General features: G+C 37.6%; 7 protein-coding genes across 8 annotated transcripts; 2 read left to right on the forward strand and 5 right to left on the reverse strand.

Annotated features, from left to right (window-relative positions):
• Positions 1-6,761: 6,761 nt before the first annotated feature.
• fech (ferrochelatase) lies at positions 6,762-30,399 on the reverse strand. Its single transcript, XM_051938322.1, has 11 exons — positions 30,173-30,399; positions 28,212-28,302; positions 27,184-27,303; positions 24,770-24,918; positions 22,914-23,048; positions 21,242-21,348; positions 20,824-20,922; positions 20,350-20,457; positions 16,851-17,015; positions 13,575-13,634; positions 6,762-12,314 (listed from the first exon to the last, which is right to left on the reverse strand). The coding sequence occupies exons 1-11, from the start codon at positions 30,210-30,212 to the stop codon at positions 12,177-12,179; spliced, it is 1,212 nt and encodes a 403-aa protein (XP_051794282.1). The 5' UTR covers positions 30,213-30,399; the 3' UTR covers positions 6,762-12,176.
• Positions 30,400-35,758: 5,359 nt separating this feature from the next.
• nars1 (asparaginyl-tRNA synthetase 1) lies at positions 35,759-51,845 on the reverse strand. 2 transcript variants are annotated; one of them, XM_051938310.1, is made up of 15 exons: positions 51,666-51,845; positions 47,719-47,801; positions 47,561-47,626; positions 46,630-46,722; positions 46,444-46,533; positions 45,124-45,202; positions 44,419-44,489; positions 44,016-44,102; positions 43,421-43,642; positions 41,564-41,763; positions 40,816-40,951; positions 39,480-39,593; positions 38,467-38,598; positions 37,557-37,688; positions 35,759-36,738 (listed from the first exon to the last, which is right to left on the reverse strand). In XM_051938310.1, exons 1-15 carry the CDS (start codon positions 51,685-51,687, stop codon positions 36,607-36,609), a joined length of 1,659 nt encoding a protein of 552 aa, XP_051794270.1. In that variant the 5' UTR covers positions 51,688-51,845; the 3' UTR covers positions 35,759-36,606. The 2 variants fall into 2 exon arrangements, with proteins under 2 accessions (XP_051794270.1, XP_051794269.1); XM_051938309.1 differs by having other exon boundaries at positions 51,645-51,845.
• An 872-nt stretch (positions 51,846-52,717) lies between these two features.
• LOC127530803 (tripartite motif-containing protein 16-like) lies at positions 52,718-57,898 on the reverse strand. Its single transcript, XM_051938316.1, has 2 exons — positions 56,779-57,898; positions 52,718-53,639 (listed from the first exon to the last, which is right to left on the reverse strand). Exons 1-2 carry the CDS (start codon positions 57,727-57,729, stop codon positions 53,130-53,132), a joined length of 1,461 nt encoding a protein of 486 aa, XP_051794276.1. The 5' UTR covers positions 57,730-57,898; the 3' UTR covers positions 52,718-53,129.
• A 938-nt stretch (positions 57,899-58,836) lies between these two features.
• LOC127530804 (tripartite motif-containing protein 16-like) lies at positions 58,837-64,040 on the reverse strand. Its single transcript, XM_051938317.1, has 2 exons — positions 63,090-64,040; positions 58,837-59,930 (listed from the first exon to the last, which is right to left on the reverse strand). The coding sequence occupies exons 1-2, from the start codon at positions 64,038-64,040 to the stop codon at positions 59,421-59,423; spliced, it is 1,461 nt and encodes a 486-aa protein (XP_051794277.1). The 3' UTR covers positions 58,837-59,420.
• A 15,276-nt stretch (positions 64,041-79,316) lies between these two features.
• Positions 79,317-80,235, forward strand: LOC127530961 (GTPase IMAP family member 7-like). Its single transcript, XM_051938967.1, has 2 exons — positions 79,317-79,344; positions 79,496-80,235. The coding sequence occupies exons 1-2, from the start codon at positions 79,317-79,319 to the stop codon at positions 80,233-80,235; spliced, it is 768 nt and encodes a 255-aa protein (XP_051794927.1).
• Positions 80,236-92,600: 12,365 nt separating this feature from the next.
• On the reverse strand, positions 92,601-106,780 carry LOC127530962 (GTPase IMAP family member 5-like). The gene is made up of 5 exons (XM_051938968.1): positions 106,638-106,780; positions 105,858-105,883; positions 103,807-104,318; positions 95,505-95,858; positions 92,601-92,675 (listed from the first exon to the last, which is right to left on the reverse strand). The coding sequence occupies exons 1-5, from the start codon at positions 106,778-106,780 to the stop codon at positions 92,601-92,603; spliced, it is 1,110 nt and encodes a 369-aa protein (XP_051794928.1).
• A 1,346-nt stretch (positions 106,781-108,126) lies between these two features.
• On the forward strand, positions 108,127-109,063 carry LOC127530963 (GTPase IMAP family member 7-like). The gene is made up of 2 exons (XM_051938969.1): positions 108,127-108,152; positions 108,270-109,063. Exons 1-2 carry the CDS (start codon positions 108,127-108,129, stop codon positions 109,057-109,059), a joined length of 816 nt encoding a protein of 271 aa, XP_051794929.1. The 3' UTR covers positions 109,060-109,063.
• Positions 109,064-130,442: the final 21,379 nt, after the last annotated feature.

Below are 130,442 nucleotides of genomic sequence, written 5' to 3' on the forward strand. Positions count from 1 at the left end.
CTACTTGCTAGCAATTTACTTAATATCAAGATACTTGTGAGCCAGCTACTTGTTAGCATGCTATTTATGAGCAAGGAACTTGTTTGTAGTCTACCTATTACTACTTGTTACTAGTCTACTTATTTGCAAATTACTTATCTGGCTTCTTGATAGCAGCCTACTTACTGACTAGCTACTTGTTAAAACTTTACTTATTAGCAAGCTACTCATTAGCTTGCTAGCACAAACAAGACGCAGCTGGTAGCTAGCATGTGTTAAACCCAATTTTATCAAGTTTCAGTAAAGATACTGAAACATTATTTTAACATTTTGTCTTTGGAACTCACAAAATTACATTTAATCCAGTCCACAGTCAACAGAGTTCTGTGAAGAACCAGATGCTTTAAACGTAGCAGAATAGCTCACAATATGGTAAAGAAAGTAGCATTTTTTAATTGTCATTTTACAGATTTTCCCTGTTTGGTTAAATTACAGATAATAACCAGTAAATTCACATAAAAAGATACTATTTTACATGTTTTAAATGTAAATAAACAGTCCAAAACTGACAATGCCATCCACCTCAAAAACCAATGTTTCTATTAAATGGTCATTTATTACATTTATTGAATTTAAACAACTATTTTTAGTTCCACAAAATTAAATGTTTCTTTTGAGAACCCCTAAAAATCCCCAAAGGTGCCTCAAAGAACCAACATTAAAGATGCTCCAAAGAACTTTAGCAAGAATAGGTTTTTTTTAAGGAATCATTTTCTAGATAATTCTTTGAAGACTCACCTTCCTCTTCTAATCTTATCTAATAAAAGGATCTACAAAAATCAGACAATTTTAAGAATTTTTCTGAGTTCCTTTTGTCATTGTGGGTTCTGGACTGTTGGTCAGACAGAATAACAAGATGTCCACTTGGGGTTTGAGAAACTGCAACAAGCATTTCTTACAGTTTTCTGTTGCTTTATTGACAAACTAATTAATTAATTGATTGAGAAAATAATCTGCAAGTAATTAAATAATAAAAATAGTTGGTCACCTGCCACTAAAGAAGATAGATCAATGAAAAAATTAAACTTCAGTTGATTTACAAACCACTTGAAGATGAAGAATCATCTCCGTAAGAAAAAGGTCCTTGAGTTGGTGATGGTGCTTTGAGGAAGCAGAGAAAGAACCATTTTTGAACCATTATTTTGCATAGAGAAGCAAATAATTAACGTATTTTAGATTAAATGTTTTCATTTCGTTCAAATGGGAACTAGCTAATCATGTATAGATTCTAAGGGTTGGTTCTGCCTGTTAACTAGCAACCAGTCTTTTCTTGCAGAATTAAAGTAGTGTTTTGATGTAATGTTTTCATCTAAATTTCCATTTTTTCAGATGTTTTTCTGAAATATTCTGAAGCAACCAGAACGTTCTATGTCCTCCGTTATTAGTTGTGTTGGTATGTACCCATTTCAAGCTCGTTTAGTTTTAATATGTTGACTTTATTATCTTGAAAATGCCACCGTTGTGGGTTAAACTTTGGGATTTCCCACTATTTTTCAGTTTTACTCGGTTAATTTGGCATCTTCTTGATCACCAACGTGCTTCTTTTCCGCTTTTATTTGATCTTTTTCTCCATTTCTCGCTGCCCACTAATTTCCCCTCCAGAGACGTTTTTACCATCTTCTGCTCCAACGTTTTTCCTTTTGTGTCGGTTCTTTTCTTCCTCCTAACCGTCCGTCGGTGTGACTTTAATGACTCCATCAGCTCTTCTGTCTCTTCATTCTTTTCTCTCTTCGTAATCATTCCAGCATCCATCTCCTCTCATCAATCCACCTTTCTTCCCCTGTAACCCTCCTCCTCCTCCTCTTCTTCTTCATCATCTTCCCCCCACCAATTTTAATCACTCCGTCCCATCCTCCTGGCCCCGTTGCCAGGGAAACAGTGGTCCATCCTGTGGCCGTTAATCTGCTGACATTGTCTTTCTATTACCTGGGGGTCAGACGCCCGATAAGGAGGACAAAGCGTGGGAAAGCCGAGAGTGAGTCACTTTAAACTGTGGTAAAATGTTGGTCTTCATTAGCAGAATGGGCGGCGACGGACCGGACCGCAGGGAGGATCAGGACGACAGGAAATGGATCGTTTCTTCACTGCTATAAGGATGTTTACAGAAATGACACAGGGATGCTAACAAGCTAAAACAGGACTACTTGATTTTATCATTTTGGTCCAAACTATGAGCGTAAACAGACACATTCATGGCGATAATGGATCAAACAAGAACATTTACACAACAACTCCCTGTTTTAATATTTTGTGCATGGATTATTAGAAATTTGATGGGTGAGACGTTAAATGTCCTCCTGTTCTGGAATGACCCGTACATGTTCATCTGCAGAGCTGCTGTTTTGCACGAAACCAGTAACTCAGGCGCTGCAGTCGAGTTATTGTGATGATAAGCGGTGGCCTACCTCACTGGTCTCTTTCTTCTTTGGCCATCAGACTAGATGTTATGTTTAGAGGACACCAAACACAAACACACCATCCTCACTGTAAAGCACGGTGGTGGCAGCATCATGATGTGAAGCACAGTGGTGAATACTAGCTTGTAGCTTAGTCAAACTAGAGAAAAAATCCTTTGAATCCATTGTTTAGGGGAATAAACTTCCACCTTTACAGGTTTGTTTTCATTTTTTCTCCACTCTCACCCCAACCGGTCGAGGCAGATGGCCGCCTTCCCTCAGCCTGGTTCTGTCTGAGGTTTGTTTTTCCACTCTTTGAATCTGCATTACATAAATAAAATTGAATTGAATGTATTATTTCTCTTCCCTGTGGATGTATTTTGTATTGTATTCCTTGGGTTACCCCCAAACCTCCCTGTTTGTCTGATTTCTTTCAGCCTCTCCAGTGGCTTCCCTTCACTTTCTATCCACCCATTCGTTCTCCTTCTTCTTCTGTCTTCTCCTGATTTTCTCTAATTTCTCTTTTACCTTATTCCTCGCTGTGTCCCCCCTCTTCTTTTTCTTCTTCTTCTCCTCCTCTCTCTGTAGAAATCAATGGTCTCTCAACAGGAGGTCACGGGTTGGAAGGCGTCGTCGTTGCAGCTTTTCAATTACCAGCAGCCTGCAGTCGCCACAACACAATAAAACACACAACGAAACACAACACACACCAGCGCTGACGGGCCACAGTCAGAGTAAAGAGCAAAGGATTGAAAATGGAAGGATGCTGAACAGAGAGAAGATGGAAGAAGCTGAGACGAATCAAAGAAAAAGGAAGATAAAAAAAAGCAGGAAGAGAAGGAATTTAAGTAGAAGGAAGACGTGAAGGACACAGAGGAGACAAACAGCAGTGACCCTCATAAATCTGACTTCCTGTCGGTTCTTGAGCCTTCATGATTTATAAAATGTTGTCGTCTGAATGCGCCAACGACTAACAGACTCCCCAGTTTGTGCTCATATTAACGTTTATCCAGGTTGCAGAGGTTAAAATCAGATAATTAGCAGCCAATGGATGAAAAACCCAGAGGACAGTTTAGACACTCTGCTGAAGGCGTCTCTGGAGAGACTTTTCTAATCATCTGGAAGAAAGAATGCTTTTATTCTGGTTCAAAGACAAAAAAGAACCAGATTTCCAATTAAAGTCAACAAGACAACCAGCTGGCTGCTTAGTACATTTGAAGTTGCAGGAAATGGATTTTTTTTTTTTTTAAATCTGTCTTTTGTGCAGCGGATTCAGTATTTTGGCATCCAGATAGGTTGAGGTAATGGATGAGTCTTTAAGGATTCAGAACTACAACCCAGAACAGTGGGTTTTCCAAACGTCATCAGTTAATTAACTTTTAGAAAAACTGTTGGTTACATGTGTGAGATTAATGTATTTTTTATATTTAAATTTACCAGTAGCTCATAATCATGACTCTACACAAGACAAGACCTCTTAACGCGGAGATCTTTGCTTCAGAATAATCAGATTTCAGAATTTCTTTCGTATCGAAGTAATTCAGGGATCAAGATCTTAAAATTTCAATGTTTTTTCTTACAATTATGGGTTAGGAAACCACAAATACAAAGCAAAGTCTTGATTTCTTGCTCTCTTTTGTGAATTCAATGCATTTCTTTTTAAAACATGGGGCTGAATATTGGTCGGTTTTGGAGTTTTAGGTTCTGCTTCCTCTGCTGGAGTCCAACTATGACTGGAAAGGCTGATTTTTGTAACGATGACCAGGACCCAACTTTTATTTCTTTAAGTTTGTAGAAATCTATCACAGGTCCTCCACTTTCAGAGGACTCATAGATGTCTTGGTGGCCTCCCTCACCAGTCTGTTTCTTTGGCCATCAGACTCGACACCATGTTTGGTGGACACTCAATACTGCACAACATCACAAACACTCCATCCCCACTATGAAGCATGGCGGTGGCAGCATCATGACGTGAGGCCATTATGGTGAATACTAGCTTATAAATCCTTATGAGTTATGAAATATGATTCAAAAAAGACAAGGAGGAAAGGTAGAAGAGATAAGATGAGGTTGAGGGAGAAATACAAAAGAAAAAGCAAGAAGGCGAGGAGATTAAAGAGGACGACGATGAAGGTTTGAGAAGAAAAGGCCATAAGTGAGGAGGTGATGGAGAAAGAACAGATAAAATAAGAATATAAAGAGGAAAATAAAGGGAAGAAGAGGAGACAAAACAGGACAGTTAAATAGAAGAGAAAAGTAGACCAGAGAAAAAGATGAAAGAAAAAACAAAAGGAGAGGCAGGAAGAAAATTAAAAGGCAACATGAAACAAAGGCAGTAGAGAAGAAGAGATAAATAGGTGGAGATCAGATAGAGAATCCTGGAAAATACAGAAAACGTGAGATGAAGAGATACGAGGAAGAAGGAGGAGAAGAAGAGGAGGAATAAACGGTGAGATGGGAAGAGACGAAAGCAGGTTCACCGAGGAGAAAAGAGGAGAAAATGAAATGAAGGATTGTTGCTGGCTCAGATGCAGCGATGGATGGGGGAGGACGGGGGAGGCGAGGGGTGAGGCCTCAGGGGTTATTGGGTCGTGGACAGCCAATCTCTCTCAGCTTAATCAACAGCAGCAGAGGTGATTGCAACACCGCAGGGGAGAGGTGGAAAAAAAGAAAAGGTGGAAGAGGAGGAGGAGGAGGAGGGGAGGAAAAGGCAGAGAGAGATTGGAAAAGATAAGAGGGGTGAGGAAGATGTGGGATGAAAAGAGGAATAAAAAGAAGAAGAGAAAGAGGGGAAGGAGATGATGTGAAGAAGAAAAAGAGACAATGGTGATGCAAGAAAGAAAGACATGGAGGTGAAAAAGAGGAAACGAGAGGTGGAAAAAAGAAAGAAATATAAAGGAAAGACGTAAAAAGGAAGAAAGAAAAGCAAAAGAACATAAGAAAAAGAAAGAAAACAGAGATACAGGCAAAAATGAAACTGACAAAAAGGATGGAGAAGAACAAAAAGATGAAAAGAGGTAAGAAAATAGAGAAAAGTTTTTTTTTTACATACATACTTACATACATAATACTACCATTGGATACTTGTATCCCAATTTAAAGTAGTGAAAAGCAAAAAACGATTTTGACATCACCCATGCCATTTTGAGTAAGAATATCTCAGTAACTACAAATATAACCCTGCTGCTTTTTTGTACAGTGATAGAAGACAGATGGAACTGTCTTGTAGAAAAATTTGGGGTCTCTGGTACCTGTCCCACACTGAGATTTTTGCCACCAAAAATAGCCAATTAAAAATCTCGTCCAACTTTGGGAGCTCATATTTTCCAAACTGAGGTACCTAGAAAGCTCCAGTTTGCTAAGTTATCACACAAGTTTGTGTAGAATTGAACCCAGGGGTGTTAGAACACTTCTGTGCAGTATTTCTAGTACTTTTAAGGTCCCAAACCCCACTTGTGAGTAGGTATCTCTTAATTTTTAGCATTTTTAGCAAGCCCCCACGGCCTGCAGAGTGTAGGGAAACACCTGGGTATGTTTGTGTAGCACTAGCTACATGCAGAGGCCTTGTTTACCAACTTACAGCTCTCTGGTATGTGTAGAGGCTGAGAAATAACCACTTAAAGATGCAAAAAACGCTGGCGAGGCTTTTTATAGCCCAAATTCTGAAAATTTCAGACCCCCACAACTCAGAAACTATTTGAGCTACAGGCCTATAATTTTGCATAGAAAGTACTTTTGTGACTATCTAATGGCATGCAAATTTAGGACTAATTTGAAAATGGTGCAGCAACACCCCCAAGGAATATCTGGTCATTTCACCTGGAATGACCCCTCAGCATGTTTTTGGACTGTGGGAGGAAGCCGGAGTGCCCAAAGAAAACCTACACATGCACAGGAAGAACACGCAAACTCCATGCAGAAAGATCCCAGGCCCACCTTGGGATTTGAACCAGGGATCTTCTTGCTGCAAGGCAAAAGTGCTAACCACTACTCCACTGTGCAGCCCAAAACTGGATTACAAATATCTCTAATTGTTCTTTTCACTGGATAGAACAATGTTATAGATTTCTAGACTTAAAATTCCACCTACTTATTGGGGTAATTAATCAAAATGTTGTCGTTAAACATGATTCCAATCAGACAAACTGCTAAAAAAAAATTTCAACTGTTTGCACCACTTTTTAGTCCCAAAAATTGACCATTTTTGGAAATGAAAGTATTTCACAGTTTGACCATCACCACATTCTTTCAATAACAATCTTTCATCTAAAAAAAAATTATACAGAAAACACACAAAAAGAAACATCTTTTCCATTATGCCAAAAGTGAGATTTTAATTATTATCTTTTATTTTGAAGGAAGACTTGTTACATGTAATTGCACTGTTAATACCATGTCTTCAAATATGTTTAAAAAAAACAAAACAAAACATGACCCAACAGTGGAGATAGGTGGTTTTTTGTTTGCTCAGTGACACACAAACCGGAAAAAAATAAAATCTCAAAATAAATAAAACCGACATTAACAAAATAAAAGTTCGCCTGAGCTGCGAGAAAACCCCCCGAAGCGTCTTTGTTGTATGTACAATCTCGGCACAGTGCAGCTAAACACACACAACTGATATAAAACAACAGTTGTTGAAAATGACTTAGAGGATAAATAAAAATAAATCAGGAAACAACCACCCTTCAGAGATTAGCATGTCGTCCTGCAGTGACCCGAACTTTTCACCGTTTCTAAACTCAACTTTATCCGGTTTATCCGGTCACAATAAAGGGACAGCTTGGTTTTTGGTTTGTTTTTAGAGGAATTTAGCATTTGTCTTAACAATATGCTAGCGTGAAGGCGCTGCGTTACAACAATAACTTAGCCCACGAAAGCTTTCCTGCATGACAAGATTAGCTTCACTTAGCTTAGCTTCTGCACAAAAGCTTTCCTGCAAGACAAGATTAGCCTCGCTTAGCTTCTGCAAGAAATCTTTCCTGCATGACATGATTAGCCTAGCTGAGCTTAGCTTCTGCATGACAGCTTTCCTGCTGAAAAGACTAGTCCAGCTTAGCATATTTGCATGAAAGCTTTCCTGAGTGACAAGATTAGCCTAATTTAGCTTAACTTAGCTTCACACAAAACTTTCCTACACAAGATTAGCCTAGTCTAGCTAAGTCATATGAAAGCTTTCCTGTGTGACAACATTAGCCTAACCTAGCTTAGATGCCCAAACGCTTTCCTGTGTGACAACATTAGCCTGGCCTAGCTTAGATGCCCAAAAGCTTTCCTGTGTGACAAGATTAGCCTAGCTTAGCCACATGAAAACTTTCCTGGACCAGTGTTCCTCCATAAACTTCACGATCCCTTTCGAAGCAGAGGAAGCATGACTCCGCTCGAATAATTAGCTGTAAAGTGCATTTCTGAACATGTGGAAGCAGAAAAACACACAAAGAACGATGACTTGGATCACAACAGGAACATGTAAGTTCACATTTCAGGGTGGATTTTCCCCGCCAGCATTTTGGTTAAGCAAAAAAACAAAAAACAAAAAAAAACCCAAATATAATAATAACAATAATAAAATGTACATAAAGCACAAGTCCAGTATTTCTAGTCAGCCAGTGTAAAAGGCACATTATCACGGACAGCTGGGTCAGAGGTCAAGTTACTGCAGACGTTAGTTTTCTTTTGACACTTGATTATTAATTCTTGTCAACCTTCAAGACTTTTCTCAGTTTACCAACTAGTTAAATTGGGGGTTCTCAGGTTTAACGTTGAGATCAAAAACAAACGTTCCTCAGTCGATACAGAAACAGTAAATCTACACTTGACTTGTGTCGTTCTTATACTACGGCTCTACACTTATCCTGTATTTTCTTATTGGTGGACAAATCCAGCGTCTTTGGAGTTTTACACTCGTCTTTTTGTCCTACATTTATCTAAAACAGACGTTACTACACAACCCGGTCTCACGGGGATTCGTGAAACTGTCACGTAAGTTTTAGTTTCGGTTTCGTGCGCACCAACACGATTTCGTCATGTTTTTCGTGCCGCTCACCACGAAATGTTTTTCGCTGTGGTAATCACATCTGAAAGTGGTTTATACCGGCGGATTCATGACGATCTAAGCTGTCCATCGGCGTATACTGCTTGTGTGATCGCGTTTGCGGCCGCCGGACATTCTTGAAATTCCTATGCAAATTGGTAAGTGTACCACCGGCTTATGGTTAGGTTATGGTTAGGGTTATGGTTAGGGTTATGTTTAGGGATGATGTCATGCAAAATATAGCGTTGGATTCGCCACGGTTTTACATTAAAAATATAATATACACATTCTTTTGAAATACGTTCTGAGTGGCACGAAAAGTCCGCCGTTTAAAATACATTGGTGCGCATTTCGTGGTGAGCGGCACGAAAAACATGACGAAATCGTGTTGGTGCGCACGAAACCGAAACTAAAACTTACGTGACAGTTTCACAAATCCTCGTGCGATCGGGCTGTACTACAAGGTAGTGGCGTCCAGTTAGGAAAAAAGTTTACATCCGCTCGTAAAGACCAAAGACATCAAGGAAGTCCTATGAGTCTCAGTTTAATGCGAAACTCAGATTTTAGAGTTTTTGCTCAGAAATCTGAGCTTAATGTCTGAATTTTTAAAGTCTGAATTTTGAGTTTAATCTGAAAAATTCTCAGATGAACTGAGTTTAACTTTAGATTAAACCAAGAGTAAACTCAAAATTCTGACTTTTTTCCTCAGAAATCTGAGATTAAAGTCTGAATTTTTACATCAAAGTCAAAATTCTGAGTTCAATCTCACTTTGATTTGAAACTCAGAATTGACTTTTTTTTTAATCTCAGAAAGTCAGAATTTTTACACTGAAGTCTGAAGTCAGTATTTTTAGTTTTATCTGAAGAAATTCTGATTAAACTCTGCATTTCATTTAAGATTAAACCTACACTAAACTCAGAATTCCAATATTTTTCTAGCACCAGTTCCACAACCCCAGAGCATGATACTGCCTCCACCGTGCATCACTGTATGTATAGTTTCCACCCATATTTATAAATCTCTGAAAGAACCTAAATGTGTGATTATTTATGATGAAGTGTGTTTCAATGATTCATCACAGAGTTGTTGGAAACTCAAGACTGTCGTCATATTTATGGTCTTTATGAATGGATGGAAACTTTAGTCCATGACTGGAGATGACTTAACACGTGTGTTGCTACTTTAGGTCTACACTGTTTACACTAATGGAACACCTGATCTGAATGGTGAACATGGTAGAAAATCACACATCAGTCTCGAAATGGATGAGTAAGTATCGAAACGGTATTGATCGGTTACTCAAACTTTCAGTGACTAAGAAGATGAGGAAGAAACTCAACATCGCCTTGAGAAAGTTCTCATTTTTCAGGTTTTGATATTCACACCTTAACTGTCAACTAAACGTTCAGGTTTCACTTTTTTTCAGATTTTTGACATCTTCGCTTCAGAGGTCTCGTTACTAACAACAGCATCATGTGACTGACAGCAGACAGGAAGCTCAACGTCATCGTCCACGATGCTCTCGGTACTGCACAACCAGCCGACTTCAACCCCAATACTGGATTTCTCTCATCTTCTATCGATTTCTTACTAAATTTCAAACACAAAATGTAGCTGGTTTTAACTCGGCCATTAATTTACCATCTTCTCTGTTTCACTAATGAAGAATTATGATGTAAACTACCTCAAGGGTTGGACATGTAAAGATGTAAAATTCCCTTTTTTTTATTTTAGCTTATGATGCATTATTGAAAAAAATGTCAGAATTCACTTAATTCTTAAAAATTTCTGATTAAATTTGAAGTTTAATCTTAGAATAAACCGAGATTATACTCAAAATTCTGCCTTCTCTTCGCAAAAAATCTAAGCGTAAAGTCAAATTTTTCACATTCATGCCTTTGAGTTTAAAAAAGTCAGAATGCAGAGTAGTTTAATCTGAAATTCAGAATTTTGACAATTTTCTCTCAGATTAAAGTCATAAAATTTAATCTGAAAGATTCTCAGATAGTTGAGTTCAGAGTTTCATTTTAGATCAAGTTATAGACTTCTGACTTCAGTGTAAAAATTCTGATTTTAATCTCAGACTTCTGAGATAAAAAGGACAGAATTCTGACTTTAATCTTGTTGAATCTGAGACTGAATTCAGGCTTTCTTTCTCAGAAGTCTAAAAAATTTGACTTTATATCAGATTTCTGAGATGATAGAAGTTGAATTAAGTCTAAAGTCTGAATATTATCCAGCTCTACATGTTGGTACTTTAACAACATATTTCTCTGAGCTTGTAAACCATCTCACTTTGTTGTCGTTTTCTCGCTCGACTGCAGTCAAAATGTGTTTTATTGCAGAAATCAAAACATAGATTCATGCTTTAGACTTGTTTAATCTTCCTGTCCCTAAATCGCTCTTCATTTCCTTCTTAAACTCGCTTTTATCCGAGTATCGGGGAGCAGCAGCGTTTTGAGCAGCACCAACCTCTTCCAATCACATTGCAGGGGTTGCAGCAAAGTGGGCGGGGTTACTGGCTGTCGGGCCAATGGCGTGAAGCGACGGGCGAGGAAAAAGCAGCCGACCAACCAGAACCCTTGTTGGTGGTGATGTAGCACCGACGCGAACAGAACGAAGGCGTCTGATGGGGGTTTACGGTTAGCTGAGTGATGGAATGTGAAGCAGGGAAATGAAATATTACAACCCACAGAACAAAATAGTGCAAGAATCTTCTTCCTGTAGCTTTGAGCGGTTTTTCTGCAGAGTGTCGGAGACTTTTAACTTTAGCGAGGTTTTAATCCAAACAAGTGCTGCGATGTTTTCACGTAAAGAGAAAATTCAGGAAGCATTAACGGGTTTTTTTTAAAGGCAGATGTTAGCTGCAGCAGATTGTTCCATCTAAAATCACCAAAGTGTTTTTCTGCTCAACTGTCTCTCATTTGCCTGAAAATATTACAGCAGAAAATATGAATATTTATGAAGATATTTGTGAAATTTTAGCTCGATATACCAAATGCTTTCCACAATACTTGTTCTTAAAATCACCTGTCAACAGCCTTTCAGTAGGTTTTTTTTCTGACATTGAAATTTGAAGCTGATAGAAAAACAATATCTCTGGAACTCATCACAAAATAAAGAGGAAATAATCCTAAACAGTCAGAAGCGACAACCTGAACTTCAGCTCCTGTTAACAAAACATAACCATAATATTTCAGATTCTGAATCAATGACATGAGAAATAACAGTGAAAACTTCAGGTTTTTATCTTTAATAGTTCCTCAGACATTTCTGTTCAAACAGCCTCCAATTTCAATGTGAGGAAAAACTGCTTAAAGTGGATCGACAGGCGATTATTGACAAAAGTATCTCAAAGTTTTGATATATGAAGCTAAAACTCCACAAATATCTTTATTAATATTCATAGTTTGACAGTAGAAGGATCGTGATGATTTGAGATGGAAAAACCCAACTGTACTTGGAGCTGAGTTGATCTACTTCAGGTTTAAATTTAAATAAAAGACTAAACCGAAATCTGTGACTCCAGAAACAATAAATCCATCTGCAGAGATCATTTCGTTGGCTCTTTGTGTTAGATTTTCTAGGTTGCCGACTCTCCTGCTGGCGAAGACTCTGTGTGTTGTTTGAGTGAGTTATGAAGTTTGTAGAAGAAGGCTTTAGTTTCTCCATCGCTCGCCCCGTTGCTTTCTACACGTCCATGTTTCTACGAGAGCTTCTGGTTGGCGAAGAAGGCCTTGGCCTCTCCACAGGTGGGGTTGGTGCACAGTGGACAGCGAAGGGTCAGCTGGCGGGAACAAGGCTCGTTGGACTTCAGGTGGGACTGGACCAGATCAGCTAACGCCTGGACGGGAAAAACAACACAAAGACATGAATGGTGGTAAAGAAAGACTCTACTGGGGCTGGTTCTGTCTGTCACAAGAGTCCTGCAAAGATGTTTCACAAGTATCTAAGAGTGTAAACAATCTAAAGTAGAGAAGACCGTTACGTTGACTACGAGTCGAGACTGGATTTGTGTTGCAGATATCCTCTTCCAAACCAAAAACAACACTTCAGACTTTGGACATTCTCAACAAGAATTGATGATATTTAAGTTTGAATTGGTAAGAATGATGATGATATCTCAAATTGGAATTCTGACTGGTCAAAATGAAATTGCAGATGTGTTAAACTGGAGTTTATGCCTTTGGTTTGGTAGGTTTCCTAGTTGGGGGAGTTCCAGTTTCATCACTATAGATATGCAGACGACTTAGTTTTCCAGATCAGTTAGGCAGCTACAGCACAAAATATCTGGTTCTTGAATAAAATGATGACAGTATCAGCTTTTGTACGTGAAAAAGTTCATTAGAAAATGCATTTAGGCAAGAAAGACCCATTGGCTGAGCCAGTGAAAGAAAACTGAAGCTATATCCACAGTTTTATTTTCAAAAAGTGCGAATACGACTTAGTTGAGAATTCAGTTTGTGAAAATGAATAATCAGTGTGGAGAACATTTAAGGGTAAATGTGAAGATAAAAATAGTGGATTCATTGAAGAAAAGTTGTCTCCCAGCCAAACTCCTGATTTTTTTCTTGATTTTCTGCTGCTTGCAGACGGCAGCAGCTTCACGGAGAAACTGAAAACCGCACCGAGGAAAGCATCCGTCAGTAACTACCAACTAATCATCCTCTGGATATTGATCCACACACTCGGTGAGGTTTGTCCAGCAGCCAGCCGGTCGGGCGGTTCAGTTCTACTGTAGTCAGCTCTAAAGGTTCCCATTGATCTGCCCCCTTCCCTTTAATAAACCCAGATGTTACAGCTGCAGGAGCTCTGGATGGTTTCAGGGGTGAGGATGGAGGTGAGACGGGGGAGGGAGGAAGGAAGGAAGGCCTCCATTTATTGACCATCTCAGGCTTGGAGTTGACTCACTTCACAGGACCTTCGACTGCTGCTTCCTCTTCTATTTAAGCTCTCCTTCTACTGTTCACTTCATCTGTTATTTTCTGCTGTTGTTACCTGAATGTTTGGCTTTTATTTTACCCGTTTGTTTTGTCTTAAATTGAATTTTTAAAGGTGGTATCAATTTAAATAGATTTACAGCAGTATAATGTGTGAAAGTTACCTTCATGAAAAGAGGATTCCCATTCAGAGACTCTGCTCTCCTGATGTTCTCCACACCACACTGCAGAAACGACGACACACACAAAACATAACTGTAATAGACTTTCATACCATCGTAGAAAATAATAATCACTAAATTTCACTGCAGAAATAACACAAACACACAAAGAAATGTCACACACTTTAATACCATGTTTGAAAATAACAATAAAAACCCCCAGAGCTGAGTTGTATAGATCATTCAATTAATTGATTAGTGTGACTAATTAAAGCTAAGATGAGCTAAGCTAACCTAAGCTAAGCAAAGACAAGCTAACATAAGATGCACAAAGCTAAGATAAGCTAAGCTAAGTCGGGTCAAGTTAAGCAAAGATAAGCTGACCTAAAATAAGCTGAGCAGAGACAAGCAGAGATATTCTAAACTAAGTTAAGCTAAGATAACCCAAGATGAAATATGCCAAACTAAGCTAAGATGAGCAAACAGGAGGGAAGCCAAGCCAATATAAGATAAGCTAAGACAAGCTAATGTTAGCCAGGTTCAGTGAAGATGAGCTAAGATGAGCTAAGGTAAGGCAAGATGATCCAAAATAAGCTAGGATGAATTACAATACGCAGGATTGGGTAAAATAAGAAAAAAATATGCTGAGATACACTAAGCTAAATTGAGCCAAGATAAGCAAAAATGAGATAAGTTAAGACAAGCTAGATCAAGTTAAGCGAAGATAAGCTACTTAAAATAAGCTAAGCTGAGATGAGCCAAGATAAGCAACTCAAGCTAAAATAAGCAAAGATGAGCTAAGCTTAGCCAAGTTAGGTGAAGATAGGCTCAGATAAGAAGTGCTAAAATAAGCTAAACTGAGTTATGACAAGCAAAGATAAGCTAAGCTAAGAGAAGCTAAGATTAGCCAAGCAAAGATAAATTAAAATTAGCTAAGGTAAGATAAGCTAAGCTAATGATAATCCAAAATTACTACATTTTTCTGCCTAAACAATGACACAAACAATTTATTGGTTCTGAATTGCACAGATTTGCTGCTTTGCTCTGTTTTAAATGTTTGTAAAATTATATTTCTTAGCATTTTGGGACTGTTGATAGCACAGAAATACAATTTGTTCCTAATTTTTTTAATTTTAAAAAGATATATTTTAGGGGCATTTCTCCTTTTAATTCTAAAGACATTGGTTATTGCTTAATCAGTGTGGTACATCATGTAAAATCTGGGCTTTCTGAAGTCCAGAGTGATGTTTACAGATGGCTATTTTAGTTATTTAAAACTCTGAATAGCAGCAAGTCTTCATTTGATTTTGGTTTAGACAATTATTGGAAATCAAGAAGGACCTAAAACAGATATTTAAAATTGATGCAACCTAAATATTGATAGCGGAGAACCTGCCATTCATAACTACAACATTTTAATAATAATGTTGACTTTAACTGAACATAAAAATGCAGAATATAGATCCTTAATCATCTTCAAACCAACTGCTAATCTTTGCTGCTAGTCATTAGCAACCAATGCTAATGCTAACTGAGTGTAAACATTTATATCGAGTTTAAATACAATTGAAAGCAGTTGAAATAAAAAGAAATAAAATGAGGAGGAAGCAGAGCAACAGGTTGGTGTAGAAACCAGCTTTTACACAACGTTTACGTCCGCTCAGTGAAGCCCGACGTTCACCGAACATGTTCTGGAAAGTGTTCTCATTTTGTCCAACGAGGACTTGAAGAAATAAAAGCATTTTGTTCTCAGTTTCCAATTATTTTTAACAGCAGGTTTCATTTTGGAGAGAAGCTGAAGAGGTGCAGACAGAGAAGTGTGTGCGTGTTCTGATATTGTATCTTTGTGAGGACCAGCTGTGGTTTTTATTCCTCCTAAACAGGGACTTTATGCTAAATAAGGACCGTTCAAGATTAAAAGACTGATAATGAATGATGTGATTATTCCTGACAGGAATAAACGTGGGGACATTGGTTAAAAACACACTAATTTAGTTCTCAAGGCTTCTATGGATAAATGAATGTCGTGTTTATTAAAGTTTATTAAAGTTGTGATTTAGTAAAACAGAGTTCTTTGTGTCAAAGCAAAAATCAACCAGTGTTTCTTTGGTTTATATTTGTTATATTTTCATGTGAAGCCTCCTTTTAAAAATTCTGTTCAGAAATAAAACAACAGAGCTGAGCAGTACCGATCAGTAAATTCATTGATTAGTGCGTGAAATTAAAGCTCAGCTGAGCTAAGATTAGCTAAGAATAAATATGCAAAGCAAGATTAGCAAAGACAGGCTACAATAAGTTAAGATAAGCAAAGAAAAGGTAAGCTGGGATAAGCTAAGCGAAGATGAGGGGAAATGAGCTAAGATAAATTAAGATAAACTGAGCTAAGCCAATTGAAAGTAAGATAAGCTTGGATAAAATAAGCTAAGTTGAACTAAGATAAGCGAAGAAAAGATAAGCTAAGCAAAGATAAGCTGAGGAAGATGAGCAAAGACAAGTGAAGATAAGTTAAGGAAAGCAGAGATATGTTAGGATAAGCTAAGCTAAGACGAGCTGAGATGAGCTAAGATAAGACGAGCTAAGCTAAAACAAACTAATCTGATCTAAGCTAACTGAAAACTAAACCAAGCTAAATGAAGATAAACTAAGCTAAAATGAGCAGAGATAAAGATAAGCTAAGACAAGTTAAGATAAGAAACTTAAGTGAAGATGAGCTAAGATAAGCTAAGATGAGCTAAGCTAAGATAAGCAAAGACAAGAGAAGCCAAGATAAGCTGAGCTAAGACGAGTCAGGATTAGGCAAGCTAAGCTACGCTAAAATGAGCTACAATAAGCAAAGACAAGAGAAGCTAAGCTAAGCAAAGCTCAGATGAGCTAAGGTTCACCAAGTTAAGTGATGATGACCTAAGATAAGGTCAAATAAGCCAAATTAACTAACAAACAAACTAATTTTATCTTGAAAAAAATTCAGGTCGTGTTGGGTTTGAATTGAGGTCTATTCAACTTTTTTTTTGCTATAATATCAATTTGCTGTTTTTTGTCTGCAGGATTTATGTAAAACAAAAACCAAAGGTTGTCTGGCAGGAAAATGTCAATGATGACGAGTTTATTAGTTAAAAAAACAAACACAGTTCAGCTGTAAAGTCTTCTGTGTGGCGCATTAAAGGCAACATTCAGCCTCTCATACTTGTATGTGGACAGTTTCTATTCTAGTCCAGGCAGGTAGAATCTGACAGAACAGAGAGGCTGCTGGGTAACATATGGATTTATCTACTTTCTCACCTCCTCTCCCAGCACCTGTCCATACTCGATATCCAGCTCGTGTAACGTCTCTATGTGGTCCGAGGTGAAGGCAATCGGCACCAGCAGGATGTTCTTCTTCCCTCGTTCACAGAGGCCTTTGATCACCTCATCGGTCTGCGGTCCGAGCCACGGCATCGGTCCGACCTTCAGAAACCAAGCAGGGCACTTCATCAGGATAAATCTTAAAGATAAAGAGTCTGGATACAATTTACATTTCTTATACTGGTATAGCGCCTCTGAAATTGAATTTTTAAAATGTTTTATTGTTCTACTTTGACATTGCATCGGTAAAAAACTCTCCAGCCTCTAGGGGGAGCTACCAGAATTTCACACTCTTGCTAAATCAAAATTGCTGGTCCTTCTGTTTGCTTCCAGGTAGAACCGATGGTGGCACCTCATGGTGGCAAAAGTATTTTTTTTTTCATTTAACTATATAATTGTTGCACCATGATGTTTTTTTTAAGCTGTTTTATGCTTCAATTGAGTCCAACTAGATAAGCTAACCTATACCAAGATAAGAAAAGTTAAAACATGCTAAGCTAAACAAAGCCAGAACAGCTAAGATGAGCAAGGATAAGACACATTAAGATACGATTTGCTAAAATAAACCAAGTTAACTAAAGATAAACTAAGCTAAATGAGCAAAGATAAGGTAAGCTAAGATAAACTGAGCTAAAATAAGCTATGCTAAGCTAGCATGATCTCAGATAAAGTAAGATACGGTACGATAAGGTCAGCTAAGGTAAGAGGAGCCACGTTAACCAACAACAAGCTAAGCTCGGATGAGCTAAAATGAACTAATATAAGCTAAGTAAAGCAGCCTAAAATAAACCAAATCAAGATCTGCTAAGATAAAATAAAGGAGCTGAAATAAGCTAGGCTTGGGAGATGAACTATTATAATCTAAGCTAACATGACCTAAGATCAAACAAAGATAAGAAAAGGCAAGATAAGCTAAGTTAAGATGAGCTAAGATAATCCAAGTCAAGAGAAGGTAAAATAAGATAATTAAAGCTAAAATACACTACACTAAGCTGGATGACCAAAGATAAAAAAGACAAGATAAGCTAAGATAAAATAAGCCAAGACAAGCCAAATTAAGTGTAGATATACTAAGATGAGCTGGAATAAGATAAGCTATAATACGGTAAGGTGAGCTAAAGTAACGATAAGGTAAGCCAAGTTCAGCAAAGACAAAACTATGCTAAGCTAAGCCAGATGAGCTAAGACAAACAGAGCTGAGCTAAAATTAGCCAAGTTATGTGAAGACAAACTAAAATAAGCTAATATAAGCTAAGCTAGGATGAGCTAAGATGAGGCAAATTAAAGAAAGATGAAGTAAGATTAACTATATTAAGATAAGCTAAAATATGCTAAGCTAAGATGTTACAAAAAGCCAAGTTAAGCAAATATAAACTATGAAAATCTAAGATAAGCTGTTTTGGTGCAAAATTACTCCACAATAAAAATAATAATAAATGCAGTTCAATGTAGGAACTATTAATCAAATAATCAATATATTAACTGAGAGAAGAAGTAATTTTTCAATAGACACAATGCAAATAATAAGAATAATTTAATGCTAAGATTCAACAATTTTAACAAAAATATTTATGCAGGAATTAGACCTGGAGTGTCTGTGTATGTATTCTCAAAACAAATTAAAATGAATAATTTTAGCATGTTTTAAGCAACTTCTATAAAGAAAATCTATGCACATTCTCATCAGACAGGCAGCAACAAAACATGCAAAACATCCAGACACAATAAAACTAGTCGAACATAAATTTAAAACAGAATAAAATGAGGTAAATATGTAATATTAGGATGACTGAGAACCAAAAAGCATTAAAAACATGTAAATCTTGAGGTGTTTTCTTGAATGTTTGACTAACAGAGTAAGGTTTATATGTACTGTGTAATATTTAAACGGTACTTTTATATTCTGCCTACAGGTATCTGCGACCCTCTGCTGTGAACAGTGATGTGTGAATTATTTATGGAAGCTGTCGTCCAGTTGACCCGAGGACCAGCAGCTCTGAGGGTTTCTAACTCTGATGGAGCTGCAGGATTATCAAGTCAAGTGGCTCCATCTTGTGGCGAGAAAAAATCCCTCTGGCAGCAGTTCTTAATAGTACAAATACACACACTTTATAGTTTATATTTATATGCAAGTGTGTAGTAAGAAAATTAAAAAATTCAAACACATCAATACTATTTTCAATATTATTTTTCTCAACAGTTTGTATAATCTCAATTCCAGTGTTGTGCAATAATTCCATTTATTGTGCAATGTTTCATTTTTTGAGGTGAATATTGAAATTTCAGGTGTGATATTTTATCATTGTGTTCATTATTACGTTGCTACCTTGACATCACTGCTAGTATTACCTTCTACTTTACTAATAGCTTAATTATTTAGTTTTCAATAATGTACTTATCTTTATCTTATTTTTTTATTAGGCACTGTCTTTCTACTCATGTTGTGTAATTTTATTTTCTGACCAATATCTGGCACAAGAATTTATTTCAGGATTAATAAAGTTTGAATTTATCTTAACTGATTTTAGTTTAGCTCATCCTATCTTCACCGATTTTAGCATAGCTCGTCTTTGCTTATCTGAACTTGGTTTGTATTTGCTTATCTAAGTGTGGCATTCCTTTGCTGAACTTAGCTCGTGATAGCTTAGCTCATCTTAGCTCATTTCAGCTTAGCTTATCTTTGCTGATCTTAGCTTATCTGAACTTACCTTAGCTCATCTTACTTTAGCTTATCTTCGCTCAGCTTGTATTTGCTTATCTAAGCATAGCTTATCTTAGCTTAGCTTATCTTTGTTCATCTTTGCTTATTTTAGCTTAGCTTCACTTATCTCAGCTCTTCTTAGTTTTGCTTATCTCAGCTAATGTTAGCATAGCTTATCTTTGCTCATCTTAGCTTATCTCAACTGTGCTTATTTTAGCTAAGCTTAACTTAGCTTGTCTTGCCTTCTTATCTACATTTATCCTTACCTTAGCATACCTTTGCTTAGCTCATCTTAGCTTAACTTTAATTTGACGCACTAATCAATGAATTAACTGATCATTAACGCTGAGCTGTGTTCCTTTCTTTCTAAACCGCATTTAGAGCAGGTTAAAACAAGGGATCCTCATTTAGCTGAGCTAGTGTAAACAGCGTTTCGCCTGACTTCATGAATATAGAGCACATCCCTTTTTTCTGTTTGACACCTGTCAAGTTATTTTAATTAGAAGAAACAGTTTTTCAAATGTACTTCAAAATATTAGATTTCATGTGAAGAACTTACAAAAATCTTTTCAAAATCCAGAACAAAAATCTGTCAAATTGACGGATAAAATATAGTGATAAAGTGTGATAACATGGGGTTAATATTATATTCCAGATGACTTTACTTCTGATCAGTTGCAGTCATTCACCACTAGATGGCGCCATGGGTTCATTAATAACTGTCAGTCTACTCACCCTGGACTGCCACACCAGTCTGTATGGGTTACAGTGGCCCAGTTTCTCCATGACTCTCTGAACTGTGGCTCCAACCTCCTGAGGATACGGGTCACCTCGGTTTACTACCTGCACAGGTAAACAACAGGAAGTCAGTAAAACCATCAGGTAACTGATGACATAGTCGTAAGGTGTTTATCAGAGACGGTATGAACACGAAGAGTTACAGAGTAGTAGATGACAATGAGACATAAGAAATAAACTGCTCAAAGTGGGTTGAAGGGCAGTTTATGGATATATGAAGCTAGTTTCACAAATATATTTAGAAATATTCATATTTGATGCAAATCAGAGATGGTGAAGCAAACGTGATGATTTCAGATCTAATAGCAGAATAATAATGGTAATACTAGCAGTATTTGTAGTATTAGTAGCATCTGTATCAACAGAACTAGCAGTTTAGTACTAGTACTAGCATTAGCAGTAAATACTTACAGCCAGAGGAAGAGAATGTGCTGAGAAAAGAATGACGACGTCGTCTCGTTTGTCTTCTGGAAACTTCAACAGTTCATTACTGACGTGTTCTGCAAAACACTGAAACACAAAAGAAAGACAAAACACTGAGTATTTGTTGTGTATTATATATTTTTTTACTTAATTACATTCAGATCCACAAACACTAACATCAGGAGCTTTGTGTTGCTGCAGAACTCTGGTTTTCCAGCTCCTTCTAGTGGAGTTCAGGCACATTTTTTGATATTTACACAACCAAACAAACCTAAAATATACATACTGAAACTATTTCCAGAGTTATTTTTGTACAGTCAAACGTAATAATGACGACTTCTTTCTACATTTAGTTGGTTTTCTGGTGGTTATGAGGATGAAAGTTGAGTTGTTGTTTTTTTTTTACCTCGACCAGCAGAGGGTGTGTCGGCCAGCGGTCGATGACGCTCCATCGCATCTTCGGCCTGTCGGCTCTGTTGCTATAGTAACGGTAGATGGCGTTCAGGCTGCTACCTGTCGACATGACGAACAACAACAACATTAGAAACAGGTTCCACAACACCAGAACCTTTCATTTCCACCTGCGAACAGCTTAAACTCCTCATTCGTCTTGTAATTTCTGATTCGTCTACATTTGGTTGGACATCACCGACACTGACAGCTAAAAGTTCACCTCTGATCTCTGGTTGGTTTGAATCTGACCAGTTCTCATAGTTAAATGGAGCTTTGTGAGAAACAAAAACAACAATTTACAGCTCTAGTTTGAACGGTTTTTCTTCTTGTGTTGATTCGGCCTCTCAACTTCCTGTGCATGTAGACCTCAGAAACAACAATCGGAAACTGAATTTGCATTTGTAAACATTTTCTCAGACTCTCACTTTGTCTTCTTTCTTGTATTTTTGTCGGTTTAGTGCGATGACGGGTAAAGATTTGGTTTGTTATACACATATGTAAACATGCTAGGATGAATTTGATTTGATTTCTTTCCTTTTTTCTTAGTTTTAAAACAGAAAAACTTTGTGTAAAATGTATGTATTAGGGATATTATGTTTCAGGGGATAAAGTAATGTTGAGATATTTAAGAAAGTGTGACTGAACTACGTCGAAAAGATTCTCATGTGCACTGAGATGAGCTAAATGTGGATCTCTGTGATTAAACTCAGCATGTGACTGAATGAAAACCATGTGAGGATTAACCAGTTGAGAAAATTACTGGAAAAATAGGAGCAGCAAAACATGTGCCAAAGCTTTGAGCAAATAATGGCTCCAATTTATGGTAATATTTTCTTTTAAATATGATTTTTCTGCAGTATTCTGTCAACAAGTGCAGAAAACAGTAAATACACAACTAGTGACGTTCACAAAAGTATCCGACACATATTTAAGCCATTAATTCACAACTTAAGGCTCTGTAGACCCACAAAACACGACATTTCCAATACAAAATCACGCTCTTGTGGTTCAGCTTTCTGTGCTTATTTGACCTTAAAATCAAACGGTCTCAGTCCAGAAGAGACTTTCAGCTCCATTTCAGGAAGAACCTCCATGAAAAACCTGCCTGAAAGCAGCCGTTGGTGGTTTAGATGTAGAAAATATGTCAGTAGCTGCTAAAAATAAGACCAGACATTTCTTGAACAGCACAACAGCTGCAAGCAAAGACAACAACAAGGTCAACAACGTGGCAATTTGTTGGTGTTTGTTTTGTTCTGGTCACATGTTAAAAGTGTGACACAGACGGGACCAACATAGCGACAATAAAACCAACATGAGTCTCAGCTTCTGGCAAACACACACAACCCTGGAGTCTGAAAACTGGAATACGATCCTTAAACAGTGGACTAGTGTTGGATGGAAGATGCAAAACGGAGCAGAAGCTGTGTTTTTTTAAATAAGAACCTTGCTGACTCAGTCGGTTTACTGATATTTACAAGCCGAATGTGATTTTCTTTGCAGATGATGATTGTGTATTAATCAGCGGTGAACAGCCTGGGTGTGGTGACAAACGGCCACAAACGTCTCTTATCTTCTATGTCTTCCTTTAATGTGTATTTGAACACTAATTCAGCGTATTGTGTGACCTGTGGTGGAGCAGCTGTACTGGGGATACTGGGTGAAGGCCACAGCTCTCTCCACTCCGTCCTTCTCCATCTCCTCGATGGCCTCCTCCGTCAGCGGATTGACGTACCGGAAGCCAATGTAGAACTTGTGAGGAGCTGAAGAAAGAGAAACGGTCAGAAACTGGACAGAATGTGGAAAAAAAAGTCCAATAGCAGAGTTTGGATTAAACTGACTACAGATGTACATCCACCTGTAAAGACCATAAATATCATTGGAGTCTTGAGTCTTCAATGACTCCTAAAACTATGTCATTGAAACACATGAACCTTTGTCACCAAAAAAAAACAAACAATCATGTGTTTTGATTTTGTTATAAATTTATTAAAGAGCTTCTGGAAATCTGTTGGGTCTAAAATATACATACAGTAATCTGAATTACCAGTTCTTCTGATATAGAAAGCTGCATTAATCAAATTTTCTTAGTTTCATGACTTCTAAACTTCTCCTGAGTGATTACAATCAACTGCAGCTGCTGACTCTGATCCAGTTTAAACAGAACCCATTAGATCCACTCATTAGACTCAAACACTACAGTGGGAAAATCTGAGGAGTTCAACAAAGATCTTTGTGACTTGAACAACTCAGAAAGTCACTTAGAGCCATTTCAAAGCAGCTTCAGATCCAGAATCATCTGTTTGTCAGAATAAAGTTCATGGTCCAGTTACTGCCACCATCAGGAAGAAAACACAAACTATCACCTGCTGCTGAGAGACCATGGGTCAGGATGGTCAAGAGACAAGCAAGAACCATCAGAAAGCAGGTCTGAATGAACGAGAAGCTGCTGGAACACAGCTGTCAGTGTCCACAGGGTTTTACATCAACATGAGCTGAAAGGATCCATGAAGAAGGAAGTTCTTCCTCTAGAAGCAGAACCTTAAAGCTCCACTCAAGTCTGCTGCTGATCACATGGACAAAGAAAAGACCTTCTGGGGGAATGTTCTGTGGTCAGATGGAAGAAAAACTGAAGGTGTGGCCTTTAACCCCAAGAACACCAAACCTACCATCAAGCATGGAGGTGGCAGCATCATGCTCTGTGGAACTGGAGCTTTACACAAAGTAAATGGAATCATGAAGAAGGAGGATTATCTCCACATTCTTTAGGAAAACTTAAAACCATCAGCAGAAGGTTGATCTTGGACACAGTTTCATGTTTCAACAAGACAATGAGTCCAAACACACATCAGACGTGGTAAAGAAATGGTTCCATCAGGCTGGAATGAAGGTTCTAGACTGGTCTCCACAAAGTCCTGACTTAAACCATCAAGAACCTGAAGAAACAAGTCTGAGTCAGAAAGACGACAAATTTAGATGAACTGCACTAATTTTGTCCAGAGGAGTCAAAGATAAACCAGAAGCTTGAAACCAAAAGAACCGAACTGAGGACATTTAACAAACCCAGAGCATAATACTGCCACCACCATGCTTTACTGTATGCATATTTCTGACCCAGCAGAATTAGTCATATTTCCAGAAGACCTTTAATAACTCTGTTTAAAAGATCCATCACAGAACATTCAGCGTTATAGGAGTCTTTGGAAACTGAAGACTGACTCTTGTGTACCAGTGGGTATGCTGAGCTTCCAGACTTATCAGTGAGGTGTGTTGAGGCGTTGAAGCGACACTCCTCCACTGAGTCACTATCTTTACTTCACACATTTCACTGCTATCAGCCGGCATTAAACACAGCCGTTTGTTAAATCTAAAAGCTGTTAACAGGACGGCAGGTTTTCCTTGAAGCCAACCGAAGCAAACAAACCTTCTCTGAAACTTTTTCAAACCTACAGGACACTAAGACTTTCCATGGGAGGTACCTCACCCGTCTCAGGACTCATCTCGTCCAGCAGCTTCACCATCCCTTCCCCCTGCATGGACGTCCAGCGTTTGATGGGAGAACCTCCTCCGATTTTACTGTACTGCTCCTGGATCTTTGGCGTCCGGCGCTTAGCAATGAATGGACCGAGTTTACTGCAGAAAAACCAACCGAATGCAGAGTTAGGACTGTAACACAACAATAAATAGCAGGTTTTATTCCAGGAGATTAATAAATACGAGAAGTACTTGATGATTTGACCTGTAACTGCATTTCTTCTTAGACTGATCTCAGTTTGAGGAATTAAAAAAAAAAACACTGGGACGCATTAAAACTGAATATTTACTTGGGCCAAACAATAAGTGCTGCAGGGATCTTTGAGCCGATCTAGTGTGAAGTGATTATGAGGAACATTTCATGATTGGGAAGTTAATTAAACAGCTATAATAAGGTGCAAAACAACTACAATGTGATACCAGAGATCTAAAAAAAAAAGACTACAAAGACACAATACCACACAGAGAAGGAATATTTCAACAAAGACAACATATTACAACAAAGAGGCACAAAAACCATGACAAGGACACAAAATATTACTACAGAAAGACACAAAATATCACTACAAAGAAACAAAATATTACTGTAAATAAAGAAAATGTTACTACAAAGGAACAAAATGTTACTAAAAAAAGACAAAATATTACCATCAAGAAACAAAAGACTACTACTAAGAAACTAAATGTTCCTACAAAGAAACAAAATGTCAACAAAGTGCCATAAATTACAACATAGAGTGTGAATATTTCTACAAAGACACAAAATTATGCAGGAAGTAATACAATGAAGGGATGCAAAAAGACTAAATAATACCACAACTGGACACAAAATCACTACAAAAAGCCACAAATTTACCACAATGAGACAAAATGTTACTAAAAATATGCCAGAAGTTACTACAAAGACACAAAAATGTGACACCAAAAGTTCAGTTTCCAGTTTTTTATTATCACATCACTACAGTCGCTATCAGTGAACAACATTTGTCGGTTATTTTCTTCCTGTTAGAGTCGTATTCTGTTCCTGTTCCATCACTGAAGGTGAAAAACTACAAGTTTAAACTTTGTTCAGGTTTAATTCATGTGGAAAACATTTAGTGCTTCAAACAAACAGTTACTTTGGTTCATCAGAATGTCAAAATATGACAAACAACTGTTCAGCTTTGGGTGTTCATGCTTTAAATAAAGTCATTCTTTATGTGAGACACTAAATAATCATTAATGAGTACAAATGTTAAATAACCCCACACAACCTGAATCGTTAAAAGCCGAACTCGTTTTGTAAAAATGACTAATAATGTTGAAAACAGGTTTAGAAAAACAGAACTAAACAGTTTATCCTGTTTAGACTCGTGTTGCTTCATCGTCCGTTATTATGAAACAAACAGCTTCTACATTTATCAGCTCCACATAATCTGTTGTTGGAAATGTTTCCATTAACCCGTGTGACGTAAAATCATCCAAAAAAACACACTAGAGCTGCTGTTTTAACCAGTTCTGACCTCGTTGTATAACCTGTAAAACGACAGTATTTAACACAGGAGTTCCTCAGATAAAATCCAGTTTCAATCCCTCAACAAACAAACTGCACGACTGTAGGATCAAACAACTGAGATATTAAGATGTGGTGGTTCACTGTGTGGAAGCAGTGAAGATCGAGCAGGACAAGAATCACATGCCAACAGGATCCATTAAAAACCCTGAACAATGCAGACTCTGTGCTCTGAAGCGGTTTGAATCCAGACTGAAAGACGTCCAGGATGTCGTGCTTTTTCAGGAAAGAGTGCACCTGACCATGAACAAGTTTCTCCAGAATTAACAAAAATGTCAGTTTAGAAATAGACCTAAAGTTTAACAACACAGCAGGATCCAGAGCAGCTTTCTTAACCAAAGGCTGCACTACCACACTGAAAGACTGTTCTATACCAGAGAAAACCTCGGAGGAATCGAGGAGGGACAACATCACGGAGGGACTGAAGGCTTTACATAACGAACCACATCCTCTAAAAGCAACAGTCAGCGGCTCAGACTGATATCTGTAACAGTTCCTCAGATGTTGTTGTTCAGACTGAAAAAAAAAAAAATCCTGAAAGGGTCAACGGGCAGATTAAAAAAAAAATCTCAAAAAGTTTTAGATCTATGAAGCTAAACGTTCACAGATAACATTTTAAATATCTACAGTTTGATGGAAAAGGTGTAAAAGTTTCTGATGATTTGAGATAGAAAAACTCACTTTTTAGGATTTTATATCGATATCAAACAGTTCCATGCTTCACCAAAACATTCAGCTCAAAGCAATAATGAAATGACTTATCAAAAACCAGCTTTTACTACTAAATACTAAATATAACGTGTACTTCTTACTTCTGAACAGGAAGCTTCATCAGGTCTGTGTCCATGAAGAGTCTCAGCAGGAAGTCATGAACGTCTTCCAGCTTCTCCGGTCCGCCCATGTTCAGCATCAGGATGCCGGTTTTAGGTTTCCTGCAGCGATAAAACACCAATAATTCAGATCTAACGATGGCCCACAAACACTTGTTGTTCATTATTAATATGCACTCATTACATATGTTGCACTAAAACACAAGAATTCTACTTTACTGAGTGCAAACAGCACAACTCTGCCAACAAAATACGGATTATTTGGAATTAAAGTTCATAAAAGTCTCTTCTGCTCACTAGAAAATTCATTTCTGTGCATTTTTATGACATTTCTGTGTATTTTCTGTACATTTTTAGTGTTTTTCTGCATAGTTTTCTGTATACTTCTACTACACTTAACGTGTATTTTTCTTGGTTTTCTGTGTATTTTCTACTAAATTTCTGTGCATTTTTACTACATTTCTGTTTATTTGTCCTGATTTTTGTAGTTTTCTGTGTATTTTACTAGTTTTCTTTATATTTCTAAAATATTTCTGTGTATTTTTACTGGTTTAGTGTATTTTTACTGATTATCTGTGTATTTTTCCTTTTTTCTGAGTATTTTTATTACATTTCTGTGTATTAAAATAAGGTTTCAAGTAAATCAGAGTTTAGCCCTCAACAAAAAAGTTAACTTCTCCATTTTCTCCATCTGAGCTCCACTCGTCAATAACTTTACATTTAATCCATTAAACCATCAGATTTCTGCTCACATTTTATAAATCAGATGATTTGTAGACACTGCTTTTCACATCCACAGAAAAAGCTGTTTTTCATAATAAAGACAATAATAATGAATATTTTCTACAGATTAAAACTCTGCTGAGACCAAACATCCTTAAAGGGCAGATTTGGTTTCAGGCGTCTGATCGTGACGTTAAAACGTCTTCAGCTGTCGTCTGCAGATGTTCTGGTTGTCTGAGGGGACACGAAACTGTAGGTTTTTGTGTGTTTTTGTGTTAAAGACCAACCTGTTCTCTTGTATTTCCGGCGCTGCGCTCTGAGCCAAAGCAGCAGCCGTGGATCGCCGCCTCACGCTCAGACTGACGCCGCTCCTGGCAACTTAAACCAGAAAAACAAAAGAGGAAACTATTAATCCTGAAGGAAAAACTGGTGCCAGAAAAATGAAGCAACATGAGAAAAAAAAACATCTTATAGGAAAATAATAGGATATTATTGTTAACCTTTTTGTTTTTTAATCTACAGCCCACATCAGTTTCTGGAACCTCGATTCTTCTACCAGCAGAATTTACGTCTTATTTTTCTTACATGTAACATTTGAGAGGCGTCCACACCTGAAAACTAAAATACTGCACATTAATTTTAAATATATCACTTTAAATTTAAATATTTCACCTGAATAATGAAATGTTGCACCTAAGAAATGTAACACTGCACAGGAAAAACTAAATACTGTGTCTGAATGTTTACATTTTGCACATGAAATTAAAATATGGCACCCAAGAAATGACACATTGCAGATGAAAAACTAAATATTTGAAAATAAAAACACTTTAATAATAAAGGAGAACCTGCAGAAATACTCAGCAGTCAGTGTTTAGTGGGTTTTAGTGATTTTAATGTTTTTTTTCATTAACTTTTGTCATTTTCTGTGCATTTTTACCGGTTTTATGTTCATCTGTTTTTTCCTCACTTTCTGTGTATTTTGAATATTTTGAATTTTTTTTGTTTTTCTGTGTATTTTTACTACGTTCCTGTGCATCTTTACTAGTTTGCTGTATTTTTTTTAATTCTCTGTATATCTTTCCCAGTGTTCTGTGTATTTTTCCTGATTTTCTGTGTATTTTTAGTGTTTTTTGAGTGTGTTTTTACTATGTTCCTGTGTATTTTCCTGATTTTCTGCGTGTTATTCTTTATTTTCTGTGTTTTCCTCAGTTTTCAGTTTATTTTTCCTCATTTCTGTGTAGTTTCCCCAGTTTTCTGTATATTTTCTGGATTTTTTAATGTTTTGTGTATTTTCTGTATATTTTCTTTAGTTTTCTGTATATTTTCTCTGTTTTTATGTGGATTATTCCTAATTTTCTGTGTATTTTCTTGAGTTTTCTGTGAATTTTTCCCAGTTTTGTGTATTTTTCCCAGTGTTCTGTGTATTTTTCTCAGTTTTCTGTGTATTTTTCTCAGTTTTCTGTGTATTTTTCTCAGTTTTCTGTGTACTTCTACTGCACTTTCATAACGCCGCCTGCAGTTCTCCTCCGCGCCGCCAGGGGGCCGCTCAGATTACGCAAGTTCACAACGCAGCAATTGTGTAACTCAAACATTCACTTTGTTCCTTTTCTCTGCGGCTGAGGCGCAGAACTGCGGACAGACGCTGGCTGCATTTACAGGAGCTGCAGCCGCGGCTAAAAGCGGCTCCGGTGCGAGATAATTCCGTTATGTAACGTTAGAACATTAAACTGTAACCTGCAGCAACGGAGCGGTGGCGGCAAGCTAACGGCTGTGAGGGACGACGGGCGGAGGAAGTGCTGCCATTTGTAAGCAAAATAAAAGCACAGTAACGGTTACGGTGGAGAAAATATTAGAATTAAACAGAAAATAAGAATGAAAAGCGCAAAATAGCTTCTTTAATAAATTAACATGTGGTTTCTGATGCGAAGTATGTCAAAATGAAAAGAAAAAACACGTTATGAGTCGAGCTAATGGTGTATTCTGAAAGTCGCGACCGGATCATCTACTACCGCATCGTCGCTAGCTTTGCAGGAGTTTATGAAATGTTGGTGTCAATGTCAGCGGCGTGTTGAGTTTCAACCACGTTCCGTTTCACAAACAGCCGCACACTAACTCCAAACTGCCGCTAAACTGCACCAAATAATAGAACTAACGCACTTTATTCTGTGACACTGAAATCTCAGCGCGAACTCTAAAGTTTACGGGTTCCAGCTTCAAGCTAACTTAGCCGCTCAGATTCACTCACATTGGATGAGGCGACCGGCGCTACCCAGCACTGCCATCATGTTAGTCCGCAGATAGACGTCTCTGCTCCCGCTGCAAGTGAAAGGCCGCACCACTGAGCTGCTCCGCAGCTGGTTCCACGCGTGTTTCCAACACTGAGTGACCAGCTGACCAGACCTCAGCTTTCAGTCGGATTCCTTCAGCTACCACCGGCTGGATGCGCGCTCCCACGTCAAGCTTCCGGTGAGAACGTCGACACGCCCGGTTTGTGATTTCAAAGTAAAAGCACACAGTGGGCTGGTGCAAAGCAACATAAAACATCGCGATAAATACACATCAGTGGATATTGTTAATTATTTATACTTTAAATTTGCAAAAGATGACATTTTTCATCACCAATATGAATTTCAAAACAGTTTAATAAATATTTTCACTCAGAAGTCAATGTTTAATGTTATCATTGGTTTTCTGTGTATTTTTTTTTTACTTGTTTTCTGTGTATTTTTATTGGTTTTCCATGTGCTTTGACTGGTTTTCTGTGCATTGTTACTTTTTAAGTCATTTTCTGTGCATTTTTCCTGGTTTTAAGATAAGATAAGATAAGATAATCCTTTATTACTCCCCGTGTCCGGGGAAATTTCCCATGTTACAGAAGCACAATAAACAACAATAAACTGCAATGTAATTATAAGCATAATAATATTCACAGTAGTTCAAGAGTGTAGGATGGAAAAAGTGGCTTATGGAGTGATGGGAAGTACAAGAAACATTCAAATGGTGCAAGAACTGTGCAGATTATGTGGTAAAAGATGATGTAATAGAATCCAGTTTTATGTTAACATCAACCAGTGTGTATTCAGTGTACATTTACTGCTTCTCTGTGTATTTTTAGTGTTTTTATGTATATATATATTTTGCTACATTCCTGTGTATTTTTTTCTGGTTTTAATGCATTTTTCAGTCACTTTTCCTGTTTTTTGTGTATTTGTTATTTAAACTGGTTTTCTGTGTATTTTTACTACATTTCTATATCGTTTTAATTACATTTCTATGTATTTCTTACTGATTTTCTGTGTAATTTTTTACTTGTTTCTGTGTATTGTTCCTAGTTATTTGTGTATATTTACTGTTTCTCTGTATATTTTAGCATTTTTCTGTGTATTTTTGTACAGATTTTCTGTGCATTTTTACTATATTTCTGTTTTTAACCATATTTCTGTGAATTTTTCCTAATTTGCTGTGTATTTTTTATTGCTTTTGTGTATTTTTTACTACATTCCTTCTGTTTTCTATGGAGTTTTCACTTTTTTCTGTGTATTTTTCCGAGTTTTCTGTGTATATTTACTGCTTCTCTGTATATTTTAGTGTTTCTCTGTATATTTTTCAAAGAAATTTTCTTTGTATTTTTACTATATTTCTGTTTTTAACCACATTTCTATATATTTTTCCTGATTTGCTGTGTATTTTGTTATTGCTTTTGTGTATTTTTTTTTACTACATTCCTCCTTTTTTCTGATTTTCTATGGATTTTTTTACTGTGTATTTTTCCGAGTTTTCTGTGCTTATTTACTGCTTATCTGTATAGTTTTCACTGTTTGGGCCTTTCTATATTTACTTTTTTACTATGCAGTTGGTATTTTGGTGTTTCCGGTCTGATTCTTCCGCACTGCGTCCAGCTTGACGCAGAGCCCTTGTCTGAATATGTCGTCACGCATTCGTCAGTCAAAATTAAACACCGGCCTCGCCCACCCTGTGGCGATCACGCCCCCAGAGATCCTCAATCAGCTCAAACTTTCACCGTTTAACTCAGTTTTGGCCTCGAGAAGAAGAAATAAAATGAAGATACTGCATCAGTGAAACGACTAATCCGAGCTTTACTTTGAAAAGGTGTATGTGAACAGTGGAGGAAGAGTGTGGGAATTCAGACCTGCAACCACAGGGAGCAAAGTTTAAGAGGCTAAAAGTAAAACTCTGCAGTTACTGATTAATAAATTACATCATTTTTGCTCAGTAACATTTAATCGACATTTTACCCACAAATAACACAAAATATGAGACATTAAAGTCGAATAAACTGTAAATTTCTGAATTTATTAGTAACTTACCTGCAAAATTCCACTCATTTATGTCTAACTTTTACATCAGTAGATGTAGAATGAGCCGCTCCAGAGCTTTCATGATGTGTGAGGTAAAGGCAATAGTAGTCATTTAGTTCAGCTGAATATTTGATGTTTGGTACAGGATATGTCTTCCAACATGGTTGTTTCAGAACTGAGAAGCTCCTCACTGCATCAGCTACAGTTAAAGAAGTTGTTGCAGCTGAAATGTTTTCATCACTGCAGTAATTATCCAAAGGAAGGCTTCTACCTGTTTGTTTAATTAAATCCAGGTGGCAACTTTTTTGTTTTTTTGGCCAGGCAGTGAATTTTCCTCTCACCTTTTGATACACAACATGGGTCAAAAGTGACCCAAATTCAATGGAAAATGGGAATCTCATAAACCACGTTTTGCATCAGAAGGTTTATTCATTTGCTCTGTATGTAAACAGTCTGCAGTTCAGTCAAATAGTGCTGTTAGTTTGGCCAAACTTTTTAAAAAGACATGCAGAATAAAGTGACTTTTCATTAAATTTCACACATTTTTGCTTAGATTTTGATTATTTTTCCAGACAAAACCAAAAATCTAATAATAAATAACAATAAAAATAATTAAAGGAATGATAGAAAGCTGAAAATCTGACAATTTTTTCTACTTTGACAGTTCCCTGCTCTGGTAAACACGATGTATTTTTTGGTATAATTTCATAAATACAACAAACCTTTAAAACCCAGGAGCAGATGTTGGTGTTCAGAGGTTTCAGAGATTCACAACGCTTCTGGATCACAATGATATTTCATAGATATTGTTAATTATTGTTCTTTTAATGATGGAAAGTTAATTTAAAAAAGTCTTTTCTGTCTTCAAACTGTGAAACACCAACATTTTTCTGATGAAAAACTGATCTGCTGGCATCAAAGTGATATATTGAGAAAGTTTTTCCATAAAAAAGCATTCAAACGACTAAAACGCTGATTATACTCCCTTGTTTAGGTGCATTCACACATTCATGGAGGTATAATTGTTGTATTTCTACTTTTGTATTCTGTAGGACTCCACTTACAGGACTCTTCATTCTGTTCCATTTAAATGGAAACTAAACTCTTAACTCTTTTAACAGTGAAGTGTCTGATTACTTTTGAACGACTGTAATTTGGACACAGGTTGTGAAAAGGTTTCTATCGTCTTTACGTCTTTCAATTTTAACCTAAAACTTTCCCAGACTAAAGCTGACATTTGGCACTTATCCTTTACAGTTTCCATTATTTTATTTCAAACTTAATGTTCTAAAGCTTACCAAGTTAAACAGCCAAAAAATATGGAATCGTCCAAATATTTCTGGTCAAAACTAAATTTAGCAAATTTTCCTTTGATTCTGGTTCTAAAAGCAACCAGCAGGCAAATAATCTGAATATTTTAATGAAGCATCAGCAGTCAGGTTGTATTAAATGTGAATTAAAAATGGAAAGAACTTATTTTAATCAAAACAAATTGAAATAATGAATTTAAACTGGTATAAAAGTGAGTTTTACAGTGAACAGTGGCAGCTGGAGTTCTTCAAGAGGAAGATTTCACAGAGAATTTCCTTCTGAGCAGCGTTTTATAAACAAGGAAGCTGTTTTTCTTTTTTAATTGTTGAAACCAGTTTTTCCAGAACTACCAGCTGCATTTCCTTCTTCCTCGAAGACTCTTTTTACGAGAAAGAAGCAGAACGTCGACGAAGAACTTTGTTTAAAGACACAAAGAAAGAAAACAGAATCATACCGGCCTCTGTTTTTTTCCATCAACTTCGTGTTAGTACACTCAGCCCCTAGTGGTCAGTGGATGAACTGCAAGCTAACTATTTAAGCCGTAAATGTTAAACTTGATTTAAAAATAATTTCATAATTTTTTAAAAATAGTTTACTATCATAGTGCGTTAAATGACTGTATGCATTTTTAACCTTTCAACAGATGTGGTATAATGATATTTTAGTGCTACTTTAAGGACTTTCTTGCATAATTTAGACCTACTAAAGTAAAATTACAAAATTTTAGAAATTGAAATTGCATTTGAGTTTACTTACTTAGAAAGTGTGCAACAATCAGTCTTTTGTTACTTTTTTATGCATCTAAAGTGGTTTTACACTCTAAATTTACTGCAAAATGTATGACAAGTTTATTTGAACATATACATAATTTATGGTTTATTTCAGTGCGGCAACTAAACTATTTTAAAATCTACTTTTACAAGTTTAGGATTTTCAGTTGTGCCAGTACTGCCATTGTAACGTTACTGCAGCGAATATTTCCTACATAATGTTGATTTTCAGTTTTTGTAGTAAAAGTTTAGAAATAACAGTTGGTCATTATATTTATAGGATTTGTTATCTGATGTAAAATGAGACAAACTCTTTAAATAAATGAAAAAACACCTGAAAAAAATCCCAAAAATGAGAATATGTATATTCAAACACACAGTATTAATATATTTTTGCATATATCTAGTGATGTACTATAAAAGGTCCTTTTGTCTCTGAATTTGTTTCATTCTATTGTGCCACATTTTATTCAAAATAAAGCTTCAACATTTTTTATGGCTTTTATGAATAAAATAAAATCCGAATTGGTGAAAACGGCCAAAAGAGTCCCACAAGGTTCAATCCTGGGGCCTCTGCTGTTCACACTCTATGTAGATAGCATTTTCTCCGTTTGTGTTCCTCATGTAAACATTTCTGCAGATGACAACTGTGTACTTTTGTGTACATTTTGCTGTTTAATCCCTTCACTGCTTTCCTTTCAATGCACTTAATACATGATCACCAGGGCTAAAAGTACTGCGTGTAACAACCTTTTCATATAAAGTTTAAAAATATGTAGGAATTTGCACCAATGAGAATCTGACTTTTTTTTCTTTTTTTTTTACAAAATCGAACTGGTAGTGAAATTAGGACTGAAAATGTTTTTTTTTTTTACAGGAATAAATCATGTTTCTTACTACATTGTAGAAAAAAAGCCATCTGACATTTCTGATTTTCTAAAAGCTTTAGACACTGTTAAGGATTCTGCAATAAGATTTATCACTGGATTATTTCAAACCAAGACCCTGTTTTTATCTATTTATACATAAGGTCTTGAGTGTTGCTTTCTTTTCATTCTTAAAAAACACATTAAAATGATTTTATTGCACTACAGGCATTGTGTTTTCTGAAATAACCTGCAAACAAAGATTTAATAAAACAGTTCTTTTTATCTTGAACATACAATTCTGGTGTTTAATTTCACCTTATTTTGCTTCCAACTGTTCTTTAGTTGATTTTGGTTTAATTCTAAATGCTCAGATTTCTTGGACAATTTTATGAACTTTGCCATTTGATATTCTATTTCTACGGTTATTTAAGAGTCTCATTTGTGCACCAATGACTTTAATTTGAAACAAGGCCTCCATACCTCTATGTATTCCCAGTTTAAATAAAGTTTGAATGAATAAATAACCAGAAGGCACACTAAAGAACACCCTCATACACCCATGCTTGGTTCACATTTTATTTAAGTGCAGTTTATTGAGTAGAAGTTTATTAACTTTCAGATGACGAGGCAGAACAAGCACAGTAAGACCCCCTGAGGTCGGACACGAATGTCACATCCTGAAACCGCCCACGGTTTTATTTCTACCTTTGATTTCCAGACGAAGCTCAGCTTTCCTTTCAAGAAAACAAAAGTGTGCAGAAGTTGTAGATTTGGTGATGCAAGTTGGAAATAAACTTCATTCAGCTGCAGGAAAAGATTCAGAGATCTCGTAATTATCCTTTTCTACCGCATGTTTTCGGTATGTGTGAATGAATGTTTGTGTTTTTTACATCTATATTCTGTTTGTTCAGAATAAATGAGTACTTTTGTGATTCGTCTTCAAAAACCTGACATGAAATCGACATTTTAAAGGCTTGATGTGACCATCATAGGCAAACTTAAAGGGAAAGTCAAACCCTAATGGCATATATGGGTGAAAAAAGAAGAATTTAAAGTGGAAAAGGTTCTTATTTTGCGCTATTGAACATTCAAAACCTGGACTTGCAGATACCGTACACTTACAACTGTTTAATTTGGCCTAAATGACTCAACCATTGAGCATCTGCAGGGAGACAGAAATGATCCGATTTTACTTTTAGTCACAGAATGAATGAGGAGGAAGCCGTGAGATTTGAGGCTGCAGGTGGATTTTCCAGCTCTGACACATGATGGAGCTCACTAGGAAGATTTTAGCGCTTCGGAAACAGGAAATAAAACCGCTAAAAGGGACGAAACTATGAGTTGTGTTGTTTGATTTCGCCTGCAGCGCTTCTTTTTGATGGTCTGGTTGTACTGACTGAGGGAGCTTGTTCACGGCCGGCAGCGCTGGATGAACCGGGGGTAAAGGCAGACGTCTCTGATGTGGTGTCTGTTCAGGAGCCACGTGAGGAAACGCTCGAGGCCGAGACCGTAACCTCCATGAGGACACGTGCCGTACTTCCTCTGAAACACAAAAACACAGCAAAGCTTCATTAACACCTGTGTACCACACGTACAAAATACACAAACACAGGTACAGTTAAAGAAGAGAGAGCTGGAGGAAGCTGAAATTAAAAGTCAACTTTGACGTCTGTGCAAGTATACAACTAAATAAACAGGAAATTGTACTACTCGAATACACAGATCTACTCAATGTTAAGTTTATGAGTATTTTTATACTTAGAAATGGTAGCAGCATCAGTTTTGGTGATGTAGAAAGTTGTTTTTATCTGTAAAAGGCAAACTTTCTTAGTTATGTGGAACCTTACATCCTTGTGAGTGATGACAATTGACTACAGCTGCTGACTCCTCTGAGTCAGTTTAAATAGGAACCATTTCATCCACTCAGACTCAAACACAGACTTCTCTGCTGTAGTCCAATGAGAGGATGAAATAGTTGCTATTTAAATTGGCTCAGAGTCAGCAGCTGTAGTCAATCATCACTCACAACAATGAAAGAGGCCATGAAACCAAGAAAACTGGCCTTTACTGACAAACAAAGCTTGAGATATCACCAAAACCGATACTACAAGTTTCAGAGATAAATGTTTAAACCAAAAACTGACTCTGAAGAACAATGACTCATCCTGTTCCCTTGGTTTGTCACATATGAAACCCTGGAAGTCTAAACTGGTGTTTTAGAGACTAATGCTCAGCCATTAATTTAACAACTTATTCTACTTCTGATATATAATAAACCGGATTTCATTTCTAATCGTATCTCGGCTGAGGTGCAAAAAGATCAAAACAAACAAACCCAGAAGTCAAACAGGTTTGGTTACCTGGTCGGTGTACCAGTAGTAAGGAGTCGGGTCGATTCCCTCCCTCTTGTAACCGTCCAGCAGCTCCTCGGCGTCCCAGATACGCATCGAACCTCCGACGATCTCACCGACGTTTGGCATCAACACATCAACCTGCAAATGACAGATGGAAATTCAGTGATTTCACACATCTTAATTTTTACGCCAGAGAAAGGCCTTTATTGTTGAAGTTAAATGTTTTTTTTACAAAGATGCTGGATGAGATTTTGGTAAAAAGGCTCTTCATTGGTTCTGCTGCTTTAGTAAATTCACAATAATCCAAATTTCTACATCACATTTTCTACTATAATTAACCATTCTTTTATTTTCCGTCTAGTGAAGCCAACGTCCTGCAGATATTTCACATCAAACTTCTTCCTGGTTTCTAACTTAAAGTCTAACAGAAGCAGGAAGCTCAATACAACAAAAAAGCTATTATTATTATTATTAGCTTTAGCTAAAAAAGCTAAAGCTAATAAATGTAATAAACATATTATTAATTACTTTGCCCTGAATAATTAAATATGAAATGCTGAAAAACTACATGATTAATCAAGAAGCTTCCTGTCCTCTCTGCAGATAAATATATTTTTCAACTATTTCTGTATTTTTGCAGGTTCAGCACACAATTAATAGTAATTGTTGCAGAGCTAGCTCAAAGCTAATTTGCATCTCCTGTCTCTGGACAGGTATGAAAACAGAAAATAACTACAACATCATAAACACAACCTTAAATGTCCATCAGTGTGAGACCATAAATAAAATCAGTAAACACGATAAATAAAAGAAAATCATTGGCAGTTTTATGCTAAATTCGGTCAAACTGTGAGTTTTAATCACTGCTAAGCTTCCTAAACTTCTACTGAACCAGTCGGATCCCTGAGTTTCGTACCGACTCGGTGAGGCGTCTGTCGTCGGCACAGCGCTGCATGTAGAAGGACTTGATCTCGGCTGGGAAGCGACAGAGCAGGATGGTCTCGTTGATGGAGTCGGTCATCAGCCTCTCTGGAGCCTCTGGGATGTCCTGAGAGAGAGAAAAGTCACGACTAAAGCCTCAAATCCATCAAAAACAAAGGATTTCATTTATAAAGAGTCAAAATGTGAGTCCAAGTTGATAAAGACAGACATGAGGAAACATTTCTTCAACCTCGTTAACGTCAAAATAAATGCATTAAAATCAAACTAAATATTATCAGTGACGAGCAGAATAACGGATGCTCTGCTACAACATCTTGAATCAGGAGCTTTTTAAAGTGTTCCAGGTGTAGTTAACAGTAAATACAGCAGCACCACCTACAGGGGAATCTGAAAAACTGCAGGCCTCCTTCTCAACTTAAACTCTCAGATATTTGAGAACGTAAAACAACCACTTCAAAGGAGAAATTCACTAATTTTACAAGAAGAAACTGCTGCTTTTCAGCGGCTCTGACAGGTTTTTTTCTAAAGCCAAGTGATGTTTTCTGTTATCTCGCCAAGTGGACGAAACTTATTCAATAGAAAACCTGTTTTACAAGCTGGAGATGTGGACTTTGGAGATAAACACAGAAAATGGAGAGAATATGATGAAAACATGATATTCAGGTGGACTAGAAGTGTAAGATCCACTGTTGTTGGAAATTGAGGGACTGAAAGTCTGGAAATCTTGGACTAATTTTGACTCTTCTTCTCGTAACCCTTTTGAAAATATGTCTAAAACTGTTTTTTATACATAAAAAAGAAAAGAAACATTTCATCTGTTGCTTTTATGGTATTTCATCACTGTTTGGCTGTTTGCTTTTAATCCTGTTTGTTATTCCGTTCATCTGACTAACCCAGCTTTAAAAGAGTATTTTCAGAGAACCTTCCCTGCAGTAACTAAAGATGAAGCGTGTTTTATAAATTCTGACAGATGTGCTCGGTCGTCACCTCTCCAAACTCGTAGTAGGAGCCGTCGTCCTTCTTGATGTCGTGCTCTTTCAGCCACTCGATGGCTTCGCTGTAGTTCATCCTCTTGAACGGCCTCTTGGGGGGTTTGAAGTTCTGGAAAAACATCATCGACACTTCTGTCAGAATTACCGTCCATCACTGCCGTTTAAAACGGACCCAGAAAGAAGAATTCTGCTCGATACTTCATCATAGACTACGAATGTTTGAAATCCAAACTACAGTTCAAAATCCTTTATTTCCATTGACCCACTTTCAGCAGTTTCTTTTGCAAATTGAACAGCAACATCTGAGGAACTATTAAAGATAAAAACCTGAAACTTTCAGTTATTTCTCATCATGTCACCGATTCAGAATTTGGAAACTGCAGAATACTGTTTTACTTGGACCAGACTATCGACCAACGTGTTTGTTTTTGTGCTACAACTTGTCCAACCTGCTCAAAACCAACTTTATTTTCATTTTCCTGATCAAACATTTCATATTTAAAATATTCCATCATTGTGACGTGAAGCTACATGTGGTTCACAAAATATCACGAGTTGTTCGGAGTTTTTCATGACGGCTTCAATTCAGATTACTTTTTTTAATATCCCAAGTGCAATTCATGCATGTAAGTTTGTGTCCTCAGTATCCTCGTGTTCTTCTGTTTTTGTGATATTATATACTTCAGTCGGAGTTCCGTTTCTACGGATCGCAAAAGTCGGATTTTGGGAGAAAATGGAAACAAGGTGGTTCCATGCATCACGATATCGATCAGTTCCACAGAAAAGTCATGAAAACCAACAACTTTCATGCATGTATGAATCAGATTTATGTTTGGGAGCCATAATGAAGGGCAACAAGTCAGTGAATAACAACCTGTTTGAATATAACGACTAAACGCCATACATCGTAAACCGAGGACCCGCCTATAAACACAAACGACGTGAGGACGAAACACCGTAGGTCGAAGATGCTGTGAACTGAGGATCCACTTCTTTCATTTATTGTCGTGTTTTCTTGCTGCTGTGATGTTGTAAATTTCCCCTAATAAAGGATATTCTATTCTATTCTAATTTCAGTTCACCAATCAGAGATTATTGATCTACTTGTCCAATATTCCAGGTTCTGAATCAATAACATGATGAGAAATAACAGAGAAAATATCAGGTTTTTATCTTCAATAGTTCTTCAGATGTTATTCAAACAAACTCAGATTTCAAAGTGAGAAAAAAACCTGCTGAAAGTGGGTCGAAAGGCAACAAATACGACACTTTTGGAAAACGCCCGGCACGTAAAGCTGTCTGTTCTGATCAACAGATCAACCGTTGCTCACCGGGTTGATGTCGTAGAGCAGCTGAGCAGCAGGAGACTTGAGCACTCGGTCCACGACGTCACAAACCAGGTCCTCCAGCCTGTTCAGCAGATCCTCAAACGTCATGAAGGGACACTCGGCCTCGATGTGAGTGTACCTGAACGTGAAGAGAAAATGTTTATGTACGTAAATAAGTAATAAACGGCTCAATCACTATGTGTACCGTACACGTTACTGCAGATTTTTGATAGTAAACAACCAAAACAACAGCAAACAGGATGGGAAAATGTATCTGCAACAACAACTACGGCTGTCACAAGTCCAAAATTCTCATTGTTTTAAATAATTTTAAACCTTTCATCAAAGTGCTTTAACAGGCTAACAGACAGCTGTATGTTAGTCCCATGAAGTGCTCTAGAAACCCATGAAATACACAAACAACACTGATCATGGTTTAGTTTGCAAAGTGAACATTTTTAAGACTTTATCGTTTGTTACTACTAACTTTGCATTGCTTCCTTGTCTTTGCAGTGTGTATGTTAAGGAAAAGACAAAGTTGTTAATAGTAGGACGCTGCTTTGTCCGATTATATAGTAATAATAATATTTTTACATCCAGGAGACTCAGAATTTACTTTTGCTTTTGTTTTAATTCCTAAACAAACAGAAGGAAAAAAACGGACATGAAAAACTCAAATAATTCGCACTTTCAGCCAGTGTTAACACTTTAGTTTCTACACAAAACGGCTGTGTGAAGTGGCCTAACTTACTCGGACAGGTGTCTACGGGTGCGGGACTGCTCGGCTCGGTACGACTGGGCGATGCAGAAGGTGTCTCCCAGGGCAGGTATGCAGGTCTCCAGGTAGAGCTGGGAGGACTGGGTCAGGTACGCCTGCTCGCCAAAGTAGTTCAGGTTGAAGAGCGTTGATCCGCCTTCCACCTGAGTCTGCACCAGGGTTGGAGGAAAGATCTACAACCAGGGAAACAACCAACCAAAGCATGACTACAGAGCTATTAACCCATAGAGCCATCCTATTCCCTACGATTTTGACAAGGAAAACAATGGGGTACGTTAAGTTCTTGCTAGTGCTAATCCCATATTTCCTTCTGCTGCAGAATTGCGAGGAACCTCAACGGGAAAGTGACCTACGAAGGTTCCTTAAAAAAGTTCTCATCCTCACCAGAAAACGTCACAAATTGTTTGTGTGCTACTTTTAAACAGTCTCCTTTAACTCCAGTGCAATTGACCCACCAATATTCCGGTATCGCTATCCCTTCGTGGAAAAAGATCCCATCCTGAGCCTCCAGACACTCAACAGCATGCACGACTTCATCACTGAAAATGCCAACCACACAAGTGAGATCTGCACCGTAGTCCCCATTAATGGTTTGACTCATTGGCAAAAAGTCAATCATGAGCGATCCCTTGCTGTCCTGAAACCCAGGAAACATCACTTTGCCGACTTCCGTCACTACCTTGAACTTTTCGGGAGCTGACAAACTGTTGTGCTTCTACAATTTAGTTTAAAGTGGTAAACAAACATCTCACACTGGGTCACAAATCTACTGTCCTTGAAACTTCCACTCTCCTCAACGTCTGATCTGGTGTCAACATTCAGGGCATCCATCTTTCCGACAGTTTACTCATCCCCATGGTGTCCCGTCAACCGGTATGAACTGAGACAACACCGATGTGAAGGCTTTCTGTTAGGTGTTGGACAGTCACACGTCTATTATCCATGACCATGTGATGAATGGCGTCCACTTGATCGTCCATATTCGCTGATTTTGGGTCATATTTGGTGCTCTTCCTGTCCCGCCCAGTTAAATAAGACGAGTCCTCAAGTGTGTCTGTGTGGATTTCTTTGGGGGTCATTCCCCTTTAATCAAGATACTTAATCAAAACTCTGGCTTCTTCCTTGTCCATTTATCTACTGATATTCAAATGGTGTCGTCTACAAAGAAATGACACCAAACATTTCAGTTTATAGGGGAGTGATGTAAAGCTTTATAACATACATTGATGGCCTAAAAGGGGAGTTATGCCCCTTGTTTCCAGGTAAGGCCAAGAACTTTTGGATTTTTTTGAACGCTTTAATGGGCTGATAACTCGGCAACGTTTCACATCTCATGTCTTAAAGGGCTTCAAAGAGAAAAACCCATCTGCTGTTTTGGTTCAATGTTTTTTGCTAATGAGATTTGACAAACTTTAGCATCACAGCTTCTTCCTTTCTCTACTTTCTAAAAGCAAAAACTTCCCACACCCCAGGAACTTTGGTAGAAAGCAACTCAACACTGTCTGTTTAGGTTCTTGAAGATATTTCTTCTCCTATCCAAGAGGCTTCATCAGTTTTAGTCAGATTTAGCTCTGACTTCCTTATTGTCCATTTTTCACTCTAACGCACAGATGTTTTAAGGGTCACCAGCAAAGAAATGCCAACATTTGAGTTTGTTCTAGTCGTAGTTCAGGTAGAACTGGAGAAGCCTCTTGGATGAGAGATGGAATGCCTTCAAGAACCAAAAAAGAGAAGTCCCATTGCTTTCTACTGAAGCTCCAATGATTACCCAGACCTTGATAACTTAGAATCTACCCAGACATAGCACTCTCTACAATCACTTTGCGTTACCTCGTAGTATCCACGGCTGAAGAAGTGGTCCCTGAAGCACTGCGTGACGGTGGATCGGACCCGGAGGATCTTGGAGACGTTCTCTCCTCTGATCAGCATGTGCCGGTTGTTCAGCTGGACGTCCACGTCCGACTCTTCGTTCAGCAGGTTGTCGGCGCCGCCTGCTGGAGCTAAACCGATCAGCTCCCAGAAGTCGCAGTGCAGCTCGTGACCTCCAGGAGCCTGAGAGAGGAGATAAAACTCAATGAAACTCAATGAACACCTGATTCATGTGGATGTGCTGCATCCGTCCTGCTTTATTACCGCTTAGAGGGTCATTCCACCTCAATTCAACAAGGTCCTGCTTGACCATCTCATATTTGTCAGATTTCACAAAGTAAAATATAGGTTCCTGGGAAACATTAGTTTTCCAGTTAAAGATTCTTAAAGAAGGCGGGTCATGTTGATTTTTGTGTCAATCTGTGGATCAATGTTTGAAGAGCCATAACTTGAGAAATAATGAAAGTAGAGTCCTGAAATTTTGTAGGCTTACCGATAGGTACATGTGCTATATAGTATATCTCGGTAGTTCAGCTCTCTGGTTTCATGTTTTTACCTGTTTTCCTTCAGGAACTGGAGTGACGGTGCCGTACAGAGCGACTGTACTCTCCGTGGACAACATCAAACCGTTGTAGCACTGGCACTAAACACGAGAGAATAGACTTCAGTCAACCACAAGCACAAAAATTTAGCAAAATCAAAGTTTTGATTATGAATTTTATCTGCCTAACCAGTCACATTTGGTTTGGATCAATCATTTTCTTTTAGTTTCAATTCTGCACCATTAAAGAACAACATTTTTTGATAGCTGGGCCTTGGTTGTCCAAAATCTTTTTAAAATTACAGTGGCAAAACTGTCTGAAGTTGAATTACTACATACAAACACGAACAACTGCAGTACAGTGATGGCATTAGCCAAAAAAGAGTTTAAAAAAAAATGAGTAGTTTTAAAGCTGTACCAGCTGATCCGACAGAACACTCTGGAGGAAACCGGTTCCATCTCTAAGAACAATGAACATCAGGTTCTTTCCTAGAAGAGACAAACAAAACAAACATCAAATTAAAGCTTTAATGTGGTGCTGGCTTTATTATTTGTTGTCTTATTTGTTGTAAGGACAAAAATTAATATTCTCATGTGGTAAAAACATCATGAAGGTAAAAACAAAATCATGGATGGAGTTCTGAGACGGAACAAGAAGGTCTGATCTGCACTTTGAGGTATACGACTTCTATAAGTTACATTAAAAACTCGTTTGACAGAGAGTGTGTAACCCAAGTGGTGTTGTATGTCATTTTTTAATTGAATATTCCAACTTAAGATGTGTCCCTATTCAGGAGTAACATCCTGCAATCTGACCGTACATGTGCCACATTGGATGTTAGGTTTATTTAGTCGACAGTCATCAGCATAATGATGAAACCAAACATTATGGATTGGAGTGAAGTTACAGAGTTCAGCATGCAAAACATGTTTATGTGATCACACGACGAGATGAGCCGATGTGGGCCGAAGGCGGAGGGAAGACGGTAACGCCGCATATGCTTTCCGCCCGGTAATGTCTGACGGTTTGGGGGGGGGGCGCGAATATTCGGATACCAAAATTAATATCCGGATACCGCCGTAGCGAACGAATATTCGGGTCCAGCCCTACTGTTTTCCTCACCTTGTCTCCTGAGGCGATGAACCCACCCGAACACTTTGACTCTCTGACCTCTCTTTGCCTCCAGTTGATGGATTTTAACCTGACAAAGAAAATTATCCTTAGATTACCTACAAGAAAATGTAAAACTGCATTCGTAGAAAAGCTTTTAAGGTTATTTCTATTGGTTGTGTAACTGAAGACGACATTTAAGAAGAGCTTTGTTTTGAAGATGCAAAAATCACACAAAGCATTACGAATACATGAAAGAAAATTATAGTTCATTAGTAAAAAGAAAATAAATGCATAAAAGAAATTACACAGATTTTTTCCAATATGACTAATAAGGCCAGAAAAGGCCAACATGTAACATTACAGTGACGACATATCATTTCATTTAAGTTTGTCTGATAAAGCATTCATAGGTACAACGCTTATATTAAAAAACACATTTATTACAGATTTCAAATGTCTTTCTTGAAGCATAATATCCAGTCTTTTGTGCTTTAAGCTTCAGATCGAACAACAAAAACCCTTTCTTAAAAACTCCCTAAAAAACTTGCTTACATCTGGAACCATTTATTTATCATTTGGACACTTTCTTCTACCAAATTTTATGGCTGTTAGAGTTCTATTTCTGGAGATACTGAACCTTTAAATTGGCTTCCCAGTTAAGACGGTTTAGTAAAGGTTCAGATATTAACATTTTCAGCTCTGAAAACATCTGAAATTTCTGCAAAAAATATTTTATTTTACTTAGTTTTGGGTCCCAAATAACAAGTAAGTGACCATTAACTGACCGTTAAGTGTGAGATTGTCTTAATTTTCTTTTATGCATAGAATAAATTACAGAACACCTTTAAAAAAATAAAGTTGATTACGAAAGAAAATAGTTATAAATATATAGTAGTTCATCATCAGCATATAAGGAACTTTATAGTCTTAAATCAGCTTAATTTTGTGGAAATGAATTAGTGAGACCTCAATATGGGAATTAAACTAATGACTGTTTTTTGTTTGTGTCTTTGTGTTTGTGTTGGTTTTATTTTTTAAATTTCAAGGCTTCCAACTCACCTCTTGGGATCATATTTGTGTCCAAAGCTAATATATACCTTATTTGCAGGCTGTTTTATCTGTAGAGACTTGCAGGACAAAGTCTTTTGTACTTTACCAAACAACAGCATCCTGCACATATCAGCTATAAATGGTCAAATGTTTCTTGGTGGTCAATTTAGGTTTACACTTGTGATCCAATCGCCCAAGACACCATATAAAACCAAGTGTAAAGAGGTACTTTCAGGTCAGATTTAACAGTTAAAACAGTATGACAGGTGAAATACTGACCGTCTGGGGCTCAGGCAGGCTCGGATCATTAACGATGACGATCTTCTTGGCTTCTTCCAGGTTCTTCTCTCTCCTCTCGTTGTCCTCGGCCTGTACGCCAAACACGGAGGCATTTAAAGTCGTATAATTTATGCCGTAAACATCACAAAGTTGTCCAGAAACACCTCTGTAACCTGGAGCACGAACCTCCTTCTTGTCTTTGGCGTCGCTCTTTATCTGCTCGCGGTTGAAGGCCTTCTTCGCGTTTTTCATCTGGGTCTTGGAAATCACCGCCCAGCGCTGAAGATGACGACAATAAAAAGAAAAGCACAAATAAAAAACAGTGAATTAATGGTTAATACAAGCAAAATATACTTATTAAGTTTAATTCCCTTACTGAGGTCTTGCTAACACCATTAATTTACTAAAATTAAGCAGATTTAAGACTATGAAGTGCTCACATGCAAAATCTGAGCTCCTTATATGCTGATGATGAACTAATATGTATTTATAATTCTGTTTTCTTTAGGATTCAACTTAATTTTTAAAGGTGTTCCATAATTAATCAAACTAAAATAAAAATATCTCACATTTAACAAACAATTAATAAAGGAAATATATTAAATGTGTGTATTTATGCATTAGTTTGAGGCACTTTTTTGTTATTTCAGACCAAAAACTAAGTTTGGTAAAATATTTGTGCTGAATTTTTAGACTTTCAGACCGGGGGATTTTAGTATTTTCATGATCACTAAACAACCTTAAGTGGGAAACCAATTTAAAGGCTCAACATCTCCACAAATATTACTCTAAGTCATAAAATTAGTTGATCATACAGTAAAAAAAAAAAAGTTTTTGTAGTGGATCTGAATGATTAAATGCTTCCAGACAATAATGCAAAAGGCAGAAGGTTCCAGTTTCTTTTTTAAAATTCGCCCTGTGAGCGTTTAATTCTCAAAATTAAGCCTCAATATTTACAGAACTTAGTTTCAGATCCCAAATAACAAATAAGCAAACTCGAGGCAACACATTTCCTCAGTTCTGTCTCATTTAACACATTCTGACTCTGATTTAAAAAACAAAACAGTTAACTGTGTACATGAGGGTTAAAATCAGAAAAAAACATTTTTTTACCAACCTCTCCTTCCTTCTGAGACTCCACATACAGAGTGGGGAATGGCTCCTTCCCAACAAACAACAAAGCCTGACAGGAATGAATCAGAAACAGACAGATTACGATGAAGAATCCCAATAACATGAAGGTTGAACACCACATCTGGAATAAACATCGCTGACCTTTAGGGCAGTTTTGAAGGGTTTCTGCTCGGTGCCGTCTCCATCCTGGTCGCTGCCACATTTATCCGAAACGTACAGCTCACCTGAAAAACAGAAAAAGTTATTTTTAATCAACATTTAGTCCAGTTTGAGAGCCCACAAACTACAATTTAGAGCTATTTTAGAAAATACTCAGTCTGTGATTTGATATAAGAACCAGCAAATTCAAGTAAGAAAGCCTGAAGTGTTGTTTTTGTCAATAAAAATACAGATAATTTACTTGTAGCTCTTAATATTAACAAAATGTTGGTGATGTGACCAACGGAAAACTCCAGTTTGGGTTTATTAGTCGGTCAAAAGTGACATAAGAAGATTGAAGAAATCAGAGAGACCTGATAATTATGGTAAAGAAGGTGGTTCCCTGAACATTACACCCAAACTGGGTCATTAAATTACACTTATTATGGCAAAGTAACTTCCTCATTTCATTAATCTGGGGTTGGACTGGTTCATGGTAGACGGTTGATGTCCACAGTTGCATTTTTCTGTTTTTGGAGCATGTAAAAATGAGAGTTTTATTGTAAGTAATCAACATTTACTGCTTTTATGTTGCTCTAACACTCCTCTAGGAAGGTTCTATACAAGCTTTTAGGACTATTTGAGCTCCAGTTCATCTAAAAGCAGGAGAATTTGGCTGCTGCCACTCAAGGTTCCTTCCAAAGCCACCAGGGGAAAACCAGTTCTGTTTGGACTTTGAAACTGAAGCATCTTCCATTCACTTGTTTTACAGATCAGACTGCAGTCAGTTTAGTTTCTTGTCTAACCAGTTTGTTTTCCGTCCTGACATGTAAGGTGTGAAGGACGCATCTGACGTGTGAAAATGCAGATGTGGAGATTAATCTGCAAAACGCAGCGATTCAAGGACGTGAAAAGAAAAGTGAAAGAAAATACTGTGAATTGTGCGAGCTGTTCACAAATCAAAAGGTTGGTGGTTCAACACCCAGAAAATGAATCCAAGATATTAAAAAATCCTTAAGCACAGTTTATCATTTAGTCATAGCACAGCCCACAAACACAGCTGGTTTCAGTCACTTCATGTCGAGTAAATGGTGTCAATGAATTACAAATTAAAGACAGAAGATCTAGTTCACAAACTTCACCACTGAGGGTATGTATACTCGTAAGATGGCATGTCCGTATTTTCCTGCAATTAAAAAACACAACTGGTGGGTTTTGATGCCCCTATGCCGAGTTTCTTCGCGGTGATGACGGCGACTAAAACAAAGCAGATTACATGAACAAAATCTCCACTACTAATGAAGATGACATAATTTAAATGCCACTGTTTTGTATGAGATTCTCTCTAAAACAGGGTTGTCAGATTAATTTTATTTCAGATTCCACATTCAGTCCAATTTGATCTCAAGTGAGCAGTAAAATCACAGCATAATAATCTACAAATAACTGCAAATCTTTCCTTTGATGAAGTGCAAAAAAAAAAAAAACACGTTTTGAAAACGCTCACATTTAAGGAATTATCTTTTTTACAAAACATCACGAACAACCTGAACTTTCTTAAGAAAAATAAATTCACTTTCAACAACATTATGCCTCAGTTTATCACTTACATATTAAAGATCAGAGTGTCTATAAAGGAACCCAAAATTTAGTCACAGCTATCTGGAACCGAACGATATCGTATCTTACTTTAGGATCAAAAATGAAAAGTCAGAAAAAAGAAAAAAAAAAAACGACAAAAACAAGACAAAACATTACAAAAATGAGGCAAAAAATTACAAGAGACAAAAAAGTTACAAAGTAACCATAAAACAACAAAAACGAGACAAAGAATTACATAAGAACAACAAAAACAACAAACAAGACAAAAAATGACAAAAGCGAGAAACGAAAAAAGCAGACAAACAACACAAGCAAGACAAAAACAAAATGACAAAAATGAGAAACAAAACAGTGAATAAAGCAAAACACAAAATGACAAAAATTCAGACAAAAAAACACAAGCGAGACAAAAAAGGCAACACAAAACGATAAAAACAGACAAAAAAGTCAAATAAAGACAAAAATGTAAAATATTACAAAAACAAGCAAAAACATTACAAAAATGACACAAAATAACAAAAGAACAATGAATGATTACAGATTACGTGTTTCTGGACAACTTTGTGATGTTTGTGGTTATGTGAAAGCACTTAAACCTAAAAATGAGAAAAACATTCAAATAAAAAACATCAACAACTAAAACTACACAGTGGATGTCAAAAGAACCGCTCTGATCCGCCTGTGAGGCTCCAATTCTGATTTAAAACTTTTATGAAACACCTTGAGGAAAGTCTTTGTCCATTTGGTTTCCTTCTCACCGAGTTTATTTCCACCACAGACACATCTACATCCTATTAAACATTACATTTAGTTTGATTTAAGCATTGTCTTTTCACAAGTCTACATGTTGTGTAGTCAGATTTGTGGGAAGCTGCAGGTCAGACTACAGCATGAATTCCCTACAGATGTGAAAATGAAGCATAAATGAGGCAAAAAAAATAATAATAATTAAAAGAAAAGACACTTTAGACCAGCGGTGTCAAACATGCAAAGAACGACTTTGAAAAAAATCACAGAGAAGACACTGAACGTCGTGCAGTGTAACGAATCAGCAGCTTTGGTTCAACAGAGTTTGGCTGGGTGGAACCCTGTTGTTGATGCACTGCCACCACTTTTATGTGTTTTTATTTTATTATGTACAAATTTTATACATTTAAAAGGCAGGGGGACGACTTAACCTTCTTTCTTAATAGTTCTTATTTAGTTTGTATGATGTGGTGGCAGGATTACTACACAGATGTGGACACAAATGTAAATTTAAACTAGTTTCTACATCTTGACGAGCTGTTTTGCTCATAAAATTAAATACTACATTGTTCAGTTCCAGACACCTGTGATTAAATGTAGAAACACTGTGATCTCTAAGTTGTAATGTACTAATTACATTCATTTTTAAGGGATTCCAGGTTGCTCATGATTTGTAAAAAGATATTTCAAAAAATGTGAACATTTTCAGAATGTTTGTGGAATTTTTTTTTTTTTTCACTAAAACAAATGGAAACATCTGGATTTGTGGTTCTTTTTAGGTTATTATGCTGCGATTTCACTTGAGATAAAATTGGGTAGTAATTAGTTCTCATCCCCGTACACATTGGAAATATTATTACTACCACTTTATTGTTATTTTATTACCATTACTATGTTTATTGCTACATAAGCTGCTGAATTCCCCCTGGCGTGGGGAGAAGTAAAGGACTATCTTATCTTATTTATCTTAATTAAAAAGAGCAGCATTTTTATGCTAAAATCATTTCATAAGCATCACAAATAAAAGCACCAAAGCCCAGTGTCTGGTGGGGTACACTTGACTTTATATTTAGTATATAGACCTGCATTTACTCCTCTTCTGTCCTTGGATTTCATCATATGACACATTTAGCTCAATTTAGCAAACTCAACGTTTTTACCGCATTAAAGTGAAATACATCGTGTTCCAAAAGGGCTTGGACAGCTGGCTCTTTAACAAGCTCCACTTACAGTAAAATCATTTTAAAAACATCATCTATTTCATCCACTGACAGTCATTTTTTAACTGACTGACGCAACCAGGTAGCAAACTGACAGCTGTCACTGCTAACCGTTAGCTTCCATTCATTCTGCGCGGGAGGTGCAGAATAAGAGCCGAGCTTCAGGTTCAGTAACTGTGTACATATGCTCCATTTGAGCGGACATCGATCACAAACAATCAGAAATCATCTTCAGGGAGCAAGCTAACGGCTAACATCACCCCAACTGATGCAATAACCGAGACACACACATGTACCTGGAAGCTAGCTAACCAGCTAGCCGGCTAGCTAGCTTAGACTAGGCTGAATTTTCTTCCTTACCCACTGAGACTTGTCCCACACCTTTTGTTATCTCCGTCGCCATGTCGGACCTGATGCAACAGCAGTTCGTTGGAGAATTATTTTATAGAAAAAAGCTGTAAATGAAGCCGGAAAAGCGCCCGCCGCCGCTGTCTACTCAGCCTGACACGCAGCTTTACATCAGCCGCAGGGTGCTACAAGCTAATGAAGCTGCCTGGTCTGGTGTCGCTTCTGGAGACAGTGCGCCTGCGCAGATTGGCGAACGCGGTGACGTCACGTGTGCAACGGCAAATCTGATTGGCGGCCTTCCGTTATCAGTAAGTATACACTAGAAATGTAATTTTATTTATTTAAAACTATTTTACTCAACCAAAATTAAATATTAGCTTGACAGAGTTTATATTTTCCTCACTATTGTTGTCATTAGATATTAATATTGTTCACCAAAAACAGAATTCCTTGATAAAGTGCACGTTTTTTTGTTGTTGTTTACGAATAAACAAACTGATTGACTACAACAGCGGGAAAAGGCGAGATATTAATAATTAAAAACATAGAAGCTGCTCTATGATATAAAATTGATTAATTTAAAGCAGTGGAAACAATATGCTGACTCCACTTTTGTGTGATATCAAAACAATAAAACCTTGTGCTTTATATATATTTTGTACATTTAAAAACTCTGTTTTCCAACTTCGGGATTAATCTGTGCCATGTTAGTACTTCTTTATCAGTATAGATTGTGTAATAAGCTTTCAGAGTGCTGCTGCTGTGATGATTTTTTTTTAGCATTTTCTTTTTTTCTCAGTGTAGGTATGTGCTATGTGTAATGTCATGGGATATGTGCAATAATGTTATGTAATTGTTGTTGAGTGGCATTGTTTGTTGTCATTGTGGCTCTCGAGGCATTTGTGGCACAGTTGTGAAGCCCCAGACAAATTTCCTCAAGTGGGACAATAAAGTGTAACGTATTGTATTTCTACTCTAGTGTCCATACCAACAATATGTGCAGTATTGTTATTTTCCACATCCAGAGGTTTTTGTGCAATCAATATTCAAAATGCAAATGATTTAACATGTAAACAGTAGATAAATCTGATGAAGAACAAAGGGTTTTATTATACATTTAATGGTGAGATTAGTAGAATGTTGTTAACATTACAGTATACACATAAATCAAGCTGCACAGATCAATAAACAAATCAATAATCAAATCAAAACCAAACCAACAGGAAAAAGATTATATATGATCAAAGCAATTACAGAACAATATGAGCATCCCAATAATAATCTTTCACATAATCAAAGATGTTCAATTTAATATGTCGTTTATGTGCTTTGTATTATCATTTTTAAATCATATCATGTTGTTATTTCTTATAAACAACTTTCAGAAACAATCCTGACTGGCAGAAAATAAGAGGCATGTGCTTCTTACTGTTTTTTTTGTCATGGCACAGATTTAATCAAGAAACACCCTCCAGATAACTTGCATGACTTTTGTCTTCATGTGTTTGAAAGTTTGCAGATTTCAGCAGAAGAACCGTCATATAAACCAAACCCAAGACAGACTGACTGATCGCTTCCTACATTACCTCTGTGGATTAAAGTCATGGCGTCAGTGATGCTGTAGAAGGACAGAGTCCTCTTCTTGTAAGTTCCACCATAACTGTCTATAACTACACTCTGATCCAGACAAACTCCGATTCTGGAGGACGGAGGACCTGAGACAGGAGTTCTGGAGTTGTTGTGTCTGAATTCATAACCATCAGAGAAACACCGTAATGCCCAGGACACCTTATTGCTTCCAAATGCACTTTCTGCTCCTGATCTGCTGATACTTTTTGATGAGACGGCTATAAAAACACTACTTCCCTTCCACTCCACCTCCCAGTAACAAGGGCCAGCCGTACTCTCTCTACACAACACCTGATACCAGTCAGTGAATCTGTCTGGATGATCTCTACCTAAGGGTTTATGAGCAAAACTATATGTAGCTCTGAATCTATCCTCTACCTTGATGCACCAATGTGCTGTATCTGTATCCAGTGAGGTTTGACAGGAATATTTTAAGAGTTTATCTCTGATCTTTCGATCTGCTTGTGACAGCAAAACCCCCACTTCAGCGTTTATCTGTGAGCTCTCGGTCGACTCTTCTCTCAGAACGTCCTGAGGTTTATCCATGGCGTCCGACACAGCCGAGTCTGTAGCTTCACTGAGACGCCCCAGCAGGGTGTAGTTCTGCAGAAACTGGATGTGGTCATCTGTTTGTGAGAGCAGCTCCAGCTCAGAGCTTCTCCTCCTCAGCTCGGCCATCTCCTGCTGCAGCACCTTCACGCCTTCTTCCTTCTCTCTGATCCTCTGCTGGATCTTCTCTCGATTCTCTGCCAGCTCTCGTTGCTTGTCGTTCCTTTCTGCTGCAGCTGAAACTGTATCATGACCTCTATGTTCATCCAAGGAGCACAGATAACAGATACACTGCTGATCAGTGCGGCAGAAAATCTTCATCACCTCATTGTGACGAGAGCAGATGTTTTCTTCAAGCTTCCTGGACGGGTCGACCAGTTTGTGTTTCTTAAATGCAGCGACATCATAGTGAGGCTGGAGGTGTTGGTCACAGTAAGAGACCAGACACTGCAGACAGGACTTGACAGCTTTCAGTTTCCTCCCAGTGCAGAAATCACAGGACACATCTCCAGGTCCAGCATAGCAGAGATCAGTGGAAGCAGCTTTAGGTCTGGTCTTCTTCACTTCCTCCACTAAATCTGCCATCACGGTGTTTCTCACCAGGTCAGGCCTCGGTCTGAACGTCTGTCTGCACTGAGGACAGCTGTGAGTTTCCTTCTGATCCTCTTCATCCCAGTAGCTTCTAATACAGTTCATACAGTAGCTGTGTCCACAGGGAATAGTCACCGGATCCTTCAGTAGATCCAAACAGATCGAACAGCCCAGTTTCTCCTGCTCCATTTTGTGGAAAACACCCAAAGCAGTCTGTCAGCCTTCCTCTTCCTGGATGGGTGGAGTTCAGAGTCCATAAACAGCAGCCTGGTCACATGAGTCAGTCCTTCTCTGGAGATCAGATCAAATCAAATCAAATCAAATGCATTCGTTACATTCAGTTTCCCGTGGTTCAGTCAGTGCACAGTAAAAGGAAGTAAGTGTTTCTTTGAACTGAGTTCATGACTTGTCATCTGCAGTGGAACAGTGACATCTGGTGGCAGACTGGAGTTACAGCAGCTGAGCACTGACACAAACATCATGGCTTCAGTCCCAAATGTGTGCAGTAAAACTCATGTTCATCAACAGATTTGAAGACAAACACAACCTTTAGTGATTCAGCTTCTGTCTCTTTCTTATAACAATAAAAGTAAATATCAGATGTAGATATGAAGCCTCGTGTTAACGGCTGGATTTCATCCTCGAGTTTTACCAGGACAACTTTTAAATGTCAGATTTTGTATGATTATAGTTTTCAGACTGGATTTCATTCATACATAAATATCAATTATATGTTTTTCTGTTTTATGCCGCATTAATTATGCATCACTTTGTATGTATGATCTATGTTTCTCATCATACATGTATACCAGTGTGTGTTCTGTGTTTCCTTACCCCCCCTCTGTTCTGACTTTGTTCCTCTCAGCCCACAGGTCAGCAGTAGATGGTTCCTCATATGAGTCGGGTTCTGCTCAAGGTTTGTTCCTGTTTAAAGGGAGTTTTTTCTTGCTGCTGTTGCCTCATTGTTCAGATCATTTGGGTTCTGTAAAGCATCTTGAGACAATCTGAAGTGTAATTGCTGCTCTATAAATAAAACTGAATTGTTCTTCACTCCTGAAACTAAAGTTAGGAGGGTTTTCCTCCATAAGAACTGCTGCATTGTGATCAAGTTTCAGTTAAAAACATAAATTCTAGCTTGTGCTTTTTAATAAAATCACTGATCAGGAATGATTTATTCACCAAAGATCTAATATTTAAAAGACCTAAATTTGGTTTATTTACAATGCAAAGGTAAAGAAAAAACATTTAAACTTTAAAATACAAAACACAGCAGGACAAAAATGAACCAAAAACAGAATGCTTTGAAACAAGTTCACACACATTTTTTTCCATTTAATTCATGAATAATCTGAACTTATTGACTACAAAGGCAGAAAAAGACATTAGAGGCTACTTTATAATATAAAACTGATTAATTTAAAGCAGTGGAAAAATATGTTTTCTACATGTTCCAAGGAGACTGAATGACATTTCTGGAACATTTTACTTAAAAAAACAAACTGTATCGTTAGTAGATTGTCGCTAACATCACAGTATACACATAAACCAGCTGTACAGATCAATAAACAAATCAATAATCAAACCAAAACTGTTACAACAGACAATAGATTATATTTGATCAAAGCAGTTAGAGAACAATCCAAACATCCAGTAATAATCTGTCACATAATCAAAGAAGTTCAATTTAACATGTTGTGTTTTTAAAAAAAAAAAAATCATGTCCTGCTGTTATTTCTTATAAACATCAACTTTAAGATACAATCCTGACTGACAGGAAAAAAGAGACAAATGTTAATTATTGTTGTTGGGTGAAGACTCAGATTTAAAACAAGAAACACCCTCCAGATAACTTCCATGACTTTTGTCTTTATGTGTTTGAAAGTTTGCAGATTTCAGCAGAAGAACCGTCATATAAACCAAACCCAAGACAGACCTGCCAATCATAACATATATTAACTTTGTGGAGTAAAGTCATGGCGTCAGTGATGCTGTAGAAGGACAGAGTCCTCTTCTTGTAAGTTCCACCGTAACCGTTTCCAACTACACTCTGATCCAGACAAACTCCGATTCTGGAGGACGGAGGACCTGAGACAGGAGTTCTGGAGTTGTTGTGTCTGAATTCATAACCACCAGAGAAACACTGTAAAGACCAGGACTTGTCATTGTTTCCAAATGCACTTTCTGCTCCTGCTCTGCTGATACTTTTTGATGAGACAGCTATAAAAACACTACTTCCCTTCCACTCCACCTCCCAGTAACAACTGTCAGTCGTACTCTCTCTACACAACACCTGATACCAGTCAGTGAATCTGTCTGGATGATCTCTACCTAAGGGTTTAGTAGTAAAATTAAACGTAGCTCTGAATCTATCCTCTACCTTGATGCAGTAATGTGCCGTATTTGGATCCAGTGTGGTTTGACAGGAATATTTCAAGAGATCATCTCTGATCTTTCGATCTCCTTCTGACAGCAAAACCCCCACTTCAGCGTTCATCTGTGAGCTCTCGGTCGACTCTTCTCTCAGAACGTCCTGAGGTTTATCCGTGGCGTCCGACACAGCCGAGTCTGTAGCTTCACTGAGACGCCCCAGCAGGGTGTAGTTCTGCAGAAACTGGATGTGGTCATCTGTTTGTGAGAGCAGCTCCAGCTCAGAGCTTCTCCTCCTCAGCTCGGCCATCTCCTGCTGCAGCACCTTCACGCCTTCTTCCTTCTCTCTGATCCTCTGCTGGATCTTCTCTCGATTCTCTGCCAGCTCTCGTTGCTTGTCGTTCCTTTCTGCTGCAGCTGAAACTGTATCATGACCTCTATGTTCATCCAAGGAGCACAGATAACAGATACACTGCTGATCAGTGCGGCAGAAAATCTCCATCATCTTATCATGACGAGAGCAGATGTTCTCTTCAAGCTTCCTGGACGGGTTGACTAGTTTGTGTTTCTTGAAAGCAGGAGATTGATAGTGAGGCTGGAGGTGTTGGTCACAATAAGAGACCAGACACTGCAGACAGGACTTGACAGCTTTCAGTTTCCTCCCAGTGCAGAAATCACAGGACACATCTCCAGGTCCAGCATAGCAGAGATCAATAGAAGCAGCTTTAGGTCTGGTCTTCTTCACTTCCTCCACTAAATCTGCCATCACGGTGTTTCTCACCAGGTCAGGCCTCGGTCTGAACGTCTGTCTGCACTGAGGACAGCTGTGAGTTTCCTTCTGATCCTCTTCATCCCAGTAGCTTCTAATACAGTTCATACAGTAGCTGTGTCCACAGGGAATAGTCACCGGATCCTTCAGTAGATCCAAACAGATCGAACAGCCCAGTTTCTCCTGCTCCATTTTGTGGAAAACACCCAAAGCAGTCTGTCAGCCTTCCTCTTCCTGGATGGGTGGAGTTCAGAGTCCATAAACAGCAGCCTGGTCACATGAGTCAGTCCTTCTCTGGAGATCAGATCAAATCAAATCAAATCAAATCAAATCAAATCAAATGCATTTGTTACATTCAGTTTCCCGTGGTTCAGTCAGTGCACAGTAAAAGGAAGTAAGTGTTTCTTTGAACTGAGTTCATGACTTGTCATCTGCAGTGGAACAGTGACATCTGGTGGCAGACTGGAGTTACAGCAGCTGTGAGCACTGACACAAACATCATGGCTTCAGTCCCAAATGTGTGCAGTAAAACTCATGTTCATCAACAGATTTGAAGACAAACACAACCTTTAGTGATTCAGCTTCTGTCTCTTTCTTATAACAATAAAAGTAAATATCAGATGTAGATATGAAGCCTCGTGTTAACGGCTGGATTTGATCCTCGAGTTTTACCAGGACAACTTTTGAATGTCAGATTTTGTATGATTATAGTTTTAAGGCTGTTTTTTATTCATACATAAATATCAATTATATGTTTTTTGTTTTATGCCGCATTAATTATGCATCACTTTGTATGTATGATCTATGTTTCTCATCATACATGTATACCAGTGTGTGTTCTGTGTTTCCTTGCCCCCCTCTGTTCTGACTTTGTTCCTCTCAGCCCACAGGTCAGCAGTAGATGGTTCCTCATATGAGTCGGGTTCTGCTCAAGGTTTGTTCCTGTTTAAAGGGAGTTTTTTCTTGCTGCTGTTGCCTCATTGTTCAGATCATTTGGGTTCTGTAAAGCATCTTGAGACAATCTGAAGTGTAATTGCTGCTCTATAAATAAAACTGAATTGTTCTTCACTCCTGAAACTAAAGTTAGGAGGGTTTTCCTCCATAAGAACTGCTGCATTGTGATCAAGTTTCAGTTAAAAACATAAAATCTAGCTTGTACTTTTTAATAAAATCACTGATCAGGAATGATTTATTCACCAAAGATCGAATATTTAAAAGACCTAAATTTGTTTTATTTACAATGCAAAGGTAAAGAAAAAACATTTAAATTTTAAAATACAAAACACAGCAGGACAAAAATGAACCAAAAACAGAATGCTTTGAAACAAGTTCACACACATTTTTTTTCCATTTAATTCATGAATAATCTGAACTGATTGACTACAAAGGCAGAAAAAGAACAGAGGCTACTTTATAATATAAAACTGATTAATTTAAAGCAGTGGAAAAATATGTTTTCTACATGTTCCAAGGAGACTGAATGACATTTCTGGAACACTACACTTTTAAAACAAACTCTATCGTTAGTAGATTGTCGCTAACATCACAGTATACACATAAACCAGCTGTACAGATCAATAAACAAATCAATAATCAAACCAAAACTGTTACAACAGACAATAGATTATATTTGATCAAAGCAGTTAGAGAACAATCCAAACATCCAGTAATAATCTGTCACATAATCAAAGAAGTTCAATTTAACATGTTGTGTTTTTTTTTAAAAAAAAATCATGTCCTGCTGTTATTTCTTATAAACATCAACTTTAAGATACAATCCTGACTGACAGGAAAAAAGAGACAAATGTTAATTATTGTTGTTGGGTGAAGACTCAGATTTAAAACAAGAAACACCCTCCAGATAACTTCCATGACTTTTGTCTTTATGTGTTTGAAAGTTTGCAGATTTCAGCAGAAGAACCGTCATATAAACCAAACCCAAGACAGACCTGCCAATCATAACATATATTAACTTTGTGGAGTAAAGTCATGGCGTCAGTGATGCTGTAGAAGGACAGAGTCCTCTTCTTGTAAGTTCCACCGTAACCGTTTCCAACTACACTCTGATCCAGACAAACTCCGATTCTGGAGGACGGAGGACCTGAGACAGGAGTTCTGGAGTTGTTGTGTCTGAATTCATAACCATCAGAGAAACACTGTAAAGACCAGGACTTGTCATTGCTTCCAAATGCACTTTCTGCTCCTGCTCTGCTGATACTTTTTGATGAGACAGCTATAAAAACACTACTTCCCTCCCACTCCACCTCCCAGTAACAACTGTCAGCCGTACTCTCTCTACACAACACCTGATACCAGTCAGTGAATCTGTCTGGATGATCTCTACCTAAGGGTTTAGTAGTAAAATTAAACGTAGCTCTGAATCTATCCTCTACCTTGATGCAGTAATGTGCCGTATTTGGATCCAGTGAGGTTTGACAGGAATATTTCAAGAGATCATCTCTGATCTTTCGATCTGCTTCTGACAGCAAAACCCCCACTTCAGCGTTCATCTGTGAGCTCTCGGTCGACTCTTCTCTCAGAACGTCCTGAGGTTTATCCGTGGCGTCCGACACAGCCGAGTCTGTAGCTTCACTGAGACGCCCCAGCAGGGTGTAGTTCTGCAGAAACTGGATGTGGTCATCTGTTTGTGAGAGCAGCTCCAGCTCAGAGCTTCTCCTCCTCAGCTCGGCCATCTCCTGCTGCAGAACCTTCACGCCTTCTTCCTTCTCTCTGATCCTCTGCTGGATCTTCTCTCGATTCTCTGCCAGCTCTCGTTGCTTGTCGTTCCTTTCTGCTGCAGCTGAAACTGTATCATGACCTCTATGTTCATCCAAGGAGCACAGATAACAGATACACTGCTGATCAGTGCGGCAGAAAATCTCCATCATCTTATCATGACGAGAGCAGATGTTCTCTTCAAGCTTCCTGGACGGGTTGACTAGTTTGTGTTTCTTGAAAGCAGGAGATTGATAGTGAGGCTGGAGGTGTTGGTCACAATAAGAGACCAGACACTGCAGACAGGACTTGACAGCTTTCAGTTTCCTCCCAGTGCAGAAATCACAGGACACATCTCCAGGTCCAGCATAGCAGAGATCAATAGAAGCAGCTTTAGGTCTGGTCTTCTTCACTTCCTCCACTAAATCTGCCATCACGGTGTTTCTCACCAGGTCAGGCCTCGGTCTGAACATCTGTCTGCACTGAGGACAGCTGTGAGTTTCCTTCTGATCCTCTTCATCCCAGTAGCTTCTAATACAGTTCATACAGTAGCTGTGTCCACAGGGAATAGTCACCGGATCCTTCAGTAGATCCAAACAGATCGAACAGCCCAGTTTCTCCTGCTCCATTTTGTGGAAAACACCCAAAGCAGTCTGTCAGCCTTCCTCTTCCTGGATGGGTGGAGTTCAGAGTCCATAAACAGCAGCCTGGTCACATGAGTCAGTCCTTCTCTGGAGATCAGATCAAATCAAATCAAATCAAATCAAATCAAATCAAATCAAATGCATTTGTTACATTCAGTTTCCCGTGGTTCAGTCAGTGCACAGTAAAAGGAAGTAAGTGTTTCTTTGAACTGAGTTCATGACTTGTCATCTGCAGTGGAACAGTGACATCTGGTGGCAGACTGGAGTTACAGCAGCTGAGCACTGACACAAACATCATGGCTTCAGTCCCAAATGTGTGCAGTAAAACTCATGTTCATCAACAGATTTGAAGACAAACACAACCTTTAGTGATTCAGCTTCTGTCTCTTTCTTATAACAATAAAAGTAAATATCAGATGTAGATATGAAGCCTCGTGTTAACGGCTGGATTTCATCCTCGAGTTTTACCAGGACAACTTTTGAATGTCAGATTTTGTATGATTATAGTTTTAAGGCTGTTTTTTATTCATACATAAATATCAATTATATGTTTTTTTGTTTTATGCCGCATTAATTATGCATCACTTTGTATGTATGATCTATGTTTCTCATCATACATGTATACCAGTGTGTGTTCTGTGTTTCCTTGCCCCCCTCTGTTCTGACTTTGTTCCTCTCAGCCCACAGGTCAGCAGTAGATGGTTCCTCATATGAGTCGGGTTCTGCTCAAGGTTTGTTCCTGTTAAAAGGGAGTTTTTTCTTGCCACTGTCGCCTCATTGTTCAGATCATTTGGGTTCTGTAAAGCATCTTAATACAATCTGAAGTGTAATTGCTGCTCTATAAATAAAACTGAATTGTTCTTCACTCCTGAAACTAAAGTTAGGAGGGTTTTCCTCCATAAGAACTGCTGCATTGTGATCAAGTTTCAGTTAAAAACATAAAATCGAGCTTGTACTTTTTAATAAAATCACTGATCAGGAATGATTTATTCACCAAAGATCTAATATTTAAAAGACCTAAATTTGGTTTATTTACAATGCAAAGGTAAAGAAAAAACATTTAAACTTTAAAATACAAAACACAGCAGGACAGAAAATAAACCAAAAACAGAATGCTTTGAAACAAGTTCACACACATTTTTTTCCATTTAATTCATGAATAATCTGAACTTATTGACTACAAAGGCAGAAAAAGACATTAGAGGCTACTTTATAATATAAAACTGATTAATTTAAAGCAGTGGAAAAATATGTTTTCTACATGTTCCAAGGAGACTGAATGACATTTCTGGAACACTACACTTTTAAAACAAACTCTATCGTTAGTAGATTGTCGCTAACATCACAGTATACACATAAACCAGCTGTACAGATCAATAAACAAATCAATAATCAAACCAAAACTGTTACAACAGACAATAGATTATATTTGATCAAAGCAGTTAGAGAACAATCCAAACATCCAGTAATAATCTGTCACATAATCAAAGAAGTTCAATTTAACATGTTGTGTTTTTTTTTTTTTTAAAAATCATGTCCTGCTGTTATTTCTTATAAACATCAACTTTAAGATACAATCCTGACTGACAGGAAAAAAGAGACAAATGTTAATTATTGTTGTTGGGTGAAGACTCAGATTTAAAACTAGAAACACCCTCCAGATAACTTCCATGACTTTTGTCTTTATGTGTTTGAAAGTTTGCAGATTTCAGCAGAAGAACCGTCATATAAACCAAACCCAAGACAGACCTGCCAATCATAACATATATTAACTTTGTGGAGTAAAGTCATGGCGTCAGTGATGCTGTAGAAGGACAGAGTCCTCTTCTTGTAAGTTCCACCGTAACCGTTTCCAACTACACTCTGATCCAGACAAACTCCGATTCTGGAGGACGGAGGACCTGAGACAGGAGTTCTGGAGTTGTTGTGTCTGAATTCATAACCATCAGAGAAACACTGTAAAGACCAGGACTTGTCATTGCTTCCAAATGCACTTTCTGCTCCTGCTCTGCTGATACTTTTTGATGAGACAGCTATAAAAACACTACTTCCCTCCCACTCCACCTCCCAGTAACAACTGTCAGCCGTACTCTCTCTACACAACACCTGATACCAGTCAGTGAATCTGTCTGGATGATCTCTACCTAAGGGTTTAGTAGTAAAATTATACGTAGCTCTGAATCTATCCTCTACCTTGATGCAGTAATGTGCCGTATTTGGATCCAGTGTGGTTTGACAGGAATATTTTAAGAGTTTATCTCTGATCTTTCGATCTGCTTGTGACAGCAAAACCCCCACTTCAGCGTTCATCTGTGAGCTCTCGGTCGACTCTTCTCTCAGAACGTCCTGAGGTTTATCCGTGGCGTCCGACACAGCCGAGTCTGTAGCTTCACTGAGACGCCCCAGCAGGGTGTAGTTCTGCAGAAACTGGATGTGGTCGTCTGTTTGTGAGAGCAGCTCCAGCTCAGAGCTTCTCCTCCTCAGCTCGGCCATCTCCTGCTGCAGCACCTTCATCCCTTCTTCCTTCTCTCTGATCCTCTGCTGGATCTTCTCTCGATTCTCTGCCAGCTCTCGTTGCTTGTCGTTCCTTTCTGCTGCAGCTGAAACTGTATCATGACCTCTATGTTCATCCAAGGAGCACAGATAACAGATACACTGCTGATCAGTGCGGCAGAAAATCTCCATCATCTTATCATGACGAGAGCAGATGTTCTCTTCAAGCTTCCTGGACGGGTTGACTAGTTTGTGTTTCTTGAAAGCAGGAGATTGATAGTGAGGCTGGAGGTGTTGGTCACAATAAGAGACCAGACACTGCAGACAGGACTTGACAGCTTTCAGTTTCCTCCCAGTGCAGAAATCACAGGACACATCTCCAGGTCCAGCATAGCAGAGATCAATAGAAGCAGCTTTAGGTCTGGTCTTCTTCACTTCCTCCACTAAATCTGCCATCACGGTGTTTCTCACCAGGTCAGGCCTCGGTCTGAACGTCTGTCTGCACTGAGGACAGCTGTGAGTTTCCTTCTGATCCTCTTCATCCCAGTAGCTTCTAATACAGTTCATACAGTAGCTGTGTCCACAGGGAATAGTCACCGGATCCTTCAGTAGATTCAAACAGATCGAACAGCCCAGTTTCTCCTGCTCCATCTGAATTGAATCTGAAAGACGAGTGACTTGAACTTTGACCTTGTGTGTTTACTAACCCATGAGTTAATGATTAATGGAGATCACAGCTCCTACTTTTATAATTATCATAGTAGTTTTGTGCAAGACATACACTGCTGTTCAAAAGTTTGGGGTCACCCAGACAATTCCATGTTTTCCATGACTACGCATACTTTTATCCATGAGCTAACATAACTGCACAAGGGGTTTCTAACCATCAATGAACCTTTCAGCACCATTAGCTAACACAATGTAGCATTAGAACACAGGAGTGATGGTTGCTGGAAATGTTCCTCTGTACCCCTATGGAGATATTCCATTAAAAATCAGCTGTTTCCAGGTAGAATAGTCATTTACCAAATTAACAATGTCTACACTTGATTTATCATTCATTTAATGTTATCTTCACTGAAAAAAACTGCTTTTATTTCAAAAAGAAAAACATTTCTAAGTGACCCCTAACTTTTGAACGGTAGTGTATCTGTTGTCGTTTCATTACCTCTGCCAAGGAGGTGATGTGACACCCGGCGTTTGTCTGTCTGTCTGTGTGTCTGTTTGCAAGATAACTCAAAAACGCCTTCGCAGATTCAGATGAAATTTTGAGGGGATGTAGACTATGGTAAGAGGAAGAGCTGATTTGATTTTGGTGGCAATCCGGAAAGGATCCTGGATTCTGGATCACTTTGAATTTGTTTTAGTATGTGGTCCAAAATATGACAAAGACATCATAGGTTTGTATGTCGTCCAACAAATTGGAACAAGGTGTCCAGATAGCTCAACTGGTTAAGAAGGTGATTCATAAACAGAACTGTGTCAGAGACACAGGTTTGATTCCAGCTCATGATCCTTTACTGCATGGGTTTCCTGTTTTCCTCTCTCTCTCTGGGAACACAGACACCCTTCTGTCAAAATTTATGTCACATGTATTAACACAGCCAAAAATAATTTTTAAAAACCTGCTTCATTTGCCAGTGATCTCCTTTTGTTTTTTTACTTCCTGCTGCACAAATCTCAATGTAGATTATGGTTACATAAACACCAACAGAAACCAACTCTGAAATCTCCACCCTGGCTGTTTCAGGGAAACATTCAGAGAATATGTTTTGCAATCTTTCTGACCAGACTGTGAGCTATTCATGGGCTGTTTCTATATGCTTTGCTGTCATTGACCACATCTGTATGTGTCCAAAGGAAATTAATATTCGAATTAGTGTATACCATGACACGTGGCTTGTGCTGAATGTATTTTGTAACAACAAAAAACACAATATTAATATAATAATTAGAAATTAGAAAGCAGAGAAGAAGCCCATTTCATCATTGAATGGGTAAAGCAAGAGGAAGATTTAATAATGAAAGAATATCAATCTTTGCCTTTTGCTTTTTTAATATGAACTGCTTAAACACTAAAAGAAATTTAAAATATTTTCATCTAACTTTCCTGACTAATTGAGCTGGGGCCTGTTTCATGAAGCAGATGGTGAGTTCTGAGTTGATCTACTCTGAGGCTATGTTTGTACGAGGACCATGTTAACAGAAAACGCAAAAGTGGCGTCTTGTCATTTCACGTTTAGACGAGCGGTTTTGAAGGAAATCTGCGTATATACGGTGACTCTATAGTGTGTGGAATTCGATTGGATATGCATGCCAGGCAGCTGGGTGGCGCTGTGATAAAACTCCGTCATGTCTACGCGCATGCGTACTATCTCCCTTTTCGGATCTCCGCCACGGTAAATGTTCATGAATGGAATCTGTACAGATTCTGTACGTTTGTTGGTACCACTCCTGTCATGTACATAGAGCTGCCAGAGTTGCTTGAAGGTACGAAGGATGGAAATAATCACACATCTTTGTTTACTTCCTTGTACCGGCCGGAAAACCAAAGCACCGGCGCACGTATGCGACGTAATCGCGTACGCGACGTGGTCAGATCTCGGCAAAGTTTTGCGTTTTGCTGTTTAGATGGAAATGTAACCTCCCTCGGGGGTGGGGGGTCGGCCTTGCTGGGGGGCCTGGTTGGCCCGGATGTGCTGCTGCGGGTCTGGGCCGGTGCCTGGCCGCTGCCCGGGGATCTGGGGTGCAAGGGTGTTGGGGTGGGTGGGGGGTGGGTGTGGGTGTGGGGGGGTGGGGGGTGGGTGGGTGGGTGGGGGGGCTTGGGTGTGTGTGTGTAAGGGGTCTTGTGCCCTTGGGGGGCGGCCGCGGTGGGCCGGGGGATGGTGGGCCCTGGGTTGGGCTCTTCTGCTGCCCTCTGTCCTCCCTCGCCTTTCCGCCTTTGATGTGTGGCGGCTGTGTGCCTCTTTGGTCGGCGGGTCTCTGGCTGCGGTTGCTGTGGGCCCCGGTCTTGGTGGCGGCTGCTCCTGACTCGTCCTGCGCTGGAGGGCGCCTGGGAAACGGGGGTGCCTATTGCCCTTAGTGGCTCGCCCTCTGGGGGGAAGTTTTCTTCCCTACAGACCTCATCCCCGGACCCCTCACTTCCTCTGCTCACATTCACACACATGTAGGGCTATGGGAGGTGTGCTCGTTGTGCTGGGTGTGGTGGTGGGGGCCATCTAAGTGGCCCCGTCCACTGCACCCTCTGATGGCTCACCTCTCAAGTTTTAATTGCACTTAGTCACTAAAGACAGCAAAATACTGATAACACACACTGCATCTGGGGGACACAGCATGCCGTGTAAGGTGGGCGGGGTTGCTCGGGTAGGCGGGACCTCCCGTTGACCCCGATCCCGGCACGGCTTAGCTACTACCCTCCAATTTTAATTGCAAATTGCGGGGAGGGGAGGGGAGTGGGGAGGGGGTGGGGTGCCCTGGATCTTGGGCTGCGGCGGGGGCGCCGGCCCATGCCGGGTGGCCGTCTGGGGTGGCTGGTTCCCCCGGCGATGTTGACCCTCTGCCTGGGGGGGCGGGGGTTGCCTCCTTGGCGCCTGGGGCTCGGGGTCCTGTGCTGGGTCCGCCCTGGGCCTCCGGCCCCTGGTGGGGTTGGCGGCCGCCGATCTTGGTCGCCTGGGGCCCGGCCCTGCTGGGCGCTGGAGGTCCTGGCCGGGTTCTCCCTCTGCCCCCTTCCGGGCCGGTCCGTGGTCGTCCTCGTGGTTTGGTGGCTCGGATCTCTGCTCTGGGATTGCTGCCGGCTCGCCTGGGTCTTGTGGGCTCTCGGGCCTGCTTCTGGCCTTCACGGAGGTCAGAGGTCATAGTTGCATGATCACAGTCACAATTGCACCGTACTCTGCATGTGAACATAGTAACCATGTTGTCTTGGGGGGTGTTAAGTTTGTCCTGGTGCCAAAATATCAAAAGACACGTTTCCTCAGTTTGTGTGTTTCACATTGATGATTTGAATAATTACTAGCTGTGTTTCGTAACAAAACCCGTAGGATGCGTTCCGGTGTGTCTTTGTTAAGGTGTACTAGCTTGTTATCTGTTGTGTCGGTTTCAATTGAAAGATAATTGTATTCTTGCACTTTTCCTTTTCTCTTCACTATCCTCTCTTGTTGTTGTTTTTTTCTCCTTTTCTCGTTTCTTTCTTCCTGCCTTTCCCCTGTCAGGTCCGGCAAATTTATGTATATTTAACTAATCAACAAGTATTTAATCTAAATAAATTACTGTACAGTATCAAGGGGAGTCTTATACTTACGAACTCCCCTTGGAAAAGCAAACTTGTATGGCACAATGCAGCAGCCAGATCCTCATTCTGCCTGCTCTGTTGCCGGACAGGACACAAAAAAAAAAAAAAAAAAAAAAAAAAGGAAATGTAACGGCGGAGGGTTTTCAACTTTTCCACTCTGGAGGCCGGTTTAAAATTTTTGCGTTTTTAAGCCCCCAAAACGCCGTCCTCGTATCAACGATAGGGTGTTTCGTTGAAATATTTTGACGTTTTTACCAGCAAGCGTCCTCGTGTAAACGGCCCCTGAGATTGAAAACTCTGAGTTTTCGGTTTCACAACGACTGATTTGAGTTGGCTTAATCAACTTGGAGTAGTTTCACTCGGAGTTAAGCGCGTGCACCATAGACATAATAAAGAGTAGACGCTGCATCGACCGCTACTGCCTATTGGGGCTGACGAGCAGTGGGGCCACCATCTTGGTCCGGTCACCCGCTCCACTCAGCGCTGTTTGACAGCGCATTTAATCCATCTTAACTCTGAACATTAAACTGATTTTCACGCGTTTTTTATTTTTAGTTTTTTGCTGCAAACAAAATACATGTAGCTATGATACAGGACAAATGGTTTGGCGTATCTTAAAATTCATAGCGGGAATAATAGATAATAATAATAATAGGTAATAGAATATTCTGATATTAAGCTCGACTGTCGACAGGTATTTTGCAAACACTGTAAACACACACACACACTAATATATGTTAGAGAAGCAGATAATGGCAGTAAAGTCAATTATTTTAATAATTTGAAGAGACAATATATGATTACGCTATATATACATATAGAAACAAAATACTGACTAATGAACATATATTTCTATATAAAACAATAGATAGAAGTTATATATCAGAGAAAATGAATATATATAAATCATAGATGGAGTATCGACATCATTCACATGTATATATATATATACAATAGATGAAAGTTATATATCAGAGAAAATCATACTACATATATAAATCATGTATGGAGTATCAATATAATCAATATGTCAGAAAACAATATATATAAATCATATGTGGAGTATTAATATAATCACTATTTCAGAGAAAATTATTATATAAATCATATATAGACTATCAATATAATTCATACATATATGTTAAAAAAGATATATCAGAAAATGATTTTATATATATATATATATATATATATATATATATATATATTGTTACGACCCCGGCTCGTTTAGTGGGTAACGGGTGGCAACATAAAAAGGCCAGATATTAAATCGGCGTTTTAAGATGTTTATTTACAGTAAAAGAAAAGAAAAAAGATACAATAACAGAAAAAGAGAGGCAACAACTCCTTAAATACCCAAAATAAAAATACAAACGAGAACACAAAGAGACTCTAACTTAGAGTTATCAAAAACAAATCCTAACCTAAACTTAACAATCAACGTAGCGTAGCGAGTGTAAACAATAAACAAAAAGACTAGTGCCTCTAAGGTCACAAGATTCCGCAAGTCAAACAAAGTGCCAATCTCAACAAAGTTTCCAAATCCTATAAAGTCTCCAAATCTAACAAGGTTTCCAAAACTAGCGAGGCACAGGAGCAAGGCTGGATACAGCGACGAGCTCCCCATCCTGTATGCTGGCTGGCATCTTTATGCCGGTCCACGGCTGCACCGGATTGGCTGGCTCCTGCTCCTCAGCTGTTTCCAACTACTCGTCTCTTGACATAGGTGAAGAGGATTGGCAATCAGCAGCAGCCTGGGAGCAAGACAGGGCACACGCACACACAAACACACCACACATACACACAAGTACCTGGAGGAGGAGGAGCCCGCATATGGCAGTGTCCGTAACAATATATATATATATATATATATATATATATATATATATATATATATATATATATAGTTTTATATAGAAATATGTGTTCATTAGTCAGTATTTTGTTTATATATGTATATATAGCATAATCATATATTGTCTCTTCAAATTATTAAAATAATTAACTTTACAGCCATTATCTGCTTCTCTAACATATATTAGTGTGTGTGTGTTTACAGTGTTTGCAAAATACCTGTCTACAGTCGAGCTTAATATCAGAATATTCTATTACCTATTATTATTATCTATTATTCCCGCTATGAATATTAAAATACGCCAAACCATTTGTCCTGTATCATAGCTACATGTATGACGTTTGCAGCAAAAAAATAAAAATAAAAACACGTGAAAATCAGTTTAATGTTCAAAGTTAAGGTGGATTACATGCGCTGTCAAACAGCGCTGAGTGGAGCGGGTGACCGGACCAAGATGGCGGCCGTATTTCTCGCTGCGCAGCACCCCGAGCGGCGTCTACTCTTTATTATGTCTATGGTGTGCACCACAACTCTGAAAAGACAGCATCAATGGAGCCCCGATTCGACGAGTCACCATGGCAATGGGGAAGCGAAAGTTTGCATTGCATTATGTGAAATCCCGTGGAGGAGAAGCGCACGAGGCAGCAGCTTAAGATGAAATATTAAAACATTGTTCAAACAGGTCAGACCTCGGCATTATCTCATGGAGGTACTTCATGTTGATCATGTTTTACATTGTAAAATAGCCTAAATATTAAGTGGCTGTTTGACTGTGCAGTTGTTTTATCCTCACATAGTTTAAATGTCTTCATCCATATCATGTCCTTTTAAATAATTAAGCCTATTTAAACTAACACAGACTTCTTCTCAGCCAACAGAAAGAAAGCAGATGCCTGTAAAACGGGTGGTGGCCCTGCACCGCCACCTCTAACGGAGGCAGAGGAGCTCGCCTTAAGCCAGAATTTGAGAAGGTCAGTGGCTTAGGGAATCTCTGGAGGGAGCTCATCTTCTGTTGTGGATGTTGCGACCCTGAAGCAAACACGAATCACAAGTAGAAATCAGGTGTAGAAAGTCTTTTAAAAAGCAGAAAACATAATAAAAGAGGTAAAGCACAGGAATGTGTACATGTATGCACGTCTTCCTGCAAAATGGGGTCCATATGTCTGAGTATGCAGGTGTGTGTGAATTCCATCCATCCATTCTCTACACACCACTTTATCCTCACTAGGGTTGCGGGGGGTGCTGGAGTCTATCCCAGCTGATTCAGGTGAAGGCAGGGGACACCCTGGACAGGTCACCAGTCTGTCACAGGGCTACATATACAGACACACAATCACACTCACATTCACACCTACGGGCAATTTAGAGTAACCAATTAACCTCAGCATATTTTTGGACTGTGGAAGGAAGCTGGAGTACCCGGAGAATACCCACGCATGCACAGGGAGAACATGCAAACTCCATGCAGAAAGAACCCTGGAAAGCTGGGACGCGAACAAGGGATCTTCTTGCTGCAAGGTAAAAGTGCTAACCACTACCCACTGTGCAGCCCTGTGTGTGAATTAATGATTTCATTTTTTTGACACACTAAATGCTAAGAGGAAACAATTTGGAATTATCACACACTGTGATTTATCAGTGACTAGAAACACTATTGACTATGATGCATGATTATGTCTTTGAACAACATAAAATTATAGAATCTTCCATCCTAATTTTTAAGCTTTGCAAAATTAAAACTATTGTTTATTGTAAATCCAAGTTTTTATCTTCTTATTGGCCTACTGTCTTATACTGTTTGACAAAAAGCAAAAAAAAAAAAAAAAAGATTACTTTGAACAAGATTTAGTGAAGATCATCCACCCTCAGTGTTAAAAGTCCTGCTTGTTGTAAGCAGGCTGGATATTTACTTAGAGAGCTTTGTGCACTCTGAACTTCATCTTTCCAAGTCATGCTATGTTAAATTATGTGTAAATCATCTTTTGTATTGATAGAATCTCTACATTATGAAAATAAATGAAATGATGAACTGATCAATACTTCACAGTTATGCATTAAGTTTAGTTTTATTATTCACTGCATCCCTTTTTGAGTTCAGTGAAAAAATTTGCTTTGTATAATCATTAATCAGAGAGAAAGCAGAAATGAAACAGCATATTTATCATTTTGCAAAATGTATACAGTAGATAAGTAAAACCATTTTAAATGCCACAGCAGGGCTACTGACCAGCATGTTATGTTTGGCTAAACACATGTTGGACTTTTCTGTGTACAGAACACACAGTAGTGAAACTAATATCCATCTTTGTATCTGAGTTACACGTCTCTAAAGCTTTCTTCACTTTCAAATAGCTTACATGAATAAACATTAAAAAAATTTCTGGATAAACACATAAAATATGCAAATAAGTATGTCAATCTTCACATATATTACACCATAACTGCAAGTTCACATGACATCAACACATTACATTTGTCATTTAAACATTGGACAGACTGGTACTCGGAGGCTGAAAGCACTTTGTTATTTAGACATTCAGTGTGAAGCAAGCTAAGACATACAACAATCACTGGGTGATGTTTTTTCTGTAAACTGTGGGAATATTTTTTCATAATGTGGAATTTTCTTAAAGAGCTCCATGACTTGTTTGGGCTTCTTGGAGGTGTTCTTGAATACATGCACGCGACCACCACATGCTTTCACCATGGAGTCAAGGTAAGTCCGTTCAGCAATGAATCTCTGTTCCTGGCCTTTTGCATTCTCTCCATGTGTCAGCAGCACGATTGTGCTCTCTCTGATTTCCCAGCCAAACTTTTTCTCCAGCCTTTCTAATATTCCTCTCTCACCATCTGTAAAGCGACCCATCTGTATCACCAGTAACACCACACAGCGTCCTGGCTGACAGTACTTCTTACACTCCTCAACATGTACCTGAGAGTTTATTTCATCGTCCAAGAAATCTGGGGTGTCGACCACTCTAACCTGTTTGCTGAATACATTTATCTGTTTGAATTCACACTTGGAGGTGACTGGTATGGAGCTTGGCCTTGATACAAAAAGCTGACTTGGATCCTGTTGGGGGTTCAATGCAGTCAGGATGGTGTTCCCAGATGCACTCTTTCCAGTCCCAGTTAGTCCTAACAGAACTATGTTGAATTCTGATTGTGACATGGAAGAATTTCTCTCACCTGTAAGAAGCAGTAGGTACAAATTTCCAGTTATTTCATCAACAGTTACCAACAGTTTCTCTTGGGGGCATCAGAACTAAAGGAAGTCATGAAAATCTGAGATATCTTAGCTTTATTTCACCTATGCACTTGTTTGTTAGCAAAGGGATGCTGAAAAATAAAACAATAATAATCATTTCTATCTTTTAAACTTTAATTAAATGCATTGTGTTGTATCTTCTTAAATTACCAATGAGCTGTTCTTGTGGTGTTTCTGCAGGTGCATCATTGGTACAAGTTTGCAAGTTTGCTGAACCTGAGGAGAGGTATAACACATATAATGTGCATATATTTTCCAAAAAAACGTATGTGTGTATTACAAAAGAGACACACTGAAGTATACATAATTTTGGAGATTTTAGAGTGAATGTATTTTTATTAGAAGCAACATCTGACAGTCTAAATAAGCCTAAATATGAGGAATTACTGTCAAAGTGCACTAAGAATAACACAACAGTGAACAAAACAAAATACAAAGGGATAAAAAGTTTCTGGTGTTACTCAAATGGTACATCAATGTGGGGACCTGTAAAACTGAAATGCAAATGACACAATTTTCAGCAAATATATCTACAACATGAACTGTTGTTAATCAAAACAACAACAACGAGCACATATTTGTGACATTGTGTAATAGAGTTAGCTGTTTCTGTGTCAACATATGAGGTGAGAAAACACAAGGAAGCTGCTTATAAACTGTGGATGAATTAAATTAAAATAGTACAACCACTGCTTATGATTGCACCCTGTTGTACTTTATTGTGGTTTATTTTTTAAGTTACAAAATACTAAAAAGTTATTCAGAAGACCAGTGTCCACCACTTACTTAAATACATTCCGTAAGATCAAAAAAATCTAATTTACTGATATAGATGTTGCTCCAGCTTAATATTATATGAGTTTAAACTCAAATTTGTGCGTTTGTATAACTCAAATCCTCTCCACTATCTTAACTTCAGACATTTAAAAAGGTCAATTTAAAATCATTTTGATTGTGAACAAAAAGACTCTTCCTCTAACTTTATGCTTGTTTGTTTAAACATAATTTCACAAGAAGCTGTCATAACTCAAAAACACTAATGCAAACTGTTGTGTTAGATTTGTTTGTTGAGCCCAGGCATTATGTGGATTATGTGAATTAAATTTGTGAGTGGAATTTTTTTTATTGTATTGACTTTTTAAAACATATATGTAATAATAATTACTAGTAATGACAGCATTAAAATATTTCCTAACATCCCAACATATGTTTCAAACATAAGCTTACCTTCTCTCTCATCACGATCTTCACTTCTGAAACAATAATCACAATATAAATTATAACAAAATAATTCAACAGAAAGTTTCACATTTATATCTCTTTTTGAATTAGCTTGCATTTTCTCAACAAAAACAAATTTGTGGAAAGATAAATCATTATACACAGTGGCGTGCACAGACATTGTGGGGGGCAGGTGCTCAGTGGCAAAGAAAAGGGCACTTTGTGAGATTTGTAGAACATTAGACTACAAGAAGGCAGAAAGCTACTTTTTCTTTTTGTTATTTAGCAAATAAGTCACAGCAAGTGTTGCCTCTACCTAATGCAGGCTAATAATAAACCTACACAAACTAAATATTCAGTTATATTTGTCAGGCCAGCAGCAGCTGGGCCTAATTGAGTATGATTCTGTGGTTTTGTTGTGTATGCTTTTCCTTCTCTCTCTCTAGGTGTGGCTCTGCAGGCAGGAGTGGCAACAGGTGTTCTTTATTCAATCATGATCGCTGGGCGGGGAAGCAGCTGAGAGCAGCTCATCAGATCATCACCATCTCCTTCATAAGCAGATGCTGCCTGCTCCTCAGCGCCGGATCGTAGCAATAGCAACATCCATTCCTGTAATCACTCACCTGATTACTTTACCATTTCTCACCGTCATCCGTTCCTAACACCGCTCTTTGTTCTTCTCTCTAGTCACCAGTTCAGCCGTCCCAGTTCCTGCCTCGCCACAGCCACCAGCTACGTATCATCTGCTCGTTTGAGGAAGTTCGGCAGAGACGTTTCAGCCATCCGGCGTTTCTCCCACACATCGATGGTTGCCTTTGTTCCAACTACGTTTCTTCTGCCGTTTGTTTGAGGAAGTTCGGCAGACGTTCCTGCTGATTCGGCGTTCCTTTCATACATCGATGGTTGCCCCGCTCTTGCAACCATATGGACTGTCGGCCGACTACAAACCATCAATCAGCCCTGGAACCCAGTCCGAGCATCCCGTTTTCTTCCGTTGTTAAGTACTGAGAGAAAAACTAATTGTTTGCCTGAGCTGAGAGACGTTAACTTGCGTAGTAGTAGTTAGCATTATTGAGAGAGAGCAAGTTAGTATTGTTCATTTCTGTGTGTTAACTTCACTATTAGTATTCTTGAGATTTAGTGACATTGGAAGCGCTAGGAGATTAGCTTCGTTGGTGAAATGTATGTAATTCTTGTTGAGGAATTTAGTTTGGAATTTTTTTTATCTGGTGATTAGTTCTCTGAGCCACTAGTCTGCGCAACCTCTGTTTTGTGTTTCACCAGATACTTCCTGTTACTCGTCCCGTTTTGGGATTTGTAGTTAGTTGCAAGAATAATTAAATTTCATTCATTTAAAAACTATTGTCTGTCGTTTCCTGCACCTGAGCTCCTCCATTTACCCTAACAATATTATACTGATCATATGCTGTACCAATTCACCAAATAACATTGGTTGTGTGGTCATTGTGGTCAAGTTATGTCAATTAATTGATTGCTGTGTTATTTTATCTGATTCCATTTTGTTGTTTTTCACAGTAAAGATCAGGGGGGTCAATTCATTTTAGTTCAGGGGCCACAGAAAGCCCAATTTTTCAGTTTGATCTCGAGTGGGCCCCAGCAGTAAAAACAGCACAATAACCAATAAATCACCACAACTCCAACTTTCTCCCTTTGTTTTAGTTGAAAAAAATACATTCTGAAAATGTTCATACTTAATGAATCATCTTTTCACTAAACATTGTAAACACATTGAAATTTCTTAAGAAACACCTCAATTTCAACAGTATTAATCCTCAGTTTATCATTTACACGTTACAACTGACAGATCAGAGTGTCTACAAAGACACAAAACATTCAGTCACAGCTATCTGGAGCTGAACAATCTACTATTTCACTTTATGTTGAAAACAACTTGTCAAGTTCTAGAAATGATTTAAAATTTACAGTTTTACAAATGGAATGCCTTCTCTTTAATTCTCTGTAATGTTTTACCCTTTGCAAAGTCGGACTGCGTGTTTGACACCCCTGGAAAAATAATGGGAGTAGATGAGCCGAGGTGGGGACGTGATCAAGTACGCCGGTGTTCTGATTGCACATTAACGATCTATGTCAACGATGCGTTCTCACGTTTTCATGAGCCCGTAGCGCACAACGGCCAGCGCAGTTTGTGTGCCGCGAAGAACAGACGTTAAAACAACAGTTCAGCTACTTAGTTCCGCGTAGACGGACCTTTTCCTCCCAGTCACTCGCGGCCCCCGAAACATGCCTCACTATTTGACAAACACTGATACAGTCTATGCTGCTGCCACGCGTGGTGTCCGCTCCTCGTGTTCACGTTACGAAATAGGATGGGGCGTGTCGCGGCACGGCATGGGGCGTGTGTGTGTGTGTGTGTTTTATGTTTCAATTTTTAAAAAAAGGAAAGTTGAGATGGGGAGGGCACTTGCTTGATACTAAGGGCAAGGGGAAGGTGCTCTAGCACTACCTCATCTCTATCTGTGCACGCCACTGATTACACAGTTTTATTATGCAGTAAAAAAAAACCTGTTATCTATTGCTGTATTGCTTATTGACTGTATTGTTTTTGTGACAAAAATACTCCAGAAATGTTTGTTCTCTCATAAGACTGACAATCGCTGTGTGTGATGATAAAGCCAATATATTAGTAGATAGAACACATTTACCTAATATTAGGAAAAGTAAATAATGAGGTCCAATAATCTAAAAATTCAGCCCTTTAAGAAATCTGTCCATGTTGCTCCATGTTGTAGAAAGTACATTTTCAGTCTGAAGCCCCTCATTTCTGGATCAGTGCTTGTGGTCAACTTAAGCATCTACTGAACTATTTAAAATGTGTGACCTAACAGATCTGATGAACTCAAAGACATTTGTTCTTCATTAACAAATCACAACACACCCCTTAATTAATGTTGTTGTTGCTTTGGTTATCAGTGGCCATTGTCCCATAAATTGTTTCAGAAACACAAGAATGAAAAATTAGATCCTTTTCTGACAAGTCCAAAGAAAGCAGCTATGAGAAAACACACAGACGAACACAAGCTTCATTTCATGGGACTTACCATCCACAGAAACTGAACATAACAGAACAGAAATAATAAACACTGTAAGAACTAACTTTAAAAAATTAAGTTTTTACCTTGTCCTTTCCAAATCGTTCCTCCTTCTTTTTACAACTTCTTCACTGTAGTTTCTGTAGTCGTACTTGAATTCTGGATGGCTAGAACACCACTTCCTACAGTCATCAACCAGATGTTCACTGAGTGTTCCCAGTTCAATGTGGAACATTTCCTTCAGCTGAGTGAGTGACATGTAGCTGCTATAGTTTTTGAACACAACAGCTAAGTGTTCTGTGACATTTGCTCCAAAGATTTCTTGAAGTTTAAGGATTTGAGAAACAACATTATCTTCCTGAGCATTTTCTGAATCTACTGCAAGTATAAACAGATTAACACCAGAAGAACAATGTGCCATGAAGTCAGTCATCTTCTGGTCCGGATACGGACATTTCTCATCAAAGACATCATGAGTACTGATGATTCTGAATGAGTTGTTCTCTAGAACAACAAAGTCATTCAGTGTTTTATCAGAAGTGTTGTCATTACTGAGGATTAGATGTTGAATTGTTTTGTTGAAGTCAGGGTTCTTCCCAAGCACAGCGATGGTGAACATGTCAGGATGTTCTGTTGAAACAAAAAATGATAATGTTATATAACTATTAGTATTCCAGAAAATGTGATAGCTGTTTCACCAACCAGTGATCTGTTTCTGTTCTTTACTTCCTGCTGCACAGATCTCAATCTGGTCATGGTTAAATAAGCATCAACAGACGCCTACTCTGAAACTTCTACGTTGGCAGTATCAGGGGAACATTCAGAGAATATTTTGCAATCTTTTTGACAAGACTGTGACCTTTTCATGGGTTGTTTCTAGATATTTTAGTGTCGTAGACCACATCTGTGTGTGCCCAAAGGAAATAGTGTATGCTGTGACACTTGATTCTTGTTAAAACCAAAACCAAAACATTGTCTAATGTATCATGAAAAATACAACATTAATATAACCTAATAATTAGAAGTTAGAAAGCAGAGGACAGGCCCATTTCTTAATTGAATGGGTAAAGCAAGAGCAAATTTTATTAATGAATGAATATAAATGCTTCACCTATTTAGCTTAATTAAGTGACTTTGGGATAAGCGGTTCATGCATTTAGCATCATGGAGAATATATACACATTTACCATTAATAATTGCTGAGTTAATCAAGAACAGTGTAATAGTCAATGTATGAATGTAGCTGAATGTCACAATAATACAAAACAGAACATCTAGAATATTTTTAATATGAATTTATTTATCAAAATATGAAATAAATATTTTCATCTAATTTTTTAAATAACTGACAGAGTTGGTCTGACAAGTTGTCCCTTAAAATACAAATAATTGATAATAAAAATAATGATCGCAAGATAGTCTAATTCAAGTTCAACAGACTTCTAAGCTTCAAAAGTGTTCTCTAGAAATAACTGAGTTAATACTTTTTCCCAAAATATGAACATTTTTCATCTTTATATACATCTTAATATATATTGAATGTTAAAACCTTTTTGTTTACAACACAATTCCATATGTTTTATTTTATAGTTTTGATGTCCTTAGTATTATTTTACAATGTAGAAAATAATTAAATATAAAGCACTGAATGAGAACGTGTGTCCAAACTTTTGACTGATACTGTACATCATTTATATATTTGCAGAAGACATGAAAAGTAGTGATAATTATAAAATAAAATCCACAAAACTGCATAACAAATTTGCTCCAAGATGTAAATTTTGCAGTTAAATATCAAAAAGTACTTTGTGAATAATCTTTTGCTGAGTAACTTCTCATGGGGTCCTGAAGCCAAGACTAAAAAAGTTCCAATAAAAGATTTAAAGAAGAATTTTAATTTGTGATTTTTCAATATTAAACATAATCTGTCATCTTTATAGAAGTTTTAAGATGTATAAATGTGAGGGGTCTTGGTAAAGCCTAAAAAAACTAAGTAAACAAGAGTCACTTACTTGGAGGCTCAGTAGAACTCTTCTTGTCAGATTCTTAAAGACGGACAAACTGCAGCTTCACCTAGAGTCTCTGAATCAGCTTTGATCAGACAGACTCTTACTGAAATAGTCTGATAGACTGAATCCTCCCTGTGGGTGGAGCTCTGAAAACTGCTTCATGCCAAAACTGGACAGCTGTGTTTCTGTTCATTCTCCAAAAATCAAGAGCAGAGATGGGCAACAACCCCTCCATCCCTGATGGTGAGTCTGGATCTTTTAAGTAGACTCTTTATCTTCTCTCCTTATACAGCAGTCAGCATTAGGAATTTTCACACATGACGTAAAGGGAATTTTAGAATATTTTATTCCAAGAAATTCACCAGGAATAAACAGAATATATGTCTTTCTGCAGGTGATTCTCTGAGGATTGTGATGATTGGGAAAACTGGTGTTGGGAAGAGTGCCGTTGGTAACACCATCTTGGGCAAAAATAAAGAAGTTTTTAAGTCTAATGTGAGTTCAGAGTCAGTGACAGAGACCTGTGAGAGAGAAAGAGTTGAATGCTCCAGAACGATCCATGTGGTCGACACCCCTGGTATTCTGGATACGTCTAAAAATGCAGAGAGCATAAATAAAGAGATTGCAAAATGCATCCATATGTCGTCTCCAGGCCCTCACATCTTCCTGCTGGTCCTTCAGATCGGCAGGTTCACCAAAGAAGAAGAAAACTGTGTGCAGGCCCTGGAGAAGATGTTTGGACCAGAGGCATCAAACTACATGATCGTCCTGTTCACTCATGGAGACAAGCTGAGTCAGGGGAACACAACCATACAGGGCTATCTGCAAACTGGCCATGTGAAACTCAGAGAGCTGGTGAAGAGGTGCGGCAACAGGTTTCATGTCTTTGACAACAACAACAAGGACAGAACTCAAGTGGTCGAGCTGATCAACAAGATTGATGATATGGTGGCAGCAAACGGGGGATCGTACTACAGCGATGAAATGTTCGAAAAGGCTGAGAAGATTCTGCAGCACAGTCCAAACACAGACACAGAAGAACCGCTGGTTCAGAACTTACCCTTCATGGCTGAACTGCGGGGAAAAATAGTGGAGTTTCAGGCCATCCTGTCTGCATCAGACGAAGATGACTAGGACAGATGATCCTCCATCTGACTCCATTATGTGGCCTCAATCTGATGTAAACAGTCCTCACTACTTTGGTTTAATCACAGTGGGTTTAGACAAAAATATCATTGTTATCAATCAATAATCAATAATATCTGTCATACATAATTTATGCACAATTATTTTTGATGATTTGCAAATAAAGAGTTGATGCTTTAAAGACTTAATTTTAAATACAGTTTAGCTGAATTGTTGTAATGAGCTCTTACACTGCCTCTTAGTTAATGAACAAAGTAGATTTTATTTAGCATTTGGAGTCATTGTTAATTAATAGCAGATTAAATATAGAGTGAAGAAAAAGGTGGGTGTATGCCACTCTGAACCCTGATTCTTGATTTTCAAAGTTATTTTTAGTGAAGTAGAAGAAAATTGTCAGAAACTGTTGATTTATGAAACTCTGTAATTGTAAGAAATTTTCATTTTTTTCTCCTCTAATAAAGCTAAAGCCTGTTTGGTAACTTCAGTTTTGAGACTGATCCTTTATTTCATGTTCTATGCATTCAAGCCCAAAATTTATTACACTTTAATGGATACAAAAATACTATTTAAAAGTGTTTGGTTTTGTGTGTTTGTCTTGCAAACATGGTTGTGTTTTCTTTTCGTTCATCTCCATCAAGACATAAATCTGATGATTTTTACTGATGACTTGAGCTGCACAAAATGAGATGAAGCTTTGATTTGCTGTAAATGTGGTGAACTTCAGGCCTCTATAATTATCCACATATTTGTTTAGTTGTAAATTTTCGTATTTTACAATTAAAAAATCTTCACTTGTAAAAAATAAAACAATTCAATTTTATGAACATCTTCAATCAAAGATTACATCAATTAAGGAAAGACCTAAATTCTGAACCAAATTTATTCATGCAGAAGGTTTGAAATGACCTGAGTGCTGCACATGTTATCAGACAGGCATCAAAACACCAAGACATGGATAAAACTCCTTTTAAAACAATACAAAACAATGCAATAGTAAACAGCAAAACAGGATAGCAACTTGGAAAGACAGTTTCTAAAAAAAGAAATATGTCATAAATATATATTAAAACCATTAAGAGCAGCCAACAGTCACTGAAAACATGTTTTACTTAAAGTTTTCTTGAAATATTTGCTATGAATGATATTTATTTGAATAAAAGCCCTACATTACTGTTCATGTGTTTCACATGTGTTCAGACTAGGGTTATGCTGAGGTTTACATCAGGTCACCGTGTATGAATACAATGCTCAGTATGTGATTTTATAAACTCCTGAAGTCCTGAAATGTTCCACATTTGTTTTGACCATGGTACAATATATGTGAGCGTAAAGAAAATCTTTCAGGATGTTTGACACTTAAAAAATCTTTTACCTGAGGTTACTCTGGATTTTTGCAGTTGGAGAACCGAGGTGTGACTCAAAAACTGTCAGGTCTATTTGAGATTGAATCTGTGTGAAAAACGTTTATTAAAAGCATTGCTGGTTTCACCCCACATGCAGTTTAAAGATAGAAAAGACAAGTCATTCAGAGTTTCTGCCTCCAGGAAGTCAGACTGTGGTACTGAGAAGTTTTTCAGTTGATAATAAACAACTGTGACCAGATGATTGTTTGTTGGATGATGAAACATTTATTATCTAGATCATTTTCAGGGGACCAGAAAAGTATTCCAGTTACTGCTTTTGTGATCTGTTCTCATTTCATGACAGCAGAGTGAACACACCTCAGAGTTTTTAGCATCTTTCCAAAGTGGAATTTATTTCCTGCACGACAAGTCAGTACAACAACAACAACTGATGAGATACAGATATAAGACATAATAAGACTGAGCATAAAATGAGGAATGTTCATGTATTAATATACTTTAAACAGTAAATGTGAGGAGTGTTAGCTGGACAGTCTGTGACATTTTAGCAGCAGCATCTTCCATGGTGATCTTCACAGATGTCCTTCAAACTCCTTCATGTGAATTCTACACTGAAGGTCACTCCATGTTAACAGGACCGTTGGCACTGACTGGAAAATACAACCTTTCAGCAACAAACAAAAATAGTTTTAGCTCATTACCAGTGACAATGTCTGCATGAATGCTGAGGGAGGGCTGCACAAACACTACTACAGACTTTGAAGAGTGAGTAAAGAGTGGGTTCATGTGTGTAGCCAGTTAAAGTTAAAAACAGGAATGATCTGTGGACTTATTTCATCTCAGATCATCAGGGGCCTGCTTTGCTTGAAATTAGTTTTTTTCCCCCCAGAATCTATGGATATTCAAAATGGAGTCTATGATATTTTAGATTGATGTATCAAATACCTCCTGAGATTATTTCTTCTAAAAATTCCTCATCGATTCACTTTCAGCAGGTTTTTCTCACATTAAATCTGAGTCTGTTTGAACAACAACATCTGAGGAACTGTTAAAGATGAAATCCTGAAATTTTCTCTCTTTTTTTCTCATCATGTCATTGATTCAGAATTTGTAAGAATGAAATCTGAAAAATGGAGCTGTTGTGAAAAGGTCCATCTTTGAGCTCATTAACAAAAAATAATAAACAGAAGTCAGTTAGTGAATTATATGTAACTGCATGTCACAATTGAGATAAAACATATAGAATACTTTGTAATTTAAAATGCTCACCAGAATAAAAAATGTCACTCTATCTAATCAAATCAAATCAAATCAAACTTTATTTATATAGCACTTTTCATCCATTTAAAATGCAACACAAAGTGCTTCACAAAATAAAAGAATACAACAACAGAGAGAAATCATTTTGTAATATTTTTTTGTTCATCACTGCTTCAGTTAAGTTTTTCTGTCATATTTCAACTCCCTTTTTATCAGAAATTATTTGATCTACTTGTTCAATATAAGTCAAATAACAGCTTAAAATTTCAATGTCAGAAAAAAGCCTGCTGGAAGTGGGACGACAGGTGATTTATGTATTTTTAGATATGATCTTTAACAGTGCTTAATACATCACTTTTTTTTCACCATTTCCAATCCATCACAACAGTACATTTGATAGACTCATTACATATTCAGGCCTTTAAAAACATATTAGAGTTCTTTTAAAACTGCAACTAAATCAATTTAACATCCACTATCAGAGCCACACTCTAAAGACAAAATCTGTTTATTGTTCATTTGTTCCTGTTACCATCTTTAAAAGAAACCAAATCATTTTTGTTGAGATATCATCTGTCTTCATGTGGTAGCAGGTTTTATGTAATCTGAAAGTTGTTTTTCATTGTTCATCTGTCACTGTGACCACAGACAGGTCAAACCCACTGTTTCCCAGACTGAACTTAGATATTATTGGTTCACGTCAGGACAGTGAACAAAGAAACCATTACTTCAGTCTGTAGTGAGACAGGAGATCTTTGTCCAACAGAAACAAGACCAAAAATGAAAATTCCCCTTTCAAAATCAACGAGGATTTCCACCCTGACCTCCTCAGGATCAGATCACATTTTATATACAATAACTTCAGTATATTTAATGAAGCCATGCGTAGTTTCATACTGTGAATATTTCCAGAGTTCCAGGTCCATTAAGTGCATTAAGGTGGGTCCAGATTTATCACTTCTTAATGGACTTTTTCCATCATTTCTGAGCCTTGGAACTTTATCAGTCCAGCAGATAGAACCATGACATTCAGGAGGAGAAACACATCTGAGTTCTGGTAAAAACTGACACCAGACCAGTACAACATCCATCCAGGTGTCACAATCTAAAGAGTTTTTTTCTTAATTTTCTCTGTAGCCAACTATGATCATCAGTATTATGGGATGTATCATAGTGTCAACAGTTTAATGTCTATGACAGTCATAGAAACAATCATTGGTTTCCTGGATGCGTTTCTGTTTTCTGATAATTCACAAGAGAAAATTTTAAAACTTGCATTCTGGGTAAATTTTAAGGCTCATATCCGCATGTGTGATAGGCTTTTGGTCAGAACAATTCTAGAAAAGTTTACCCAAAGCATGGCATGTGACACCAGGTGTAATGAGACAAATGGTGGATTTTATATGAAATGACCCATATATGATTTTCATCACAAATAAAACATGGGAAATCAGCAAAACTGAGAAATAACAGAGAAAATTTCAGGTTATAATCTTTGATTGTTCCTCAGATACTGTTGTTCAGATTTAAATTTCAATGTGAGGGAAAAAATCTGTGAATTGTGTTGATGGGCATTTTTCTTTAAAAATCCTAACTTGAAAAGTATTCGATATACACTACCAATCAAAGGTTTGGACATGCCTTCTCATTTAATAGTTTTTCTTTATTTTCATGACTATTTCCATTGTAGATTCTCACTGAAGCCATCAAAACTATGAATGAACACAAATGAAATTATGTAGTAAACAAAAAGTGTGAAATACGTCAAAGCCTGTTTTATATTTTAGATTCTTCAAAATAGCCACCTTTTGCTTTGATTTCTGCTTTCCACACTCTTGGCATTTTATGGATGAGCTTCATGAGGTAGAACCTGAAATGGTTCTCCAAAAGTCTTGAAGGAGTTCCCAGAGATGCTGAGCACTTGTTGGTTCTTTCGCCTTCACTCTGTGGTTCATCTCATCCCAAACATCTGGTTTGGGTTTAAATCAGGTGACTGTGGAGACCAGGTCATCTCCATCATCTCCTTCTTGGTCAGATAGTCCTTCCACAGTCTGGAGATGTGTTTGGAGTCACTATCCTGTAGAAACATAAATGATGGACCAACAAAACGTAAACCCGATGGGATGTCATGTTGCTGCAGGATGCTGTGGTATCCACGTTGGTTCAGTGCGTCTTCAGTTTGGAATAAATCTCCAACAGTGTCACCCTCAAAGCACCATCACACCATCACACCTCCTCCTCCATGCTTCATGCATGTGGAGAACATCATACCTCCTCCTCCATGCTTCATGGTGGAACCATGCATGTAGAGACCATCCGTTCACCTTTTCTGGTCTCAAAAAGACACGACAGGTGGAACCAAAGACCTTAAAATTTTGACTCATCAGACCAAAGCACAGATTTCCACTGGTCTAATGTCCATTCCTGGTGTTTCTTGGACCAAACTAATCTCTTCTGCTTGTTGCTTTTCCTTAGTAGTGGTTTCTTAGCAGCTATTTGACCATAAAGGTCTGATTGTTCAGTCTCCTCTGAACAGCTGATGTAGAGATGTGTCTGCTACTAGAACTCTGTGTGGCATTTATCTGAGCTCTGATCTGAGCTGCTGTTAACTTTACATTTCTGAGGCTGGAGACTCGGATGAACTTGTCCTCAGCAGCAGAGGAGACTCTTGGTCTTCCTTTCCTGGGCGGTCCTCATGTGAGCCAGTCTGATCGTAGCACTGGATGGTTTCTGTGACTGCACTTGGGGATGCGTTCAAAATTTTAGCAATTTTCAGGCTGACTGACCTTCAGTTCTTAAAGTAATGATGGACTGTCGTTTCTCTTTACTGAGCTGATTGGTTCTTGCCATAATATAGATTCTTACAGTTGTCAAATAGGGCTGTCAGCTGTGGACCAACCTGACTTCTGCACAACACAACTGAGGGTCCCAACCCCATTAAGAAGGCAAGAAATTCCACAAATGAACCTTGACAAGGAACAAGTGAAACCATTTCAGGTTCTACCTCATGAAACTCATCCAGAGAATGATAAAAGTGTACAAAGCAGCAATCAAAGCAAAGGGTGGCTATTTTGAAGAATCTAAAATACAAAACATGTTTTGACTTATTTCACACTTTTTTGTTCATTACACAATTCCAGATGTGTTCATTCATAGTTCTGATGCCTTCAGTGAGAATCTACAATGGAAATAGTCATGAAAATAAAGAAAAAACATTAAATGAGAAGGTGTGTCCAAATGTTTGATTGGTAGTGTAGAAAACTTAACTTTTCACAAAAAGCATAGATAGCAAAAATTATTTAAAAAATGTGGTGATTTGGGATTGAATTAATCTGAGTTATTTTCTTTTCTTAGGATCCGTTTTTTTAATTTGAGAGTGAACTCACATCTCGGTGTCTTCATGAAGTGGACCACACATTTAGAGCCTAAAATTACCTGGACATCGCAGACAGATTGTTTTTTTAAAAGCCAAACTCCCCCATTTGTCACAGTATAAGGTCACACAAAGTCTAATATGTGTGAAAATTGCAAGTCATTCTGAGATTTTCACTCTGTTCTCACGTCAGCCATACAGGTCAAGCATCACAAATTAATGATACTACCTTTCTTGTTGGCTGAAAAAAGACAGAGTACCAGTACTTCTTTTCAGATTGTAATCATTAAACCAGACTGCACTGTCACTTGAATCACCTGATAAAGTGATGCTGCCAACAGCAGTTAAATAGAAATTTTACAAAACTTTACTTTTCTAGGTCAGAACAAAACATTTATATAAATAACTGTATCCAGAAAAATGATCAAAAGAACATAAAGAAGAAATACATCTCAGGAGGTATTTGATACATCAATCGAAAATATCACAGACACCATTTTGAATTAAAAAAAAACTTTATAGAAAATCAGAGTGACCACGGACTGTCCAGGTAACACACCTCATATTTACTGCTTATAGTATATTACAGTTTTTCTCCATTGTTTTGGCTCATTTCCTGAAACGGAGATGACATTTTCAAAATGGTGACAAAATTTCTCCAAACCAGCTTGCAATTGGTCAAAATGGAATTGCATTTTTCATTCATTTCATCAAATTGCAAATGATTTAGTACATGTTTCAATGTCTGAGAACGTGTTTGCAAATGATTTAGTACATAGAACCTGATTTTGGCACATTTAACCCACATTAAGCACAATTCCCAACTGAAATGGTCCTGTTGAGCCAAACTGATTGTCAATTCTCAGTCTAATTGTCTTTCACTTCAAAACATGCAAGCGACATGCCATTGTTTGAGCCATCATATGCAAAACAGTAAGCTCATTTTTCAAAATTAGTCAAGAAGCCAGTATATCATGGAGCTCTTTAACCACTTATTAGTTATGTATTATATATATGATTGACACTCAGTGGAGGCTAGAATGTGACTCAGAAAGTAGTAGGAGAAGGAGTATGCAGAAATCAGCCAGTTGATGACCCAGAAGCTGGGGAGGAAAGTGGCCCAGAGAGTCAGGGTGAGGAGGACAATGACCAATGAAGAAGTGCATGTAGTATTCCCAGCACTGGATGTAGGGGAATTTATGAGTTTTGTTTTTGTTTGTGTGACATCACATTATGCATAGTATATTATGTAGTATACTGTATGTTATTTTTACTTTCACTATATGGAAATCCTTTGTGTTTGAATACTGTAATACAATAAAGATGACCATTTCTGTGGCAATATGAGTGCAGTTTGTTATATTTCAAGCTTGGGGGGCGACTTCCATACATTCCATTTTGTTTATTCACTTTTATACACAGTGATGTGAATTCAGATAGCATGGCAAAACAATTTAGTACAATAACCCTTAATCAGGAACTTTGCTGAGACTATGTGGAGTTTATGAAACTGATATTCCAATGATCTTTTGCAAAATTGGCAAACCGTCTAAACATTTTGACCTGTAGGGCTCATACAATGGAACTATGATGAGGCATTTTGGGGGTATTGACTATTTGCATGAGAAGGAAACTGCATTTTGACTTAGAAGTGATCAGTTTTGGGAGAGATATGAGCATCTGAAGATGATTCATGGTGTTTGGCTGAACAGTCCAGATTATTTTGAGACACAGGACTAACAGAATTGAGAATGTCCGGTCTGTTTCCAGAAATGGGCCAAAGTTACCGAGAAGGATCTGCCCATTTGGATGTTGGTGACTATTTATGTGGTGGGCACATTTGCTTCTGAGGCATAGGTTTACCATTTTGGGAGAGATATGAGCATCTGAAGATGATCCATAGTGTTTTGCTGACACTCCAGATTATTTTGAGACACAGGACTAACAGAATTGAGAATGTCCGGTCTGTTTCCAGAAATGGGCCAAAGTCACTGAGAAAGATCTGTCCATTTTGATGTTGGTGACTATCTAGATGGGGTGTAAATGTTCTTCTGAGGCATACATTAACAGTTTTGGGAACAAAATTCCATTTTGCAAGGGTGCGTCTCTGTTGTGCTGAACTGCAACACTGTTGTGCAGATTGATTTTAGAGTTTTGAAAATGTCATCTCCGTTTCAGGAAATGAGCCAAAGCAATGGAGAAAAACTGTAATTCTTCAAGACGGTTCTACAAAAAAAATTAGAAAACAAATTTTAATCTTTAGACTGTGACATCTGGAGTCAATGTTTTACTGATCTGGTGTCAGTTTTTACCAGAACTCAGATGTGTCATGGTTCTATCTGCTGGACTGATGAAGCTCTGAGGCTCAGAAATGATGGAAAAAGTCCATTAAAAAGTGATAAATTTAGACCCACCTCTATGGACTTCAAGGACCTGGAACTATAAAAATATACTAAAGTTATTGTAGGTAAAACTAGATTAAATCGACTAATTTGGAAAAGGTCAAGTGGGAAGTACTCGCAGATTTTTGAAGGCAAATACTTTTTTTTTTGGTCTTGTTTCTGTTGGACAAAGATCTTCTATCAAACTATAGACTGGAGGAATGATTTCTTTGTTCACTGTATTGATGTGAACCAACAACAACTACAGTTCACCCTGGGAAACTGTGGGTGTAACCTGTTAGTGGTCACAGTTCACATAGATAATCAGTCTTTTGAATTGCTTGAAGATTTCCCTGATGGCAGAACAAATGTCACCAACAGAGATTAGATAAAAGCTGCACCCACACGAAGACAGATTACATCTAAACAGAAATGTGTTGGTTTCTTTTAGTTTCACTTTTTGTTCCAACAGTTACATGAATAGTTTGTGAACTATAGAAATATTCTTAAAGTGACTACAGCGTTGTGCAGTATCGTCTAACCGTTGTGTTGTCTTCAGGTCAGAATTGATCCAGCCACTATGTTTCATAGAATAGAAAACCTCCTAACTGTCCTTTTTTCAACCTAAAGTTCAATAAGTTTTCCTGAAGTGACCACAACTTTAGAAAAACTGAAACATCGTCTTTGTTTATGTTTTCATCAAAGCTGTAGATCACCAGGGTACAAAGATCATCTTGGGGTTATTTTTGACCTGGAAGTTAAAAACCACAGTCACATAGGATTAACACACACACACACACACACACACACACACACACACACACACACACACACACACACACACACACACACACACACACACACGCACACACTGAGGTTGTGCGTGCTACTGATTGATCTCTACAAAATAAAACTTTCTCGTGCAGGTGCCACATCACCCAGCCACAACAAATCTCAAGTTTAAACGCTTTCAAACAAATGAAACATTTCTTGAAAGCATCGTTTACTGATGGGGAATGTGTTCAGAGACTATAAAGGAGCTGCAGATGACAACACCACCAGTTCTCTTTGCTGAAGCCATGAGTGCAGCTTGCATGTTTCAGTCTTCTGCAGGTCATAGATCAGATTTAGAACAGTGTTAGTTTTAAACCAGCAGCTAAATAATGAAAGTATAGATATAGCAAGGTAAAACCATACTTTCCTTATTTAATTGTCAGTTTAAAAGTAATGGTGTTCTTAAGTAAGAAATGATAAAATGAACATAGTCCAACCATAGATCAGATTATTGCTGCACATGTGACAAATACATCTGTAAAGTCCATCCACACACATTTATCTTTCTGTCCTACATGTGCTAATTAAGGTTTAATATGTTCTTCATATTTTAGTTTGCATCTATCATTTTATTTTATTCTTATTGTTGTAGATTATGCACCTTGTGAGTGGGAACAATGATTTAAAAAATGTGAGAAGATGAGTATTTTGTAGCTGTTTGCATTTTATTTTATTTGCAGATGATACCAATATATTTTGTTCTGGAAAGAATATTGATCAACTTCTTAACACAGTGGAAGCTGAACTAAAAACTTTAAAATGCTGGTTTGATATAAATAAACTTTCATGAAATCTAAACAAAACAAAATTTATTATTTTTAGTAATTTAGAAATAAATCAGCCTGTGGAAATTACCATTGACAATGTCCAGTTAGAACAGGTGGATGAAAATACCTTTTTAGGAATAATCATTGATTATGAGTTGTGTTGGAAATCCCATGTGGCACATATTAAATCCAAAATGTATAAGACACTGGGATTACTCCAAAAAGTAAAATTCATACTTAGTTCCAAGTCCCTGCATCTACTTTATAATACTTTAATACTACCATATATGTTATATTGAGTGGAGATATGGGGAAAAACATATAAAACTATTGTTCAGCCGATTATTATACTGCAAAAACGTGCGATTCGTCTCATAAATAGAGCGACGTATAATCAGCACTCCCATGACCTTTTTGTCAAATGAAAAATTTTAAAATTCAATGAGTTGGTAGATTATAAAATTGCTAATTTAATGTTTAAAATTAAAAATGAGAGAGCTCCAAACTGTGTTCAGAACTTGTTCAAAATGAAAAGTACTTCATATGAACTTAGAGGATTATTTATGTTTGCTAAGCCTAAAGCAAGAACTGATGTAAAGTTAAGAAGTTTTTCTTTCCAAGGTGTACATGTGTGGAACGCTCCAGAGGATGAACTGAAGTCTTGCACTTCATTATTTATATTTAAGAGAAAGCTTAAAGCCAAGTTAATGGAATCTTATTTTAAAAATTTATTGTAAGGCGAAAATGTAAGCTTCTGTAAAATGCTTCTCTGGATTTTTGTTTCATTTTTCCTTTCAGCGTGAAAACTTAAGTTGTGATAAGGGTAGGCGATATAAGCTGTGCTTCAGCCTATGCCTTTTCAGTCGTTGCCAATAGTAATTTTTTATTGTTAATTTGTTGTTTTGGATGCTGACTGAAATAAACTAAACTACAACTAAAACTAAAAGCTGTTGTTTCGTAGTTTTCCATTCCATTCTACAGTACACTGTCGTTTCTCTTCAAAAATGAATTTCAAGCTACTTTCAGCACATTTCTGGTACTTTCTTAGGCTATAGAAGTACTATCTCTTGCTAAACAAATAATACTTACACCTATGCAGCACCTTTAGCAGCAAACATAGTGATGATAAACCTCTACTTCAGGATAGACAATAGTTATTATGTGTGATGTACTAAAAACGAATGATTTCCACTTATTCAATACAGTCTTTCTGTCCTCTAAAGAGGGAAAAACACAGACATTCACAAAATGTGTGATGCCTGACAGGTTGTTTCTTCATGTAAAATAGATTTTTGGTTGAAATTAAGCTTCTCTATTGTAGAGGCTCAGTGGAGTTGGATCATTTTTGACCCTGAGGACAGGGGGAGTGTTCAGGATGTAAAGACAACATGAAGGTTTAATATGAACATATTGATTGATACTGGGGTCTGACTGATTATGTTGCAATGATTCTACCAAAGAAAATTCAGTCACTGGAAAGTCCAGACTGCCATGACTTAACCAGTGGATGCAAACTTTTGTTCACAGCTGTTTGTTTATTAGCAGCACACTGGTCCATGATAATATAAGTGGGGAACACAATATTTATGTTTCTGTTCTGTAATTTTACTATTTTCAACAGAAGGTGGATTTCATCGTTGACACACAGATTTCAAATCATTAACCATCTTGCTGTTTTCTTGGTTTATTTTGAGTTGCAGGAGAAATTTCAAGCAAAATAACATAAAATAACATAAATCCTGTTTATGAACATCATTAGTCTTTGTTTAATCTAATTTTATTTAATTTTTTTTGAAAAAATTGTGTTTTTTTCTTTCATTTTGGATGGGGTTAAAATTGATGGTATGTTGATCAATTAAAATATGAAACCCACATATCCAACTTTTTCCCCTCAAAGCAGTACAAGATGTCACACAGGAAAACACACTGATACATAACAATACAGCTTTTAGATATTCACATTATTTATAATCTTTTTTCTTTAGGGTTGACATGTAAAGGGATACTTTAACAGATTTTATCACAAAAAATAGGGAAAATCTGCACGAACAGAAAATTGTTCTAAAATAATCGTTTTTCCTCGAATTCTGTTCATAAAACCGTGTGTACATTTTAAAGAATCAAATATCAACACCTTTTCATGTCAGTAATCAAACTTATGATCATTAAATAAATAAAAATTAATTATCAAATCATTTCATGGCAGGTTATTAGTCTTGAACGCCTTGAACAGATATAATCTCACAAAATGCTATTTCTACAACTGTAAAATGTCAACAGTAGATTTAAAAAATGTGTCTTTGCACAACAATTGTTTGTAAACTGTGAAATTGTGTTTGGTGAAGTAAAAAGTGGACAGAATAGAAAAGGTCTCTCAGATGAAGTTGGACGAGAGGACAGTCACACAGACTGTGAACATGGAACCTGAAAACAGGGACAAAGGAGACCCCTGGTGGACAACAGATGTAACATACAGCTCCATCCACACTCAACAGGGAAGTGATGCTTCCTGTAAATCCATGAGAATCTCACTACAATGTTTGCTGTGAAAAAGTTTCACCAACTAAAACTATGAACAGACTTGGTATAGATGTTTTCCCCTTCATCCAGGTCTGAAAAATAAAAAAATATTGTTTTCTTAGCTATATTTGGAGAACCATTTTGAAATTCCAGAAACCAATATTTTAGTTGTTGCGCTACAACTTGTCAAACCTGCTCAGTCAGTTATTTAAGTTCAACAAAAACAACTTTATTTTCAGTTCTGTAATCAAGTATTTTATATTAAAGTATTCTATATGTTTAGTTTTGTAATATTGTGACCTGCAGCTACACACGTGGACAAAATTGTTGGTACCCCTCAGTTAAAGAAGGAAAAACCCACAATTCTCACTGAAATCACTTGAAACTCACAAAAGTAACAATAAATAAAAATTTATTGAAAATTAAATAATCAAAAACAGCCATTACTTTTGAATTGTTGATTAACATAATTATTTAAAAAAACAAACTAATGAAACAGGCCTGGACAAAAATGATGGTACCTCTATAAAAGATTGAAAACTATTTGACCAGAGTGACATGATTAACTCAGGTGTGTCATTTAATTGACATCACAGGTGTTTCCAAACTCATAATCAGTCAGTCTGCCTATTTAAAGGGAGACAAGTAGTCACCCTGCTGTTTGGTGAAAAGGTGTGTACCACACTGAACATGGACAACAGAAAGCGAAGGAGAGAATTGTCCCAGGACATCCGAAAAAAAATGATAGACAAACATCTTAAAGGTAAAGGCTATAAGACCATCTCTAAACAGCTTGAAGTTCCTGTGACAACAGTGGCTCATATTATTCAGAAGTTCAAGACCCACGGGACAGTAGCCAACCTCCCTGGACGTGGCCGCAAGAGGAAAATTGATGACAAATTGAAGAGACGGATCATTGGAATTGTATCCAAAGAGCCCAGAGCAACCTCCAAAGAAATTAAAGGTGAACTCCAAGGCCAAGGTACATCAGTGTCAGATCGCACCATTCGTCGTTGTTTGAGCCAAAGTGGACTTCATGGGAGACGACCAAGGAGGACACCACTGCTGAAAAAAACTCATAAAAAAGCCAGACTGGAATTTGCAAAAATGCATGTTGACAAGCCACAAAGCTTCTGGGAGAATGTCCTTTGGACAGATGAGACCAAACTGGAGCTTTTTGGTAAGGCACATCGACTCTATGTTCATAGACTCAAAAACCAAGCGTACGAAGAAAAGAACACTGTCCCTACGGTGAAACATGGAGGAGGCTCAGTAATGTTTTGGGGCTGCTTTGCTGCATCTGGCACAGGGTGTCTTGAAAGTGTGCAAGGTAAGATGAAATCTGAAGACTATCAAGGCATTCTGGAGAGAAATGTGCTGCCTAGTGTCAGAAAGCTTGGTCTCAGTCGCAGGTCATGGGTCTTCCAACAGGACAACGATCCAAAACACACAGCCAAAAACACCCAAGAATGGCTGAGAGAAAAGCGTTGGACTATTCTAAAGTGGCCTTCTATGAGCCCAGATCTGAATCCCATTGAACATATGTGGAAGGAGCTGAAACATGCCATTTGGAGAAGACACCCATCAAACCTGAGACAACTGGAGCTGTTTGCTCATGAGGAGTGGGCCAAAATACCTGTTGACAGCTGCAGAACGCTCATTGACAAATACAGAAATCGTTTAATTGCAGTGATTGCCTCAAAAGGTTGTGCAACAAAATATTAAGTTATGGGTACCATCATTTTTGTCCAGCCCTGTTTCATTAGTTTGTTTTTTTTAAATAATTATGTTAATCAACAATTCAAAAGTGATGGCTGATTTTGATTATTTAATTTTCAATACATTTTTATTTATTGTTACTTTTGTGAGTTTCAAGTGATTTCAGTGAGAATTGTGGGTTTTTCCTTCTTTAACTGAGGGGTACCAACAATTTTGTCCACGTGTGTAAATCAAGCTGCACAGATCAATGAACAAATCAATAATCAAACCAAAACTGTTACAACAGACAATAGATTATATGTGATCAAAGCAGTTAGATAACAATCCAAACATCCAGTAATAATCTGTCACATTATCAAAGAAGTTCAGTTTAACATGTTGTGTTTGTTTTTTTAAAATCATGTTCTGCTGTTATTTCTTAAAAACATCAACTTTCAGATACAATCTTGACTGACAGATACTAAGAGAAAAATGTTAATTATTGTTGTTGAGTGAAGACACAGATTTAAATCAAGAAACACCCTCCAGATAACTTCCATGACTTTTGTCTTTATGTGTTTGAAAGTTTGCAGATTTCAGCAGAAGAACCGTCATATAAACCAAACCCAAGACAGACCTGCAAACCATAACCTATATTAACTTTGTGGATTAAAGTCATGGTGTCAGAGATGCTGTAGAAGGACACAAAACTCCACTTGCACTTGTCAGGGGGATCCAGGTGAACTCTGATTCTGGAGGACGGAGGACCTGAGACGGAAGTTCTGGAGTTGTTGTGTCTGAATTCATACCCATCAAGGAAACAATGTAAAACCCAGGACATGCTATTGCTTCCAAATGCACTTTCTGCTCCGGTTCGGCTGATACTTTTTGATGAGACAGCTATGAAAACTTCTCTTCCCTTCCACTCCACCTCCCAGTAACAACTGCCAGTCATACTCTCTCTACACAACACCTGATACCAGTCAGTGAATCTGTCTGGATGATCTCTACCTAAGGGTTTAGTAGTAAAACTATGCATAGCTCTGAATCTATCCTCTACCTTGATGCAGCAATGTGCTGTATTTGGATCCAGTGTGGTTTGACAGGAGTATTTTAAGAGTTCATCTCTGATCTTTTGATCTCCTTCTGACAGCAAAACCCCCACTTCAGCGTTCATCTGTGAGCTCTTGGTCGACTCTTCACTCAGAACGTTCTGAGGTTTATCCGTGGCGTCCGACACATCCGAGTCTGTGGCTTCACTGAGACGCCCCAGCAGGGTGTAGTTCTGCAGAAACTGGATGTGGTCGTCTGTTTGTGAGAGCAGCTCCAGCTCAGAGCTTCTCCTCCTCAGCTCGGCCATCTCTTGCTGCAGCACCTTCACGCCTTCTTCCTTCTCTCTGATCCTCTGCTGGATCTTCTCTCGATTCACTGCCAGCTCTCATTGCTTGCGTTTTGATTCTTCTTTTTGTTTTGACTTCAACACTGACAAAGGTTGAACTTTGTCATCCACCTTTTTGTCTAATTTTCTTAATTTACCTCTGACTCCCAGCATGACTCTTGTTTCCTCAGGATTTTCTCTGGACAGATTGATTGTTTATTATATTATGTTTATTTTGTATCTGCTTTACAACTGGTTACTTAATTTAAGTGTGTGATCATCAGCTATACAGCTTCCAGTAAAAGTCCGCTGCTTTCCTTTGTTAAACAGGTCCTCTGTTCCTTTTGGCTTCATAATTCTCTGCAAAATGAGTAAAATCTGAACTTTGCTTATTTCCTCTCATCTCTGCTGGTTAAATGTTTGAAAAGGAGTTTTTGTGTGACTGTTATGTAACTGCGTCCTCATATGCTGAGGGCCGGAATTTTTTATTTAGGGGGGTCTCCAGATATCAGGTTACCCAGAACTAGTGTGTACACATATTCACGCCTGCATGCAAAATGGGGACCGATTCACTGAATACGCAGGTATGTGTGAATTAATGATTTTAATTTTTTTTTTTTTATAGATAAACTAAATGCTCAGAGGGAAAGATCTGGGATTATCACACTGTGTGATATGTCAATGGATAGAAACAACATTTATATTGAAAGTCCAAAATTATAGAATGATGTGTCGTAATGTTTAGGCTATGTAAAACAGCTATTGTTTCTGACACAAATCAAGGTTTTTATCTTCTGATTGGCCAAAAAAATGCTATGTAAAATACACTTGCTTCATAGGCCTAATATAAAGATCAAAAATAGCAGTTTTTCTGTCATGTGTATTGACAGCAACACCTTTGACCAATCGCACTTTTTGCACTTTTTGCACTTACTACAGGTTTTTCCTCATGTCTGAATTCTTGCTTGTGTTGTACGTCGCTTTGGAAAAAAGCGTCTGCTAAATGAAATTGTAGAATTGTAGAATTGACACCACCAAAAACAATTGAAAAAAATAAAATACAGAAACACAAAAATGCCTCTTTGATTAAATGGGCATTAACAAGGTGTAAAGCATGCAAGTCTCACAGTTTGGGCCATCTAAAGGTTAGAATCTCCCAAAATTTCTTACAATTTTAATTGCAAACTTCAACAAAACAGAATCTCTACATTTTGGAAAAAAGGAATGAAATGATGAATTGATCAATATTTCACAGTTATCCACTGAGTTTAATTTTATTTTTCAATGCATTCCCTTTTTGAGCCAATTGAAAAACCTTGCTTTGTATCATCATAAATCACCAAAAAAGCAGAAATTAAACCACATATTTTTCATTTTGCAAATTTTTTTTTGACAGCAGTTTAGTACAACCATTTTAAATGCCATAGCAGGACTGCTGCCCAGGCATGTGATGCTCGGCCATATACGTGTTGGATTTTTCTCTATACAAAACACACAGTGGTGAAACTAGTATCCATCTTTTAATCTGAGTTATACGCCTCAAAAGGTTCCTTCAATTTCCCAAACATGAATAAACATCAAGACATTTTATAGATAGACACATAGCATATGAAAATAAATATGTAGATCTTCAATTCAATTCAATTCAATTCAATTTTATTTATATAGCGTCAATTACAGTCAAATCGTCTCAAGACGCTTTACAGAACCCATATGCCTGACCCCCAGAGCAAGCCCAAAGGCGACAGTGGCAAGGAAAAACACCCTTTTAACAGGGAAGAAACCTCGAGCAGAACCCGGCTCTATATAGGGGGAACCCATCTGCCTGCTGGCCGGGCAGGTTGAGAGGGACAGAGGAGGGCAAGGGGAAGGGATGGGAGAAGAGGGAGGTGTGGGAAAGCAAGGAAAACACAACACACATTTGGATACATGCATGACAGGATATGTGACACAGACAAAGTATAAGTCAACATTGAAAACTGACTCATAGTTTACTCTTATGATGTACGGCTCTGACATTAAACATACTCCATATATAGCTAGCAGTAAAATTCAAACAGTATGTAAGTTAGCATAACAAGTATAGTGAGGGCGATGCAGAGTTGACTGGTGGTAAAGGGGAGTTGGAAGTAGAGGGCTGGAGGAAGGTCAGCAGCAGCATCCCACAGTGGACATGGTGGAGACTGGACCAGCTGGTGGAACATCGACCGCAGATCTGAAGCATCCAGCTCTGGGACCAGGGACACTTGGAGAAATAGCACAGGGGCAAACAGAGTGAATGCACTGCAATAACGGTATACATATTAAATGTAAAGGTAGATAGAGAAGGGCTCAGTGCGTCAAGAGAAGTCCCCCAGCAGCCTAGGCCTATAGCAGCATGACTAGGGGCAGAACGAAGGGACGTCCAAGAGGGAGTCAGCTGTGCAATGAAGACACAAGCCGAACCCCTGTGGGTCACCCAGTCAGCCCCAACTATAAGATTTGTCAAAAAGGAACGTTTTAAGCCTGGTCTTAAAAATAGAGAGGGTGTCTGCCTCCCAAACCCAAACTGGGAGCAGGTTCCACAGGAGAGGCGCCTGATAACTGAAGGCTCTGCCTCCCATTCTACTTTTAGAAATTCTAGGAACAACAAGTAAGCCTGCAGTTTGACAGCGAAGAGTTCTACTAGGATAATATGGTACTAACAGATCTTTAAGATATGATGGAGATTGGCTGTTAAGAGCTTTATATGTCAGAAGAAGGATTTTAAATTCTATTCTGGATTTAACAGGAAGCCAGTGAAGAGAAGCAAGTATAGGGGAAATATGATCTCTTTTGCTCACTCCTGTCAGTACTCTCGCAGCAGCGTTTTGGATCAACTGTAGATGTTTGAAAGAGCTATTTGGACAACCCGATAATAAGGAATTGCAATAGTGAAGCCTGGAAGTAACAAAAGCATGAACTAATTGTTCTGCATCACTCTGAGACAGGATGTTCCTGACTTTTACAATATTACGCAGGTGAAAAAAGGAAGTCCTACAGACTTGCTTTATGTGCGAGTTAAAGGACATGTCCTGGTCAAAAATAACTCCAAGATTCCTCACAGTAGTACTGGAGGCCAATGTGATGCCATCCAGAGTAACTATTTGCTTTGAAAGCGAGTTTCTAAGATGTTTGGGGCCAAATACAATGACTTCAGTTTTGTCTGAATTTAGCAGTAGGAAGTTAAAAGTCATCCAGGTTTTAATGTCCTTAAGACAATCTTGCAGTCTAGCTAACTGATCAGTTTCATCTGGCTTTATAGATAAATACAATTGTGTGTCATCTGCATAACAATGGAAGTTAATACAATGCTTCCTAATAATATTGCCTAAAGGAACCATGTATAATGTGAAAAGTATCGGTCCTAAGACAGAACCCTGAGGAACTCCATGATTAACTTTAGTATGCTCAGAAGAGTTATTGTTGACATGCACAAACTGGAACCTATCTGATAAGTAGGATTTAAACCAGTCCAGTGCTGTCCCTTTAATGCCAATTGAATGTTCTAGACGCTGTAATAAAATTTTGTGGTCGATTGTGTCAAACGCTGGACTAAGATCTAACAAAACAAGTATAAAGACTAGTCCATTATCTGATGCTATGAGAAGGTCATTAGTAACTTTCACTAGAGCTGTTTCTGTGCTATGTTGCACTCTGAAGCCTGACTGAAACACTTCAAACACGTTATTCCTTTGTAAGTGTTCACATAATTGATTTGCAACTGTTCTTTCCAGAATTTTAGAGAGAAATGGTAGGTTAGATATTGGTCTATAGTTAGCTAACACATCTGGATCTAAAGTGGGCTTTTTAAGCAAAGGTTTGATGACAGCAACCTTAAAAGCCTGTGGTACATAGCCTGTTACTAGAGAGAGAGATTAATCAGATCTAACAATGAAGAATTAATTAAAGGTAAAATCTCCTTGAAGAGTCTAGTTGGGATAGGATCTAAAAGACATGTTGCTGGTTTGGATGTAGAAACTGTTGAAATTAGTTCAGAGAGACATATAGGAGTGAAGAATTCTAAAGATTCATCAGGTCTAACAGCCAATTCAAAAGCATCTGTGACATTTGTAGGAAGGGCCAGATTAATTTTATCTCTAATCATAACTATTTTATGTGTAAAGAAGCTCATGAAGTCGTTACTGGTTAAAGCTAAAGGAATACAAGGTTCAACGGTGCTCTGACTCTTTGTCAGCCTGGCTACAGTGCTAAAGAGAAACCTAAGGTTATTCTTGTTCTCCTCTATTAAAGATGAATAATAAGTTGTCCTGGCATTACGAAGAGCTTTTTTATAGATTACTAGACTATTTTTCCAAGCCACATACACTACCTCTGAATTAGTGGAATACCACTTTCTTTCCAGCTTTCGGGATGCCTGCTTTAAAGTCCACAGCTGGAATTATACCAAGGAGCAAGTCTTCTCTGAGATATAACTTTCTTTTTTACAGGTGCAACACTATCAAGAGTTGTACGCAGTGAGGCTGAAGCATTATTCACATAATAATCCACTTCTGTGGGGGTAAAATTATATTTGCCTTCTGATTTATCAGTAAATGTTGCTGAAGTAAACAGTGAGGGTATTATTTCCTTAAATTTAGATACTGAATTGTCAGACAAACACCTACTGTAATGATATTTGTTCTCAGCTGCTAAACAATCCTTTACTTTAAATTGAAATGTTATCATAAAATGGTCAGAAAGAAGAGGATTCTGGGGAAATACTGTTAACTCTTCAATTTCTATGCCATAAGTCAGGACAAGGTCAAGAGTGTGATTAAAACTATGAGTTGGTTTATTTACATGTTGAGAAAACCCAATTGAGTCTAATAGTGAATTAAAAGCTGTTGTAAGGCTGTCGCTGTCTACGTCAACATGAATGTTAAAGTCACCCACAATAATAACTTTGTCTGAACTGAGCACTAATTCAGATAAAAAGTCTGAGAATTGAGAGAAAAACTCAGAATAAGGAGCAGGAGGACGATATATAACAACAAATAAAACTGGTTTCTGAGCTTTCAAATTTGGATGAGAGAGACTAAGAGTGAGATTTTCAAATGAGCTGTAATCAGGTTTAGGCCTCTGGTTCAATTTTAAACTAGAATGGTAGATTGCTGCTACTACTCCTCCTCGGCCTGTGATTCCAGGAATATGACAGTTAATATGACTAGAGGGAGTTGATTCATTTAGGCTAACAAATTCTTCCTGCTGCATATATTACACCTTAACTGCAAGTTCACATAACATCAACATTTGTACTACATTTGTAGTTTAAACATTGCTGGACAAGAACGTCGCGTGACTTGATTCTAATAGAACACACTGAACACTAAAGTTTTTTGAAGAGAAAGATAGAGCACCACAACCCCTCCAGGAAAGAACGGTTGAGGGAACATCAGTAATAAAAGGCAGACAGACTGTTGTAGCTTTGAGTTCCCACTGTGACTGTATCTGAGATCTTTCATGTTTAAGCAAACTGTTTTTAATTTCAAATCAGAGAAAATACCCAACCGTTCAACTTGTGTGTCTTTAATGTTTATTATGTATGAAAGAAAATATAAAGATGGTTAACATGTAAGTCTTATGAAAGTGGTGATATTACATCATAAAAAGATTTCTTCACAGCAAGTTCTGCAATCCAAAAAATGTACCTTGTAACCACAACATTTTACTTAAACCTTTCTTGAAAATTTTTTTCATGGAACTTTATGCTTTTATTCCACAAAAATTCAGAAGAAAACACTATACTTTTTATAGTTGTATCACACATTTTTTTTACAAGCAAAACAAATGGAAACATTAAAAGATATCATGCATCAGTATAGACAAAGCTAAAACAGTCTGATCATCTTTCATTTAATGATGCTAAATGTTGTGCGGTTCCATTTTCACAAATGTGTGTCTGCAAGAAATGATTCATCCACTGGGGGGCAGCAAAGACCAGGCTGTGAAGCTCATAGTAAACACTTTTACGACATAACAGCAGGTGTTCATCTACAGCAAACTGTATGCCTCAACCATAGACCACCCTATTGGCAGGGCAGAGATACCAACCCAAAATCAATTAGAATTTTCATCTAGAATACAATTTATATCTTTTTTCTGCTCTCCCATTCCTGGGGAAGAAAGAAAATGGATTTTTAGTTGAATGGAAATAAGTTGTGGCTGTTGCGACTGGTTTAAGAAATAAACTCGAACCACGGGTAAAACATCAGGCGTAGAAAGCTTTTTTAAAAAGCAGAAAACACAATAAAGGAGGTAAAGCACAGGATCAATTAAGGTTTGGTTTTCAAGGATATTGTTTTATCCAAGGTGGGCGACTTACTTTTTAATTTGACTCCTAAAGTTAATAGCTTCTGTGCATATTTCTTTGTGAAGTCTTTCAATTTATTTCCTTGCTATTTGAATAATTTCAGGACTTGTAGCTCATTCTCCTGCTTCTTCCACTATTTTTGTTCAGGTTTATAATTTTTAGACAGCATTTCTATTATAGTGCTGGCTTTGTCTCAAATGAGCCTTCCTATGTTCATGGGGTAGAACTACTTTTAGTATGTTTGTGTCATTTATCAGAACATGCTTCACCAGGGGGTGTCCAACATTTGCAATGCTGTTTGTTTGTTTTTTTAATCTTCCCTTGCTAGTGAATTGTATTTATTCTTGCATTTAGTAAATTTCTGCAAATTAGATTAATGGGTTCATGGCAGAATTGAAATTAGTACCAGGTGGTATCTTGCTACTCGTGAAAACGTTATTGAGGACATTTCTCAAAGTATTTTGTTTTTATCTTTCACTACACCAGTAAAATAATCACAGGACAGATGAAGTGTACACATTCAAGTCTATTAAACACAGCACTTTAATAAAAAAAATACTCCACACACAGCACATCAATGATTCTGTATAAGAAATATATTGTCATCTTTATTAATTGACCAGTTGACCAGGTTTGAGTATCCCTCTTCAATACACACTGTTGCTACTTCCCTTTAATTATTATTATTATTTAATTGGTATATCAGTTTTGTTACCTGATTGATATTTATTTTAAATTAGTTTGATTATTCTTTTGTTTTATCTGAATTCAGCTCTGATGGAGATAAGGGTAAATAAGGTGTAGAGTATGCAAGTCTCAGAGTTTGTGTCTTTAAGCTCTAATAGTTAGAATCTCATGAAATTTCTTATAATTTTAAGTACAAACTTAAAAAAAATCAACAATATATTTTAACATATCACCTGACAGTAAAAATTATTTGTAAATAGTGAAACAGTTCTCTGTTTCATTAACAGAATCTCTACATTTTGAAAAGGAATGGAATGATGAACTGATCAATACTTCACAGTTATGCATTAAGTTTAGTTTTTATTATCCACTGCATCCCCTTTTTGAGCTAATTAAAAAAAATGCTTTGTTTAAGGATCAATCACAAAAAAGTAGAAATTAAACAGCACATTATCATTTTGTAAAATTTGTGCAATAGATTAGTAAAACCCTTTCAAACACCACAGCAGAACTACTGACCAGCTGTGTTATGCTCAGCTCAACATGTGTCGGACTTTTCTCTATACAGAACACAGTGGTGAAACTAATATCCATCTTTTTATCTGACTTATATGTCTCTGAAGGTTCCTTCAATTTCCCAAACATGAATAAACATTAAAACATTTTATGGATAAACACATTAAATATTCAAAAAGTTTGTAGAAAAGAGCAGATCTTAACATATATTACACTTTAACTGCAAGTTCACATAACAACACATTACATTTGTAGTTTAAACATTACACAGACTGGTACATAGACGCTGGAAGTACTTTGTTATCTGGACATTCAATGTGAATCAAGCTAAGATATAGAGCACTCACAGAATGTTGTTTTTTCTTTTAACTGTGGAAATGTTTCAAAATCTGAAATTTTCTTGAAGAGCTCTATGACTTGTTTAGAGTTTTTGGAGGTGTTCTGGAATACATGGAAGCGACCGTCGCATGCTCGCACCATGGAGTCGAGGTAAGTCCGTTCAGCAATGAAACTCTCTTCCTGGCCTTTTGCATTCTCTCCATGTGTCAGCAGCACGATTGTGCTCTCCCTGATCCTCCAGCCAAGCTTTTTCTCCAGCCTTTCTAATATTCCCCTCTCACCATCTGTAAACCGACCCATCTGTATCACCAGTAACACCACACAGCGTCCTGGCTGACAGTACTTCTTACACTCCTCTACATGTGTCTGAGAGTCTACATCCTCATCAGAGAAATCTGGGGTGTCGATCACTCTAACCAGCCTGCCGAACACATCTATCTCTTTGAATTCACACTTGGAGGTGACTGGTGTGGAGCTCGGCCTGGATTTAAAAAGCTGATTTGGATCCAGTTTGGGATCCATAGCAGTCAGGATGGTGTTTCCAGATGCACTCTTTCCAGTCCCAGTTTGTCCCAGCAGAACTATGTTGAATACTCGTGGTGACATGGAAGATTTGCTCTCATCTGGAAGAAGCAGTTGGTGCAAATTTTCAATTATTCCATCAGCAGTTACCAATGATTTCTCTAGGGGGCATCAGAACTAAAGGAAGTCATGAAAATCTGAGATAGCTTTATTTTGCCTCTGCATTTGTTTATTAGCAAAGGGATACTGCAAAATAATAATAAAAAAACAGTAATCATCAAAGTTATATGTATTGTGTTCTATCTTCTAACATGTACCCATTGCTTGTTCTGGTGCTTTGTATGAGGGTGCATAAGTACTTGGCAAGCGTACTGGACTGAGGACAAATATAACATACTTATCTGTCAAAAGTTTGGACACACCTTTCTATTCAATGCTTTTCATTTATTTCTTTTTTTTTTTTTACACATTTTCAATTAATACTGAAGATTAACACTTTTTTGTTTCGAACTTTATTCCATCTGTATTATTTTGTAGTTTGGATGTCTTCAATGTTCATCTACAATGTAGAAAATAATTAAATAAAAACCATTGAATGAGGAGGTTTGCCCAAACTTTTTTTCTGGTAGTGGATAACATGCATATATTTTACAACAAAAACATACATCTGTACATGACATACAATGAACACTGAAGTATGCAGAATTTGTGGCGATTTTGAAGAGAATGTATTTTTATGAGGAGCAATGTCCAGCAGTCTAAGATCAGCCCAAATATAAGGAATTACTGTCATTATGCACCAAAAATAACACAATAGTGATGCTCCACAAAACAAGTAGAAAGGGATAACAAGTTTACGGTGTTACTCACATCGTGAATGAATGCGGGAACCTACAGAATTGAAATGTAAATGATACAGGTATCAGTAAATATAATGACAACATGAACTACTGTTAATAATAACAATAACAATAAGCCCATATTTGTGACATTTATAATTGATTTAGCTGTTTCTGTGTCTACATGAAGTGAGAAATAACACTGAAGCTGCTTATACAATGTAAACAAATTAGAAAACATTTCAAACAGTACAAGCACTGCTTGTGTTCCCACCTTGTTGTACTTTATTATAGTTAACTTTTTAAAGTAACAAAACACTAAAAATGTATTCAGAAGACCAATGTCCAACATGTACTTCAATACATTCTGTAAGATTTTTAAAAAAAACAAAACATCAAATTTACTGATTTAGATGTTAACATCAGCCTAATATTATACAAATTTTGAACTTAAATTTCTGTGTTTGTAGAAGTCAGGTCCTCTCCATTATCTTAACTTCAGACATTCAAATAAGTCAAATAAAAATCATTTTGATTGTAGAGGAAAAACTGTTCCTCTAACTCTTTTATAGTTTGTTGTTTAAACATAATTTTACAAGAAGTTGTCATAACGTAAAAAGACAAATGTAAACTGTTGTATTAAATTTGTTTGTTGAACCCAAACATTATGTGAATTAAATTAGTGTCTGAGTGTAATTTATTTATTGTCTGTACATTTATTTATATTTAAAATCTAATTGCTAATGATGATATTCAAAATATTGTCCAATATCCCAACATACATTTCAAACAAAGACTTACCTGATCTCTCATGATGATCGTCATTTCTGAAACAATAATCAGAATATAAATGACAACAAACAAATTCATAACAGATCTTCACATTAATATCTGTTTTTGGAGCTAGCTTGTGTTTTCAGCGGGTTTCCTCAGCAAAAAGAAATTTATGGAAAGACAAAACATAATACTGCTTTTTTTTTTTTTTGCAGGAACCCAAACTGGCATACACCAAACACCATTCAGTGTGAGTTACTGAAGCTCCCGAGGAGCACTTGTCATCAACTTGTGCATTTAACATTAGTGATCTAACAGATCTGATGAACTCCAAAACATTTGTTCTTTTCTACAATAATAAATCACATTATATCAAACCCTTTAATTAGTCTGCCATTGTTGTTGTTACTATGGATATCAGTGACCATTGTTGCATTAGTTGTGTCAGAAACACGAGAAAAATTAGATCTTTTCCAGACACAACTCTTCAGAAACCTGCCATAAGAACATATACAAAGGAACAGGAGCTTCATGAAATGGGACTTAGTGTCCACAGAAAATACACATAATAACTGACTTGCACAAACGAACTTTTTACATTTTCAAATCTTTTTTCTTTTCTTCATGATTTCTTTACTGCAGTCTTTGTTGTTGTATGGGAATAACTGATGCTTTGAACATCACTTTATACAGCTATAGACCAAATGTTCACTCAGGGTTGCCATCTTGATGTGGAAGCCACAGAAATTGAACATAACAGAAATAATAAACATAATAAGAACTGATGTACACAAATTAAGCTTTTACCTTGTCCTTTTCGATTCATTCCTCTCTCTCTTCTTAACTTCCTTAACGTGGTTTCTGTCATCGTACTTGAATTCCAGAGAACACCACTTCTTACAGTCATCGACCAGATGTTCACTGAGTGTTCCCAGTTCGATGTTGAACATTTCCTTCAGCTGACTGAGTGACTTGTGGCTTTTATAGTTTTCAAACACAACAACTAAGTGTTTTGTGACATTTTCTCCAAAGACTTTTTGAAGTTTAGTGATTTGAGAAACAACTTTATCCATCTGAGCATTTTGTGAATCTACTGCCAGTATGAACAGATGATGGCCATCATCAGTATGTGCCATGAAGTCAATCATCTGCTGGTTCTCATGCGGACATTTCTCATTAAAGAAATCATCAGTACTGATGATTTTGAAAGGGTTGTTCACTTCATTCAGTGTTTTATCAGAACCATTTCCATTACTACGGATTTCATTTTTAACGATATAGTTGAACTCCGGGTTCTTGCCGAGCAGAGCGATGGGGAACATGTTGGGATATCCTGCTGAAACACAAACAATAATGTTATACAACTATTAGTAGTCAGAGAAATCATATGTTACAATCTCTTTTGACAAGGCAAGACAAGTTAGTGGATTGATTCTAGATATTTTAAAGCAGTAGATCATATCTGCATGTTCCTGGAAGGGAAATAATATGTTAATTAATATATTCTGTGACATATGGTTCTTGAGAAAGACAATAAAAAGCTAATTTCTTCACTGAATATGTAAAACAAGAGTAAGAAGCAATAATGAAAGAACTGAAAATTTTCTATATGTTTTAACTCAAGTGAATTTGCAATGAGCAGTTAATTAATTTAACATCATAGAGAATTCATACGCATTTACCATGAACAATTATTGAGTTAATCAAGAACACAGAGTAGCAAACATATAAATGGAGCTGTGTGTCAAAATATAAAAAAACAAATATTTACAATTATTTTTAACATGAAATAATAGGTCACAAGACTGAAGAATAAAATGAAATTGCATAAACATACAATTTTCTCCTAATTTAATATTATGATTGAATATCAGAAGGAGTTTTAAAAACAATTTCTTTCTGAGTAACTTCTCATGGAGTCACAAACTGAAAGCCAACAAAGTCCCAATAAATGATTTCAAGAAGCATTTTAATTTGTGATTTTTCAATATTAAACACAATCTGTCATCTTTATACAAATTTTTATACAAGTGCTGTAGTAGATGTATAAATGGAACATCAAAACAAGGAAAGAGTTACTTACGTGGAGCCTTGGTAGAACCCTTCTTGTCAGATTCCTAAAGACAGACAAACTGCAGCTTCCACTAGAGTCTCTGAATCAGCTTTGATCAGACAGACTGTTATTGAAATAGGCTGATAAACTGAATCCTCCCTGTGGGCGGAGCTCGGGAAACTGTTTCAAGCCGAACAGTGGAGATCTCTGCTTCTGTTCATTCTCCAAAAGTCAAGAGCAGAAATGGGCAACGCTATCCCCAAGGGTGAGTCTCGATCTTTTATGCAGATTCCTTATATTCTCTTTATACTGCAATTAGCACTAGGAAGTATCACACATGATCTATAAATAAATTTTACAATATTTTCATTCAATAAATACATCAGGAATAAACAGAATATATTTCTTTCTGCAGGTGATCCTCTGAGGATTGTGATGGTTGGAAAAACTGGTGTTGGGAAGAGTGCCGTTGGTAACAACATCTTGGGCAAAAGTAAAGATGTTTTTAAGTCTGAAACAAGTTCAGAATCAGTGACGGCGACCTGTGAGAGAGAAACGGCTGTATACTCCAGAAGGATCATCGTGGTCGACACCCCTGGTATTATGGACACGTCTAAAAGTGCAGACAGCATAAATAAAGAGATCGCAAAATGCATCCATATGTCGTCTCCAGGCCCTCACGTCTTCCTGCTGGTCCTTCAGATCGGCAGATTCACCAAAGAAGAAGAAAACTGTGTGCAGGCCCTGGAGAAGATGTTTGGACCAAAGGCATCGAACTACATGATCGTCCTGTTCACTCATGGAGACAAGCTGAGTCAGGACAACATGAGCATACATGACTATCTGCAAACCGGCCATGTGAAACTCAGAGAGCTGCTGAACAGATGTGGCGACAGGTTTCAAGTCTTCAACAACAAGAGCAAGGACAAAATTCAAGTGGTCGAGCTGATCAAGAAGATTGATAAGATGGTGTCAGCAAATGGGGGATCGTACTACAGCGATGAAATGTTCGAAAAGGCCCAACAGATTCTGCAGCAGAGTCCAAACAAAGACACAGAAGAGCCGCTGATTCACAACGCATCCTTCATGACTGAACTGCTGGAAAAAATAGTCCAGTTTCAGGTCACACTGTCTGCATCAGACGAAGGTGACTCAGACCCAAGATCCTCCAAATGACTTCATTATGTGGCCTTAATCTGATGTAAACAGTCCTCACTACTTTGGTTTAATCACAGTAGGTTTAGACACAAATATTACTGTCATCAATCAATTATCAATAATATCATGTTAGTTATTAAATGAAGTCACGTATAGTTTATGCATCTAATTAATATTATATTTTGTGAAATAATGAGTTGATGCATTAAGACTCAATTGTAAATCCAACTTAGCTGAACTGTTGTAATGAACTCTCACACTGTCTCTTAGTGGACCTGCAAAGTATTTTGTTTTATTGTTTTTACTTTTGGGGTCATTGCCTCTTAAAAGCAAATTAATTTATTATTTAGTGAATGGAAATGTTCAGAATAGCATTACTTTTTAACTGACAACTAAGTCAGGAAAAGATGGTTTTTACCTTGCTGACTTTCGAACCACGTCTGCTGTCTTCCTCAGACAGTCATCTGACATGGGATGACGTGTCCTTTTTATCATGTGACCGATATGACAGATCTGTCAGAATCTGTCAGACCAGCCACGCCCCCCGCCGTCTGGTGGTCTCTGGAGGATGGAGTCCCAGGTATGTGAGAGGGTATAGGCCCCCTGGTCCTGGTTAATGGAACTTCTCGCCCACTTCCTGGTCTCTGTGGGCTCCTCCATCGTTTGTATTTGTTAGCCTTCGACATTAAAATCCTCCCCTTGTCCCCATCCATGATGTGGTTATTATTATTATTATTATTATTATTATTATTATTATCATTATTATTATTATTTACAGTGGTCCATGATGGCTGATTTTATGTTTTGTTGTTTGGCTTTGTCTTTTTGTGTTCTTGTGAGTCATTCAATTGTTTCCTTTTTACATTCTGTCTGATGTTCTTGCTTTCTTGTGTTGAATGCTTCTCCAATGTATGTTTTCTTGCATGATTTGCATGGAATTTCATATATAACATTGCATTTATTGTCCAGCTCTATTTTTATTTTTAGGATGTACTAATAACTGCTGGCGTTCTGTATGTTTTTGTAAGTTTTGTAAAAATAGTGCTATTCTAAGTAAGAAATGACAAAATGAACATAATCCATCTAAAATTGTCAGAAACTGTTGTTTTTTTGGAAGTCTGCAAGTGTAAGAAATTGTCTGTCTTTCCTCCTTTAATAAAGCTAAGGCTTATTTGGTAACTCCAGGTTTGAGATTTATCTTTTATTTAAGGTGCTACGCACGCAAGCCATGTAGTCATCATTCACACAATTTATTGCACTTCAATGAATATGAAAATACTATTTAAAAGTGTTTGGCTTTGTGTTTTTTGGTTGCAAACATGGTTGTTTTTCCTTTTCATTCATCTCCATCAAGACATATGTTTGACATTTTTTACTGACTAATTTAACTACAGAAGATAAGATGAGTATGGATCAGCTGTGAACATGGTGCACTTCAGGAATCTATAACTATCCACATTTTTGTTTAGTTCTAAATTTTAATGCTTTGCAATCAAAATTCTTCACTTGTACCTGATAAAACAGTTAAATTTTATGAACATCTTCAATCAAAGATTACATCAATGTAGGCAAGACCCAAATTCTGAACCACAGAGACTTTACGTAAACTTCATATTTATCATAGTGTTGTTTCACCGTACGTTCATATATGAAATTGAAATTTATATTATTATATTTTAATTGTCTGAAAGTGTCAGTTTCATTGATGCTGAAAAAAAACTGCACATTTTACTCAACATTTGGTCAAAGATTCAGTGACTGAATGAAAATATTGCTTCCACATGGGATATGTGTAAAAACACTGGAGTATTTGCAAAGAGCTGCAAAGGTTTAACTGAGTGTGATCTGTGGCCATGATGGTGGAGGACAGAAAATGTTCCTGCAGTCCACAGCAGTAGTTTATGTATGTTCGTAAATACACATTTAATCTGATTCACTCCTCGGTCATTATATATTTTTTTCTCTCTGTTTTCTGTCCTTGACAATAATAAGATGTTGGAGAGGAGAAAATAAAATCAAACAATGGCTGCATGGATTGTAACCTTTCTCTCTTCAATAATGATTAAAAATAAACATTCGTAGTTAAGCAGCTGTTTCATTTCATTGTTTAATGTGTGATGTCTCAGTCATAGAGGGATCACACTGTGTATAAGCAGGTCATACAGATTAAAAGATCAAATCGAATTTATTCATGCAGCGTGTTTAAAAAACAGAGTTTATCAAAGTGCTGCACATGTTATCAGAATGGCAGCAAAACATCAAGACATCGATAAAACTAGTAAAATCTAATTTTAATACAAAATGATACAGAATAAAATAGGAAACAGGCAAAACAGGATAGAAACTTGGAAGATCAGTTTTTAAAAAGATATAGTATGTAATAAAGAGCATATATTAAAATAACTGACCTTCTACGACCTGACATCCCCATCAATGGACATAAATGTTTTTTGTAAAAATGAGCATATTTTTAATAATAATCATAATAATGTAATAAGTTATAACTGATATAATAATTAGATATTAGATGTTATCTGATGATAATATTTATTGGTCACTCCTTATCCCAAATCACTGAAAAAATTTAAAATACAAGCACGACCAAAGCTCAAGTTTTAGGAGTTTAATAGCAGCCAATGATCACTAAGAATGATATTAAAATGAATAAAGACTTTGTATTGCAGCTCATGTGTTTCACTTGTTCTGTTCAGACTGGAGTAATGTGGGGTTTACATCAGGCCACCGTGTACGGATGAAATGCTCAGCATGTAATTTTATAAATCAGTAAAGTCCAGAAATGTTCCATGTTTATTTCTGATCATGTTAGAACATATGTGAGTGAAACTCATAAAGAAAATCTTTCAGGATGTTTGAGATTTAAAAATTTTTAACTCAGGACTTTTGCAGTTGGAGAACCAGACTTGAAGACAGTCTGTGACATTTTAGCAGCATCATCTTCCATGTTGATCTTCACAGACTTCCTTCAATCTCCTTCATGTGAATTCTACACTGAAGGTCACTCCATGTTAACAGGACCGTTGGCACTGACTGGAAAATACAACCTTTTAGCACCAAACCAAAATAGTTTTAGTCTGCGTGGATACCGAGAGAGGGCTGCACAAACATTACTTCAGACTTTGAAGAGTGAGTAAAGGATGGTTTCATGTATTTAGCCAGTTAAAGTTAAATACAGGAATGATCTGTGGGGTTATTTCATCTCAGATCATCAGGAGCCTTCTGGTCCAACACCTTTTTATTCCCCCCTGCCCCCGAGTCTATGGATCATCAAAATGGTGTCTGTGATATTTTAGACTGATGTATGAAATACCTCCTCAGATAATTGCTTCCAAAAATTTCCCATCAACCCACTTTCAGCAAGTTTTTCTCACATTGAAATTTCAGGCTGTTTGAAGAATAATATCTGAAAGATTATTAAAGATAAAACCCTGACATATTTACTGTTATTTCTCATCATGTCATTGATTCAGAATCAAAACATTTGTAAACTGCAGAACTCTACTTGGATCAGACCATCTACCACTATTTAAGTTTTTGTGCTGCAACTCGTCAAACCTGCTCAAAAAGTTATCAAAGTTCAACTAAATCACTTTTTCTTCATTTCTGTGACCCATTATTTCATATTAAAGTATTCTACATGTTCAGTTTATTATTGTGACCTGCAGCTACATGTGTGTTTAGAAAATATCACTAGTTGACTTCTCCATTATTAGTTTTTTATTATTAGGTGTTTTTAAGCCCCTCAAAGATGGAACTTTCTGATCACTTTAGGGATTTTCAATATTTCAGCTCATCCATAATCAGATTTACTTGATCTACTTGTATCTCATTTGTTTCTATACTGGTTCTACTGGATCTCACTGGTTTCTAGACTGGTTTCTACTCTGGATTTCACTGTTTCTATACTGGTTCTACTGGATTTCACTGGTTCTCACAGGTTTCTATGTTGCTACTAGATCTCACTGGTTAACTGATCTACACTGTTTCTATATTGTTCAACTGGATCTCACTGGTTTATACTTGTTCTCACTGGTTCTACTGGATCTCACTGGTTTCTATACTGGTTCTACTGGATCTCACTGGTTCTATGACTGGTTAACTGGATTTCACTGGGTTTCTATACTGGTTCTACTGGATCTCACTGGTTTCTAGACATGGTTCTACTGGATTTCACTGGTTTCTATACTGGTTCTACTGGATTTCACTGGTTTCTCACAGGTTTCTAGACTTGTTCTACTAGTTCTCACTGGTTCGGGATCTCACTGGTTTCTATACTGTCTGATCTCACTGGTTCACTGTCTCACTTTACTGGATCTTCACTGGTTCCACTGGATCTCACTGGTTTCTATACTTGTTCTCACTGGTTCTACTGGATCTCACTGGTTTCTTATCTGGTTAAACTGGATCTCATGCCATCTCTGATTCGCTTAAGCTTAAATATGACTATTAAATGATGTAATTTATAGTCTAATTTATTTGTGCCACATTTTGGAGTATTCAATAAATAACTACCTAGTGAGGATTAAGCGGTGTATAGATAATGGATGGATGGAATAATAACTGTTAAAATACGGTTATTACAGCAACACAAGGCTATGAATGAAACACAAATACAACAATCACAAAGATTAATGGAAGATAAACAACTGAACAGTGACTTGGTTCCTAATGGCGACGTTATGTTGCAGACTTTTAATAGATTCCCCAAATATCTGCAGGATAAATTTACAGAAGTGAATTAATACAAACATTTTCATTCCAACCAACATGAGCTTCAGAATCAAGTGTAAAGCTGCATCTGTGAAAATGGATTTCAGTTTAATGAGAGTTTGTTGTTTGTCTTCTTCTGTTTACAAACTGTAGAAATGTTCAGTGATGTTGACAGTGCGGCTCTTCTTCTTCTGTGGTCTTATTTTCCAATCCTCTGAGGTGTGTTTAGTTTATTATCCTGCAGTGAATCACTCTGAAGCCTCTCCGCCAAATGAATCGTCGTCTTCGGCTTCATTCAGCCATAAAAGCCATAATTGCCGATCAATAACACTCTGCTTCAAAACGCTTCACTTCTATTAACGGAGCCTCAGCAGGAGACGGGGTAGCTTTTAGATTTACAGACACACTGACGGTTAGCATGCTAGCTACGTTAGCATCCATTTAAACTGGAATGAGTCCAGACAGTTTCCATTAAAGCTGCTGAAATGAACGTTTCTGTAACAGTCAAATGAAATGACTGTGGTTCCCGTTAGCTTTAAGATTTGAAGCATTTTTCAGCTTATTTTGGTTAACTTTTAATAATCAAAATATTCATTTTTAATGGTTTTATCATTTCTCTGCCTTGTAATAGTTTCATTCTTATCCAAGTTTCTCGTTTGTGTTCCGACATCTCCTGTATATTTTCTTCCTCGTCTCTCTCGTAAGTGTTTTCAGAGTTTAATTAAGGTTAAATTAAACATTAGCGAGGCCACAGAACACATTAAAGACAGTCAATCAGTCTCTATATTTCATTCAGTTTGTTTTATTAGAATGAACATCAGGTGAACATATCGCCTCAAGCATTGAGGAGAACATTATCAAAAACAAGGCGAGAAATTAAAAAAGAAGAAAAATACAGTTCATTAAGAAAAATAAAGAATTGAAACAGTTCTGTGAAGGTAATTGTCATTTTCAGTGATGTTTTTAATTCAGTTTGTCAGCTGTTTGTGTCGCTCTGCTGACAGAATTTAGTGCTTTTCATTGTCTTCTCGTTCTATTTGTCACATTTCTGCAGTGACCTGGATTTTCAAATTTCTCTGTGAGTCTGCATTTGGTGTCTGCATGTCACAAAATGACAACAATGAGACAAAACAACACAAATACCCACAAAACCAGACACAAAGCTACCAAAATGAGACACCAAACAACAAAAATAGACATAAAATGAGACAATAAGACACAAACAATACAAATGAGACAGAAAAAGCTGGCATTTTTTAAAGGCAGAATATAGTTCTTTAAAGACTTTTTTCTGCAATATTTTGACATACTGTTAAAAAATGTCAAACTTCTTCAAAAAAAGCCTCATTAAGTCACATTTTTGACTAGTTTTAGCTTCAAATTACAGCTTTCTAGGTGAAATCTCCCGAATTCAACTTAAAATGAGTGTTTTTTTCATCCCATCAGATCCATGAAAAGCCTCCTGCAGATAATAAACCGCCCACGAGCAGATAACGTCGATCTTATACCAGACTCTCTGCTGCACTTATTTACTCAGTAATCACAGCACAGTGGCCTCGGAATGAGCCGCAGGTAATTTCTGATGTTTTCATCGTCTGAAGAAGATTATTTAGAGAAAAACACACTCAGACGAAGAGAGACGAGACGTTTATTCATCTGCTGCTTCCGAGAAAAACACCAGCGACGAGATTTAAAGAAAGAAAAAGAGACTGATGAAGGTTTTAACTCCAACGTGACAGTTTTATTTTTATGGGATTTAAGGCCTTACAGGTTTAAAATCAGAAACATTTTGAGCTTTAAAAGGCAGTTTTTCATCTTTTACACGACAGATTCTAATATTCGACTATTAGCTGTTTAGTTTGTTCAGTTTGAAGCATAAAAACGACAACTGAAGGCTTCTAATGTCCCAACATGACACAATAAGACACAAAACCAAACACAAACAGGATTCAATAGAAAAGTGGGCCCAACACAACAAAAACAAGACACAAATAACAAAACTGTCACTAACAGACATGAAAAAATGTTGTGAGACATAAAAAACGACAAACTGGGCAGAAAACGACATAACATGCCTCAAAATGACAAAATGAGACAAAAACAATATAGAAAACACACAATCAACCAAAATGAGACACCAAACTACAAAAATAGACCCAAATACACAAAACAACACAAACGAGACAGAAACAACCAAAACATTGACAAAATGACACAAAGACCAAAATGAAACACCAAATGACAAAAAGAGACATTAATTGACACAAATAAGACATAAAACAATACAAACAACAGAAACAACAAGAAACAGGCATAAACCCGACACAAAATGACAGAAAATTAGACAAAAACAACAAATGGGACAGAAAATGAAACAACATGCCACAAAATGACAAAATGAGATAAAAACAACACAAACGTGAGAGAAAATGACAAAAAATGAGACAAAACGATACAAATGAACAGAAAATGACAAAAAATGAGACAAAACAACACAAACGGGACAGAAAATGACACAAATATACACAAACAGGACAAAAATGAGAAAAACAAACATAAAAACACACAAAACCAGACACAAACCAACAAAAAGAGACAAAACAACAACAAAAAGACCCACAAAACCTGACACCAAAGGACAAGAGATGCAAAATAACACAACAAACACAACGGGCATAAAGCAGACACAAATATGCAGAAAGTCGAACTGGTCATGAAAAGTTCCATCTTTGAGCTCATATTAACAACAACATGATGATACAGAAGCCACTAGTGATATTTTCTGCACTGAAGCTTGATATCACACCAGTGAATTCCAATGGTAGCTGCATTAACCCCAGTCCAGTCTAGTTTATTCCCACTAGAGTCTGATTTAACTCCAGTCAAATGGATTCAACCTGAATGACGTCTGGTTTAATCTCACAAGTTTTTGCTTTTTTATTTTATTTATTTTAGCTTTAAAGATAGCTTGCTGAAAAGCTTCAGGGTTTTGAAGGTCAGGATTCATCTGTGAGATCAGTGAAAGCTCTGTGACTTGGATTGAATGAAAAGTACAAAGTGGTGATGAAATGTTCCACAATAAGCCCCAGTGTTGAGAAAACGGAGGGATAAATGATGTGTTTTCCATCTCCGTGTGTTTGGCCGGCTGTCTGGTTACAGGAGGTAATTTCCTGAAGGGTCCACACTGTAAATGTCAGAGATGCTCTCGGTATTGATGGATGAAGTAATGAGGCTCTGGCCTTCACATTGATCAGCTCCTTAACGAGCTTGATGGTCCGACGGCAGCGTTTCACTTCCTGCCGCTCACATTTTACTGCCCTTTGCCAAAGCCTTAATGAACCATTTCTCTCCATTTCATGATCCTCTGCTGCTTTCTGTCTGTTAGTATGAACTAACACTAAACAAACCTCTGAGGATGACGGTCAGCTCTGAATTGATACTCAGACGTTCATAGTCTCCAGAGGATGAGTCGTAATGATTGTGGTGAACTCATGTCACCATCAGGACCATATTTTATTTAAGCTGTTAGTCACTGAGCAGATGCTGTCAGATGGTTATGGCTGTTTATGTTGTCTGTAGCTCTTAAAAACTATGAAATATATTTCATTTTGGCAAATTATTCAATTCAAATTGTGTTTTTGTCATTAAACTTGACATTTTGATGGTAAAATATTGTCTGAAGATCACTATAGAGGGAAGTCCTGGGTTGCTAAAGACACAATGAATGTAAAGAGCATGTAAAGAAAGTTTTCCTCTTAATGGATGATCATCTTTCAATCATGGTCAATTTAAAATAAACTAAAGGCGAATAAATATAGGACAAAGGAAATATTTGACATTATTACGATTCATCCTCTTGGGAGCAAGAATGTTGGTGGAAAGATCGACCAGTGAAAGACCGACGTTTGCAAGCGAAACCAAACAGTGGATGTCACCAAAACTTCGGATGAGATTAAAGCTGTGTGTCATGTTGTTCCAGTCAATGCAAACATTGTTAGAATCAATAGAAACGTTACTATCAATAGAAACTTGGTACACTTGTTAGGAATGTTACTGTTGATAGAAGTGTTGTTGAAGTTGGTGATAATATTGTTTGCTTTTTGTAGACATCGTTGCTCTCTATAGAATAAAGTTGATTTTAACAGAAATATTTTTGCTGTTGATGGAAAATGGTTTCTACTGGCAGAAATGTTGCTGTTGACAGAAACGTTGCTGCTGTTGATGGAAATGTTGTTGACTTTTTATGGTTTTAGAGTGTCGTCGGCTGCTTTCTAAAGTTTTCGCCCCCAGACTTCGTCCCAGTGGGAAAACTTCTGTCCTCGGAAACACTGTCAACAACACATGAATAAATGAAAGCATCCTTGAAAGGACTGAACTTAATGAGGGAACCTTCACTTCCTCAGTTCCTGCTCCACATTTTCAGTTCTTTAAGTTCACAGAACATCCAGATTCATGACCTGATGTCCCAAAAGGAAGGACTGTCAATGCTGATGTAATCACAGAACAACAAGCAGCTCTGTTGTGAGCATTAAAAGGGAACTTTCATATTCCACCATGCTTTTTGTTGTTTTAGTTTCATCAGTCATCCTCGGAACTAAATGTTCATATAAATATATTTCAGAGTGACATAGTACACAAAAATCTGTGAAATAAACTGGTGGAACAAGAAGTAGATGAGAAAGAAAGCAGTTATTTTCCGCACTATCAGGAATCCCAGATGTTCTTACATTGTCACAGTCACACTGTTCCATACTGATTAACCCGGAGGAGGAAAAATCACCAGATGATGCCATTAACTGAATCACTGGGTAACTGATGACCTGAAGGTTATCAATCACAGAAGTCTGGCTGGAATATTACTTGTTACACAATCCTGCATTCTGCTTCTTTCATAGATTTATTAAAGGTCTTCTGGAAATATGACAAAATCTGCTGAGTCATATATACAACAGGAAATGCTAATATTCTGTTAAATTTGTCCATTTCCACCTCAGTTTGGTTCTTCTGGCTTCAGTCTCCTGATTTATCTTTGACTCCTCTGGACAGTATACCTACCATCAAGCATGGAGGTGGCAGTATCATTATACTGGGGAGAAATAAAGAACTTTATCTTATCTATCAGTTTAATGACTCTCGTCAGGGTCAGAAAGACGACAAATTTACCAATTCTGGTGCCGTTCAACTAAATTTGTTATCTTTCTGATGGTGGTTCTTCAGGTTCTTGATGGGTCTAAGTCGGACTTTGGGGAGCCAGTCTAGAACCTTCATTCCAGCCTGATGGAACCATTTTCTTTACCACATCTGATGTGTGTTTGGACTCATTGTCTCTTGAAACATCCAACTGTGTCCAAGATCAACCTTCTGCTGATGGTTTTTATTTTTCCTGAAGAATGTGAGGTGATCCTCCTTCTTCATTATTCCATTTACTTGTGTAAAGCTCCAGTTCCACAGAGCATGATACTGCCACCACCATGCTTGATGATAGGTTTGGTGTTCTTGGGGTTAAAGGCCTCACCTTCTCTCCTCCAAACATATTTCTGCTCAGTTCTTCTTCATCTGACCACAGAACTTTCCTCCAGAAGGTCTTTTCTTTGTCCATGTGATCAGCAGCAGACTTGAGTGGAGCTTTAAGGTTCTGCTTCTCAAGGAAGAACTTCCTTCTTCATGGATCCTCTCAGCTCGTGTTGATGTAAAACCCTGTGGACACTGACAGCTGTGTTCCAGCAGCTTCTCATTCATTCAGACCTGCTTTCTGATGATTCTTGGTTGACTCAGGAAGGTAAATCTGAGCATCATGCTGCATAGAAATGGAAAAGGACGCCACATTTTTTTAATACACTGAATTTGAAGCATGTATAATGGAAATAAAATAGATCCCAACATTGATCCTTGTGGGACACCAGACTTAGGCCCCCCGTCCCATGTCAGCAGATAAAACCATGCTTTCCTTACTTAGTTGTCCGTACTAAAGTAGAAAATGACAAAAATGAACATATTCCAAGTATTTCTAAGATGGTATTGAACTGATAAACTCAACAACAAGATTATTACCTGAACGAGAATCGTTCAAAACACAGTAATTTTGATGTTGTTTAAGTGAAAATAATTATTTGACATCAAGTTTTTGATGTTCGAAATGCAGTCAGAGGATCAAACAGGAAGGTAAATCTGAGCATCGTCTGCATAGAAATGAAAAAATATGTTGCAATATGTTGAAGTGGAAGCATGTATAATGGGAATAATATAGGTCCCATCATTGATCCTTGTCGGACATCAGACTTAAAGAAATAAAAATATACAGACAGAAAAGGGACCCTCTCATTGAACAGATACAATAAAAAAGCAACCTAATGCCTTCCCAGATGTCCACCAGATGTTGGGTCTAGCAGCACAGACTGAACGGATCCTCTAATCAAACGTAAATAAAATATCAATTATTAACCCTGAGTGGGCTGTCACGTGGCGTAGTGTTAGCGCTTTCGCCTTGCAGCGAGAAGATCCCTGGTTCACGTCCCAGCTCGGACCTGGGATCTTTCTGCATGGAGTTTGCATGTTCTCCCTGTGCATGCGTGGGTTTTCTCCGGGTACTCCGGCTTCCTCCCACAGTCCAAAAACATGCTGAGGTTAATTGATTACTCTAAATTGCCCGTAGGTGTGAATGTGAGAGTGATTGTGTGCCTTGTATGTAGCCCTGCGACAGACTGGCGACCTGTCTAGGGTGTCCCTGCCTTCGCCCGAGTCAGCTGGGAAAGGCTCCACCCCCCCCGCGACCCTAGTGAGGATTAAGCGGTGTAATAGATAATGGATGGATGGATGGATTAACCCTGAGTTCTGCTGTAGAACCAGGAACCAGGTTAAAGCTCATCATATTTGTATCACTAGCAGAGAGTGCAAAAGATAAGCTACTCATTAAGCAGTTAGCCGCTGGATTGCAGGAATAGAAGAGGATTTTCTGCATTTAATATATATAATATGCATTAAATTCAGCCTTTAATGCATGTTTTATGTGCGTTCTCAGATTCTCTTCAATGTTTGTGCAACAGTAGCAGCTCTGAACTCCACTAGCTTTAGCCTCAAACTTACACTATGTAATTACATTTCTAACTCATTAACACACACATACATACAGTATAACAATAAAACACACATTTGCCCTGGGGAAAGCAGCCCTGGCCCTCCACCACCCCACCACATCTCTAAGCTACTTTTAATCATCTTTACATTTGTCAGAAACAGTAGCAATTATGTTGGAGAGAAGATAATTATCTGGGAAGGAGCTCACTCTGGTTTATGGAGGGGTGACGGCAAGAAAGGGAAGAGTTTAAACACCCTGTTTTTCTGATTTAAATCCAGTAAAAACTGAATATTTATACACTAAAGTTCTGAAAAATACAAATTACCATTTATATAAGTAGAAGAAAGTGTAAATTGATGTTTTTTTCTGTAATTTAGAGAAGATTTGTCATTTATAACCAAATAAGCAGATATGTTGGATTTTTCTAGTGTTAAATTCTCATAATTTAATAGTTACTCTCATTATCATTATAGAATTGTTCAGTCGGATCAGAAGTGATTCTTCCTGTTTGTGTCCCACTGAAAATTGAAATAGATTCCCATGATTTAAAAGAAGTAGGCCAACATTTACATGTGTTAGCAGCAGTTATGGGACGACTCTAAATAACCAGAGCGCTGGGTCAAACCATACAGATGTGTTGTGGATGATCCAGTAATGTGTGTGTCCTATCTAAGCTGTCTACACACAGATTAAAGGTTAATATCAGGTGGAGATGAGGTCTAGTGTACTGGAGCACCTGCCAGCCAATCACAAACCAGATTTTCTGCCGTGTAATCCATGTTATAAACAGTGGAGGATGAAAGTCAACAACAGTGGAGGTCAACAAGCAACATTTTTTCTTTCCTCTCGACGTCCTCGTCCAGCAGCGGCTCTTCTTCTCTCAAACAACGAAAAATTAGCCATATAGTAAGCCGTGTCATCGATCACCTAAACAATAATGAATTAAGTACAGCAGATGTATTTCTATGTTCTGATAAAGACATTGGTAAGCATGGCAAAAGCAACGCAGCTAAGTTTGCCATTCAGTTCTACAAACAATGTCCAAACTATTTCAGGGACATCATTTATCACCTCAGAAGTCTTTATCATGGTGCCGTTGCTAGCTAAACTGTTTGTCAACACGGATTTCCTGTTTCCCCCTCTGGTCGCTGCAAAACAAATAAACTACCTTAAAACAACACAGCTAAATTTGTCCCCAATTCTAAAAAACTGTCCAAATTTGAACTTTTTGCTGGACACCATTAATCGCTCCAGAAGTCTTTGTCATGGTGCTCATTGTTTCATAAACCCCACAATACTCTCTACTTCCCAACACGGAACTTCCTGTCGTCCAACTGACTTCCTCCTCCAACACTACAGTAGTTAAAATACGTAAACAGAAGAGGCTCCACCTGGTGGAACATCCAGGTACTACAGCTGATCTACAATACATTTTCTGACATGTCTGCCTCTTATTTTCTGCAACATTAGTATTAAATACTAAGAGCACTGGGTCAAATCACTCCAGATGTGTTGTAGATAATCCAATAATGTTGTGAAGTGTTCCTATCTAAGCCGTCCAACACAGATTAAAGGTTAATATGGTGGAGATGAGGTCTAGTGTGCCAGAGCCCCTGCCAGCCAATCACAACCACTATTTCTGCTGTGTAATCCCTGTTATACACTGTGGAGGTCTGAGTGTTAAGTCTACGACCCAACACTGACATGAAAATTTGCCTTAAAGGCTAACTAGGGATGAACATTTTCTTAACCAATAGTCGACAGCATCATTGATCAATATTGGATCAATCAATAACAAAACAATAAAGTGAGGGCATTTTTCCATCTGCCAATAAAGAATTGTAACCAACAGACACGTAGTGTTTACTGCGGAACCAACACAACTAAATTTGCAACTTAATTCTAAAAAACTGTCTAGAGACTAAAAGATGTTAACTTTTTGCTAGACACCATTATTTGACCTACATATCTTTGTCATGGTGCCCGTTGTTTGATTAACGCCACAATACTCTCTGCTTCCCAACATGGGACTTCCTGTAGTCCGACTGACTTCCTCCTCCAACATCTACAGTAATTAAAATACATAAACAGGAAGAGGCTCCACCTGGTGGAGCATCCAGGTGTTACATCTGATCTACAGTACATTTTCTGACATGTATGTTCCTTGTTTTCTGCCAACATTAGTGCTAAATACTAAGCACTGGTTCAAATCACTCCAGATGTGTTGTGGATGATCCAGTCATGTTGTGATGTGTTCCGATCTAAGCCGTCTACACTCAGATTAAAGGTTAATATCAGGTGGAGATGAGGTCTGGTGTACCAGAGCACCTGCCATCCAGTCACAAACCACTATTTTCTGCTGTGTAATCCCTGTTCTACCCTGTGGATGGAGGTCTGAGTGTTGAAGTCTGAGGCTCCCAGCAGGTCGACTTGTCAGCAACAAGCAGATCTGTGGTGTTTCCAGCTTCACTCGGCCTCATTGTCTCTCTGTTGTCCGTCAGTGTCAGTCTCACTAATGGGCTGCTGTCAGGGCGGCCGAGCATCAGACAGGAAGAGGAGAAGAAGAGGAAGAGGAGGAGGAAGTGGCTGAGGGTGGTGTCACGCTGCTGTTTACCTGATTGATTCCTCCACAGCCGGAGCACCTGGACCTCCCAGCGTTCTCTGAACTTTAATGAAGATAAACCGATAATCCACGTCTCCACCTGCTGCCCCGTGGATTCATTTCTTCTTCAACCTCGATAACTAAAATCATAATAAAAATAATTTTCAAAAGGAAGAGACTTTAAGCTTCAGGATTACTCGATCGTAACGACGCAGATGGACGTCTGACATTTATTCAGCTGAAAGTCTCACCTGTGGATCTGGATTCACGGCGTAAACCAGGTGTGTGTGTGTGTGTGTGTGTGTGTGTTTGTGTGTGTTTCCCTGTTGGTGTGTGTTTGTGTGTGAACAGGTGTTGCAGCTCTGGAGGTCATTTTGTCGACAGGAAGTGACTCATCGCGGCGTCGTGTGTCGGGTCGCCGCCCTCAGCATTCGAGGTCTCACGGGTTAACAAATGGATGATGTGACAGATTACAGTGAAGGGACAGATGGCAACAAAACATACACACAAACACGCACACACTTATCAGGTTTACAAGGACGTGCATCACAAAGACTCCTGTCTATCAGGTTTTATGTATTTAATTTTTTTATGGTTCCTTTAGTTCAGGACCACATTCAGTCCAGTTTCATCCAATGTGAACTCGAAATTCACAGCATAAAAACCTATAAATGAAGATTTTTTCAGTTTGTTTTAGAGCAAAAAAGCACATTCTGAAAATGTTCACACTTAAGGAATTGTCTTTTTACAAAACATCATGAACAACCTGAACTTCAACTCTTGTGTTATCTTCAGATCCGGTGCACTTCTCTTGTCCTCAGGGTCAAAAATGACCCGAAGACAACACAAGGGTGAAGAATATAAATTCAACAACATTCAGCCTCAGTTTGTCATTTCCACATTACAACTACAAAGGAACACAACATTTAGTCATCTGGAAGTGAACCACAGAGGATTTTACTTTAAAAAAAGAACAAAAACAACAAAAACAAGACAAATATTACAAAACTGAGACACAAAATGACAAAAGCGAGAAACAAAATGACAAAAAATGAGACAAGTGACATGAAACAAAACAAAAAAAGAGACAAAAAATTTGACAAAAAGTTAGAATATGACATAAAAAATGAACAAATGACACAAAATGACGTGTGAAACAAAACAACAAAAACGATACACCAAACAATGAATAAAGCAAAACACAAAATAACAAAAATTAGACAAAAAACATGACAAATGATAAAAATCAGACAAAAAAACAACAACAACGAGACAAAATATGACAAAAATGAGACATGAAAGGGCAATGAACAATCTAGTACTTTACTTCCTGATCTAAACAACTTGTCATGGTCTAGAAATTATTTTAAATTTATAGTTTTACTAATTTACAATCTGCAGTTAATGCCTTCTATGGAATTTTTACTTTGAGGGCCGGATTGGACATTGTCATGTTTGACACCCCTGCTTTAGTCTAGTAACAGTTAAAGTATATAAACTGGGGCTGGCACTTTAACACGTTCTTTAAGATGAATTAATTACAGAAAAAATAAGGCTTTTAATGGCACCTTTCTCCATTCCCAGTACCTCTGATGAACATTCCAGTCCAGTAGGTGGCGCTACTGAACCTAACCGAAGCACAGAACAGGAAGTCAAGAAAGTCTGTTGAACAGTGAAGGAAGACGAGACGCACTGAGCTTGTTGGGTGGAAAGTTTTCCTGATGTCAGCCTGGATTAAAGTGAGGTTGTGTCCAAACTGTGCAACAAAGAGTTTTCTGATCACTGCAGCACTTCAAGTCGACGGCGTTTCATCAATCTCACAGTCAAGTTTCATTTTCTCTTGCTTACTTTTAGTTTTTACTCATTTTCTGGTTAGAGGTAAGAAAATACTCCATTTTTTGGACATTAATTGGTTGAAGTTTGGGAACAAAAAGTCCTGATTTTGGTTAAAATTCAACTCTTTCACTACAAGTTTGATGGTTTGGAGACCAGACTTTTATTTTCTGTCATTGTTTACTCTTAGTTTTCACTTCTTTCTGGTTATATTTATGAAAATATCCCATTTTGTTGGACTATTTCTAATATTAGAAGCTTGGTTAACATTAAACATTACCTGGTTAGGGTTTGGAAAAAAGTCTTAGTTTGGGTTAAAATATGACTCTTTAATTACAGGTTTGAATATCAGACTTTTGTTTTCCGTCATTGATTATTTTTAGTTTTCACTTCTTTCTGGTTGGATTTTAGGAAAAATATCCCACTTTGTCGGACTATTTGACACCTTAGAAGCTTGGTAAAGGTTAACTACCAACATTATTTGGTCAAAGTTTGGGAAAATATCCTGGTTTGGGTTAAAGTTGATTCTTTCACTGCATGTTTTTTAGCTTCTCCTCCATTTTCTGGGATACCGTGGCGATAAGTCCATCTGTTCTATGGTTCTATGGTTTTTCTGCTGCAGAAATGAAACAGTTCTTTAAATGCTCTTTTTGTTTCATTTCATAAATGTTTTCTTCAACAAAGACAGTCCTGAATGAGGTTTTATTTTTAATTTTAGCTGCTGTTCCTCGTGTTCTGTACTCAGTTCAGGTTAAATTTGCTCTCAAACTCGTTTTTATTGTTCTTTTCTGCTCCACATTTTAGCTCATTTTGCTTTCAAGTGTCAGTTTTTTCCGTGTTTTTTAAAATCCTTTTCAGCGTCGGTCTGAAGGTCCCGCAGTCTTTGATTTCCTCAGGCGTAAAACTCGACTCTTTGGTGGGAGCGACGTTCAAACGGAGCCGTCAGCTGTTTGTCGGAGAGCGGAAAATGAAGGTCAGACGTCTAATTGATGTTTTAATTAACTTATTAACCAAATGGCTCTTTGTAATTCCAAGTGGGCGACTCCGACGCCACAACGACAGAATGAAGAGAAGCTGCAGGAAAAGTGAAGAAACCGAAGTGTTGGATCTGTGTTTGAAGCTCTGCAGTTACAGTGAAAGAAGAATGAAGAGGATCAGCAGGAAATGAAAGGATTTGTTGTGTTCAGAGGATGAAAGTGCAAAAATCCTGTCATCTAACAACAATAAGTACTGCCCTCATATCCTCTATTCTACATGTAGACTATATATGAGCAAAACACTGAAAACACTTAAGGTCTGGACTGACAGCAGTCTCTACAACACGGATGTCAAACATGCGGCCCATGGGCCAAAACCGGCCCTCCAGAAGATCCTATCCGGCCTCAAAGTGTAAAAATTACAGAGAAGACATTAACTGCATTGTTACAATCCAACCTCTTGGGGGTGGCTGGATGTAACCAAAATAACCAGAATGTTACTGGTTCAGGTGAAGGGATTTATGGCTTAGTGGGAAATGGAACATAAAAGTGACAATAAAGAACACAAGACTGGTGAGTGCTGCTAAATCAAAGAACAGAATATAACAAAACGAAGGCTAACAGAGTTTCTAAATGATCTAAACCCAAAACAAAACAACACTAGTCAAACATAAGTACATCAGCAACACACACCACCAGTAACAGAAACTAATACAAAGAGTGCAAAAACAAACTAAACTAAACACCAAATGGCTTCCTCCTTAAGTTGGTAGTCTGCTACCTGGAGCCTCCGCACCAAATTAGCAGCCACCAACAGAAGCCAGAAGTGTCTGTAGAACTCACCAAGAGTGTCTACAGACCAAAGTGTCTGTGGTACCCACCAACCCACCACATTTACTACAGACTGACACACATCAACATACAAACAAATGATCTCCAGGGCAGATTGATCACAGATACCAGCCGCCCAGACTAGTAACATGGTGGCAGATTAATAGTCTGCAGGTGTGGTGCTGGCTGCATCTGGTTGGATAGAGGCAGAGGGGAGCTGGAGGGTGGCCCAGTCAGGACGGTCAGGAGGCGGGGAGAACAGGACTGCAGTGCAGGTCATTGGTTGGATTGGCTGGCAGCTGAAGAGACTCAGAAACAACCACAGCTGAACCCACACATGCAATCTCCCCACAAAAAGGCCCAACAGGAAACCACCAGAAACCAGACGGCACACAGATACCTGTGGCCCGAACAGCAAATTGTGAATTAGTAAAATTCTACATTTAAAATCATTTTTAGACCATGACAAGTTGTTTTGATCATGAAGTGGACACTGACATCTGTGTTCCAGCAGCTTCTCATTCATTCAGACCTGCTTTTGGATGATTTTTGGTTGACTCAGGAAGGTAAATCTGAGCATCATCTGCATAGAAATGAAAAAAGATGGCACATTCTTTCAATACATTGAATTTGAAGCATGTATGATGAAATAAACTAGGTCCCAAAATCAAGCCCTGTGGGACACCAGACTTAATTTAGGAAAACAAGGACATTATGTTCCCACAAAAAGGCCCAACAGGAAACCGCCCAGAAACCAGATGGCACACAGATACCTGTGGCCGTAACAGCAGATTGGAAATTAGTAAAACTATAAATTTAAATCATCTAGACCATGACAAGTGTTTGGCTCATGAAGTAAAATACAAGCTTGTTCATTGTCTTCTGTTGTGCTGTGTCTCATTTTTCTAATATTTTGTCTGTTTTTGTGTTTTTGTCTGATTTTTGCGATTTGTCTCAGTTTTTGTCATTTGTTTTCTCTTTTTTTGTTGTTTTATGTTTCCTTTATGTCCTTCCTTTGTTTTAGGTTCTGCCTCTAGAGAAGAACTTCCTTCTCATGATCCTCTCAGCTCATGTTGATGTAAAACCCTGTGGACACTGACATCTGGTTCCAGCAGCTTCTCATTCATTCAGACCTGCTTTTGGATGATTTTTTGGGTTGACTCAGGGAAGGTAAATCTGAGCATCATCTGCATAGAATGAAAAAAGATGGCGCATTTTTTCAATACATTGAATTTGAAGCATGTATCATGGAAATAAACTAGGTCCCAAAATCGAGCCCTGTGGGACACCAGATTTAATTTAGAAAATAAGGATATTATGTTCCCACAAAAAGGCTCAACAGGAAACCGCCCAGAAAGCAGACGGCACCACAGATACCTGTGGCCGTAACAGCAGATTGGATATTGGTAAAAACTATAAATTTAAAATCATTTCTAGACCATGACAAGTTGTTTGGATCATGAAGTAAAATACAAGCTTGTTCATTGTTCTTTTGTGCTGTGTCTCATTTTCTAATATTATTTCTGTCATTTTTGTCTCATTTTGTCGCTTATTCATTGTTTTGTCGCTATATAACATTTTGTCTCGTTTTGGTCTCTTTTTGTTTTGTTTAGTGTTGTTTGCCTCATATTTCGGTGTTTTTTTCTTGTTTTTGTTATATTTTGTCTTGTTTTTGTAGGTTTTTTTTTTTACCTGGCTTTTGTCATGTTGATGAAGAAGTAAAAAAATTAACTCTGACCTTCTCCCAACAACAATATAAACCCAAAGATCAGAGAGAATCCTCAGAAGTGCTGCTCTGTTGGTGTCCTTCTTCCTGATGTCAGTAAACCTTTTTTTCTCAACGTCCTCATTCTCTCTCAGCATCGATAAAACAACTAAACAGGAGTCGCAACCCCAAACTGCACAAATATTCAGTCACATTCCTATAAAATGGAAACTGAGAAGACGTTGATGAAACATTGTGAAGCTGCAGAATTCATTTATTAACCTGAGAATCCAAAGACGAATCTAAACACATTTCCATCCTCAAAGTGATTCTTGATTTTATAAACTGCCCTTTATTTCCTCTGACATTCGGGATGATCCAGGCGTCGCTCTCGAGTGAAAAAAAAAAAAAGACTTCACCCGTTGAACCTCGCCGGCATCCCATCCCGTTGCCATGACAACCGATATTACCTCAATTCCTCATGCAAAACCCCAGAGATGCAGGAGATCCTCAGCGCTGTCTGTGCAGATTTTATTATCCCTCACCTGCACAGCAGATCAGCACACAAGATGCAAAAATACAGCTAACGAACGCAGTACGAGGTACGTACTGCATACTGAATGAAGCTGTATACCAGCGTCTTTCTGCACGATGCAACAGCAAGCTTGGACTGTTCTGGTTTTAAAGGACAAATAGTCCCAGAAAAGTTTTTTAAAAAGTGGAGTTTTTTTGGACTTTGAGTTCATTCTTCTGGTTTTTCTGTTGATTAAACTTTCTATCAACCTGCTGACTGTATTTTTATTGTTGTTATTCCGTCTCAAATATTCAGGTTCTTTCTGCTCGATCATCTCTGCATTTACTTGAAACTTTTTCTATCACAAACAATAGATATTCTTCAAGATATCTGTAAAGATTTAGCTTCATATATTAATATTTCCAAGATAATTTATTTAAAAATCACTCGTCGACCCATTTTCAGCAGGCTTTTATTCACGCTAATTTGAATCTGTTTGAACAACAATATCTAAAGAAATATTAAAATAAAAACCTGATTTTCTCTCTTATTTCTCATCATGTCATTGATTCAGAATCTAGAACATTAGATCAAATAATCTCTGATTATGAGTAAGTTGAAATACATAAAAAGACTGAAGTCATCGGGGTCAACTTCAACTGTCATTAGTTTTTTATGTCTGGTTTGTGGCTTGTTTTTGTTGTTTCATGTCTCATTTGTCTTGTTTTGTGTCATTTTTGCATATTTTGGGTCTTATTTGTATCATTTCATGTCTTGTTTAAATTGTTTTTGTTTTATTTTTTCTTGTTTGTATGTTATTATGCCTAATTTTTTTGTCATTTTTATCTCTTGTTGAGCTGAGTTCAAACAGAAAAATAATTGAAGCTGTTATGATAAGACTCATGTTTGCTAAAACAGTCCGTTAGTGACATTTTCTGATCCACATGTAGCTGCAGCTCACAATAACACAAAACATCTAGAATACTTTAATAGGAATAGTTGGTCACAAAGATGAAAAGAACATTTTTTCTATTAAATTTTCAGAACTGGTTGAGGAAGTTTGAGACCATAAAAACCATAAAAAACTAAATATTTGGTGGACAATGTAATCCAGGTAGAGGTTTGGAGACTTTTTT

This window comes from Acanthochromis polyacanthus, chromosome 18 (assembly GCF_021347895.1).
Source record: "Acanthochromis polyacanthus isolate Apoly-LR-REF ecotype Palm Island chromosome 18, KAUST_Apoly_ChrSc, whole genome shotgun sequence".
Lineage (NCBI taxonomy): Eukaryota > Metazoa > Chordata > Actinopteri > Pomacentridae > Acanthochromis > Acanthochromis polyacanthus.

Excerpts from the sequence above, each read along its gene's own strand:
- nars1 (XM_051938309.1), bottom strand. The coding sequence starts at position 51,687 with ATGGCGACGGAGATAACAAAAGGTGTGGGACAAGTCTCAGTGG. Across the intron at positions 46,534-46,629 it reads ACGCCAAAGACAAGAAGGAG|GCCGAGGACAACGAGAGGAG; the intron begins GTTCGTGCTCCA and ends TTTGGCGTACAG. Across the intron at positions 45,203-46,443 it reads GCCTGCCTGAGCCCCAGACG|GTTAAAATCCATCAACTGGA; the intron begins GTCAGTATTTCA and ends TTTCTTTGTCAG.
- LOC127530803 (XM_051938316.1), bottom strand. The coding sequence starts at position 57,729 with ATGGAGCAGGAGAAACTGGGCTGTTCGATCTGTTTGGATCTACTGAAG. Across the intron at positions 53,640-56,778 it reads CGGCACATTACTGCATCAAG|GTAGAGGATAGATTCAGAGC; the intron begins GTAGAGGATAGA and ends TGGTGCATCAAG.
- LOC127530962 (XM_051938968.1), bottom strand. The coding sequence starts at position 106,780 with ATGTTCAACATCGAACTGGGAACACTCAGTGAACATCTGGTCGATGAC. Across the intron at positions 95,859-103,806 it reads CATGCGACGGTCGCTTCCAT|ATCCAGCAGAGGATCAGAGA; the intron begins GTATTCCAGAAC and ends AATCGAGAGAAG. Across the intron at positions 92,676-95,504 it reads CAGCACATTGCTGCATCAAG|GGGTCTCCTTTGTCCCTGTT; the intron begins GTAGAGGATAGA and ends GTTGTCCACCAG.
- LOC127530961 (XM_051938967.1), top strand. The coding sequence starts at position 79,317 with ATGGGCAACAACCCCTCCATCCCTGATG. Across the intron at positions 79,345-79,495 it reads CAACCCCTCCATCCCTGATG|GTGATTCTCTGAGGATTGTG; the intron begins GTGAGTCTGGAT and ends GTCTTTCTGCAG.
- fech (XM_051938322.1), bottom strand. The coding sequence starts at position 30,212 with ATGATGGCAGTGCTGGGTAGCGCCGGTCGCCTCATCCAAT. Across the intron at positions 20,458-20,823 it reads CACATTCTCTTCCTCTGGCT|GTAGTAAACCGAGGTGACCC; the intron begins GTAAGTATTTAC and ends TTACCTGTGCAG. Across the intron at positions 17,016-20,349 it reads GACTGGTGTGGCAGTCCAGG|GTCGGACCGATGCCGTGGCT; the intron begins GTGAGTAGACTG and ends TGGTTTCTGAAG.
- LOC127530804 (XM_051938317.1), bottom strand. The coding sequence starts at position 64,040 with ATGGAGCAGGAGAAACTGGGCTGTTCGATCTGTTTGAATCTACTGAAG. Across the intron at positions 59,931-63,089 it reads CGGCACATTACTGCATCAAG|GTAGAGGATAGATTCAGAGC; the intron begins GTAGAGGATAGA and ends TACTGCATCAAG.
- LOC127530963 (XM_051938969.1), top strand. The coding sequence starts at position 108,127 with ATGGGCAACGCTATCCCCAAGGGTGA. Across the intron at positions 108,153-108,269 it reads AACGCTATCCCCAAGGGTGA|GAATAAACAGAATATATTTC; the intron begins GTCTCGATCTTT and ends TAAATACATCAG.